Below are 132,787 nucleotides of genomic sequence, written 5' to 3'. Positions count from 1 at the left end.
ATGTCGCTCACCTCACGTATAAAATGGTGACGGTAATAGTGTCTGCCCCATCGGTTGCTATGAAGCTTAAGGGACTTAGTATTTATAAAGTGCCTAGAACAGTGCCTGGCCTAGGACAAACATGATAACCATTTGTTAAGTAAATTAAATAAAGTATTCCTAGCTTCTCCTTTTTAGTTTCTCTATTGTTTTGTGAAAGAACTAAGGAGTCAGGAACCCTGGATTCTTACCTCAGAGGTGTTATTGCTTAGCTGTGTGGCCTGTGTGCTGCGTAGTGTCCCTTAGCTTTGATTCTGCATCTGTAACATGATAAGTAACACCTACTGGCTACTTTTCTTGTGCCAGGTACTCCATGAAGCACTTGACGTACATCATCTCATTTAATTCTCACAACTTCCTCAAGATAGGTGGTAAAATAATAACTTTCATTTCATCTGAGACTTAGAAAAGAGAGTAAGTTGCCTGAAGTCGCACAGCTGGTAAATGTGGCATCGGGCAGCTTGTCCATTCCCAGAGCACAAAGCCCTGGCCTCTGCTCCGAGATCCTCAGCCTCGCTCCTCATTCTTCCCCAGTGGCTGCTCGTTCCTTACAGAGCTTTTAGGCATTGAAAAGCAGCCCGGGTTTCAGCCAGGCCTCTGCCTCTGCAAACTGTCTGCAGTTTTGTCCATGGGAGGAGTCCTGGAGATCGTCTCCGTGTCGGAGCGAGCCTTACCCCCTGTCTCCTGGAGCAGGCTGGGGTCCAGCCCACTTCAGCAGCTCACTAGTCCTCTCCGGAGATGAGTAGCGGGAGCCTGGGGGGGCCTTTGTCCCCTGGCTTTTGGTTCTTCTCTGTCATTGCTTTCTTTCTAGGATGCATTTGCAGTTATAACGGAGAAATCATGCAGACCCGAAGCCCTGTGCTGCTTCTCTGGCATTTTTCTTCTCTGAACCGGGTCCTGGTTTCCATTGGCAACCCTGTAACTTGATCCCCCACAAAGCAGTTCTCCCTGTAGTGTTAGCATTTCAAAACTGAATCCCTTGTCAATATAACTGTTTGTTGTCCAGAATCCAGATTGTCCTTCCAGTGGCCTTCAGGAGACAACATGTATGTCTGTTTGTTAATACTTTTGTGACCCTAATGGTCAGAGGAGCAGGCCAGGAAGGAAGGAGGCATCACAAGGGTAGAGTGTCCTCAGACCAGCAGAATCTGGTGATTCTCCTTAAGCCACACTGTGTGTAGGGGGATGGGGGAAGGCTTCATCTCTTCCTCCACTCAGGACCAGTAGAATCATTCAATGTCACCTCCAGAAAGGATCATAGACCGTATCCCAGCCACCATGAAGATGAAGAAATCAAGACCATTATTAGTGGCTGCGTCACCTTAACATCGGACTGGGACCCACCTTCCTGGCACCAGCACTCTTAACCCTGTGTGGTGTCACCTCCTCCACACCAAACTCGTGTGTAGCAGGTACGCGTCCCAGACCACAGATTCAGGTGTGCAGCGGGTTGAACTGTGTCTCCTCAAAGAGAAGGGCCCCTGGTATCTGTGAATATAAATGTATTTGGAAATAGGGTCTTTTCAGATGTAATCAAGATAAGATAAGGTCCTATTGATTAGTGTGGGTCCTGAATCCAGTGGCTGATATCCTTAGAAGAAGAAGAGAGGACACCCAGGGACGTGCACCAAGAGTAGGTCACGTGAAGACGGAGGCGGAAACTGGAGTGAGGCAGGACTGCCAAGGCCTGGCAGCAGGCACTAGAAGCTGGGAAGAGGCAAGGGCAGGCATCTCCCCTAGAGTCTTGGTGGGGAGGACGGGCCTGCGGCCACCTTCATTTTGTGCTTCTAGCCTCCAGAACGGAGAGATTAAATTTCCGTTTCTGCAAGCCACCCATTTTGTGGTAACTCGTTGTGGCAGTCCTAGGAAACTACTACAAGGTGGCTATTAAATATAATTTTATTTTTCTGTAATTCAACATGACGTTTATTTTGTCCTTCAGTTCTGCCAGGGGGTAAACACTTAAACCCAGGCAATTGAGGTTCCTCCCACCTCCCAGGGTTGTGCCTAAACTACAAGTTGGGCCCATCTGCCCAACCCAGTTGTCAGGGAACATGCCTTGTTTCCGTGCCCATGGCCTCTACAGCTCTGATGCCTCCTGGAGCTTCCAGAACACCGCAAGGCGCAACAGTCTCAGACAGGCAGTTTGCACTCATGTAAGCCTGATTGAGGTGGTCTGGACATTTCTGCGGGAGTGCTTCTTTGTCATTGACTCAGGCAGGGAAAAAAGCTTTAGGGCCCCTCCTCCCAAGACCCACCTGTGTCTGTTCTCTCATCTGTACCCCAGCTCTGCAGTTATGGAAAAATAATTATACCCACTTCGCTCTACCTCATTCCTTGGCACTCTTGCTTACGCTCGTTATCGATGCCTCGATCCTCTAACTTCCTCACCTAGACTTTTGAGGTACAAAAGCCCAGATATTTGCCAGGTCTTTCAGCTTTCCATCTGGCCACATCCCTCCCCTGAGGCAGTGAACCCAGAATATCTACTATAGGGGAGGGGGGAGCAAGGAAAGTGGAAAATAGCAGTGGAAAAACAAAGAACATTAGTTGGTTTATCAAAACTATTATCTAGATGAATGTGATATGGAAGAAAAATGTGCTCCTGAAGCCAAAGAGACATGAAATCAGATGCCAACAATGCTACTTTCTAGCTGTAAATAGAGCAAGTTATATTTAGTCTCTTCTGAGCCCTTGTACTCTCACTTACCAAAATAGGGGATTCAAGACCTACCTTCTGGAGTTGTGAGGATTAAATTTAGTGAGATAATATGTGCAAAGTCGTAGTACTTCCATTTAGCAAAAACACAAAGAGGATTCCAACTAGCCAAGCCAACATAGTCACAGAAATGACTTAAGCGTGGGTCAGCGTCCCAGTTCTTTCCTAAGCAACCAGCATCCATGAAGATGCCAGCTATTTAGCCTGAAGATTCGTTCTGTTGTGGCCTCCCACTACTAAACAAGATGCCGCTATGGAGGCTGGCCAGCCGCTTAATTGTCTTTCTTGTGCTGAGGAATAGCCTGAGGCTAGGAACTAGATTTTTCCATTCTTCCGTATCATCGTTTTTCAGGCTTTGGTGCACTTTGTGTTTTGTGCTTTCCTGAATCCCCATAAACACTCTGCAGACAGACAAATGCCTTATATTTTAATCCGCTTGGCTCTTAAACTGGAACACTGCTGAACTCTTGTGGGGAATGAGGAGCGCTCTGGTGTTTTTTCAGGAGTTGGAGAAATCCAGCAGGGCCCTGTTGACGGTGCCAGTTTTCCTTTTCTTGGCTACGAAGTTGTCATGAAGATGCGGAGCCACTAGATGTCACCAGTGGGGAACCGTTCTGCCCCGCTCTCTGTGGTTTCTCCTGCAAGAAGAGATGGTGATGTACTATAATCCTTCTTTGGAAAAAATTGTTCTAAAAGACTTAATTTTTTTAGGGCAGTTTTAGGTTTACAACAAAATTGAGAGGAAGGTCAGGAGTTTCCCATATACCCACTGTCCCCAAACATACCTGGCGTCCCCTGTTATCAACATCACTCACCAGAATGGTACTTTTGTTTTTTAATCAAGGATGAACCCACACTGACACATCATTATCACCAAAAGTCCATAGTTTACCTTAGGGTTTACTCTTGTTGTTGTATATTCTATAGGTTTAGACAAATGTATAATAACATATATCCATCATTATACTATCGTTGCTATGATCTGAATGTTTGTGTTATCCTCTCAAATTCATATGTTGAACTCCTAACCTTCAAAGGTGATGGTTTTAGTAGGTGGGGCCCTTGAGAGGTGGTTAGGCCATGAAGATGGAGCCCTCATGAATGGGATGAGTACTCTTATAAAGAGCTCCCTAGCCCCTTTTGCTATGTAAGGATATAGGGAGAAGTCAGCCACTCAGAAGGGGGCCCTCGCCCTACCATACTGGCACCCTGATCTCGGTCTTCTAGCCCTCAGAACTGTGAGAAATAAATTTCTTCTGTTTATAAGCTACCCAGTCTGTAATATTTTCTTTTAGCAGCCTGAATGGACTAAGACAAGCATACAGAGTATTTTCACTGCCCTAGAAATCCTTTGTGCTCTATCTACTTATCTCTTCTCTGTTTCCCTCGCCCCTGGCAACCACTTATCTTTTTTTTTTTTTTTGCAGTACGAGGGCCTCTCACTGTTGTGGCCTCTCACTGCTGTGGCCTCTCCCGTTGCGGCGCAGAGGCTCCAGACGCGCAGGCCCAGCGGCCATGGCTCACGGGCCCAGCCGCTCCGCGGTGGCATGTGGGATCTTCCCGGACCGGGACACGAACCCATGTCCCCTGCATCGGCAGGCGGACTCTCAACCACTGCGCCACCAGGGAAGCCCACCACTTATCTTTTTACTGTGTCTATAGTTCTGCCTTTTCCAGAGTGTCGTATAGTTGGATTTATACAGTATTGTAGCCTTTTCAGATTGGCTTCTTTCACTTATTAATAAGGTTACTGCACGTCTTTTCATGGCTCAGTAGCTCATTTCATCACTGAATAATAGTTCATTGTCTGGATGTGTCATAGTTTATCCATTGATCTACTAAAGGACATCTTGATTATTTCCAAGTTTAGGCAATTATGAATGAAGCTGCTATAAGCATCCCTGTGTAGGTTTTTGTATGGACAGGCGCATTCAATTCCTTTGGGTAAATACGAAAGTGCATGACTGCTAGACCATTGGTAAGAGTATGTTTAGTTGTAAGGAGCTGCCAAACTGTCTTTCCAAGTGGCTGTGCCATTTTCCATTCCCACCAGCAGTGAATGAGAGTTTCTGTTGCTCTACTTCTTTGATAGCATTCGGTGTTGTGAGCGTTCTGGGTTTTGGCCATTCTAACAGATGTATAGTGGTAACTCCCGATTGTTTTAATTTGCATTTCCCTGATGACGTATGATGCTGAGCATTTTTTCATATGCTTATTTGCTATCTGTATATCTTCTTCGGTGAGGAGTCTGTTAAGATCTCTGGCCCATTTTAAAAATCAGGTTTTTTTTTTATTATTGAGTTTTATGAGTTCTTTGTATATTTTGAATTAAAGCCTTTTATCAGATGTGTCTTTTGTAAATATTCTCTTTAGTCTGTGGCTTGTCTTCTCATTCTTTTAATATTGTCTTTCACAGAGCAGAACTTTTAAATTATAATGAAGTCCAGCTTAGCAATTATTTCTTTCATGGATCATGTGTTTTGTGTTGTATCTAAAAAAGCATCACCATACCCAATGTCATCTGGGTTTTCTCCTATATTATCTATTAGGAGTTTCATAGTTTTGCGTTTTACATTTAGGTCTGTGATCCATTTTTGAGTTAATTTTTGTGAAGATGTGAGGTCTGTGTCTAGATTCAGTTATTGCATGTGTATGTCCAGTTGTTCCAGCACCATTTGTTGAAGAGACTACCTCGCTCCATTGTATCACCTGTGCTCCTTTGTCAAAGATCAGTTACCTGTATTTATGGGTGTCTATTTCTGGACTCTGTTCTGTTCCATTGACATATTTTCTTATTCTTTCACAGGTACCACACTGTCTTGATTACTGTAGCTTTATAGAATATCTTGAAGTTGGATAGAATCAGCCTTCCTTAAATATTGTATTGGCTATTTGGGTCTTTTGCCCCTCCATGTAAATGTTAGAAGTTTGCTGATATCCATAAAATAACCTGTTGGAGTTTTGTTTTTTTAATAAATTTAGTTATTTAGTTTTGGCTGCATTGGGTCTTTGTTGCTGCCTGCGGGCTTTCTCTAGTTGCGGCGAGCGGGGGCTACTCTTTGTTGCTGTGCATGGGCTTCTCATTGCGGTGGCTTCTCTTGTTGCGGAGCATGGGCTCTATGCGCGGGGGCTTCAGCAGTTGTGGCGCACGGGCTTAGTTGCTCTGCGGCATGTGGGATCTTCCCGGACCAGGGCTCGAACCCGTGTCCCCTGAGTTGGCAGGCAGATTCTTAACCACTGCGCCACCAGGGAAGTCCCCGTGTTGGAGATTTGATTGGGATTGCATTGAACCTATACATCGACTTGGGAAGAATTGACATCCTGTGTATTATGCAAGTCTCAACCTTTAGATAACCCGTGTGGTAGCTGGACCCGCCCTTGTGGTTCTTACTATGATTGCAGAACACCATCAGTAATAAACATCAAAGAACTTTAAAAAAATGTTTATTATTTACAAGTCCTGGAAATTACATGGCACATCTGGAGGCACACAGTGAAGTCACAGGTAGAGAGAGAGAGAGAGAAAGCACAGACCTGGGGTTCCACTTTTATTGGGGTCAAGGGTGCGGGCCTAGGGAGGGGGCCTAGGGTTTTCAAGGCTCACTCTGTATTGGTGAATTTAAATCATAAAAGTGGTAGTTTAAGGCTCAGGAAGAGAAGAAATACAAGCAGTGCAGATGGTTAGTTATTGAAATCAACCAAGATGTCTAAAACAAAGGAGTCTGGGGGAAAGGTGAGGGAGGTGGCAGCCTGCCTCTTTACCTAGCCGTGTGGTTCTCACTAAGGACAAGTGCTGAAGAAGTCAAGAATACGGTTAAAGGAAGGCACACGGCTCTTTTCTCTAGAATGGTGATGGGGCAGAAGGTGGGAATGGACCGAGCATTTCAGGACAGGGGCTGGCTGCGGCTCAGTGTTCCGCCTTGCCCCGGGACACACCTTCCTGGGGCGCCCACAGCCAATGACTGACTGGTGTATAAAGGCTCCATCATTTCAGCGCAATGTGAGACAACTCTGCAGGGCCATCTTAACTCCAGAACTCCCCACAGGGTCAGCTGAAGCTGTTTATGAGGCCTGCATCATAGCTTGGCTTCTCCCTCAGCTAATCCTCCTTCCTTCTCCTCCCGTCCACGGGCACTCCCTAATAAACGTTCTACTCCGAGCCAGCTTCTTGCAGAACCTCTCCCACATCTGTGTGCTTGGAGAGACAGCTTATGCTCCACAGTCAGGGTTCCCTTCCCCGCTGGGAGCAAAACTATTCCCAAGTGCGAAAAGGCAGAGAGAGCAAAATAATTGACTAACATTGAAGACTAGCTGTGGTACCTCTTAGCTGGTTATGGATGGAGGTAATGTCGAACACAAGCGTATAGGAAGAGTGGTGCTCCACACAGAACAATGGGCGTTAGCTCCCTAATTCCAGTAGGAATTCACATTTTATAATTTTCTAAGTCAAGATAATTAGGCGAACTCCTAGTACTTTTCAAAGTTCAGTTTAAATGTCACTGGTCCTGTTATTCTTTCTGTAGCTTCCTCAGAAAAGGTCTATCTCTTCTTTCACTTTGCTTATACAGCACTTGACCTCCCTGTCATATCAAGGGGATGGGAGATAGTGGATGGGGGAGAGCAGTGTGCCCTGGAGGCAGGCACAAAGTGGGTACATTGTCTGTGGAGAATTTAAGAACAATAAGAAAACAGCCTAAGGGTCAGCCTGCTTTCCATTATCACCGGGCATTGGCAATTCTAAACAGTGTCAGTAACAAAATACTGCTTCCTCCAGCTAGGAGTGACCCCCCCTCCCACCCCCGTAATTCATACACTCCTTCCTACCTCTTGGTCAACTACGACTCAGTATATACCTTAATCGTGGCACTTTGTATTATACTGTTTACCCCAGACTGTGAGTTCTTTATGTCTAATTTAAGTATGGCTGATCTTTGCCCCCTCTTTGTCGTCTCTGTATTATCCCTATCATAATTCCTCGCCCAAAGTAGTCACCAATAATATTTAATTGAATGAGTAAAGGGTAGTAATTCAGTTCTTCTTCTACATGTGGGAGCAGCAAGTTATTACAGAGATGATAAAGTCTTCTAGCTGTAAAGCTCAATCAGTGTCCTAAATCAATGTCATTATGATCCCCTCAAACTTGATTTTCTTTTAATTTTCCACAGTTATTAAATCAAAATTCCTCTTTTCCTGGTACCACCAGCATATTGGAATCGATGAACTTATGTAACAATAATAACTTAAATGTCACTAGCCCTTGTCCCTATCTGCCTGCTCAGGACCAGACCCTATTTATTCATGTATTCAATTGTGCAATGGACAAGAATCCATATAGTAAATAAATATTGACTCCCATGTGCCAGGCACTGGGCTAGCACCTCTGACATCTCATCCAGTTATGTCTGAGAGTTCCAAGTAGATGTCTTAGCCATGATCACAGACAGAGCGAAACTTAAACACTCTTACATTTCTTTTGCTAATAGTGACCTCCTCCCATAATGAAACTTCAATGCATTATTTAATAGTAAAGTCTCTGACTATGAATGAGTCTTTGCAAAGACTCCTTCCAAGGGTGAGGAGAAGAGGACAAAAAAAGAAAGAAAATTCTCTCTAGCCACTCATCACCCTTCATTTCTCCAATCAATCCTTTACCTTATGGCCAGACTATCTTCCAATGTCTATATATAAGTTTAAGTCATCTTTCTTCATCAAATTTCATCAGTGGTTTCCCATTACTACAAAATACACCCCAAACCCCATGACATTTAAGGCTAGTTGAAGGATAAAAACATACAAATAAATGTCACAGAACCAAAATGACAAACATATGGGAACTCTCAGGCTTTTTTTCTCCCTGCCAACTGAAGAGTGGTCTGGCTTTCCCCTGCTCAGTTTTTTCTTTCCTTTTTTTCTTTTGGGGAGAGTTCTCTCAATGTCCTATGCACAGCTGCTTGTTGTTAGGTATAGTTCAGGGGCAAGAGAGAGAATGGGCCCCGGTCCATCCATAGGTGGCAGGTTTATCTTCTTTGCACAGAACTCCTGCAGAGTTGGCTTTTGTGAATCAAAATTGGGAGAACTGATGAGAAGGCTGAACAAGAAAAGAGAAGGAAAGGTGCCAGCGAGAGGATGGCTAGGACTGAAAATGGAGTTTTTAGGGTGGTTACTGTGGGAAAGGACCAGAGCAGCTGTGGGTTGGGAGGGAACTGGATGGGGGGAGAAATGGGATTTTAAGAAGTATTGCTCAAATAAAGAATCTGAGTTACTTTGAAATTTCTTTTGGTTGCTGGATGGTGTTTTCTTTGTCTGCCATAGTGTTAGAAAGATCATTTTACATTCCAGACTTCACGTCTCAGTTTAACTAGCTAACCAGTTAACTAAGGTCTGCAGCTGCCTTCCGGGTGAATGAATGTTGGGAGAAGAAATACTCTCATCTTCGCATTTATCAGCTGTTTGACCTTTTGGAAGCTAACACTTTTCTTAATTTCCATGTTTTCATCTGGAAACTAAGGTGGTAATAGCACCTGCCTCATGGAATGGTTGTGAGGATTAAGTGAAATCGTGCATATCTACAGTGCTCTCCTCAGTGTTTCGCGTAACGTGAGAGCTCAGTGAATGATAACATCCTGTTATTGTTCATGTTGTTAGCTGGAGAAACTCAAGCAGAATCCTTGGAAGTCTCTACAAGGAAATTATGTGTCCTGGCAAGCTAGATGGGACCAAGAATAACCCTGGGGCTTGCTGAATTACAGTGACTAGCATCAAAGCATTTTATGCCTTGCAGTGGTTCCTGTAGTCTGTAGGCACAGCATATTTTCCTATCTAACTTCTAACATGTCAGATTTCCTCTAAGTAGTAGTTTCTTATGCTAAGCCTTTCATATAATTTTAACATTTTTCTCATCTCATTTGCTTAAGTTTGTTTTTCTTTTTCCTTCCATATGCCATCTTGTTTGCTTTCTTCTACTCAATCCCACTTCTATAGAAGGACTGAAGGATTGCAGAGCTCCTCCAAATTTGAATTTGAGGTAAAAATATGCTTATCATCTCAGCTGTCTTCTCTATACGCCATTGCCTTCTTCCCTTTCCTGCTCCCTATTTCTCCTAAGGACAGCTGACTCCGCAAGACCTCAGCTCTTTCACCTTCAGAGGTGAAAAGGATGGAGGCCTTTAATCAGCTGTATCAACTGTTTTTGTTTCATAAGGAAGCAACAACAATAAAAACAAAACCCACACTGCCTCAACACCTACTTGTAATTATAAGCCAGATACAAATTAAAGTAAAAGTCAAGCAAACACTGGGGCAAAATCTCCTTGAGCTAGAGTGTTCCAAAGGGACTGTCTTTCCCTTGGTTTTATTTCACTTTCTCCTAAAGCTTGTTCTTTGATTATTGAATTACAAGGTTCTGTCCTCTCATACCATTTTCAAAGGCTCAGTGTTCGTAATCTATGGCCTGAGAATACCAGCACGAAAGCTCTCTACTGGAATCATCCATGGAAGTGTTTCAAGGGGATAAGACCCTTTATAACTGTCTTAAAGACGTGTGTGTGTGTGTGTGTGTGTGTGTGTGTGTGTGTGTGTGTGTTCATATGTATAAACAGACCATTTTCTGGGAAGAGGGTCATATCTATTAGTAAAATCCCAAAGATCCCTCCAAAATTAATCACAATTGGTAGGACTTTAATCCTTCATCCAAATACTTAATTCCATTTATTTCAGTTTTGTTCCTGCTTCTCTCATTGCAGTTATATTTTCTTTTTACCCTACTAGTTCTATACAGGCATTTTAGATCTCAAAGCAGAAATATTTCTTCCTTATTCACTATCATTTGAGAGGATTAACTCCCAGTTTAGGGCCTATGTAATAGACATTTCAATTAAAATAAACTTTTCAAAGAGTGTGGATGTGTGGTGATACAAAAGGTCATGAAGCTTGCCTCCTGCTGTCTAGGGGTCTATAAGTAAAACAGGAAGGCATATATATTTTTTTAAAAAATGACCATCAACAACAACAATCACAGCAATGCAGAGTCATATGGGGAGTAATGGGAAGGATAGATGAGGAATTTCTAAACCTATCTGGGAGAGTTAGGATGGACCTGTTGAAATAGGTGATATTCAGATGTATCTTGAAAGGCCTTGAGGAATTTTTATAGGGAGAACAGGTGGGAATGAGCATTCTTGGCAGGAAGGGGGACACAGTTTCAGTGTATCTGGGGCCTGAGGTAAATGGGTCAGTGTGGTGGGACCTGTGGCTGGTAGGGGACATTGGAGTCAGGTGAATGATCCCAGGTGGAGGACTTGGGATTTCAGGTGAAATCATCTATGCATATATATGGGGAGTGTGTGTGTGTGTCCTTACATATATGCCTATCTAGAGAAAATGTACTTTGGGAGAAGTCTGCTCAGTTGTTGAGAACTTCCAGGGCGTGGGAAACGGGAAAACAGAGGGTGAGCAGACAGAGACCATATGGGAATTGAGGAGTCCAGGATCTAGAAAGGCATGTCCAGGTCTGAGGTAGAGACGTGGGGACAGTTCCCTGAGACGTGAAAGAGGACCCGAAGCTGCCAGAGGGGAAAGAAGCCAACACTGCTATATACACTGTTTGATTCTATGAGCACTTTAAAACACAACAATGAATATAGACCCTTAAACACTTCAGTTTGATTGTTTAAATTGGGAGCTTTCAGCTTATTTTATCAAGAAATATCTTGGGTTTTGTGAAGAGTATTGTGCAGAGTGCAGTGGTTTAGGTCATGCAGTTATGTTCCAAATGAAACCCTATTATTCGCTGGTAAAGGTCAAATACAAAATGACTATTTTTGAAAAGGTGACTCACACATAATTCCTTTGCATTTTAATAAATAGCATGTTCATAGATACTTTATCCTGAGCATGTCTTTGATGACTTGGCAAATAGGGCCACATAATATTTTCACTGATAAACACATGTACCGATGGCAGAGCCTATAGACCACAGAAAGCAAGACTAAACATTGTAAAGTTGTTTGTACGTTATGGCTCTCTGCGAAAGAACCAGACGTTTGTATCCTTTGCCTAGGGCTGCTTAGAGACAGTTTAGCTGTCACATAGTTACTAAATGGCCTTTTAATTTACTATATATCTCTGAACCTGAGGATAATGTTGTATTTGAGAATTGGCTTGTGGAAGAAGCTAAATTTGGCTGTTATCACTGCTAAAGGGGCCAGTTTGCAGAAAAATATTTTTAAGGTGTGCTGAAATGATATATTTGAATTAAATTTAGTGGGCAGAGTATGGAAAGAGTTTGCTCTGAAAATAGCTTTTATCTAAGCCCTTTTCCATGATAAAGATAGGAAATTTTATAAGCTGTTGTTTTATTTGTTTTTTTTTCTCCATCAAATAATATTTACTAGTTATCTTTTTTGGTGACACAGGTCTTGTTTCTTCCATTGTTACCCTTGATGATTTTGTCTAAGCATGTTGCCAGTGTATACCCTTAAATCAAGAAACCGCAGGGGCTTCCCTGGTGGCGCAGTGGTTGAGAGTCCGCCTGCCGATGCAGGGAACACGGGTTCGTGCCCCGGTCCGGGAAGATCCCACATGCCGCGGAGCAGCTGGGCCTGTGAGCCATGGCCGCTGGGCCTGCGCGTCCGGAGCCTGTGCTCCACCACGGGAGAGGCCACAACAGTGAGAGGCCCGCGTACCAAAAAAAAAAAAAAAGAAACCCCAGGGTCTTGCTGGCACAAGGAAGTGTGATAATGTTTTACAGGCTATATAGTCACAGATTATAGGATTTGTTAGAAGTGGTGGGGACGGAAGAAACAGCCACCTGGAAGTTGCTTTCCTCCTCTCAGAGCTACAGCAGTCTGTGGAAATGGTGACCAGTACAGTCAGAGAGAAGACCCCCTTCCTGAGTCCTCCCAGGCATCCCCAGGAGGACACATTTGCAGATGGGAAGTAGCAGCCAGTGCACCTCTTAGAGTCTGGCCCTGCAGGGCTCTGGACATTTCTGTATGCAGATGTTTTCCAGAAAAACTGAACTGTGTTAATAATGACTAAAAGGTGTTTCTCCATAGTTGGTTGTTAATAATGACTGAAAGGTATTTAAAAAGCAGTTTATTAGTCTGATTTGACATCTTGTCATTATCACTTAACTTAGATGCTGATCCGCTACATTGATTTTTAAAGCTTTACGTATCCTTTGCATTTACATTGTTAGCTAAAAGCATTTTGTCGAAAAATTTCACCATCTGGCAATTTAATTCTTTCCAAAAGTGTCTCTTGTTTAAATATGAAACCACAGCTTACACTTTTATCTAGCAACCACTCAACTTGAACACAGTTATTTAAAATTTTTAAACTGTGGATAAACCTAGTCACATAAAATTGTAAATACTGTGTACTTCAAAATATTACCACCTTCTCCTAACAAAATTTAGTATCAGCAATGCTATTGCCCTCTGTCTTAAAAAAAACAAACAAAAACCCAAAAACGAACCCAGTATCTTGTTTAGAAAGGTTTTTCTCCTAAAGACAAAGATGCCATCAATGCCAGCTCAGAAGGATCCGTTTAACAGCTGGTGTGTGGCATGTAATGCCTAAACACTTTTTACATAAAGATGGCATGAATCTAATAAATAAAAATTATTCAAATGGTCATAATTTTAAATGCAGTTAAATTAATACATCTGGGTACATATCATTTAAAAAACTTCTCTCTTCATCCGTAGCCTCATCTGGAGTTACTTAGCATGTTTGTTTTGAATCTCTGACTGCTAACCTTAATCCCATTTCTCCAGCGTTCTGCTCAGCAGTTGTCCTTATATTATCATGAGGTTGTCGCCAATACCGAAAGTTTAGAATTTGCTTTGAAATTTCGGGATGTTTCCCTGCTCTCAGCATTCTAAAAAAATGTATATATGTGAAAAAAAATGATTTTTAAGTTTCTCTTCAGTGCTTATAGGGAAACTGTTTACCTGAGCACTTGGGGGGAGAGAGGAAGCCCTCAGGGTGGGTGTGAACAAATTCAGTATTTGGGAAGAAAGATGCCAGCTGATACTTCAAAATATTGCACTACATCAAGAACGTCTGTATTGTTTGTTATATGTGAGGTGGCATAGCTTGAGAACTGTGAAATCCATAACATTGTATGACTCGAGCAATTAAGAAACATTTCAGTCAAACCTGGAAGTTGGTCTGCTTTTAAAACTGGTAGGATTTCACAAGTTCCAGTGGGACAAGTTACATGCATTTCCACTCCTCTGTTTAGCAAGAAGAGGAGCACCTGCAGACTTGGAAACTTGTCTCATGACCCTGATTTCTTCCCATATTTACCAAGACCAACTCATATTAAATTGCGCAACAAAACCTGAACAGGCATCAATAATATTTTCCTGTTACACAATTTGCTTTTCATTAAAGGCTACATGAAGAGGAGAAACTCAATTATTTTCAGATAAGAAGTTAGATTAGGTGGAACTCTGCAGATTTGCCAGCCATCTGGTTCTGTCACAGACTCCCTAGGGATCCTGAACATGCTTGCAACTGAAAAGAATTTGAACCTGAATGACTTTTAAATTGGGACATAAAATGTGGCAGCCCAGACTATGCACAGATACTTAGCAAGAACTAAGGACTGCCAATATTGAGGTTTATGCTCCATGATGTTTTCTTTAGAGAGAACTAAAAGGCATGCAGACACTTGTTAATAATTGAATAAAAACTCTTTCCCTAAAATTAAGCCATACCTCTAAGATATACATATAGATAGATAGATAGATAAAGATATATTTTAATTTTTATTGGAGTATAGGTGATTTACAATGTTGTATTAGTTTCAGGTGTACAACAAAGTGAATCAGTTATACATGTACATTTATCTACTCTTTTTTTAGATTCTTTTCCCATATAGGCCATTACAGAGTATGAGTAGAGTTCCCTGTGCTGTACAGTAGGTTCTTATTAGTTATCTATTTAATGTATAGTAGTGTGTATATGTCAATCCCAATCTCCCAGTTTATCCCTCCCCCTGCCCCTTATCCCCTGGTAACTGTAAGTTTGTTTTCTACATCTGTGACTCTACTTCTGTTTTGTGAATAAGTTTATTTGTACCCTTTTTTTAGATTCCACATATAGGCAATATCATATGATATTTGTCTTTCTGTGTCTGACTTACTTCACTCAGTATGACAATCTCTAGATCCATACATGTTGCTGCAAATGACATTATTTTGTTCTTTTTATGGCTGGGTAATATTCCATTGTATATATGTACCACATCTATATGATATATTTTAAATTATTCCAAAAAGTCTTTTGCTCTGAGTGACCTTTCTCATTTGCCAGTTTGCAGGGAAACACATTATCAGTAAATAAATTCTTATGTAAGGAAACTTCTGTAAAGAAAATCCAAAGTGTTATACAGATTAGTCTAAAGACTATAAAGTAACAAATCTCATTTTCGTTGTAGAATTTTCTTTTTATTTTTTTAATTGAAATGTATTTGACATATAACATTGTAAAAATTTAAGGTGTACAACATGTTGATTTGATATATTTATATATTGTAATATGATTGTCATTGTAGTGATAATACCACTATCATATTACATAATTATTTCTTTTTTTGTGGTGAGAATAAAATAAGATCTAGGAAAGGATTATTTTCATTTTCACATCAGACACCTCTTCACCTGTCTCTCCCTCAGTCAAGCTGCACGGTTTTTGTTTTTTTCTTGTGGTATGCGGGCCTCTTACTGTAGTGGCCTCTCCCATTGTGGAGCACAGGCTCCGGACGCGCAGGCTCAGCGGCCATGGCTCATGGGCCCAGCCGCTCCGCGGCACGTGGGATCCTCCCAGACCGGGGCACGAACCCGTGTCCCCTGAATCGGCAGGCGGACTCTCAACCACTGCGCCACCAGGGAAGCCCAAGCTGCACCGGTTTTGAGATCTGCAGTGAGCAGTATATGAGAGCACAGGCTGCTGGACCATGTAGGAAGCGGAGAAGTGTGCAGGGTGTTTGATCTCAACAGACTTGCAGTTTTTCTTTATCAAAAATGTCACATGTCAGAACACAGGTGACCAAGTCCTATGTCAGAACACAGCTGACTTTGTAGTTTGTCTGGCAAACACCAATTTTAGGTCTTTTAAAAATCATTAATAAGGACATTGCCTCCACAGCCTGCTGCAATCCCCCATTAACTACCAAAATTGCATTTACCTCCACTAAGGGACTGCAGTCTGTGCCAACACAGGCCTAGACAACGGATGTTCCAGGATGATCATTTAAAGATGTCTCAGACTTTTCATGCATGTAATTGACAGTGATTTTGAGACAGTTGACTCTGATTTTGAATCCTAGAGGGATGAGCTCTGATCAATGGAAAAAAAGCTTCACTTGCTACAGGAAGATATGCCAAGCCAGGAAAAATTTTTTTTGTTCAAATATCACTAGAATTATATATTAAGAACATTATATATTCAAGTAGTTCAGCCCATGCAGAAAACTTCCAAAGGAACATGTATGGCATAAATCTTACATTGTATTTGATTTTACAATTCAGTAGGTGTTTGTAAACACAAAAGACCACGAATAGCCAAAGCAATCTTGAGAAAGAAAAACGGAGCTGGAGTAATAGGCTCCCTGACTTCAGACTATACTGCAAAGCTATAGTCATCAAAACAGTATGGTACTGACACGACAACAGAAATATAGATCAATGGAACAGGATAGAAAGTCCAGAGGTAAACCCACACACTTATGGTTACCTAATCTATGACAAAGGAGGCAAGAATGTACAATGGAGAAAAAACAGTCTCTTCAGTAAGTGGTGCTGGGAAAACTGGACAGCCACATGTAAAAGAATGAAATTAGAACACACCCTAACACCATACACAAAAATAAACTCAAAATGGATTAAAGACCTAAATGTAAGGCCAATACTATAAAACTCTTAGAAGAAAACAGGTAGAACACTCTCTGACATAAATTGCAGCAAGATCTTTTTTGATCCACTTCCTAGAATAATGAAAATAAAAACAAAAATAAACAAATGGGACCTAATTAAACTTAGAAGTTTTTGCACAGCAAAGGAAACCATAAAAAAAAAAAATGAAGACAGCCCACAGAATGGGAGAAAATATTTACAAACGCAGCAACCAACAAGGGATTAATCTCCAAAATATACAAACAGCTCATGCAGCTCAGTATCAAAAGAAACAAACAACCCAATCAGAAAAGGCGCAGAAGATCTAAATAGACATTTCTCCAAAGAAGACATACTGATGGTTAAAAAGCACATGAAAAGATGCTAAACATCACTAATTATTAGAGAAATGCAAATCAAAACTACAATGAGCTGTCACCTCACACTGGTCAGAATGGCCATCATCAAAAAAATCTACAAACAAATGCTGGAGAGGGTGTGGTAAAAAGGGAATCCTCGTACACTGTTGGTGGGAATGCAAACTGGTGCAGCCACTATGGAGAACAGTATGGAGGTTCCTTAAAAAACTAAAAACAGGGCTTCCCTGGTGGCGCAGCGGTTGAGAGTCCGCCTGCCGATGCAGGCGACATGGGTTCGGGAGGATCCCACGTGCCGCGGAGCGCCTGGGCCCGTGAGCCATGGCCGCTGAGCCTGCGCGTCCGGAGCCTGTGCTCCGCAACGGGAGAGGCCACAACAGTGAGAGGCCCGCGTACAGCAAAAAACAAAAACAAAAACAAAAACAAAAAAACTAAAAACAGAGCTACTGTATGATCCAGTAATCCCACTCCTGGGCATATATCCAGAGAAAACCACAGTTCAAAAAGATACATGCACCCAGTGTTCATTGCAGTGCTATTTACAGTAGCCAAGACATGGAAGCAACCTAAATGTCCATCAACAGAGGAATGGATAAAGAAGATGTGGTACATATATACAATGGAATATTACTCATTCATAAAAACGAACAAAATAATGCCATTTGCAGCAACATGGTTGAGTGAAGTAAGTCAGACAGAGAAAGACAAATATCATATGATACTGCTTATATGTGGAATCTAAAAAAAAAGCTGCAAATGAACTTATCTACAAAACAGAAATAGAGTTACAGATGTTGAAAATAAACTTATGGTTACTGGGGGTAAGTGGGGGAGGGATAAATTGGAAGACTGGGATTGACACATACATACTACTATATATAAAATAGAAAACTAATAAGAAGCTACTGTATAGCACAGGGAACTCTACTCAATACTTTGTAATGGCCTACATAGGAAAAGCATCTAAAAAAGAGTGAATATATGTATATATATAACAGATTCACTTTGTTGTATACCTGAAACTAACACAACATTGTAAATCAACTATACCCCAATAAAAATTTTAAAAGTAAATAAATGGGGCTTCCTGGTGGCGCAGTGGTTGAGAGTCCGCCTGCCAATGCATGGGACACCGGTTCGTGCCCCGGTCCGGGAAGATCCCACATGTCGCAGAGCGGCTGGGCCCATGAGCCATGGCCACTGAGCCTGCGCGTCTGGAGCCTGTGCTCCGCAACGGGAGAGGCCACAGCAGTGAGAGGCCCTCGTACCACAGACACACAAAAAATAAATAAATAAATGTTTGTAAAAACATACATTTGTGAAGAATTTTGTTAATTCTTTTGAAAACTACATTGTCAAGGACAGAATCATTGTGTCTATTAGAAATATGGGTACAATTTATGAGGCCCAAATTTTGACTGTGGGGCAGGAACTGTTTCGGTCTTAAATTGATCATCACCAGATTGAAGAAGAAATACCTTGCTTTGTGCAGAGCATGGTATATAGTAGACTAGAGGGCAGTCATTATAAAGTTGCTATTTGATTTACTGTGCTTGAAAAGGAAATCACAAATAATGATTGTGATCCTGATGGTCATGACGACTAATGATGAATATAGCTTTCTTTGAGCACCTACTAGTGCCAGGCACCCTTAGAAGCACTTAACGCATTTAATCAGCAAATAACCTTAACCAATGGGATAAATGCTGAGATGAGTTTATTTCCCTCCTAATCTCAGGCATTCATAAATGGACCACTGCCGATAAGATATTAGAGTTGGGTAAAATATTCCAGGGCTTTTTGGAGAAGGTCAACCTTGACTGAACACCTGAGAGGTGGCTGGTTTTTCGGGAAAAGCACACTCATCTAGCTCGGGTGGATATTAAGGCAGGAGCTTGGTTGTGGCCACCTTATAGCAGATGTAGCAAAGCTCCACTGGGACTTGAGTTCCACTGGTTTCTTTAGTTCTCCTTTTACTCTGATCATCCACCTTATAATAGAAAACTCAGGCTGTTCCCCAAAAAGGCACTATGGCCTATCTTGAGTATGTATGGAAACTTGTGTGGTGTGTTTTGAGTTATTAGATTGATCGGAAGGGAGTAGTCACTGGCAGTGAGTGGCTGGAAGAGTGAGGGATGTTAAGTGCCCTGAAAGGTGAGATAATCCCACACAGTAAAGAATCATTTTATCCAGAATGCGCATGGCTCTTCTTGAAATGCAGTGCAGGTGATTCAGGTCCGCACCAAGAGATAGCCAGGGTGGCTTTATAGTGGCAGACCTGGAATCGAGGATGGTACAGTGGGCAGGAATTCTTAGAATCAAATCTGGAATACTTGTTTCCAAGTTTTTTGGAAATTGTTAGACTCCAGTGAGAATATGCTAATATTATGGCACGTGAGTTTGTTACACAATTTTTGCATAATGCACCTTTGCTGTGGAAACTTCAGAAGTAGAAAGAAAAAGGATAACCCCTTTATGTTATGAGTTTGTTAGTATATATCTTTTATGTTATGAGTATGTTAGTGTATATCCTTCCAGGCTTTACTATGCGTATTAATAAATTGCACAAAGATGAGATCATAAAGACAACACACAATTTTTTAAATCGCCATTTTTGAGTATTTGCATGGAAGGGAATAAGTTTCATAGCCTCAGATAAATACTATATGCTTGTAAATTTTTGATGTTTTTAAAAAATTGTGTATGGGAAGAGACATAAATATTTAGATTTCAAGCAGCAGTAAGCTTTAGTGATATTTTAAGTATTTTATTTATCTTTGCTTTATTCTAAACAAGATTGGAAGTGGTTCATTTACATTACATGTCAACATTGACTTGTGAAGTAGTGCTTTGGTCAGTAAGATAAGGGCATTTCTGCAGACCACTGTCACAGGGATAGCTTTCTTCCACAGACTCTCTAAGGCATTAGGCAGCAGTCTGTAGATACTGTTATTCTGTCTATTGCTTTGAGAATTTCTAAGTTTCCAAAGTTCATCCTGAGCAGTGCTCTCCTATCAAACCCTCCAGGCCCTGATGCCTGAACTTTCCTCCAATGACCCTTTAATAGGGAGCCAGTTCTCAAGGGATTTGTCATCCTTCAACAATTTCTTCTATCTTTTTGGTGGCAGGTAACTGTTATATTGTTAGTGCAGTTAATTTGTTATTAACTGTTAGTTAATTTGTTTTTTTCTTTAGAATTTAGAATTTTTCTTCTGGGTGGGGAGGATACAAAACAGAGCTTTATGCTTTCTTTCTGCACAGGCAGTATTCTGATAGAAAGCCTCCATGCCTTGAGGCACCAGTCTTTCTTTTGTTAGTCTAAAGCCAGGGAAGGAAGGGCCAGGTCCCACTCGCTCTGTGAATGCTAGACCGTTGGCCTCTGTGCTCTCTGGAGGGGCCAGGAAACTAAGGAAGCTGAAGAATGGCTAAAGGACATTTCAAGCTAATTTATTATTGAATTGTGTTGTTCAAGTCTTTCACTTGCCTCAAGGTGAGTTGCAGCTGACTCAGATAGCTCTGTCAGATTCATAGGCCAATTAGGAAATCACTTATAGCTTTATTAATGACAGTTCATACACCTTATATTTACTAGAATTGATGAATCAATTAATTAATTGATTCAGCAAGTGTTTAATTAAAATCTGTAATGATGACTTAATTTTTATCAAAAACCATGACCTTTTCACATACATAATGGAAAATATGATATAAAATTTAACAGTATTTTTTCCCTGAATGTTTGGATTATGAGTAATTTTCATTATCTTTCTTCCCTATTTTACCAGCATTGTGTTAGCTTGTTTTTTGTTTTGTTTTGTTTTGTTTTGGGTCTGAGGGCCCATGTTGTAATGTAAAGCTCACAGTGAGCATAGGTCTTTTTTCCTGAGATAACTAAATCTCAGAAGCCACTGGCTTCAATGTGCAGTTTGAATTCTTGTCCCCAAAACGTTTTACACAATTATTGTTATAGCCCTTGGATTTTGGTACTTTAGATGGGAAAGAGTTTGATATTAGGATACATGTGGTTTAAAGTAATTTTTACAGAAGTGACAATAATAAGGCAGGCAGGCAGATAAATAGCTTATTACAACACATTTGCTAATATAATGGGAACTATTACTAGAAGAAAAAGAGCAAATCAAATGAATTAAATGTTTACATTTGAAGAATTTCTAAGTTTGATCAAATTCAAACCAATTATACTATTTTTTAAAATTATTTTTAATTGTGAACTATAAATATCAACCCAATCATGTATCAGTGGGATGGCTTTGATTTTTTCCTCCTAAGTCTGTTAAGACCGGTGTTTCTCAACCCTGGCTACTTGTTAGAATTAACCAGGGGTCTGTGGGGGAAGGTTTAAACGATCCTGATGTCCAGGTTATACCCTTGAGCATGATCTATGGAGAAGAGACCCAGACCTCAAAGTTTTCCTGAAACTCCCTAGCTGATTCTAATATGCTTACAACTGCTTTGATAGATTATTGAATTTTTATGTATATTGAACTGAAAGATTGGCTTTTAAAAAACATTTTTTTCAATTAGAAAAGCAGAATTTGCTTCTCAGCCGCTTGAAATTTGGCTCCTATCACAGGAATAAGTATCTTCCCATGGAGCAAGGATGTTCAATTTGGCAGACCTCAAGTACAGGGAGAGCCACAAAGGACTGTATTTATCTTTCCCCTGGGCTCACAGCAGTCATTACACGCAAATATGTTTATTTATCAGAATTATAAATGAGTGGTTCTGCAGTTCTGTTTCAGATTCACATGCAAGATTCTCAGTATCTTCAAAGAAGGGCCTTTCAAAGACTAAAACCTCAAACTCCCTTGCTTTTTATCTTTTTCTGCTCTCTACATATATATGAGTTTTGGCAGGCAAGATTTTCATTGACTAAAATCAAAGGGAGAAACATTAAAAAAAAATTTAAAACAACAACAGAAGAATCCCAGATATTTCAAGCAGGATGAAGAGCTAGCAATCAGGCTCCTTCCTTAGAAAGAAAAATATGGGAATACAGTATTCTTAGAATTCTATCCCCATCCAAGAATCTTACATTTGTTGATCAAACCAATAGTTTCTTTGTTAGAAAACGAAGAATCTAAGCTTTCTCTCCACCTTGGGAATACTCTCCTGAATAAACGGACCTCAGGCTGTAGTCAGATACCAACTGAATGAAAGAGCCATCTTTTAGTAGCTGAGGCATGTGAAACTGGACAACCCCAGTGAACAAAGATAAGCTGAGAAGGAAAATTGTTTGATTTCAGAAAAGACATGGAGTTACCCTCTGGGCTGACCCAAGTTGTCTCAGATGATGAGTGGCTATGGAGGTGACAAAACTTTATTGGCCTGAAAGAAATATAGAGAAAATAAATAAGCTTCGTTTGCTCTTAGTGAAAAAAAAAAAAAAATGTGTGTGCAGTGAATTTCCTCCTTAAGATTGGAGCGAGTAGCCTGCTGTCAGTTTCCTAAATATATCACCTATAGAGAGGCAAAGACTTCAGAGCCATCTTAAGCTCTGCCCCTAAATAATCCTAAATGAAGGGCCCAAGAAATCATACTACCCAATAATGCTTTAATGTAACGCTTGAGTTTTTTTGTGTTTGTTTTTTTTTTTGCGGTACGCGGGCCTCTCACTGTTGTGGCCTCTCCCGTTGTGGAGCACAGGCTCCGGACGCGCAGGCCCAGCGGCCACGGCTCATGGGCCCAGACGCTCCGCGGCATGTGGGATCTTCCTGGACCAGGGCACAAACCCGCGCCCCCCGCATCGGCAGGCGGACCCCCAACCACTGCGCCACCCGGGAAGCCCGAGTTTTTTTTTTTTAAACTATCCTTGCATATCTGACCATCCTGGACAGGGTCGCTTCTACTCAATAGTCTTAGTATTAAGCCTTGTCACTTGGTAGGGAACCAAGGCCATCACATCTGAACAGTGAACTTGTTTTTATTTAAGCACTATGAAAACCCATAGGACCCTTCAATATTAGTACCAAGCAGGTTTGTATATGACCTAGCCTTAATAATACAAGAGATTTTCTGGAAAAGTGAAGGTGATATCTTTCATCTGTGTGAGAACTTAAACACTAAAAGAAGATGATTTAATTTCATGTTATCCTTGGACTTTCTTCTCCAAGGTTGTTCAGTGTATTCCAAATAAGTATGGGCGATATTTTAAAGTACATTTTTCTGTTTGAATGTCAGTGACCCAAATTGTTTTAGGTGTGCTTGCATTCAAGTCATTGCATCAGCAAGAGATTCCTACACCCAAGAAACCATTTTTAAATACCAGGAATATCCAGAAACTGTGTTCCACGTTGAAAATTCAGGAAGGAATGGAAATACTGAAAAATATGTTCCTTGTTATTGGATTGTAAAGTGCTAGAGAGAAAGACTTTAGTAAGAAAATTAAAACCTTTCTTTTTTAATTCAGTACTACTAATTAAAGTCATACAGTATCTCAAGTATGTAAATCTAATCAGTGACACCACAGATTCCTGGGATTGCTGACCTGATGAACAAAATAAATTGTACTTTGACTCATGTAAAAAGCCAGTAGATTTGGGGATAGTACTGTTACTGATTTAACAACAACACAGGTGTACTCCTTTCTGTTGTTGTTGTTAACTTTACAAAATATAGGAAATGGGAATTCAGTTGTGTTTACAATTTGAACTCAAATGTATCAGAACAAGGATGGGTTGAATGTCTTTTCTTGAAATAATGTATTTATAGAGTTTGACACAAAGAAAAGTAGCTAAGATTCTATAACTCAGAAGAATCAAGAGATACTGCAGTAACACAAAATTGACTTTTAATGTTTGTTTACCAGTTCATTTTATCTTACAGAAAATGAAAACATTTTTTTTTTTTTTGTAATACAGATTGGTTCTTCTCAGATTTGTACTCGGCAGGTATTAAATGCCTTGAAATACTGACTTCCTTTTAATCAGGTGGCGCAATGACTTTTGTATTTTTCATTTCTCTCGTTGTACATCATTGCTGTGCTGGCAGTAGTGAGCTATGATACAGTTAACTTCTCAACACAACTGTGTCAGTTATCCATCGATCATTCTTGATGCATTCTATGCTGAGAATGGATGGGTAATTCCCTTTTCATCCTTCCCTCTTTAGTAGTCAGCTACTCCTTGAGACCACCATATTCTTTGGAGCATTGAAATCAAGAAACCCAGTATGGCTGCCCGCAACCAAATTGGAATCTCCTTTGAGACTACTTCTAATTGCCAAAATAATAAGTGACTATATTATTGCATAAAATAAAACTTTAACAGGTACCGGCCCCCTTTCTATGAGAGAAAGTTTAAATTTACAAATACCATATTTGACTAGAAATTACTGTGATAAAATATGGCAGCAGTCATTAAAAGATGGCTTCCAGTGTTAACATGACTAACTTGTTTTTATTCTTATACTGTCTTTTATATGAATCATTTCTTTTTGTTTAGGTTTTCCAATGTAGGTGAGTCAGTGAAATGTGCAGATATACTTTGTTCCTTAAATGGGCCAAGTGTTAATTATGGACAAAATGATCAAAAGCTTTCCTAACCCAGACTCCCATCTCATCCCTCTGATACTCTTGGTACCCAAGTCTGAGGAGCAATTTTCTGAATTAACCAGTGTTGTACCGACTTTCTGTTAGGAATTGTGTTAGGATAACCTTTCTTTCTCGGACATTCTCAGTGAGATACCTTGAGGAATGAAGTAGGAAAATAGACATTTGGTGGAAAATGGCAAAATAAGAACATTAAAGAGAAACTCTTATTCAAGGAGGAGTCCAGAAAGGTATGGGAACTCTGATCCTTTGGGGGAAGTCAGAAGAAGATAAAAATTCTGCCCAGCAGTATTCATTCTTTTAAGACATATATATATATATTTTTACAAGCATGGAAAAATGGTGTGCAGTCAGTATAGATTTTAATCAACTAACAGTCACTCCAGAGATTTTGATCAGCACCAATACTAGTAAGTATTCAAAAGTTAAGAAATGCTACTATGCTTAATATTATAAAGGTAGAGTTCTGCAGCAATAACTGAAAATTATATATCTGCTTCAATAGAAATTTGTGTCCACTTGCAATTCCAATAAGATTTTTGTAACGTGGGTAATAATCACTCAAGTATGGGTTTCCTCCAATGAGCTAACCCCCATATTTGAGGTACTAGAGTCACTATTTTGGAGATAGTCCCTCTTTGAATAACATATTCATCTTATCCTAGACCATTCAGGTATTTTTAATTTAGAAGTTTGAGTTCTATTTGTATTAGCAGTGTTTGAGTTAAACCTCACAATCTCTTTGGATTTATATTTTTTGTACAATTTGCATATCCAACCTAATGTAAAAATGTGCATGCATACATTCTCATCTTTTAATATGAAAGCATCTGAAAATTTCCAGATATGCTTTTGGTGGAAGAAATGATCTACTTTTATTTATAATATTCTGCCTAGATAATGTATGCATATAGTTATGATTTCATGGAATTCCAATTGTTCTATACCTTCCACACACATAATTCTACATTTATAGAGTAAATTTATTAGAATTATTACAGAGCTTTGAATGCAACCACAATCAATTCAGGAAACAGATTTATTTACTCATGTTCATGGGAGGAAAATCTACATAAAAACATTCATGAAAGCATACGAGCTATGTCATACTTGGATTATTATACTAAATCCCATTTATTAGAACTCATTGTGAAACAATGGGAAACCATGAAATGTAATTTGAATACAAATATTGGTCCCTGTGGGGTCTCAACAGTCATAAAAATATAGGAAAACCGAGCTTTATTTAAGATTGGAGCTGCTAACAGGGAAAATTGTTTTCCTGAAGCTGTTCTTACCCTTTCGTTTAAAGCCCTGAAGATTTTAGTGTAAACTCTTTGATGACAGCTTCAGCATTTCATTTAAGCCTAATGATGATCAGCAAGAAAAGTGACATCACTGACCACATTTTCTATATGGAGAAAGGTTTAAGACTACTTTGTTGACTTTTTTCCCCAAACACAGGCACCATTTGGGCTTTCTAGTATATAAACAAATAGGAATAATAAGAATTTTTAAAGTTGGGTTCTTACTTCTTGGTTAGACAAGTATAGTAATTCCTTCCTTTTATGATTTAAATTTTTGTCATGTCATGTAAATAAAGAAATATTAAATATTTTAAAGTTATTTTTATAGGACAATAACATTTCGTAGGCTAACATAAAATCAAGCTGCTAAATTTTACAATTTTTCTGTCCAGCAGTTTATCTATGTAACTGCCCTGAGTAGATGCTAAATGCTGCTTAGCAAACGGCCCTTAGAATTTAAATATAACTCAGTAAAGCTACTCAAAAGATAAAACAATTCTTCTCAGGCGTGTGTAATTTTAACTAGAAGAAGGTAGGAGTCTCATTGGTTAAATATTACTTGCTTATTTTAGTTTCATACTTCATATAAATGGGATTATTAAGGGGTTTTAACTGTGCTTGTTATTATACATTGGAGTCCATATGAATTTTTTTTTTTTTGGTCAAAAAGGCAGGATTTTAAAGAGTAAAATAATTCTGTCTATTGGAGCTTTGAAATATTTTAGAAAAGTGTAGATTGTTCCCTTGTGAAACTGAGTTTTGTGCAGCCTCTCAGAATCTCAGTTTATGTAAAGAAGCCTGTATTTCACATCTGTTGCTCTAATCTGTTTATTGTAGTGCATTTCAAAATTGTACAAATGTGTAAAATTTGTGCTTGTGGCAGCTGCTACTCTGAGTAGCTTTACTTTCCTTAATTTAATCCTAGCAATCCTTAAGCTATTGCATGCCCCGATCATGAAAGGATACTCCGTTGAGATGATGTAGCCTAAACGGTTTGCCTCTAAAGCCTCCTTATGTAGTGCTTCCCTTAAAATTATATTAATTTATAATATATATTGAATGATAGCTTTACAAAAACAAATTAATGAATTGGTCTTTATGAAAATGACTTTACAGTAAGTAAAAAAGGGTTATCACAGTTTTGGTAACTTGCATGAGTTCATACTGAAAAAAAAAAACCTTTCACATGTTCTTAATGACTTTAAAACTGACGTGCTCTAGGGGCACGCTCAGTTGTATGCTCTGAAGCAGTAGACACCATACAGCTTATGCTTTTTATCTGGGAAACCCACGAAGCGCACTGCAGCCTCAATAGGACTGCAGCGCCTTCTTGGCCTAGAGATGGGGTAGCGGACACTGCCGTCCGCCATCCAGCCTGCATCGCAACGGTCATATCCCAGAAGTTTCCAGGCAGCGAATATCTGGCCCACTTTAGCAATCTGAGCACCATCATTGAGACAGGCCTGCACCGCTTCGTCGTAGGTCAGCTTGGTGGGGTGAATCAGGTAGTAAAATCGGCCTGTGGAGAAAAGGAGAGAGGGTCAGTGGGCCTGTCTGTGGCTCAGCCCCACAGAGGTGGAAGGAGCCCTAAATAGAAGTGTTTCTCAATGAAGGGGGATATAGAGCAGCGTCTGTAAAGGTTCTGAAACACAGGCTTGTCAGTTAAATGTAGTGCCCCTAGGTTGCTCTCCATTAAATTAGTTTTTTCCTTGCCCCTTAATGTCAGACATGCCCTTTTAGAGCTGTAAAAAAGAAAAGGGAAATGACAGGTCCCTTTTAGCTAATTAGTGGCAAAAAGGGCCCTTCTGTGGCACTAGAGAAGACAGAATTCCATGTTAAAAGCAAGAGCTATTTAAATTCTAGCTGTAGCAAGACTGAAGCCCAGCACAAGTTTCTAGAGAGGCAAAATTTGAATGTGAAAGGATCAAAAAACATTCCTGACAGAAAAGTCCATTTAAAAATAATCAAAAGCCCTCAAGTCCTTTTCATTACAGGTATCAATAAGACATTATTCTTATTCAAAGACTACAGTATGAAAATGCAAAACATACAGGAAGTCACTTGCCATAAATAATATGGACTCAGAATGCGAACTCAGTCTGTTCACTCACTAGCAAAGGGGATGAAGTTAGTTATTTTTTTCAATTTCCCTCTGTGGGAGCTCTGACACCTAACCATTTCTTGATTTTATAAGAAAGAGCAAGTTAGTCTCAACCACTAATTCAATTGTGTTAATTACTGAGATTCCTTCAATTTGTATCAAATATGCATGAAATGTATAAAATATGACATCAACTGACTAAAGTGATACCCATCAGTGCAAGATTTTCTCAGACTTTTAGTTTCCGGCAGAATAGAATCAGACTGTCTAACCTGATTACACATTGTAATGTGATACCCTCCTGCCTCTCTTTAAATACAGATGATTGAAGTCTAAATTAATGCTTGCCTGTTCTTTCTAGACTAAGAGGATATGATTTGGAGAAAGGGCAGCCGTCACGGGAACATTAATAAGAGGGTTAGTTCTATCATCTGTAGCTGAGGCCGGCAAACTACAGCGCACGGGTCCAGTGAGGTTTTATTAGAACACAGTCACACCCATCTGTTTAATATTGTTCACGGCGGCTTTTGTGTTATAACATACAAAGCTACATGGAGTGGTTGCAACAGAGACCATATGGCCCACAAAGCCAAAAATATTCACTGTCTGACCCTTTACAGAAAGTTTGTTGATCCCTGATCCCTTGCTGTTTTCGCCAAAGCATGTCACCAGGCACCTGAAATATAAAATAATGGGGCCAGGGCCGCACGCGTGATTTAATGCTTTACTGTGTCATCTTAAAATTCTTAATAATTGTTTAACAAGAAGCCCACGTTTTCATTGTGCACTGGGCCCTACATGTTACGTCACTGGTTCTGGAAGGAGCAAGATAGGGTTGGGAGCTGTGTCACATTCAATGAGCCAGTCATCAACACTGATACAACCTGGATCTCTCACTTCTGCTTTCACCTCCAATGTTATTTCTACTCAATTTTCTTGCAAAGGTCTCTTTATGCTGAGCCCTCTCTTTATCAGAGAGATAATGCTCTCTCTTTATCCTAAGCTTTGCTGATCATCTATGAATAAATTGACATTGTAATTTAGAGAAGAAGACCGTGACACAGATGCCATCCTTACTTCAGTGGAGAGGTCTCTATCCGATGGAAGGCACACAGTGGCAGCATCATCTTTGGCAGTAAGAAAAAGACTCCATACAACATGGTAGTTAAACTATTTCATAATAACAGTTGGATGCAATAAAACCAAAGAATCATGGAAATATGTACTTTTGCTTGATGTCTTTGGATTTTAAAAAATTATGACATTAAAGAATTTCTTGTATCTGGAGCAACACTTCAAAGCTTTTTTTCTTTTTTTTTTAAGTAGATAAGATTAAAAGTTTAAGTCACATCATAGTATGTATTGGTCTCTGGGATAGGAAACAAGGCAGTATGGTTAATATCTTACCATTGAAGTTGGATGTAAAACAGAAGACATCATATCTGCTTTTATCTTTGTCCCAAAACCCATAGTTCCTGACGCCGGGCACTGTGTTCTGGCCTCCGCAGGGTTCTCTGGGTTTTGTGATGGGATACTGTACAGACCCATCACTGAGCCAGCCAGCATTGCACCAGTCCAGCCCACCCCTCCAGGCATCGTACAGCTGGTCAAAGGAGGCGATCACAGCATCCTGGTCCAGACAAGCCTGCTGTGCCTCGTGAAAATTGAGATTGTAGCGCCCCAGTCGTGGAAAATAAGGAAATACCACACCTGTCCAAAGGAGAAGGCAAGGAATCGTTAGCGGCACAAATCCCACTTGAGTGGGGAAAAACCTAACAGAGTCTCCATCAGATGAAGAAGCAGTTTTTGTTCAACTTGCAGTGTTTTCTCATAGTCCCATTTCCCTTCAAACAACCTCTCAGCTCTGAGCGTCTCACAGTTAGCTCTTTGGTCTGGTAACTTCAGTGATTTACCTCTAAGAGTTCAGCTCAGTCCTCACAATTCTCCTTTCCGAAACGATTCGTCTGCAGATTATAGTTTCCAAATAGCGCTCCCTGAGAACTTACCTATTGCATATCTGACAACAACATAATTAAGCGGTCTTATTTCATATTAATAAGGTAACTTTTTACAGTGAGGCACTTCCGTAAAAAACATCGTGGCTCTCTTATCTGTTTCAACTTTTAGTGTAGTTCTTAATCTTATTTAATTCTGTCCTTGAACAATGTGACTAAAATAAGAGCTTTCGTTTTTAAAATGTTTCCATTACTATTTTTCGGTTTCTGTATTCATGTATTGCAAACTGAAACTAAGCTTTTAAAAACATTTTTATTGCAAATAGGAAAAAAAAAAAAGCTTCCAGAAGCTTGTCCTGTACAAAGTAGGTACAAAATAGACATCTGTCAAAGTTATTGCCAAAGAATTAAATATTTTAGAGGACAAAAACCCTTAGTATATGTAAACACTGTGACTTGGCACTTGACTTTGGGAAGATGCGACAGCTTTCCAAAAGCATTTCTTTCCGTCAGATAATCATGGGAGATGTCTGAGCTGTTTCACAACTTTCTGCACAGTTTCTTTAAAGGGTAAGGATTGCATCATAAGAAAGCAAAGTTAGATCATTTGTTGGACTCTATGAAGGACCACTATCAAAATGTCTCCCCCATGGTTGCTAAAAGACAATTTCAAGTGATTATTCAAGGCTTTGCCTTGAATTTTTAAATATAATTAAAAATAATTCATATTTGAGTGTGTGGAATGTAAAAAACTGTCTGCTGACGCAGTAATTTGGTGGATTATACCAAATGTGCTATTGTATGAGACTGCAGACCCTATACAAGATGGCTGCACAGTCCACGAACAGTGTAACCAGTACACAGGAAATGTATTCTTTTAGAAATTGTCCTGGAAGACTCTACAAGGAGAAATTTCAGTAGCCTAAATCAAGTCACATCCACTGAAAGTCTCTGCTGGACATGTTTGTCCCTGTAGGGCAGTCCAGCTGGCACCATCCACTAGAGGCAGAGATCCAGGAAGGCTTCCTGATCTCATCCTGCCTTCTCAGGTTCTTGGCTGAAGGATCTGTAAGCTGAATCGGAGCCAAAAGTAAGGAGGAAAAGACTCCCTTCGTTGCCTTTGCCCCCTGCAGCAGTGGGCGGAATGGAGGTGGGGAAGGCCTGAAGATGACTCCTTCTAAGAAGGGCTGTGACCAGGCAGCCAGCTAAGACTCAGTCAGCACTGGGAAGGAGCTGCTCTGGTGCTCTCCGTCCCCTCATGCCTTCCATCCTCTTTCTCAGTAACCCCAGGAATGCCAGTGAAAAGGAAAATACTTAATTTATCCAGTAGAGGTTTCCTTGGCAGCTAGACCTTAAGTGAGAGAAAATCTCAAAGTATTTAAACCAAAATTCAACCATTTAGGCTGAATTCCATTTCTCAATTAGCTCAAGATGGTAACAGTGGAGAATGTAGACTCTTTTAATTTATAATAATTTTAACGACCTAGACAACCTCTCAGTTTAAATTCACCAGACTGTGTTTGGTGGACTCCCATAGGCGTTGTGAAAATTTTTTCTTTAGTAATTTGTCCTTGATTAACCACTGAGTTATGTTTGATTCAGTTCCAAATCCAGTGTAATATATTTCTGAGTTCCTTTCACATTTAACATAATTTCATGCAATCATTACTCAAAGTCAAAGTGAAACCCTATATTAAAATTTTACTATTTTTCAATTGTAAGAATAAATGATCAACTTACAGTAACTCAAAAGATTTACTTAGCAGATTTTAATTAATGGTTGATGATGCTGGAAAGAACACATTCCAAGTAAATCAAGGTCAATTTCTGTGTCGCCACCAACATTTTAAAAGTTTCACTGTATTGTACACATTTGGTGCATACATTTCAACAATCAAATGTTTCGTGCAAGTGTGGGCATTTCTGGAACTGCATGTTTCTTAGCATTTTATTTATTTGCTCCTTTTACTTTCAGCTAGTTAAGATGTCAACATCTAAGACTATAATTACAGAAACCTTCTTGGCTCTGTGGAAAAAAGTGCAATTCCTACAGCTGAATTATGGAGCAAGTGGTGATTGCTTTCATCCGGCATTACAAAAATAAGAAAAGTTAAACTTTCATGGGTGAGAAAGAAGGGTATATGATTATTTTACAAATATGATTATTTTATACTTATATGTCAAAATATAATCAGAAGCTCTTTTCCATGAAGGGCTGGTATGCATCTCTAAAAAGGGGATTAATAAGGAAGATACCTCACATGGAAAAGAATAATATCAAATGATGTGGGTAGTTTAGTCAACTGAAATGTTTTAAAAACACATTCTTTAAGACTTACAATTGCACAGACCCGTTCATCCTAGTGGTTGGCAAATATCAATTTGTTGGATATATGAAAGGTTTTCATGCCATGGTACATATAAAAGCTTAAAGAAATTTCAGTAACTCCACAAAGTAAATATTTTTAGTAATAAAAAGGTAGAGACCATGCAGAACAATTTTACCTTCTTCAGTGCCTCTCAGAGTACCTTTCAGTGCTATGTACATACCTGAAATTAGCTTTCTATTTCTAAAAGTTCTCAGACTATATTTTTGTGTATTTGGCCCCATTTTCATCAATGGAAGACCAATACAGTGGAAGATTGGAAGCACAAATATGTTTATCATATTATCTATATGTTTATTGATTGTGCAAATGAATTCTGTATTGGGCTACTCATGAATGTCTAGTGACACTCTCCTTGTTATATTCATACAAGGCTTGTCTCTTGCTGGGTGTTGTTTCTAGCAGTGTAGGTAATTTGGTAGTAATCAGAGGGCTTTACCCTATCCAAGATGCTATATGAAAAAAAATTGTGTTTCCACAGCTAATTCCAACTCATAGTAGGTCAGTGTTTCAAAGGGTTTACTTTTTTTTTAATCAGTGTGATTTGAAAAACAGATCTTAAAACACAACTAAGAGCAAGGCATTGCACTCAGTACTCTAGGGTACCTTGAGTTTGGAGTGTGGCCTATTTCTGCAAAGAGTCTATGATTTGATACATATACTATGGATATATAAATTTGAATCCAAGACAGAATAAAATCTTATAAATACAAACCATACAATTTGGGCATCTTGAAGAAGAACGATATTTTTCTAATTGGGAAAATTCTTTGAAGCACATAGCATCTAATCTGGTATTAAAGGGCCAGTATGATTAAAGGCATTGTACAATTACAGTTGGAAAGGCAGCTTAATTATGACATTCAAAATGATACGCTTCCCTGGTTTTATTTATGCATGTTAGAAGATTGACAAGGAGCTTGGGTGAAACTGGCTGATTGGTAGATGGTCCGCTATAAGGATGTAATTGGTAATGGAAAAAGGTCAGGACCTGGAATAAGAGCTAGTAAATGATAACCACAAGGTATCTCTTGTGCTACATGTGGTTTATCATAGCCTTCAAACTCTTATGTATATAATTGCTGCACCTTGAGCATCTACCCGAGACTAGGTGGAAATTGTCAAGTCCCTACCATCCTCAGGTAGCAATCAAGGTTCCTCAGATCTTATTCTATAATTAAAATTTTGTAATTTTATTTTAAAATGAGTTCTTATCTCATGTTGAAGTATATATAGATAAAATAATGTCTTGAGATTTTCTTGAAAATTATTCATTGGGGGTGGGAGTAAATAAAGCAAGATAAAATAAGATTGGCTATATCATGACATTTTTTGAAGCTGGTGATATATAGAGATTCATTATACTAGTCTTTCTACTTTTCCGAGTGTTCGAAATTGGCTATAATAAAAAGTTAAAATTTTTTATCCCACCCTGTTGCCATGCTGAGCCTTAAACCAGTCAAGGCGGATGCTGTCTGTGGCATCTGTTATTCACATTTTGGCCTTTGAAGAGTTTCTCCCTCACACCTGTGATGCCCTCTTTCCCACTTTGTCATGCTCTCTACCCCTTGAAAGAACCAGGTGCACCTTTCATGGTCCAAATCAAACGTCTCTTCCTTTCCACCGCCTTCCATTGCATGCAGGCTTTTTTGTATTTGAAAGTATAAACCCATTGTATCAAACATTAACTCACCTATAAACTATTTACTGAGCACTTACTTTGTTTTGGCACTTGACTGCCTCAAGTAGATCCTATTTAGCAGGTGAAGACGGACAATTTGCAAATTTTACAAAACAAAATGTGATTAGAATTACAGTGGAAATCTGTAGACAGTGCTCTGAGAACATCATAGCTGGGGGTGGAAGGGGAGGGCTCAGGGTAGAGTTGATTTTTTCTTTTTTAAAAAATAAATTTATTTATTTATTTATTTTTGGCTGAGTTGGGTCTTTTTTGTTGCGTGCGGGCTTTCTCTAGTTGTGGCGAGGGGGGGCTACTCTTCGTTGAGGTGCGCGGGCTTCTCATTGCAGTGGCTTCTCTTTTTGCGGAGCAGAGGCTCTGAGCACACAGGCTTCAGTAGTTGCAGTGTATGGGCTCAGTAGTTGCGGCTCGTGGGCTCTTGAGCGCAGGCTCAGTAGTTGTGGCGCACGGGCTTAGTTGCTCCGCGGCATGTGGGATCTTCCCGGACCATGGCTCGAATCTGTGTCCCCTGCATTGGCAGGCGGATTCTTAACCACTGCGCCACCAGGGAAGTCCCTTTGATCTTATTCTTTTTTTTCCCGTACGCGGGCCTCTCACTGTTATGGCCTCTCCCGTTGCGGAGCACAGGCTCCAGACGCACAGGCTCAGCGGCCATGGCTCACGGGCCCAGCCGCTCCGCGGTATGTGGGATCCTCCCGGACCGGGGCACTAACCCGTGTCCCCTGCAACGGCAGGCGGACTCTCAACCACCGCGCCACCAGGGAAGCCCCTGATCTTATTCTTGAAGGAATATATTTTCTCCAGTTCAGAAATGAATTCATGTATATAATGTTAAATATGGAAATGTCAGTTATTTCAAGGCAGAGCCTCTGGGTAATGACTGCTTCTGCCCTTTTTATAGTACACAAGAAAGATGGAAAAACATTCTCTGCAGTTAGAATGGGCACACCAATTAATGAAGTATGACCGAAGGACAGTCCCTAAGTCATCTCCCAAATAACTTTGGGGCCTTTGAGAATCTTGAGAAAACTTCAGAAGAACTGAGACTGTCAAACACCACTGTCTCTCTGAAACCTGCATTTTTTCCCACCCCAGCAGAAACTTTCTCCTTCCTGCAAACTCCCAGATCATAGTAGATAAGAGCATGGACTTCATTCAGTGCCCTTGGTATCAAATTCTAGCCCTAGCTCTTACTCCTAGCCATGTTATCTTATAAAAGGAGCTTTCCCTAAGTTTGAGCTGTCAAGGGACATTACTGAAAGTGAGCAAAATAAATACGCATATGATTAGAGCAATTTGTTTTACCTACTTGCTTTACCAAATTCTACCTTATTTTAAAGTACTTACTTTTGAAAGTATCTTAGAATCTTTAATGGACTGTAAGATTGTTGAATGAAAGGAACCATGATTTGGAATTTTTTTGTTTCTCATGGTACGAAAACAGCACTTGTAAAAATATTTATCATTTCAATTGGTTTCTTGGACACATTTACTTAGCTCATATATACGTATGTGCTATATGGTAGAGAAGTGTTATGAAAGCATGGAAAACATGGAGATTTAGGAGAGTGCAGGGCCTATGCAGGAAAAATTACTCTTCTTACAATTCCCCTTCAACACCTCTAATTGTGTCTTAAAGGAAGTCTCAGTTTGACCGTAGAGTGTATTATCTTCTAACACGTGTTAAATCTGCTTTTCAAGAAAAGGGAGAGCTGGCTTCATGCTCAAAGCCACCAGCAAGTATGTATCCATTTATAATTAGAAATATGTTCACTGTACTTATTTTTATGGTTTCCTTCTATTTCTGGCAAGTTATACTGGTTTCTATTTATTTAAAATATATTTTTAAGTAAGTGTAGGGAGATAATAAATATGGCATGTGAATTACTTAAGTTTAAGAAAAAGTAACTTAACAGATAATACAGTTCAACCTATTATTCATAGGTTGGAAGCCAAGGTACAATAAGGATAAGTAACTTGCTCTGGTTACAAAACATATACTGACAAAGCTGGGACTAACATAAGCATCTTGATACTACTAGCGTCCAGCGCCTGATGCCCCTTTGATAAAAGAAAGTGACCCTCAATTAATATTTGATGATTGACTGTCTTCTCTAAGCCAATTACTTCTTTCATCCTGAATAATGCCAATGTTCATGGATATGAAAGTGAATCAATAAAAACTCAAAGTATAAGGTGGCATGCAATCAGGAGCCAAGAACTACAACTAACAGAGACAAGAGAAGGTCACAAAAATGAACTTTACAACATCAAGCAATGTATCATACATAAAGCTAATACATCTGCATGCATGTGGTGGCACTCTGTGGGATTCAGAAGGTCACATCTTCAATGAAGTGCTAGTGTGCCAAACATATTTTTCCAAAAGCCACAAATCTGGCCTAGAATGTGGAAGGAGCTTCTAGCAAACACACACCTATAGTTTATATAAGGAAGGAAAGTCTTCTATTAATGCAGCCAAAATTCATCCTTCCATGTAAAGAGACACTGAAATTCATGAATAAAGGGTGTCTTGAGATACATGAGAAACTAAGGAGAGGCCTAAAGGGCTTTGGGCAGAGGGGAAACAGGATGGCATGGATACATTTTATTGTTTAGCTTTGTATACATTTTGATCTCTGAACCTACTGAATGTATTACATATTTAAGAAATAAAACTCCCCCCACAAAATGCCTTGACCATTTGGTATTCAGTGTCTAAGAGACTCTGGACCATTAAAAAAAATTACTTCTTTACAAGAATATTTAAATAAATCTAGAGTCTACTTTTTTGTTAAATTAAGTTTTCACAGTTATTTTACAAAATACAACTAAATGTATTTTAATTAGCAGATGTCCTTCACAAAACTTGCCATTATTTTGAAACTGAGATAATTTTAGAAGCATAATAAAAAAGCCTCCACTCTGAATTTCTTCATAACTATGTAATGAGTTTTAAATTTTGAATGGCATAAGGCAGTTTCTGAATGTTGTTAATTCAGTTCCACTGCATGTTTCTCCTACTTGCAAATAGCTTCAAATTTGCATATAACCATTGTGTATACATTTCAAATATGAAAGCTGGAATCATAGACAGATTGCAGATTACAAAAGAACAGAAAAACATTCTTTACATGGACTTTTGATTTCTCACATCAGCACCATGGTAACCATTAGACATTACTTGTCATGAAAAAAAAAAAGCAATGATTAATTATCATTCCTGAGTTTTACATGATTTATAGATACTTACCTTGTAAATCTAATGCTACCACAGCAGTATCATCTTCTAATCCTTCAATCACCTCGCACTTGTATCTCCCATAATCCTCCAGGGTCAGGTCTGTGATCACCAGAGAAGCATCATTATCACTGCCTCCTTTCAGAAACACTCTACCCTGGTAGCCTCCATAGGTTTTCTTGTGGTATCCCATGGAAACAAAAACATCCACTTCCTTGAGGTAATCTGAAGTTAGCTTGGTCCACTTAATTCGGATTTTGTGGGTTCCTGAGCCAAGTGCTGTAGGGTCTCGGTAAAATTTACATGGCAGTGTAACATTGCCACCTCTGTGTGAGAACACCTTGGCTTGTTCTGCTTCCACGAGTAGACGGGGGCCATTTTCTGCTATAATTGAAAAGAGAGAAAAAAAGGAAAGAACCATTAATATGCTTTTAGACTTTTTTATAATATGAAATATACTACCTACACAGGGTATCTGACAAAGAGTAGCATTGGCGATAAGCTTCTCTGCATTGTTGAGCAGTGATCTCCTTTGAACCACATAGAAAGGTACCTTTAGTAACTAGAGGGCATCTACAAGGTAGTAATGTCTTTTAAGCTGCTGAAAAAAGGAAGAATGTACATTATAATCAATGAGAAATATTGGCTATAATACTCTATAGTCATCTGAAGCTTGAAGATGTCATCGTAAATTCTATTTATTTTTCTTCTACAGTTAAATATCAAAAACGTAGAAACAAGACCAAGAGAAGTGACAGGGAACCATAACTATTTCATCAATATAAACCCAAAACGTACAAGCTAGGTAAATTGATCTCTCCCCAGCTGAGCTTTCTAATACGGTAAGTCTGTATTGTATTTCTAGGAAAAGTATACGGCAACATGATTAACTTTCATTGTACTTTTCTGGCCAAAGAATTAGAATGTCCTCCCATCTCTGGCTTCAATTCAAATATACACCTGCGATATGCCGTTCTGGAGCATTTCAAGCAACATGTATGTATTATTTTCACACAAAGGCCAGACATCAGAAAGGTATTTTTAGTGAGTGCTTTTTAAAAAACTCCAGATTTTGAAATATATTCCTCAAACCTTGGGTGTTAAAAGTGTATCCAAAGTTATATTTATTTTCTAATTAACCAGATAATTATGTTTCTTTATTCCCTTAAATCTCCTTCTACACCCCCCACCCCCCACCCCCCGCTACCCCTGCTTTCTGCTGTATCTTGGTTTACAGAATCCTCTCGCTTTGCTTCCGCCTTGCCACGCCTCGCCCTTTCGCTTCCCTCCTCCCTCCTCCAAGGACTTTACTGCCTTCCTGGGAGCACCATGATATTCCTAGCCTGCCAAGTCAGCACGGCCGCAGGCCTCTGGAGAGCCAGCTGTTATTTTCAGATCTTGGCTTTCTCTGGGGTTTCCCCTGGTTCGCTCGTTGCGCTTTTGACCTTGACAAGGTCTCTTGAGGATGTGCAAGCTTTGAAAATGAGAAAGCGATATAAGAATTCCTGGACACACATACCTCATCCACACACAGCTCTCAAAGGCTGCCAAAGCTGTCTTTCAAGCAGCCCTTCCTGCTTTAGGCTGAAGGTTCTGAATAAACCTTGGTCACGAATCGTTAACGATAGTACACAGGTGGTCAGGAGGAGTAGCAAGTCATCCCCAGACAAACCTCAAAACTTAGTTATTTAATGGCGCACGTAGGATTCAGATTTTAAAATAAAGGGTCCAAGAATAGACAGTGGTTATATTTTTATCATAGAGCAATCAAAATTCATATTTAAAAAATGAACATATTTATGTCAGCCCCAGTCCTCCGAAACTGAACAGTTGAACCACTTTTAAAGCCATCAGTGCCCCTACTTTGAATAGATCATAAACTGAGAGGATAATGGCTTAAGTAAAATGAATCACAAATCCAGCTCATTAAGCATTTCCTTTAGATTCTCTTCTTTATCTTCTTATTTAGGCCCATAGAATCATAAGACATAAAAGGTAAAGGTATCCAACTCTACCCTATGTAGAATACTCCCCCTGCAATATCCCCAGGGACTGCATCCATGTTCTACCTAAATATTTGTAGTATCTTCTTTCTGGGAGGAGGAAAAGGTGCTGTTTAATAAGTCTGCTCAGCAATGCCTGAGGCCCTAGGGAACATGGATCTACCCATTACCTTGGGAGGACGCCTGAAGCTGGGCCTTCCCATGCTGGGACTTGAGTTTAGACAAGACATGAGGCCTTCAGAAAGTTGCAGTTTCATGACTCTCTCAAGCTTTTTACTTTAAAGTCAAAACTAATGCCCAAATGCGCTGGGCTAAAGGGGAGTTCCAGTAGTTAGGAACATGGGCTTTGATGTGTCAGAGACCTTGTTCTAACCTCACCTCTTCAATTTGCTAGCTCTGAATCCTTGAGCAAGGTGTGCAAGCCCTAAGCCCGAATTTCCTTACATGTGAACTAGGGAAAGTAATGTCTACTAAGCATAGTTGACCTAATAGGCACATAAAGCACTTGAAATAATGGCTGACCCAAACTGTTCCTACTGCACAGTTTTCCCCCTGTATTTCTCCTATATGATACTGCCTAATATTGAGCATAATTTTGACATATATTAACCTTCCATGGTTCCACTTACTTATAAAGTTTTTAACCATGTGGAGTAAAATAATACATACAATGCCACCTGTATTATATAGGAAACTTGGAAATTATTGTGTGGTTTAGCATAATCATAAGGTATTCCAGAATGAACACAAGGCCTGAGTGTTTTATAAATTAAAGAGTTAAAGCACAGATCAAAAGTCTTGTACAAGAGACTGAAATTTCTAATTTTTTTCTGAGGTTAACTGTAAATCATCTTGTAGTATTTTAGAAGTATAAGCTTCTGATTTTTTTTTAGGTACTATTTACTTATACTCTAGCATTCTGCGTAGATGATGACTTATGTGGTATAATGTTGAGACCTAGGCAGACACCAAAAATCCATTGGCTTCCCACAAAATAATTTTTCTAACAAGTCTGCTAGAATGTATAAATTTCCACCATTCTTATTTTTGGGGCAACTGGGGTGTTGAGGTAGTAGATGCCACGAGGCCCTGGCTGAAATTCAAAGAACCCTGAGAAAGTTGGGTAATGTGTAACTTTGAGTGACTGAGGGCCATTAACATTCATTAACCTAAATCCCCAACATGGCCTTTAGAACAATGTGTTTTATTAGCTTGTTTGCTTCTAGAAGCTCAACACTGCAGATTATACAGCATTGAGCATTGCTGGCGGGAGTGGCCTGTTGCAGAGCAGGTAAGATGTAGGAAAGAGCACTGGCCAGTGAGTCAGGAGCCCTGGGCTCTGTTGCAGGCTCTAGCAGGGCTTAGCTGTTTGAGTGACAGGTCTACATCATGAGAACATTGAGCTTAAGGTTCGTATCTGGCTCCCTATGGCAGGTTGTCATGATAGGGATCAGCCAGGAAACACACTAAGAGGGAGAGGGTAGAGGGCTGGAACAAAGGGAGCCTATGATGCTGATGGCAAACATTGCACAGTCTTGTCTAGAGTAATCTGATCATTGGGTTAAAAATGTGGATTGGTTTGAAATTAATGTTTAAGTCAAAACTGTTCAATCAACAGGGCAGTTGTAAAGCAAATCAAAAGATAAAAATAAACCTTGATCATCAGAATGAGTATTGCTTATCCTTTTTTTTTTTTTTTTTAAATATTAACTAGAGAAAACCAAGCAGCATACATGTGCTCATTTTAGGGGGACTGAATTTTTTAAAAGTTCAGTCTGTAAGTTACAGGAATTTCATATTTTTATTAGTGAGTGTCAGTGACAGTGATGAAAGATTTGATGGCCTTCAAAGACCACAGTTGTCTCCAGGGGAAACAGCAGGGCTTCATTATTATTTTACAGTCTGCTGTGAAATCCAGAGGACATCATTCAGTTTCACCAAATGATGAAAGCAATGGCATGACCGAAAAGCTGATCTTTGTATCACTCTGTAATTTAGATGAAATCTTTTAAACAATAGGACAAAAACAATTTAGAAATATGGTATTGGACTATTACCTATTGTTCTTAGTTCTATTAAAAGTTTAAACATTTGGGGGGGCAGTTCATTGCCAAAGAAATAGAGGTGACAGAAAGTAAAAAAAAAAGGTGTTATGGGTCAAAGTTTGTCTTTTAAAAATAAATAACTTTTTGGATTGTACAAAATAACCAGTCTTGGTGTTGGTTACTTTCTCACTGGTGTATAATGAAGAAGCCTCCAGACTTTTGGATTTCCTAGACCAATAAAATGTAAAAAGAACCCAAACAAACAAAACTGAGGAATATATTTAAGATGGTTAAACAAAGACAAAAAATACTCCCCTTCCAAGAAAACATTCTACCACCATCATTTGATTTTTTTATTGTGGTAAAATACACATAACATAAAATTTGCCATTTTAACCATTTTTAAGTGTGTGATTCAGTGGCATTAATTACTTTCACATTGTTGTGCAACTGAGGCAGGAGATAGATGGGCCACAGGCTGAGCAGCTGGAGTTTGTCCCCTCTGGAGAGATACTTCAAGATGAAGATAACAGCGGGAGCAAGGAGAAGCTGAGCCTGCCCAGGTAAGAGGTACAGAGACCACATATTTTTCATTCTTGAGGTCAGGGAGACCTTCCCAACTACACCTGTGCAGAAAGGCTCCTCGGGTCAAAAAGGGAGGGAGTGCCACCCCATAGTAGGTGATGTCAACCTACCCATAGGCCTCTTCGCTAGAATCCATCTTGGCTAAGAGATGCGCACGCATACAGGGGAGGACCCTGAGACAAACCAAAGATGGACTCAGAGCCAGGCAAAGCAAGATGATTGGCCAGAGGAAACCCAGAAGAAATGCCCCATGTAAGTGATTCAAACTACTACGAGGGCGCAAGTCTCTCTCTGAGTCCTTCAAGTGTGTGTGTGTGTCTATTCACACATATTCTTTTTCCTCCTAATAAACACTTTACTTGTTTCACTACTTTCCGCCTCTTTGTGGAAGTTCATTTCTACAAAGCCGACGGGCCAGGGGCCTTGTCACTGGCCACTGGCCTTGGTGGTCTAGTGGCGAGGATTCAGCGTCCTCACTGCCTTGGCCTGACTTCAGTCTCTGGCCAGGGACCTGAAATCCTGCTTCAAGCTGCTGCAGGCCGAGGCCATCTGCAATCACAACCACCATCACCATCTATTTCCAAAACTTTTTCATCACTCCAAACGAAAAACGAATTCCTCCCTGACATTCCAAACTAGTAGGCAGACACTCAAGTACCAGCTCCACGATGAGTCATTTGAAAATGCTGCACAAGGTTTTAAAGATAGTTCCTTACTTTTGTGGCATCTGTTATCACTTTGGTGGGTTGAGATGTGTAAGACTAACACTCTGGAAGCTGTTACTTCCTTTAGGGAAGCCAACCTACCCGATGATGAGCAACCAGGCTGGATTTGTATCCTTCTCGTTGTGCTTACCACAGTCTACTGAAAACAGTCACTCTGTCTCCCTAGTCCACGTCTTGTTATATTGTTCCTCCAGCATCAAAATAGTGCCTGGCATGTGATAAGTGTCTGTGACTGAAATAGACGAATGCCTCCCAGAGGCTGTGCGCAGCTATGGCAGTAGACATAGACCCCTGCCCTTGCTTTATACCATATTGCTAAAATGAAAACACTTTATAAAAACAGGTAAAGATACATATTAAAGACACAATATTTAGAAAGAACATAATTTAGACATCGGTCTCTCATCTTACACATTACATTTGAGTAGGATACATAATTTAGGAAAAAATTATCTTACTTATTAATCTTTAACTGTTTATAATTACAGTCAGCCCTCTGTATCTGTGTGCCTCATTTGGGATTCAACCAATCAGAGATGGAAAATATTTGAAAACGACATTCCAGAAAGCTCTGAAAAGCAAAACTTCAATTTGCTTCTTGCCTACGTATTTACATAGCATTTACATTGTATTTACAGCTATTTACATAGCAACATTTACATTGTTTTAGGTATTATAAGGGATGATGCCTGTAGGCTAGGTGCAAATACTGCAACATTTTATACAGGGGACTTGAGCATCTGAGGATTCTGGTATTGGAGTTGAGTCTTGTAACGAATCTCCAGTGGACACTGAGGGGCGACTGTGTTTTGTTTCCTTCAGACTGGAGTAAATCCCATTGTTCCCGGTGTTGCTCACTGGGAGCCGGAAGCTCCCGTCAGTGGTCTTGACTCTGCTGTGTCTTGTCAGCTTTGCATCAGAGATGTTTACAAGGCCCCTCCCCTCTGCCCCTCTCTCTCTCCGTCTAGTCTTTACTGTCCTTTCAGAGGGCTTTTCATTTATCAGAGACAGAGCTTTAGTTTCTTGCCCAGCTGTTCCTCAATGTAAAGGCTCTGAGTCTCTCCTCTATGACTCAGCACTTCAGGAAGGGTGACCTGAAGAGGGCAGGAAAGAAGCTTTAAGGAGGATCCATGGCTGCCCTCTGCCCTCTACTACTTGACTTGGGTTTGAAATCCTGTTGTATTTCTCCCTGGCCCATCTTTGCTTTTACCTGGAGTTCAAATGCTGACCTGAGGACATATAAGAATATGTGTGCTTCTTACCATGTGTGTAACTTGGAAAGAAATATGTATACTTACATAAACTATATCTGAAGGAATCACTAGAAACCCATGAAACTAATAACCATGGTAGCCTGTGGAAAGGAAAGGTAGATGTCTGGGTCGAGAGCTCCTGGGATATTTTCACTGTGTATACTCCCATATTTAAAAATTTTTGAACCGTGTGCACGTTATCACCTGTGCACACCCTAAGTAGAAATGGAATAAAAATATTAAAAATGGTTGACAAAAATGAACAAAAAACTTAATTGACAAAGATAAACAAAAAACTTTCCCTAAAGTGTCTCTAGAAATACACACAAGAAGCTGGTAGAAGCAGCTCGTAGCCAGAATTGCAGTATATTGTTATAATTGCGAGATTATATTTCTGGAGAAGACCTATGGCTCTGTTAATAATAATAATGTTATATTTAAACAGGTCTTCAAAACGTGAAAATTTTACCTCGTTTTTTCAATTCCTTTAAGATACCACCGACAAAGATATTGACTGTCTTCTAGTTTTGACTATAAAGGAAGAGTCCAAAGCTGAAAATAAGGTAAGTGAAGATTGCTCTTTGCTGTAAAGTGATTACTGCTGTTTCTCACCCTCTGTGACCCTGTCTTTTGGCCTCACAGGCTACAGGAACATACTCCTCCCAACACCCCTCCACCCTCTGCCGGGGCCTACCTGCTCTCTAAACACTGTATAGTCATTGTGCCCTGCTTGTTCCTATCAATCTACAGCTGAACCAGATTACCTAGAATTGTATTTCCAGTTTCCTTAAATGGTATGTGACCTGCATTACCTGATGTGATGTGCTGTGGAGCATTCCCTTTGGTATTGACCACATCCGGCTTCCTTCCTGTATGGTCAGACCACTCAGGATGGCTGTTCTCTTGCTTTCTGTACATCCCCTGCTCGATCAGTGCCTGCTTCACCTACTCCCTACTCTCATGACTCACCTTCCTACACAGTTGCCCCAGGTCCCAGCTAATGATTATTCTAGCTTTAGAGCAGAATGTCTCCACCATGACAGCTTATCAAAGGGGAGGTGAGGGGTGTATTCCTCTTCTGGTTTCCCTGGTAACTGATGAACCAACCTGACATCAATTCCCCCTATAAATGGTAACCTCCCCTCTCCCTGGGGAGCTAAGACTGCAGCCAGGTCCTGCCTGCCCTCTGCCACACACAGTGGGGTGTCGCTCCAGGACCTTGCTTCAGACGTGTAAGCTCCCCAATCCATTAAACTGTTGATGTCTCTGTTGCTGACTCTGAGCTCTTTCTTCAGTCTTGAAGCTGGGCAGGTACAGGGCTTGTAGGCCTGTGGGGTGCAGCCCAACACTTGCCTTAGAGGTAAATTGATTCTGTGATGGGAGACAGCCCAACACCAACATATAGTGTTGTTTCGGGTGATGTTGATCATGAATGTGTACCATGTTATTATATCCAAGTTTCATAGTAAAAAATAAGGATAAGTGCTATCACTATTTTAGAGCCTGAAGGTTTTTTCAGGGACAGTGGAAACTTTTCTCCCCAGAGGATACTTTAGGCAGATCTTTGCCATATAAACGGTGAGCTTCTTTGCTGGAAATGGGCATCAAGAGCCTCCAAGTAGTTCTAGGGCGTCCATTGAACGTAGTTCAAAAATCTGTGTTCTGAGACGTAAACCTGAAACTGGGTCACTATCTTGAAAAATATTGTCTCTTTTTAATTCCTTTTTCTTCATCTTTTTCAACCAGGAAGAAGTAAAGTGTGAAGAGGGTGTTTAGCTCTGTTCTACTAAATTCTTTGTGGCTTTTGTCTTGCCACATTCATTATTGTTTCATCTATTTTCGCAGCAGCTATAGTTTATTGGTTAAGCATGTGGACTGTGCCTCTTACCTGGTGTCCCCTAACCTTTATGTGCTCAGTTTTCTCATCAGTAAAATGGAGTTAATTCACCTTCTTTGCAGGGTTCTTGTGAGGGTTAAAGGACGTGATACGCTGAGAGCTTAGCCTAGTGCCTGGTACCCTGAGTGCCCAGTAAATGTTGGCTGTTACTAGCAAACATTTACTGAGTTTCCAAAGTGTGCCAGGTATGCAAACCAGCTTCTGTCATCGACATTTTCTTCTTTCCTATGCTCTTTCAGAAGACAGTTCCTAGAAAGTACTGATTCCTGAAAACTCGCATCTCATCAACTGATGATGATTTTCCTAATCTAGTGGTTCTTAATACAATAGGAGCTCATTTCAGTACCACCACCTTAAAGCCTTTTCAAAAAACACCCTGTATCTAATCCAGCTTCTTCCTGCTTCCTCCTCCCTTTCCTTGGGGGTTCCAGAAAGTCTTCGGGGGCTTCCCTGGTGGTGCAGTGGTTGAGAGTCCGCCTGCCGATGCAGGGGACACGGGTTCGTGCCCCGGTCCGGGAAGATCCCACATGCCGCGGAGTGGCTGGGCCCGTGAGCCATGGCCACTGAGCCTGTGCATCCAGAGCCTGTGCTCCACGATGGGAGAGGCCACAACAGTGAGAGGCCCGTGTACCGCAAAAAAAAAAAAAAAAAAGAAAGTCTTTGTTTGGTTGTAGAGGTGGAATGTGTGTATTGGTAGCTGTCACCCCACCTTGCTCCTTGAACTGCTCTTCAGAGTCACTATGGTGGCCTGAGGAAAAGTTTCTCAAAGGCTTGAGACCAAATCTTTTTTTCATAGTGATTTGATTTCTTCTGGAACATAATTATATCAGTTGAATGGAATAAAATGGGAGTCGTTTTTACCCACTGCTTCACTCAGAAGTTTTTCAGAGAAGGCTCAGATGGAGGCTGTATGGTTCCTGGTGGGTCAGGAGCAGAGGAATCAGCCTGCCTGAGTTTGAATCTCAGCTTTACCACTTAACAGCCATACGACCTGGGGCAAGCTACAGACCCTCTCTCAGCCTCAGTGAGGATAACCACCTTTATGTAGTGTGGTGGTGAGAGCTAAATGAGATGACCTAGGTAATGAAGTTTCTATTGTGTATCACACATAGTAAGTGGTTTTAAATGCTAATATTAATTTATCAGTATTATTGCCATTGGTTAAGTCCAATATAACTGGTCCCCAAACTTGAGACAGTCATACTAGCTTTGTCAACTCGGAGTTGTCTGCTCTTGCTAATAATTTTCAGAATTTAAACTTGTGCATGTTATCAAAGATTTATGAGTAAAGAAATAGCATTTGATTTCTATTATTTTAGTCTTAGAAAAAAAATATCACAGATAAAGAGAAATTAAGGAATACATTATAAGAAAATAAAATTTGAATGTTTTACTAATATAGTAAATGACAATCTTTGAAGAATCATACTTTCCAGGACTGTAATACAGACTTCTTTCAAAGGGTGTGGAGAAACTGAAGCATTAGCATGCGTCATTCTTCTTCATTAGGCTGTAATTAACCACACAGTCCCTAATTATTAGAAATGTGTTTTTATGTGGTAGAGGGCTCAGATCTACTTGTCTCTGCTCAGAGTATTTCCACTTTGTGGTAAAACATAAGGTCAAGTTATCCATAATTTGCAGAAAGGACACTGTTGGTTTTATACATTGGTATGGTTAGTGTCTTCACTTAGTGTGAAAGATATCAAGATAGTACTATGCAGAGTCAGTTCTGGAGGCAAAAGGGAACTTTTGATTCTGAATCAACAATCATGAATTGATAGCCTTTAATGTGTCAAGTATTAAGTTTAGTGCTGAAACAAAACGAAAGGTAAGTCGAACACAAAAGCCCAGGTGGGCAAGGCTGAGGGAAAATGAAGGGAGCACCATGGTCTTGAGAACACAAGGAGTGAAAGGGACCGTACCATTGCTGGGTGCGCGCACTCCACGCTCACGGGGAGCAAGTACTCGTTCCCACTGATGTTGTCCAATGGGAATGCAGGCTGAAAAGCAGCAGGTCTTTGGATTTTTCAACAGATACTAGAAATACACTTTTTTTTTTTTTTGGCTGCGCCTCGTGGCCTGTGGGATTCCACTTCCCCGACCGGGGATCAAACCCCCGCCCTTACGCTCTTGGCAGTGAAAGCGCAGAGTCCTAACCACTGGACCACCAGGGAATTCCCTAGAAATGCACATTTTAATGTGAATATCTCCTATTTTTAAAAACTTGCAATTAATTTAGATTTTAAAAAAATGTTACCTGGGAAAAAAAATTACCACATATCAGAGATCAGGATTTAGACTCTGGGAAGTGAATATGTGACCTTTGAATCCTCCTTTATCCCACCTGTTGATTCTGAGGGTTTCTGAATTTCAGACCCAGGCGATCTCCTTGTCTCTGCTTGCATTTCCTCCTTCTCCTGTGATCTCATCTAGTCCCATGGCTATAAATGTTGATGTGCTGGTGATTCCAGAACTTTCTAGCAGTGTACTTTTTCCTGAGCTCCGAACTAGTAAATCCAATGACCTGCTGCTCATATATTGGATGCCAAACAAATAACTTGAGTCCTCCTGTCCTGCCCAGACTTGTTCTTCTCCCAATCTTCCTCAGTTCATTTTATGCCTCCGTCATCTGTCCATTTGTTCAAGCCAAAATCTAGCAGGTGTGTTTGATATGCCCCTTTCCCTTAATCCCTACGTCTAGTCTGTCAGCAAGTGCTGCCATCTCTATCTCATTTTTTTTTTTTTTTTCCCAAATTGGTTCATCTCCATCCATCTCCACTGCTACCATCGTGGGCCACACCACCATGATTTCTCACCTAAACTACCTCAAGACCCTCCTAAAGGTCTCCTCATTTTTACTCTTGACCCACCATAATCCAGTAGTCACCTGGTCTTTTGTACATGTAAATCATATTACATCATCCCTTTGCTCAAAACCTTTTAGCCATTTTCAAGCACTTTTAGAATAAAATCTGAACTCTATACTCTGAACCAAATAAAAAGTATGATGGTCTCACTCATGCCTCCTCTTCCAGTCTCATCTTAAACCGCACCCTCTCCACTGCCAGGCTGTAGTCCCTTTAGCTTCTCTCTGGTTTGAAAATACCATGTTTATTCCCATCTCAGAGAATTTGCACTTCCCATTCTTTCTACCTGGAATGCTCTGTCTCTGGCTTTTGATGTGACAGGCTTCTGCTCACTATTCAGAGCTCAGCCTACAGAGCCCTTCCTAATTCCCCTCTATGGGGTTCATCCTACAGCCCCCTAGGGGCTCTCTCACAAGATTTTCCCCCTTAAAAACACTTTTATATTTATTGTTTATATGTTCATTTGTTTTTATTTATTCAATTACATATGCAAGCCAAATAAATAGTTATAAGAAAAGAGGCCAAAGCTTGGTTTTGGAGCACACTTTGATTTTAATATATTATGGGCAGCCTATAAATAACTGTTATATCATACATCTTTTAAAATAAGATATTCCGTTTACATGGAAACATCTCTATGAAGTATTAACGTCCAATCAGCTTTTCAGTATTTTAAGCTAATTAAGACCCTTCGTTAATGATTGTGTGATAAAAAAACAAGGCAAAGTGAGAACATAAAATAATCATATGTAAATTCTGGAGATTTAAAACCTTTCAGTATAATTTATGACAGTTTTCAAGAGAAAATAAGAATTGTTCATAACCCACATTATTCTAGGGAAGAAAACTTTAGAATTTTCCTCTCTATTCTTGAAAAAAAGCAAAAAACAGAAAAGGAAAAAACCCTTGTGTGAGTGTTCATTATTTTTTACTAGCAATATTATTGGTCACAGATAATCATAAATCCATTGTGAAAAAATGTAGCCATATAACTAAGAAAATAAAAACTGTATGTAATACATACTGTAGTTTATAAGGAAACCTGTCTTTAACTTACATGCCTTTCACCTGTTTCATCTGTGCCTTTCCCTACCATTCAGTAACTCTGAGCCAATCGGACAAACGTCATTTCCAATGCTTTCCAGGAACAAGGCAAAGCAAGGAAGCAAACAAACACCACTTCACATAGAATCCTCTAGAAGCGGAAATCTCCTCACTTCAAGGATTATGTTTTCAGTGGTGTTTCTATTTTAAATTTACGATCTCTCTTTAGAAACAAGAGACGACTCTCCCTTCTTTCCACCCCCTTCACCTAATCTGAGCCCTTGACTGTAGTAAATGTTCCCTGTTCTAACTTGCTTTGTTAATTTTGTACTTGATGGACTATGGTCTTTCTGTGTTTTTATCCTTAATGTCCTTGTCTTGTTTGAGTGGACAGTGTGTGGGAAAGGTAGGTAGAATTCTTGTTTAACTTAATATTCTTTAGTACATTTCACAGCATAATCCTTGAGTATGTAAAAACATACTACTCAGAGTTTATACATGTGGTAATTAGTTACCCAGCAAGTACTCAAGTCAAGCAACCAACGTGTTTAATTAAAACAAGATTAAAATGGCTCCAATTTGTACTGACTACTTGATAATCATTTTTGAGAACATATGTAGTGCTGCTACTACATTGTAGCAATACAAAATACACAAAATGTTTTTGAAGTGATTTGTATAGAACTTTTAGATTTCTTATGCTTTCAGTGTCTTCATTTTGAAATAAAAATATTTCTGTAACAAAGATCCCCTCCCACCCGCTGGATATTTTCACTTTGATACCTCTTAATTAAATTTTTTTTTTTTTTTTTTTTTTTGCGTTACGCGGGCCTCTCACTGTTGTGGCCTCTCCCGTTGCGGAGCACAGGCTCCGGATGCGCAGGCTCAGCGGCCATGGCTCACGGGCCCAGCTGCTCCGCGGCATGTGGGATCTTCATGGACCGGGGCACGAACCCGTGTCCCCTGTATCGGCAGGCGGACTCTCAACCACTGCGCCACCAGGGAAGCCCTTAATTAAATATTTTAACTTAGCACTTTGGTAGATTTTTGTACTCCAAAATACATTCCTAAAAGAGTAGTTTCCATTTTCCATTTAAAATAAAGAGCCAAAGCAATAAAGAAATCTAACTATTCTTTCTTGGTAGCTGGGAAAGTCAGAGAAATATAGCATGTTGAAATTACTTTAACATTAATCCATTCAGCTATAGGTCAGTGCTTTAGCTGAGTCAACATTGGTTCCAGCAAAGCTGCAACCAAAGAAAAAGGCTTCTCTATTTAATGGATTTTTCTGGGGGGGGGGGGGAAAGCTTTGGGAAAGTTTCCAAACAGTCATTGGCTTCCTGCATAATTTGCCAATTTCAGCACTCAGGATGGAACAGAGAACGCAATGGCTGTTAGTGTGAATTTGTTGCTACCTGAAAATATTATTAAATATAGGTTTTTATACCTGGAAGTATTCTAAAATTCATTGTTTTAATAGATGCATTATAGAATAACATAGAATTCAGCATTTTAGGCTACTCTACAACAAGTTTAGAAATATTCTTAAGGTGTATTTTATGGGTTTAAAAAGTGAGTATGAATACAAAATTCTAAATAGTAGGATATTTTTGTTTGGTAACTAATTATTCTTTTCTTCATATTTCAACCTCTATATAACACTTATTTTATTGTTTTTTGTCATCTTTGTTGCCCTGATAATATTGTCATTAAGCTCACTGAGGAGATGGTTTGTTCTTCCATAGAGAATAACTCAGTATTTTGCACAAAGAAGGCCAATGTTTAGCAAATGCCCGAATGAGTAGATTATTTCAAAAGGACACACAAATGCACAGAAGACTGGGCAATGGGCTAGCAAATGCAAAGTTGCATTTCATTCCTTGCTTTTTCTATTTATAACCGTTGTGTATGTGTGTATAAATATATAAACTGTATGTGTGTGTGTGTGTACCTAGTGTACCAACTATATAGTTGAGGAAAATTATTGCCATGCTTGACTTATACCTATAATTTAAAGAAACTGCTTTATTGAATGGCAGTTATCACAGTTAGTAGTTCTATATTCATAGTAATGTCTGCCTTTCACTAGACCATAAGCTTGATGAAGACAAAGACTGTGAGTTTTGGTCATCATTCTATTCCCAATGCCTATTAAGGTGCTTACTGTAGATGACACATTTGTGCCCCCCCCCTCCCAAATTCATATGTTGAAACCTGATTCCCAATGTGATGATATTTGGAGGTGTGGCCTTTGGAGGTGATTAGGTTATGAGGGTGGAGCCCTCATGAATGGAATTAGTGCCCTTATATAAGGGACCCAGGAGCGGTCCCTTGTCCCCTTCTGCCATGTGAGGACACAGAGAAAAGACAGCCATCTCTGAACTAGGAAGCCAGCTCTCACCAGACACCAAATGTGCCAGCACCATGATCTGGGACTTCCCAGCCTCCAGAACTGTGAGAAATCAATTTCTATTGTTGATGAGCCACCCAGTCTATGGTATTCTGTTACAGCAGGCCGAATAAGTGTATATATGTATGCGTGCAGTATTTTTACATATGTATGTATATGCCTATATACATTTTCCTTCATCTCTTTTGGTTTTATTTACTGTATTTATATGGTGATATTCTTATTCCGATCAAATGATAAGGCTGTGTTTAAAGCAGTAGGTTCTTATTAGCATATTTGGTTTCACATCCTATAGTAAGTTAAGAAGAGATTTTAGAATTAGGATGTTGCTAATTTTTATAATTTCATGATGAAATTCTCTAATACTTTATAGCTCATAATTTCTAGATAGTATTATTAACAGTGTATGCATTTAGCCAAATGCAATTTGGAAAATATAGTTGATATTCATGGATTTTGCATTTGTAGCTGTAGATAGTGTACTCTGCCTCGAAAAGAAAAAATAAATTATAATTTAACTTTTAGTAAACAGACTCATGGAGTCTGAGTCCAGACAAGTTTTAAGTGGAAGAGAGAATGCTTATCTAGCTCTCCCATTAAACTTTTGTTCTGTAGATGGTTTATGATCATCCATTATTAAAATCACTTCACTCCTTTTGATCCTCTCTGCACCACCAGATCCCAACTCTGCAGATATTACATAAGGAACACGATAGCATTGCAGTGACCAAATGTAAATCAAATACTCTTCAAGCTTCGTGCACACATTAGGAGGATTGCTGCATCCTGCCTCTGGTGGATTCTCCTGGATTGTAAAACGCTATGTGCAGTGTGGGAGCAATAAAAAATGACCAAACAAAAATTGCTATCGAAACTGAGAATCCTCTTCCTTATCTGCTGCCTCTCATCGTACAAACTGTAAAGTTTCCTGAGATTTGGAAAGACTGACTAGGACTTGATTAGGAAAAGTTCCTAGATTTTGGCCCTGAATTTATTTAACAAATGTATTGATTACCTATACTATGTGCCCAGTATTAGTTTAGGTGACTGGGATACATCAGACAAAGATCCCTGCCCTCGTGGAGCTGATATATGTTCTAGTGGCAGAGATGGACACAAACAATTGAATAAAAATAAGTAAAGTAGATATCCAGGACTACAGAGAAAAGGAAAAGAAGATCAGAGGTAGATAGGGATGCCAGAGGAGGGGAAGAGCACAGTAGTCAGGGTGCATTCATTAAGAAGGTGAGGGCTTCCCTGGTGGCGCAGTGGTTGAAAGTCTGCCTGCCAATGCAGGGGACGCGGGTTCGTGCCCCAGTCTGGGAAGATCCCACATGCCGCGGAGCGGCTGGGCCCATGAGCCATGGCCGCTGAGCCTGCGCGTCCGGAGCCTGTGCTCCACAACAGGAGAGGCCACAACAGTGAGAGGCCCGCGTACCGCAAAAAAAAAAAAAAAAAAAAAAAAAAAAGAAGGTGAAAAATGATCCCAGATTTGAAGAAGGGGGTTAGCCAAGAGAAACGTCTCCTCATCAGCCATGCAGCCTGGGCCAAGCAACATTTAAGTGCTGGGTCTTGATTTCCTCATTTATACAATGGCGTATTGATCTCAATGATCTATATTAAAGTCCTTTTAAGTTCTTAAATTCTGTAAACTATGATTTACTTTATGCCAACATTACACAACGAAAGCAGTGATCTATTAATGTACATTAGGCCCACACAATGTGTCATGTGTTGCTAAATGCCATGGATGCCACAGGACTTGAGAAGTGCTCATTACAAGAGTGGTAATTTAGACGTGTCTCATTGCACTCATTCACGTATTCAGCACATATATTAAGCGCCTAGTATGTGCCAGGCACTACTGTATAGCTGGAGTGTTACGAAGCTGACAGTCTGATGCTAAGCTAGGATGGAAGAGTGGTTTGGGGCACAAGAAGGGGGAACCAACCACATTGAGTGGAGAGTGTCTACTTGTGCGAGGGATTCTAGATCTCCATTATTTTTGCCACCCACAGAGATGAACTTCTGACAACTCTTTCTTTAAAAAAATCTTAATTGCTTTATCTTTTGAGAAAAGTGACCGTAAGTTTTACTTATTATAAAGAAGGGAACTGTTTTTATCTCTTAAGATTTCCTCTTATTATTCTTCTAAAAAAATTAATGTAGCTTATTTGTGTTCACCTACTAAGTATATTAAGGGGAATATTACTTAAGTTTGGAAAGCTTCATTTTCTACACGGAAAGTAAAAGTGATCAGATATTGTTTAATACCATTGGAGAAATTTAAAACTGGAATTAAGGAGGGCAAAGAAGGCAATTTATAAAATGTTTACTTCATTAGAACTAAGGTAATGATATGGTTCTGCTAGCAAATGAATTTGAAAAGCATGACCTTTTCCCACCAGTATTTGTGCTCCTTTTTCTATTTAAAAATCAGTTTTCCGTGACAGTGAAGAAATAATCAACATGGCGATAACAACTATCATCTACTGGTGCTTATTGTGTTCTGGGTACTAAGCACTTTTCCATATATTATCTAATTTAATTCTCACAAAGCTTTATAGAATAACAGTGATTATACCCAATTCTATACATGAGATAACTGAGACTTGAAGAGATTAAGTAAACTGCCCAAGGTCTAAAGCCAGTAACTGGGATTAGGGGAAAAACTCCTGAACTTGTCATCAGAAGACCTGCACTTGGAATGCCAGAGGCAGGAAACACTGGATCGCTGACATGGATAAGATCAGGCGGTTACGTATTCAGTATAACTATAATTGTTTTGCAGCTATTTTGCTTAATAGGCAAATGGTCATAAAATTTCTCTGCTGTCCATATAAATGTCTTCGTAAAAGTTGTATTTTACAAAGTATATTCATCATCTGTGAACTTCTACTGGTAATTGAAAGTCTACAAAGAGTTTTTTTAGAACAGATCCAAATATTTTAAAAATTGTGCCTTTGTGTGATTTAGTACTCCATATAAAATTCTTCCTAATGAACTCAAGTTTCAAAGGATTGAGAAGTTGTTTGACTAGGCACATCATGAAATGAGGAGTATAATCCGTTAGTTGAGATTGTTATAGAGACAATGTCAACAGCAGTTATCTCTTCCTGTAGAAGTATTTGAGGAAATTACTATCCCCCACACTGCGAACAGTATATGATATAGAAGCTGATATCTTGATTGCAAATTTTTAGCAGACTCCATGGACAAGTGTAGTTTACTTTCTTATATAATCAAGTTGATTCAATAAAAAAATTAAAGGAAGTGAATTAGTGCAAGTGCAATTTTATCTAAAGCTTTTCAATAGAAACACTTTGCCCAGGAATCTATACTTGCCATTTTTTCCCCTGGTATTCTGACTTTTTTTTTCTTAAGCCAGATTAAAAAATTTTTTTGCCTGTGTCTCTATAGAATCTCCCAGAACTAGATAAGGAGGAAGCCTTCAGAAAAAATAATTAGGTAACTCTTATGCATAAGAGTTAAGAACGTGCTAACAAAGTGTTCAGCATCTTTATCAAGGCAGCCAAGGAGAATTTGAGGATTATGTGCATTATTCCCCTGGTATTATTTAAGCCTGGGAAACTTGAGGTACAAAAATAAAAAATTAATTACAAATGAGAGGTAGAAAAGGTGTTTTTGTAGTAACACGAATTTTGAATAATTTTCTGTCACTGAGAGAAGCTCATACTGCTTATCAGTACAATTTGGGAATTTGAGATTCAGATTACTAATTTAATCATTTGATTGCAAAATTCTTATAAAATTTTATGAAGCCTTCAGCTCCCTTAAATTCCTTCTGGGCCATGTTTTTGTTTTGTTTTTGGAGGGCTGTGTTTGATAAATAAAAGTTTTAAATATGAGAAAATAACCCAGGATGTAAGTAATGAAGGTTATCTGCTTTAATGATTATCTGCTGTGCTATGGGTTTATTTTTGTGTTATAAAAGGCAACTGAAATTATGGCAGGCCATTTGGGAGTGTTTCTCTGAAGGGCTGAGAACATGAAAGTTCAATCTGAATGCTATAATAAAGTAAAAAGAAAACGTTTTGTTGGATAAAAACTAATGAGAACAGGTATTTGGAGCAATTTTTTTAAAAATTTCAACTATGGACATAGCATCATAATATTGACCCAAATCACATTTCAGTGTTAATTTCCATAAGCAAAATGTAGGCCTTGTAGTTGGTTTTTTTTTTTTTTTTTTGTAGTTTTATTACTTGAAAGCTCAGAGCAACTTTCTAAGAACGTGAATTTACAATTAAAATGAAGTGGACTAGCAAGTCATTTTTTAAAAAATTGGATAGTGTAGGCAAATAATCTGGATAATTCTGATACCTTGTGTCAGCAATTCCTTTGCACTAAATTTCAACAGAGTATATGGGAATGGAAAGACTGGAGCAACAGAAGTTTTCCTTGCTGAGAAAACTTGAGTCTGACTTACAGGCTTCCTTCAGGAGTAACTTTTAAAATGTTAATATAGTTTTAAAATAATATTTTTATACTCTGCATGAAATTAGACTAAATGATTTCTACATCAATAACAGGTATCTTGTCTAGTAATGGCTTGAAACCATTGCTAAAGGTTAATCCTCCATTGGATTTAAAACTTCTGTGACTTGATGTTAAAAGGATGTTCTCCCTCATCAGAAATCTCTATGTGTAAATATCTTAAGTCTCTGGGAAACAGCTTTGATTCTACTATATATAGTAAAGGAAACAGCTGAGTCAGCAGCTTGCATAGTAAAACTTATGATTATGTAATTCCTTTTTATGGTCCAACAGTGAAAATTGTAAAGCTGTTAGAAACAAAGAGAACTGAAAGAGAAATGCCTAAAATAGCTAGACATTGTCAAATTCAGAATTCTATCTGGGTAGTTGTAATACATGCAGGAAAATACTTCCAGCCAGACCTACACTATCATTTGACCTTCACAAGTCATACTTTTCAACAGTGGATGCGATTTTCTGAGACTACACTTTTGACCTTGAAGCTATAACTTGATGTTTTATGTCTCTTAGCAAACTTATAATGCCTCTGGTCCCCAAACTGAGTTCATCTAAAATTCATACCATCATATGTTTAAACTGTTAAATCCTGTAATTCTTATTTTAATTATTCAGCATACAAGGGCAAAGAGAGAAGCTCCAGCTCCTTTAGAATTATATTTTTCTTATTGCATTGAAATGCAACATTGAAAGCTAAGTCTCATTGAAAGCTAAGTCTCTTAGCTTTCTTAACGCAGGATGTCCCTCATCTGAAGCTGGGGCTGAGGAAATAGCTGCATTGTACTGCAGCCTCAAATCCTGCTACAGCTCCCAGGCTTAGGATTCAGCTGAGCTGAAAAGAAATATGCAGGGCAATACATTGGTCTATGGGAACTAAAGCTTTACCAAAGGAGATTTTAATAGGGTAAGTTACTTCTTCCTGAACCTTAGCTTGTCTGACTTTCATTTTCATGTTTTTCTTAATGATGATTCTAACAAAATGACCTCACATCTTAAGTTTTACTTCCTATTTCTCCCCCCGCCCACCCCGCTTTTGCCTTGCCTCTAAATAAACTTTCTACCCTCCATTCTACTTAGAAGATAGCAACTGAAAAGCCTTGAACAATTGCATCAACTCCCTGCAGCTGGACATTCTTAAGCCAATGCACTTTAATTGTCCCCCGATTCTTAACTCTACTGTAATGCAATAGCATTCAAAAGCCAGGGAGCATGTTCACCAATTCACTGAAAGGAAAAGTCAATGCAGCAGAACTAAAATTAAGAAACACTAACCAAGCATCTCAACTCTAAGTAACTTGAAATGATTTGACTTTCATAAGAGAAGCTGTGTTTTCTTACCTTGGATGTGAATAACTCTGTCATGATCTACAGTATAGTTGTCTGAATGATGATCGGCCCAGCAGATTGAAATCAGCACCAGAAGAAGTAGACTATTCATCTTTGTAGCCCAAAGAATCTTCTTCACTGTGAAAGCATCACATACAAAGAGGCTTGTGAGATTTGGAACCCTTTGGAGTGTTGCACTGCACAACTTATTACTGCCTTATCATCATAGAATGGGTCTGTAAAAATATTTAACCCGATGTGCTCAGAAAGTTACTGTAGCTGTCTTTGGGAGCTGAAGACTGCAGCTTTGAACAATTCCAATTTCTCTTATGTAGCCAGAGTCCAAACAGTGTTTAACTCTATCTTTGCAGAATTGTAAATCTAGAAATTTATTTAGAACAGTATAGTTTCGATGTAGAGAGTTATAGCAAGTTACAAAAAGACGTGGCAAGGATATAAACAGACTTTTCAAAAACATTTAAACCTCTGAATTTGAAGTATAAGTTAATAACAGTTTGATACAGCTACATATGAATATTTGTCATCTGGTTTAATTCGGAACTGAATCCATTCATTTTACATATGGCTTCCTAAGCAGGTTAGATTTGCTTCTAAATAGAAAAGAGGACACACAAAAAAATGCCTGATTAAACAGAAGCAGCACATTTGTTACAGACTCACCATCTTAAACACTGCTTGGGTCTATGGTGAATAGTTGAAAATTATAGACAAACTAGGTTAGAGTTGTGCATGCTACCAGTGCAGTCATCCTGATTGATTTTTCATTCATTTCTACCTAAAATGCTGACGCATCAACTTGGAGTGCCAGGTAGGGTCTCTGCAGTCAGCAGAGCCACGGCTGCAGGGACCGTTCCTGCCAGCCTCCCAGGGCAATTAAGCAAATAAAGAGCTGAAATAGACAGCCAGGCGCAGCTCTAGTCCTGAGTGAAAGAGGCTGAGCCATCGCCTGGCTGTCCTTTATTGCAAAACCGATTTGACAAAAAGGGACACAATCCCCCCCAAACTTCGTCATTCTAAGGACCAAAAAGTGATTCCAAATAATACAAACCAGACGACCTCTGCAGTATTTGCCAGGCAAGATTTTCAGTGTAGCTCCTCTTTTAATGTGGAAGCTGAGGCAGATATTAACAAGAGCTTTCTTTTTCTCTCATGCACACAGCAGCCTTAACAATACTTGGCTATTTTTGAGACTGAAATTGCACAGTAATGACTTCTCACACTAGTTTGTTTTTTCCAGGAAAGCCTGACTCCCTGGAATACTTATTAAAGAGCTCTGAGTCTGTTCCTGGAGGCCCTTGCAGGCCAGCCTCTTCTCCAGAGCCCGATGCCCTACTCACAGCCGTCCCCCAAGTCTCTTGGGACAGCAGTACCTCTCTGCCTTCTCCCCTCTAAAAATCGGCATCGTTGTGATGCTTAAGGATTCAGTCTCTCATGTTTGCTTTAACCCTTTTCTTTTTCTTCATTATGTCACAGAAAGAAGATGGTGGATGAGCAAATTGAGAAACTTACTTTCCCAGGAAACTAAAACTGTCACCTGCAAAATTCTCTCCGATTTACTGATCTTGTTTTCAGGAGTTCACTTGCTTGCTCCTCTCAGGTTTTTTGGGAAATGATTATTTTTTTGAAGCAACTGACTTTTTTCCATAGGAATACTGTTAACAAATATTACCTGTTTTCAGCCCCGAACTACACTTTGGGTGAACAGATATAATAGAGGTGACCCTTCGGAATTTGGAATATGATTGACACAGTTATAGACAGACACATAAGACAATGGGCCAACGGGTATACGAGGTGTCCTGTTCTTTTTGCTCACTACGGGAATCAGAGGAGAGGGGGAGATGTGGAAGAGAGGGTGTGAGAAAAACATACAATTTTGCCTGGTAAAGGAGACATTCTAAGAAGGGTCAAGATGAGCAGAGGCAGAGAATTTGCTAGATTATCTTTCACATTAGGGTGGACATCTACAGTATAATTTATAGGGAGTTGTGTACTCCCCCCTAAACACACACACACACACACACACACACACACACACAGAGTTATGCATCCTACCACAGAAGTCACCTTGATTTTTACTCATTTGTACCTAAAATATATCACACACAAATTTATCTACTTTAATTCCATATCATAGTATTAAAAATTATATCACTAAGGATTCATTCCATTGTGTCACAATATTAAGTATCCAACGACCCAATTTTAAAATGCAAACATCCTGGGGTGGGAGCAGTGCTGGAGATAAATAATAATAACAGCAGTTCCTTTTAATTGAATGTCTACTATGTGCCAAGTGCTCTGCTAAGCACTGTGCGTGTAATGGCTCATGCAGTCCTTATAATAATCCTGTGAGACAAATCTTTCCATTTTTTTCTGACCCAGTTACCTTGTTGGAGGTCACACATCTAAGAACGCGACAATGTTTGTATTTGCCTTAGGCAAAAGCAACACCTGCTTTGAGTTGTGCTTATTTTTCTGAAAAAGAAAGTTATTTTGTTGCCTTTCTTATTTCGGCTCTTTTACTTGAACGTAGGTGATATGAAAACTTTGACTTATGTTATATGTGAGTATGAACTTTTTTTCCAAGGCTTGCATATGAGAGTCAGATGGCACTTTTCGTGGCAAGGTCGTGCCCTGCCTTGTTTACAGCACCACTCTGGTGCCATGAGAACCACCACGGTGGTTCACGTGTGGGCACACACACGTGCGTTCACACGTGCACCATCTTTAATTAAAATAGCTGAGGACATTACACATCCTCAGTGCAAATACCCCTACACGGGCATCAATGCAGTCCAGGTAGGAGAAAGTGGAAATGGTCTCTGTTACCCTGGCGGTATAACAACTGTGTCACCAAAAGACATGAAACTAGGAAAGCAAACCTCAGGGACACAATTTTCAGGTGTTTAAGCAAACTGCAAGTACACACGAGGTGCTGCACACTAGGTTGAGGTTCCTGAGGATGAGGGCTGTGCCAGCTGTCTGTGTGCTGGTCCTCAAAGGAGAAGGACACTGAACCCTGTTTATCTGCATTTGTAATGATGTCTTCTCTGAATATCCAGGTATTTTTGGCTAAAATATTTCAGTTTTAGATAAAGCAGAATTTAGGAAATTTGGGGGCTTCTCTAGAACCAGTTATTGCCAGCCTTGAATTAACAGTCTTAGTTCCCCTGCAGCTCACACACTGCTGGTCTCTTTCTACAGCCTATCAAACCTTGCCACCGTGATGCTGTAGCCAGCTTCAAGATGAGTTCAAATCGAGATGTCTGTGTTCACAGTCACAGGCATGATAGTACTGTGATTTTACAGGTTCAGTTTACTGAACCACTATTTGGAAGCAAGATATCGGCCCAACCTGAAAGTCTAATAGTTTGATAGACACAAAGACATACAATACCAATAGTCTAATACCAAAGTGGCCGACTGCTATTTCTTAAACACCTACTGTGTTAAAATTATTGTATTGGGCAATGGGGAAATAAAACAAAGTGGAAGGCCTGTATGCTATTTTCTGTGTCTTGAGAGCTAATGCCACATATTTCCTGAACTACTATGACAGTGGGCCCTCTGTATCCATGGGTTCTGCATCCTCGGAGTCAACCGATCTCAGAACAAAAATATTTTGGAAAAATATTGCAGAAAGTAGCAAAAAAGCAAAACTTTAATTTCAAATATTTTCATAGCATTTACATCATATTAGTTATTATAAGTAATCTAGAGATGATTTAAAGTATACAAGAGGATGTGCCTAGGTTATATGCAAATATATTAGGGACTTGAGCATTTTATTTTTTAAAATAAATTTATTTATTTTTTGGCTGCATTGGGTATTCGTTGCTGTGCGCAGGCTTTCTCTAGTTGCAGCGAGCGGGGTCTACTCTTCGTTGAGGTGTGTGGGCTTCTCATTGCGGTGGCTTCTCTTGCTGTGGAGCACGGGCTCTAGGTGCATGGGCTTCAGTAGTTGTGGTGCATGGGCTTAGTTGCTCCACAGCATGTAGGATCTTCCCGGACCAGGGCTCGAACCCATGTCCCCTGCATTGGCAGGCGGATTCTTAACCGCTGTGCCACCAGGGAAGCCCTTGAGCGTTTTGTATAAGGGACTTGAGCATCTGTGGGGTTTGGTATCCACAGGGCGTCCTGGAAGCAATTCCCACAAGGACTCTGGGGACAACTGTACATGCTTGGTACTGTCCTTGAAGCTTCACCCATTTAATTGTTATTTCTCAGAACAGCTCAATTGAAGTATGTTAGTATACACATTTTACAGCTCTGGAAACACGTCAGAGTGGTGAAGTCCGCATCATGTGAAGTGAGAAGCTGGGGATCTGGGCAGTCTGATGTGACCCCAGAGCCTGCACAATCCACTGCCATCACTGGTGTCCGGTGTACCCTGAGGAATGCCATCAGCTCTCACAACTCTTCCAAGGCTTCACACAAGCTGGAGTGCTTCTCCTCCTTCTCTCACTGGGTTGTAGGCATAGCACTGATCACAGCACTGTTGGCACAAGACGTCTGTACATCCAAAGTTGGAATGCTTTCCTCACTGCACGCGCATCCTGTGTGCCAAGAGGAAGGGCGAATGGAAAACTGGACCTGGGAGAAACCAGGACTAAAGGAGCCAAGACTGAGGCGAGTTTTTACACTGTTTAAAGATCACGTGTGTAGTTACATAGAGGACAGGTGAAGAGTTGTTTTTCTTCTCCATTGAGGGCATAATTACATACACCAGGTTTCAATTCAGCACTTGAAATTTAGTTTACAGGTTATGAGAATCCATATAGAGGTTGCTAGAAGCTGAATGAGCAAACCATAGAATCTGATTGGACAGAATTATTTTAAAATAGACTGAACCTTCTCCTTCTTGATATCTTTCAAGTCTGATCTAGTTACAGGCAGAAGCTGGTCCATGATCAGTGGTGCAGTGAAATGAAAAAAAAAAACAAGGGACTGCAAAGTATACTTTTTCATTAGGTTAAATTAATTCAACTTTTAAAAACTGTTTTTTTTTCCTGACCATTCTTCTGTTAGAATGGCCTTTATTTCATGGAATTATAACTTTTAGACTTTTTAAAATTGTAGATTATTTTATACTTACTAAGCAATATATTTTTAATGACAATCTTATGCTGACTCATCACTTGTTTTGTTTTTATTGGTTGGCTTTGTTTTCTGTTTTGACTCTGCAGGTGTGTAAAATCCAGGAGTCAGACCACTGACCCAAATGATGGCTAAAGAACTCAGACTACTGATGCATTTGAATTGTTCAGTGTGCGGAGGGACCCCTGGTGTTTACCTAAGCCCCAGGATTTACTGCACACAATGGGGCAGAATGCAGAACTGCTTGGAATATACCCAATGATCAAAAGAGAAGCCATGAATGAAAAAAATCTGTGTTCAGTTATACAACAATAACTACCCTCAGGGAGTGAGTCTGTATAAACTCCAAGTGAACAAAACATCTGCCCTGTCATCTTGCATTGTTCTATGAAAGTGCAAACTACTGAAGAAGTAGAAGAGAATTTATGATGCCCTGAATTAGATGTCTAGCCACAGACATGGTGGTAACCTCCTTCTCAGGCCATGGTCAGTCTGCTGCTTCCTTGGCGTGATCCTTTGGCAACCTAAGAAGCTGGAAAAAGTCCTAGGTCAGGAGGAAGAAAACATGAGTTCTATACCAGGTCTCATAATCAACACATCAGGTCTCAAGTTTTTCACCTACAAAATACTAATAATTTTTTTCCCCAAGGTGAAAAGTGTTTTTGAAAAGTATAAAAACTATGCAGACTAAGGTATTGTTATCAAGCTGGCATGGCTCACCTCAAACCTGATCAGTTTTCATGGATAAATGTAAGAAAATAGCAAACTAAAGATATCTCCTTCTCAGAGGCAGGTGAGTTCTAAAAAGTTCACTATCTCTTGTATGTGGAATCTAAAAATGATACAAATGAACTTATATACCAAACAGACCCACAGACAGAAAACAAACTTACGGTTACCAAAGGGGAAAGGTGCGGGGGAGGGATAAATTAGGAATTTGGGATTAATATATTAACATAACACACTACTATATATAAAATAGATAACCATCAAGGGCCTACTGTGTAGCACAGAGAACTCTACTCAATATTTTGTAATAAACTATTGGGGAAAATAATCTGAAAAAGAATATATGTGTGTGTATATATATATATATATATATATATATATATATATATATATATATATATATCTGAGTCACTTTGCTGTACACCTGAAACTAACACAACATTGTAAATCAACTATACTTCAATTAAAAAAAAAAGTTCACTATTTGAAATGAGTGCAGGAATCAAAACACAGAGGAGGGCCTGAAGCAGCAGTAGTAACACCAGGCAACTCATTAAAAAAGCGAATTCCCTGGGCCTACGACAGATCTCCTGAATCAGAAACTGAGGGTAGGGCCCAGCTGGCAGTGTTTCACAAGCCCTGCCCCCTCCTCCAGGTGAGTCTGACGCAGGCTCAGATTGGAGAACCACGTGTCTAAGCCCTTAAGAATACCAGGCGTTCTTCATCTCGTGCTTGAGCTTCAGGGAGTCAAAGCTGAGTTACGAAAGGAAAGGATCACGCCAAGGACAAGGAAGCAACAGACTGACCGTTTCTAGACTACGAGGTCACCAGGGTGTCCGGTAATGTTAAAGCCTTAGAATAATTGAACATAGGGTCCTCACGACTCTCAAAATAAGCTGCATTTTAAATTTTATGACTTTTTTCCTTCCTCCTCCATACTTTGAAATCAGCCTATTTAATTTCCATTTTGCCCCTAAATTTTTCATTTCAAAGATGTTTTTTATCTTTTGCTTTTCTGCTTCTATTTCTCCATTTGTTACCTACAAATCTTACCCATCCACTGTAACTTCATTTTTTTCTCCTCTTTTCCCTGTATTTATTATATTTATTACATTATTTGATATTTGATGTGATCATATGATTTATCGTCCAAACCAGGGCAGAGAGTGAACGGAAGAACTATTTATAACTGTATGGGAAACCAGTACCATGTAAATGGGGGCTATCCTAGGGAGATGGGCAATATGTTATGAGTGTGATGGAGGAAAGGCAGAATTTAGTTTCATTCTTTGCTTTGTCACTCCAGTTGTGTGACTCTTAAGAGAAGTAATTCAACTGCTTCAGGGTCAGATTTTTTTTTATCCATCAATTAGAATAGTTGATGACAAATGTCAAAGTCTTCCACACATTCTTTGTTGTTATTATTATTCAACTTTTTCTTAACGGAGATATCAGGCCCTCCATTCTACTTACATTGCATTTTAGGACTGTTCACCTCAAAAAACAAATTAAAGGATTTTTAAAGGGATGACATCAATAATGCTTGTTTAAGTAGCATTTTGATTCACTTATTGCTTTTTGGCTGGTTATTCTTTGCCGGCTGTCTCTTGGAGGAATATTGATAGAGTTTGGGACAAACTCAGCGGCTCTTCACTTAATCAAAGCACATTTGCTCCAGCCTCTCATTGACGCATCTGAACCTGCTTTAGATAATTCCTGAGACGGGTTAGACTTCTCCAAAACCAGCTTTATGAAAGGGTTCCACAGTGGTTTTGTTTGTTGATTGCTTTTCTAAAACAAACATAAAAAGCATATAGAAATAAAAGCACAAATTATATTTGGTGTTTATAGTGTTCAGCCCTGCAAATTTTTATTGAATCCCTAGGGAGTATGGGGGAAAGCAGTGCATATACATACTAATAAGCACGGTGACTTATTTGGACTTTTCTTGTTTCTGAGTATCTAATAGCCTGGCATTGCTGAACGAATAAATGAATGAGGTATATACAGCAGGATTCTGACACTCCCAGGTTATAGACGATGTGAAACCCTAACCTTATAGCGATGCTTAAGAGCTGGGAACATTTCATTCAACGTTTATTTACATGCAATACCTTTGGTTGGAATTATATTGGAGAGTAGGCAGCATAAACTGTGCCTCTCCAATCTTGTGAGATAATACCAGTGGACAGGTAGATGTCAAAGTCCACTCATAAAACAAGACGGAAAAAATATAAGTTGTAACTATAGTAATGCCTGCCCATTTACACGGGCAGTCAGTAAGACTGTCTTCCCAGGTCATGCCAAGGAAATTCCAGACTTTCTCTCATTATATTCCAATATTCTAGTTCTAATGCTAGTGGATAATTCACAATCTGTTGGAGAAAAAACTAGTATAAGATATGGGCAGGACTTAAGGTCTCAAAGCCCTGGAGTGTAGTGGACGTTGGTACAGTAGCTTGGGCATGTTCCTGTGAGCTGTCTGTCTGCCACCTGCAGCGTTCTCGCATCTACTCAGAAGCCTTTCAGTTACATGAGATTTCTAGGTTTTTAGGGTTGGGGCATGTCTTCCATAATTAATAGTTTGTTTCTTAACCAGAGAGTTATTAGTAGAGGAGGTCAATAAATACATGTGAAGAAATACATTTTGATGATAATGGTGAGATTAAAAGAAAATGAATCTTTTACCTTCCCTTCTGTTTACCTGTGGGGAACTTATCCTACATTTATTGCCCTAAAAAAAAGATCATGATTTTACCATAGAACATTAAAAATTAGACTATAACTGATATGAATATTATATTGCTATGCAATTAAAAATGCATCCTTCATAGAATGCAGAAAACATTCATTTTCTGTCATTACACATAAAATTTTCAAAAATCAAATCGCCTCACGAGCAATTCTTAGAAGATGATTAAACCTGTTGGTATATAAATTAGCAATGCTGTCACTTCCCAAGCTCACTCACAATTTCTTTTATAGTTTGATTGCTAAATGCTGCCATGCTAAATGGTGTCTTGGCATTATAATCATGATCAAATTATGGGAATAATAAGTCCACATGCTAGAGGTAATTTTGACTAAAATTTCATTTCTGGACTAGAATAATCTCAAAAACCAAACAAGAAAAACTTGTACCTATGTTAGCATTGTTCTGAAAAAAGGTTTTTTACTCTAAAGCGTATACTTGCTAGGCATACTTGTATAGGAAACACATCATTTTATAGATTCCTTCTTCCTTGAGTCCATGATCAAAATTCTCAGTAGCATCAATACAAAGCATTATACTGAATAATATAAAATTAAATGTTAAAAATATTTTTCTTAATGTATAAAATCAAATGACTTACTGCCATTCTCAGTAGTACTAAGTGATTTTTGAATGCTGACAAGAAATTTGGCACTAAATTAAAAACTCTACAAAGGTAAACATTCCCTAGTGAATTGCAATGCAAATAGAACTTAAACACAGGCATTTTAAAGAGATTGGAAGGCCCTTTTTAACCAATGATGTATAGTAAACACTTTTTCCTGAAGCACTGTAAAAGAATGAATATATATATATATATATACACCTATATGAATATTAAGAGCTTAGATTGCTATCTCATTGTTTCCTAACATAATCTAAAAACACAAAAGTGAATAAAATAAAACAACTTCCATTTTTATTAATCTTTTACATCATTTTAACACCATGGAAAATAACTCTCCTCTTTGTATTTTAATGTGCAAATATGAATAAGATGGTGTTAGGACTGCTTTTAAATGTAGGTTACATAAAAACAAGTTACTCTAGCTCATAGTCACACAACTAAATGAATCCAAACCTCTTAGCTATAGACTTTACAATTTTAAACAATTTTTTTAAAACTAGAAGTAGAGTTTATACATATAGAAAACTGATCATAACATGAATTTCAACTAAATTGCTTTTGAAAGTTTCTAATTAAGCTAGCAAAACAGTATGTTAAGGCTCCATTTTGTTTAAAATGTTAGCATTTCTTATAAAGTTAAAAATTTCAACAGCTGTCAGTTAAACATTATATTAACACTAGGTCTAAAAATACAACTGCAAATTATCTACAACACAGCTTTGGCGCATCACAGATGTGACAGTAACAAGTTTTCAACATAATGCAAAATCCAACTCTAAGCTCCCCACTGAATCCTACATGGAATTCTAAACTAGCTGACAAACAACAAGAATCAGGCAACTCACAGATATTTTAAACAATGATCAGACTCTGAGAAGGTGTAGAAAGATTTTAAATATATGTCAGTTCTGATTTTTTACTGAATACAATGAAGGGTTTTATGATCAATGTTTTCCTGAGGTATCTGATCATACTAAGTCATGATAAAAACAAAAATAAATCCATTAATGATCTTTAGAGCATAAACTTCTCTCCTCTTTGCTTGATGCAGTCCCCCACCTCTTTTGGCTGTCGCTTTTAAGATATCTTCCAAGACCCTGAAGCAGGTTTACTATTGGTCCACATTCTACGTCAAAGCATGATCTCATCAGAATTCAGTTCGTTGGCTTATGAATAACAAAGCCTGTTCCAGTCTGAAAGGCTGTGTCTACACAGCACAAAAAGGGAGAATCCAGTATTCTCCAATTAACTTGGCAAATATTGACTGCTAAGCTCATTAAATCAAGTTTCCATATTGGTTTTGCGATACAAGATACAACCCAAGAATATGTCTTAATAGATTAAGTTACAGTGATCTTTCAGTGTTTAAGCTTTTAAAACTAAATAATCCTCATTTACATCTTCTTTAGCTGAGGAATTTTTTCATTCTGAAAACATTTAATCAACCTTCTTTATAGGCACTGAAGCCTAGACAGAGCTCTAGACTCTAAAAATAGCTACATAATTTATAACTTTCATAAAGAAGAATGTCATTTAAAACTTTTATGTAATATAGGTATTAGTCTTGCCATTGACTTAGAAGTAAATAATCATCTGTGAGTATAATGCATAAAAATATGGGCAGTATTGTCAGAAGTATGGAAAGCAGGTATACATAAATCTCGAAGGTTTTTCAATGTCCTAAATACCATAAAATTACCAACCCGAACCCTCCCGCAGACTTTCAATCTCCCTCCATATTCCCACCATTAGAATTACCAACACAAAGTTGCCCAAGGTCTTTTCCATTTCAAACTTGACCATGGCTTTGTAAGATATTATGGAGAGACACAAGTCCATGCTAGTGAGAGCAGTGTAAAGGTGACAGAGTTCCTGGGTGGGTGCTGTTAGAGTTAAGAGGAAAGGAGTAACCATAAAAGCTAAGTTTCATAGAAAGAAATGGCTGTTCATGAACAGTTACCTAAAGATCAGAATTCTCATCAATGCCGGGTAAATGACAGTTGAGGATTATTTGTGTACTAATGACCTTTGAATAATCTCTTTCATCTTGCTAACTTCAGCAGTACGCAGATCTATCTGTATCTAGGCGATAAAATGTAATCCTGAGAATAAAGTACCTAGAAAGCAAGGGAAATGGTAACACTGTACAACTCCTCAAAAAATGAGCTGCTATTAAAAAGTTGTAGAAAAACCTCACCAACTCAGCTGTCAGTCATCACCCTCAGGTGTTGGTAATAACTGCAACCTGAAAATCATTTTTAGTTTACACAATACTGCAAATACTGAGAGAACCACGAAAGGTATAAATGTCATGGGAAATAAAATGTCAATGGCTGATTCAGAGTGTGCATTTGCAGACAAGCGTTGAAAAGGCAAAAGCTCCTACCACTGAGAAGGAAGCAGAAAAGAACAAGAGGAGGAGGAGGGAGAAGAAAACAGCAGCAGCTGGGCGGTGGCGAAGGAGCAGTGTCCTTAGAGCTAGTGGACTCCTGAAAAAGGCAGCCAGCAGCACAGCCACTGGCAGTGGGAGGAATGACTTGAAGGACAGATATCCCCATAGAGAAAAAATGGCCAGATAGGCTAAGTGAACAATCTCAACAGATCCAGGGAGGGAAAAAACAGCCTGACATATCTTGAGGGCTCCTAATATGTACCGTGCCACGTGAAGCCATAATTCAAGTAATTATCCATTGAGCGCCACTTCATGCCAGGCAAGTAGAAATAAGGTGCAGCTTCAGATGGCAAAGCAGTTACCCTTTGGGAGGCTGTGAAGCAGTAGACAGAGCAGGATGCTAAGCATCTAGAGGCATGTCCGTAGGATACTACGGAAGAAGGAGGAGCTCTCTGGTATGCAGAGGGAATGGCACCCCCTGGAGCTGTGAAATGCAGCAGCCTCGGCAGGCACCTAATCCCGTGCCCGGGAGGGGCTCGGAATGATTTCACAAAGAAGGTGACTGCTCAGCTGGATCTGAAAGAGGAGACAGAGAAGAGGGAAAGGGATATCGCTGTCTATTAGAAGAGCACATGCAAAGGAAATGAGCTGTGAGAGGCTTGGGCTGCTTGTGTGACTACATGTAGCTCCCTGTGACGGGAGAGTAGGATAATCAGAATGGACTGGTTGGAGACGAGGCTGGACAGGCGGGCAGGGGCAGGGACAAGAAGGCCTTGCATGTCACACTTGTTTGCATTTTTCCTGATGCTCTCAGCTCTTCTAAACAAAGTGCCACAACCACCGAGAGTTATTTATCTTTACACATCTCACAATAATATTCTCAAAATACAATCCTGTTAGAGCATATTACTAAGAGGGATTTTTCTTTTTAAGTATAGTTGATTTACAATGTTTCAGGTGTACAGCAAAGTGATTCAGTTATACATATGTATATATATCCTTCTTCATTTTTTTTCCATTATAGGTTATTACAAGATAATGAATATAGTTCCCTGTGTTATACAGTGGGTCCTTGTAGTTTATTTTATGTATAGTAGTTTATGTCTGTTAATCCCAAATTCTTAATTTATTCCACCCCCCTCCACTTTCCCCTTTGGTAACCATAAGTTTGTTTTCTAGGTCTGTGAGTTTATTTCTGTTTTGTAAGTAAGTTCATTTGTATCATTTTTTTTTTAGATTCCCCATGTAAGTGATATCATATATAGATAGTATTTGTCTTTCTGTGTCTGACTCACTTCACTTAGTATGATAATCTCTAGGTCCATCCCTGTTGCTGCAAATGGCATTATTTCATTCTTTTTATGGCTAAGAAGTATTCCATTGTGTGTGTGTGTGTGTATATATATATATATATATATATATATATATATACACACCACATCTTTATCCATTCATCTGTCGATGAGCATTCAGGTTGCTTCCGTGTCTTAGCTATTGTAAATACTACTACAGTGAACATTGGGGTGCACGTATCTTTTCGAATTAGAGTTTTCCTCTTTTCTGGATATATGCCCAGGAGTGGATTGCTGAATCATATGGTAGTTATATTTTTAGTTTTTTAAGGAACCTCCATACTGTTCTCCACAGTGGCTGCACCAATTTACATTCCCACAAATGGTGTAGGAGGATTCCCTTTTCTCCACACCCCAAGAGGGATTTTCTTAACCATGTCATATATTCTCTGTTTACTGAGGAAGATGCAAACATAACATGCTTTAAAAAGATTTCCAATTTTTTATGAAAGTAAAATGTAAAAATTTTGAAAGTAACGGGTTAACTTTTAGTATTGGATTCTCGCGCTTCAGGAACGCCAGATTAACATAATATTGCTATAATTCAATGATCAGTGTGATTATGGAACACACTCGAATTGTAATACATTTTCATATTGGGTTATAGCAAAAGACTCTCAAGCCATGTACTTTAAAGTGCTTCTAGGAATATGTTTTATAGGATTTGAGAGCAGAATCCAGCCCATTGCATGGATGCATAACAGCTGGAATGCAAGCTCCATGAAGGTAGAAACTGTGTTCACCACAATATCCTCTGCACACAGTAGGAGCTCAGGGACGCTGGTTTTGCTTTGTGCACTGTAGGATGAATGGCAGCCTCCAGTGCTATATAGTACACAGTCTGCACAACCATATGCTATAGCTCTCTAGATATTAGATATGCCACACACACACAATCTTACTTATTGGACAAATCATCACATTTCATACAAACTTAGAAAAAATTCATTTAATTTTCAAATGATAAATGAAGCACCTAAAAGTGTTCGATTCCATGCTAATGTTACAAAAGTTTAAACCCCCTGAGTCTTTGTACTCCTGGCACATAGTGAGTTTTCAGTGAGTGTTCAGTGAATGAAGTAAAAAGATTGGCATTTCTGTGGTTCTAAATGCAGCTGATGGAGGGTTACTAGAGTTAACTAAGTAATTACTAGAGTCACTACTAGTTACTCCATTTTTTTTGTTGATTTTTGTGACCCTTTCTGGCCTGCCTCAACCTCAACCTGTCATCTTTCAAGTTTGCTGCTCATTTGAAAAGATAATCTACATAATCTGACTTAAAAGGACCACTTTTGGCCAAGAGCATACGACTGCCTGTACCTTCCTGCAAGTGTTTCCACCCAGGTTCTTGAAGTTCATTTGTAGAACAACATAAGGCATAAAATCTTTAAAGGCATTTACGTGGACTCTCATTGCTGTCTGCCTCCTCTACCCCCATTGCTAATCCCCAGCCCATCTTATTGATAGAATATTCTCACACTGATAGAAAATAAACACCATACAAGCCATTGAAGGCTTCGTATGAGTAGAATTGATTTTTTTTTTTTTTTTTTTTGTGGTACGCGGGCCTCTCACTGTTGGGGCCCCTCCCGTTGCGGAGCACAGGCTCCAGACGCGCAGGCTCAGCGGCCATGGCTCATGGGCCCAGCCGCTCCGCGGCATGTGGGATCTTCCCGGACCGGGGCACGAACCCGTGTCCCCTGCATCGGCAGGCGGACTCTCAACCACTGCGCCACCAGGGAAACCCTAGAATTGATTTTTCATCAGCACTTCCTATTTGATTTCTTCACCCGGTACTATGGAGATTGTTTGAAATTGTACTACCACCAACAGCAGGCTCAAAGCAAAAACTATAGATGTAAAATGTAGTCAAATAGGGGCAAAAAAGGGAAAGAGCAAGACCTGAGGACAAATTATCTCATTTCCTCCTACTTGCTAATTTAAAATTTGCTTAAGGATCACGACTTTTGAGGCACTCCTTACACAATGATCTGACCTCTGTCATGAAAAGAGAAAGGTATGACACGTAAAACAAAGAAGCAGCCATTGCTAGTGGTGAAAAAAAAGAAAAGGGAGCCAGACCAGTCTGTCAAACGTAATCACCTTAGTGAGGCTCTCTGAACTCTGCTGTCCTTTTCTGCCAGGCTAATGGAAGCCTCCCTGGGCTTAGAGGAGAGACAAAGAGAGTGAATAGTAAGAGCAGCCATGACGTAAGAAGGTTCAATGTCATTGGACTTCAGATGGTCATTTCTAGCAAATGAATGAGTTCAGGGGCAACCACGTCACCTCTTCATTCTGCTAATGCCAAAATGCGTCAGATCCAATGCCAGCAGGGGCATATGCCGCAGTCCCCATTCCACCCTGCCATGTTAGAAACAGTCTACAAGTGAGCTTAGAAACACTCAGTGAATCTATGATGCTGGGCCAAAGGGGTGGTGGAAGAGAGTAAAGCGGGTGGGGTGCAAAGTACCACAAAACTGAAGGTCATTTAAATTTCAGGAAGTTCAAGGGCAGGATAATGTTTATTTTCTTCACATCTGGAAGGGTGTGTCATTTTTTTCATTCATTCCTGAATTTCAAGGGAAGAATTTCATTCTGTCAAAATGCCATTGCTTAAAAAAAAAAAGGTTAATAGATTAAGTTGGCTGTTCGACAGTTAAGGTAGTTAAGGTGACAGGTATTTTGGAATAAGATTTAAGATTAAGATTTCCTCTTCCAAGAGGGGGAATGTGCTTAAAATGTTTAATAAAATGTATACAATAAAACTGGTATGAAAAAGGGCAACTTGTCATTGTAAAGCAAACAAACAAAAAAAAACCCACAGGAAAAGAGGAAGAGACAAGGATCTCATTGAATTATTAACTTCTATGATCTGGTTTAGGCAAAATCAATTTTTAAGAACTGCAGTTGGCAGATATTCTCTCAGTATGTAGTGAATGGCCAAAGGATACATCTGCTGTTTCTCCAATTGAGAAGAAGAGCATAGCCTGCTGTTAGGAACCTCTTGACTATGATTTGCATTTTTAGTGATAGTTTAGGAAGGTCTTTGCAAAATAACCCTTTCAGCAAAAGCATAAATTTCTATTTAATCATATGCAAAGGCAGAATAAATACTGGCATCATGTGAAAAACATTTATTCAATAATATTTTAGAGGCAAGTATATAAAATGAAGTCTATATCACCATTATGGAGACCAAACCAGGAAGGACCTCTTTAAATCCCACAGGATTGCATTTGGTGTCATACTGATGTGATTAGACACTCAACTTCTCCAACTAGGATGCAGCTGCCTTGATCAGAGCAATGCCTACATTGTAGTATCTATCTGTCCTTGAATCTTCAGCACGCAGGCTGGAAGAATACCCTCATGACTATCTTTCAATTTATATCTGTCAATTTTAATATTTTGGAACACCCTATTCTTTAATCTACATAATGGAAAGAGAAAAAGAGAAAACGTCAGGAGGATTGATAAACTTTTGTGCTCTTTGGTGTTGGGATATCTAAATTCTGGAAATGCATTTATATAGAACATTCCTAGTTAGTGCTCTTCAACTGAAACATCAGAAGAATATTTCTATCCCCTTGGTTTTCTTAAAGTACAAATATTAGCTAGACAAGAATTTCTAAGTCACAAAACAGGCCAAGTGGACAAGGTAAATTTGCTCCTGCATCCCTCCATGTCTTCCTTTGTTTCCATCTTCTTCCTTCTCTTTTTAGAACATGCTTGTGTCTGGGGTATTTTAGTTACTCATGGATCTATACTTGCAGGCTCCCACCTCAGACCTGCTGTCCTGACCCTCTCCTCCCTTGAAACCAACACTTCCTTTGTCTTGAGTCTTCTGATGACTCTTGCTTCTCTACTAATGCTTTTGATTCAAAGGTTTATCTTTCACAGTGAGCGTATTAGGCAGTGGGAGAAATATTTTGTCCAAGAAGTCATCCCATTGACCACTGAATCACACCACTGAATCAAGCCATCCACCTTGGCTGCCTGTTCTGGGGCACAGGCTCCATTTATCTCCATGCAGTAGCATAGCTCCTGCCATTCTTTATTTGGTTCTCTTCACAAATTAAACTTTTTGGTGCCCACAGTGGATCTGGCATAAGCTCACTGGCACAGTCCCACTTTAAGAAGTTCACATTCTCAACAGCAAAATCAAGCTGCTTCAGAATACTAGCATAATTGGCAAATCAAATTCCCTCCCATAATTAAACACACATGAAAAGCAAATGGTTGTTGACCTCTTTTGTTGGCATCCATAATTTTGGATAGTTTCCTGGGATGGTATTTGCCAGATGCAGATTTGAGTCTTTTTGTGTGTGTGTGATAATGGGTACTTTAGGAAAGCTTATTTAAATGGGAGACATTAATATAGACTGGGGAGACAACAGCCCTAGAAAACGATGCATTCTGGGCAATGGTGGATAGAAGCAGGAAACCTTCTGCTTATGGACAGTGAGAAATAGCTGCTAATAATTCCACTAATAAAACAATGAGGCAAGAAAACTAAGCTGAAGTCCATGACAATATTCATCCGCCAACCAAAGCTCATTTGGCCAATCACTGATAAAGGTCAGTAGCACCATGGAGAACTTAAATTCAGTGTTCTGTATTCAGAACAATTCTTAGTACAGACATTGTATTTACACAACCAAAAATGCCATTTAGAATGAATTTGCCTGAAGGATTTGCAAAGTCTACAATAGGCAAATAGTCTACCTTATTTAAATTTGCTCAGTGCACTAGCCAACCACCCCAATTGTTAGGTCCTTGTTTGTGGAAGATTTTCTTTTTTCATGACAGAATTCATTTGACTATCCTTCCTATTTGGGGTGGGTGGATTTAGCCACCCACCATTTAGCCATCTCTCCATTTAGGAGAGGGTTTGGGGTTTCTGGATTTAGCCAAGACCAATATTGAGTGCTCTGAGTGCTAAGTGGTGACGATTTTCACTGTCAAACTGTTAGACTGACATATCCAGTGTAGTACTGAAAATCAGAGTTACAGGCATTTGAGTAGTGAAGATGACTAATATTGTCAGCCTGTCCTGTGTTTCTCTGGAGGGAATAGCTACCTAAATGGATATTTTTCAGGGAAATAAAAGGCCTCACAACTGAAATACAATTTTTTTTTTTTCACTGACCAGCCAAGAAGAGTAACAAGGAAAAAGGAGTCTCTGGAAGAGAATGGAGTGCCCATAAAAGCAACTTCAACTACTTTAGTATTTTGCCTAGGGCAAGCTGTAATGGGGGATAATATTGAAAGAACACAGAGGGGTGATTTCAGACCCAAAAGTGGAAATGAAATGTGCAGGCTAAGTAATAGCCAATTTTCTCAGAATTGCACAGAGTTCTTTATTTACTACATGTCCCAGATATTTTAAATTTATTATACACTGATTTTAATATAGACTGCAGAATGTGTGTATGCATCTATTTACATATAAAAATAAGCAAACCAAGTAGTTTACACACACACACACACACACACACACACACACACATACACATACACACACACACACACTCTTAATTAAACTTGGCTAATTCTAAGCCCAAATATATATACACATCTTCTTAAAAAAATTTTCTTCCATTGGATTTGTATAGAATTTTTCGCTCAAGTCAGAGATAGAAAATTCTATATGAATAAACAAAAAACATTGAATTTCTCTTCATTCTTTCTTAGATTCAAAGTTAAAGTTTTTTTTTTTACATTGATAGTATTATTAGTTCACTATTTTCTTCAAAGAACTATTTTTAAAAAGACCACCCAGAAGTTTCAACTAATTGAGGAAGCAGTCTTCAGCTTACTTAAAAAGAAAGGCTGCATGGGACACATTCCTGGCACCAGTACTCTGTCATATCTGTTTGGGTTGGATATAATGCAAAGGACAATCTTAAATTTTGAAAGGAACTTGGTATTTTCTTTTTGCCCCTAAAACACCCAAAGCAAGAAAATAGGAATTTCTGATACCTTTTTCAGGGAGATTATTTTATAATTTGAGGTTTAGTAATGCCAGGGAAAAAATGAGCCACCCAAGGAGATCATAAAAACCAAAATCACAGATGTAGAAACAGGTTTTAGTAGTGTGATGAGTTTCCGAGTTTGGGGAAAGTATAAGATGTTATTCAAAGTGGATCATTTAGGCCATGGAATTCTCATTAGCTGTTTGGTCATGAGAGAAACATCTGTAAATGGGAACTAAAAGGCTTTATGAAAAATATTTGATGAATACGTTGGGAACTAGAATAAGAAAAATGTTGGGTAATGGTAGAATTAAGTTAGAAATCAATAACAAAAAGATATGTGGAATATATCCATATATTTAGAAACTAAACTACCAACCTCTAAATAACCCAAGGGTCATAGAAAAAAATCAAAAGGAACATTAACAATTATTTCCAACTGAATGAAAGTGAAGATTCAACATATCAAAATTTCTGGGATGCAGCTGAAGCATTATGTAGCGAAAAGTTTATAGCTTTACATACCTACAGTAGAAAAGAGGAAAAGTCCCAAGTCAATGACTTCAGATTCCACCTTAAGAAACTAGAAAAAGAAGAGCATATGAAACCTGATATAAGCAGAAGAAAGAATTATAAAGATCAGCACAGAAATCAATGAAGTAGAAAACAGAACCAATGAGAAAATCAATGAAAACAAAAGACGGTTCTGTGAAAAGATCAATAAAATTGATAAACGTCTATCCAGGCTAATCTGATGAAAGATAAATAGGACTAACCATACCAAGTGTTGGAAAAGATGTGAGCAACTGGACCACTGTCACACACTGCTGGAGAGAACGTAAAATGATATGATCACTTTGGAAATTGTTTGGCTGTTTATTAAATAAATAAACATAGTTGGATAGTTGAAAACTTTCCGGGTGATGAATGCTTTTATTAATTGTAGTATTAGTTTTACAGGCATATATACAAGAAAAATTATCATTTGTGCACTTTGAACATGTCCTATTTATTGCATGTTGATTGTACCTTAATAAATGCTATAAGTTAATACAATCATCTGTAATTCCAATGGAGATTAATTTTGTTTGCATTTTATTTCATACTTATCAAACATTTTAGTCAAATATAAATGCTTTTTATTTCTGCTGAGAAGGAACAAAATTATATGGCCTTTTTAAAAGTGATTTTTAAAACAATATATAATGGGCATCTTTTCATTTCATTAAATCCTCTTTTACATAGTTTTTAATACCTGCATGTTACACTATTGTATGTGTATGTCAAAAATATTTTAAATAATTACCCATTTTTGGATATTTAAGTATATTTGTATTGTTTTACTAATAAAAAACATTATTACATAGCTTTAGGTAAATATTATCTTCAGCTAGATTCTACAACGTGAGGTTACTAAATTAAGATGTATATCCACAAAGTTGTGCAGCCATTACCACTATCTAATTCTGGCACATTTCATCACCCCTAAAAGAAACCCTGTACTCATGAGTAGTCACTCTCCATCCCCCCTCTCCCCATTCTCTGGCAAGTATTAATCTACTTTCTGTCTATGTGGATTTATCTATTCCAGACATTTCATGTAAATGGAATCATACAGTATGTGGTCCTTTAATGACTGGCTACTTTCACTGAGCATAATTTCAAGGTTCACCCATTCTGTAGCATGTTTCAGTACTTCATTCTTTTTATGGCTGAAAAATAATCCATTGTATAGATACACCACATGTTGTTTATCCATTCAGCAGTTGATGGATATTTGGGTTATTTTTTCACTTTTTGGCTCTAGCGAATAATGCTGCTATAAATGTCCATGTACAAGTTTTTACGTGAACATATTATACACCTAGCAATGGAATTGCAGTTCACCAGTTTATATTTCTACCGGTGATGAATGAGGGTTCCAACTTCTCCATGTCCTCACTAGCACCTGTTATTGTCTTTTTAATTATATCCTCCCTAAGTGGGAGTGAAGTGGTATCTCATTTTGTTTTTTATTTGCCTTTCCCTAATGACTAATGATGTTGAGCATCCTTTCATGTGCTTATTGGTCATTTACATATATTCTTGGAAAAAATGTCTCTTCAAATCCTTCGCCCATTTTTAATTTTTTTAAATGTTGTAAGAGTTATTCATATACTCTAGATACCATATCCTTACTAGATATATGATTTGCAAAATTTCTCCCAATCTGTGTGTTGTCTTTACATTTTCTTGATATTGTCCTTTGAAGAAAGGTTTTAATTTTGATGAAGTCCAAGTTATCTATTTTTTTATCGGTTGCTTGTGCCTTTGGTGTCATGTCTAAGAAAACATTGCATATTCTAAGTTCATGAATATTAATTTCTATGTTTTCTTCTAAGAGTTCTATAATTTTAGCTTTTATGTTTAGGCCTTTGCTCTATATTGAATTAATATTTGTGTCTGATATGAGGTAGAGGTCCAACTTAATTCTTCTGTATGTGGCTACCTAGTTGTCCCAGCATCAATTTTTAAAACAAGTATAACTTCTCCATTGAATTGTTTTGGCACTCTTGTTGAAAAGATGGTACTAATTTTTAAGAACTCTTTGTATATTAAGGATACTGTTCCTTTGGTGTATGTTGAAGACATTTTCCCTCTATTTTGATTAATAGTGTTTTCTGTGTATAGAAATTGTGAACATTTATGAAACTAAATGTATTAGTATTTTCCTCAATGATTTCTTCTGCCATTATTAGATAAATATTTACCTATATTTCCCCTTAGTAGTAGTTTATGAAAATAATAGAAATAGTTTTATATGGTGCTTTACATTTATTATCATGGTAGATTCTCAGAACTACAAACACTATGAGGCAAATACTATCAATCATTCTATTTTTAAATGGATAATGAAACTCAAGGAGCAATTTGCACAATGTACATAGGTGGTCACAGTAAAATCTGAATTGGGATTTAAGCTCAGGTCTACCGAACTCCATAGTGCAAGCTCCAAAATAACTGAAATAACTTAAATTTGAACTTCATCAGCATGGATATAAAAAGTTGCCCCAATACTTTTCTAATGCAGCAACCTTATACATGATGCTCAATTCTATTTAAGGATTAGCCTCTCTTGATTAAGGGAAATATAACATTTTTAGTGTAGAATATGCTATTTCAAAAAATTTTAAACATCTTTAATAAATTTTTAATCCCCATGTAATATATTAGCTATGAAAAATCAAATTCACTGTTGTGTGTAAATTATCAATGATTTTAAAAAAGAGAGAATGCTAAGTCAGTAAAAAGTGAACTATCAGTATATAAAATAAAGTTGAGGTTTTAAAAACCATAAAGTAGCCAAACAAATGTAAAATATTTAATACAATGTATCTTACCATCAATAAACTATTGAAGGTAATTATTTTTTAAGTATTTATTTATTTACTTGTTTTGGCTGAGCCGGGTCTTAGTTGCGGCACACGGGATCTTCGTTGAGCATGAGGGATTTTTTTTTTTTTTTTTTTTAGTTGCAGCATGCGACTTCTTAGTTGTGGCATGGGAACTTCTTAGTTAGAGTATGCATGCGGGATCTAGTTCCCCAACCAGGGATCGAACCCGGGTCCCCTGCTTTGGGAGCTCGGAGTCTTACCTACTGGATCACCAGGGAAGTCCCTTGAAGGTGATTTTTGTTTTTCATAGAACTGATTCTTTCTGTCTTCCATCTCCTTCCATACTCCCCCCTTGAAGTAAGTTTCTAATCCCTGTTACGCTTTGTGTCTCAGCCCACAGGCAAAGGTTTTACAGAACCCAAATGTAAAGATCTGGCTTTATAAATAAAGGTCCAGTTTGTCTGCATCTCCCTTCACCACTTTTCACTTGGCTGTTTAACCAGTTAGTAAACCACCAAGGGCAGATAATCTTGACGGAGATTATTTTTTATCAAGTGTGTGTGTCCAAAAACTGTTTTGGTGAACTTATATGGTGACGACTATTATTAGGGCATCTTACATAGAGCCTGTTCATGCTGAATGACAAGCACTTTTCTGGTTGTCCTTAAGGAGCATATATACAGTTCAGATTGTAAAATTTATTTATTGACTGATTGATTGGCTGCATTGGGTCTTCATTGCTGCATGCGGGCTTTTCTCTAGTTGTGGCCAGAGGGGGCTACTCTTTTGTTGCGGTGCGCGGGCTTCTCATTGTGGTGGCTTCTCTTGTTGTGGAGCACGGGCTCTAGGCACACGGGCTTCAGTAGTTGTGGCTCATGGGCTTAGTTGCTCCGCAGCATGTGGGATCTTCCCAGACCAGGGATTGATCCTGTGTCCCTTGCATTGGCAGGTGGATTCTTAACTACTGAGCAACCAGGGAAGTCCGAAATTGTAAATTATCAAGGCCCAGGATGCCTTCGTTTTACTTCAAGGAGAAATCCTAAGGGCTGTGTAGAGAGTTGCTCTGCTCCTGAGCAATCTTCCTTAATCAAAGGCTCATAGGCATTACATAGAGCACGAGTGCAATTACATCAAAATCTCAACTTCACAGGAAGTCAATACACTGTAAGGCATTTTTATGTGTGCTTAGGTAATTTTCAAGTATATGTCAGGGCACAGATGAAGGGAAATGTTTTTGAATTCATTCAAAATTAAGTTTCCTATACTGTTCACGCATGCACCAAAAATTCAGATTTGTGATTCGTGGGAACATTCTGTTACATAAATGAAAAGTGTAAACAAAGAAAGAACTGATTCCCAATATATTTAATATTAAATCAATCCTGTTCCATAGTTTAGGATAATAGGTTTAATTAACAACCGATTAAAATGTTGGTAAGAATAGGAGCATAATTCAGGCTACACTTCTACTTTAACATCAAGAGCAGAACACTGGAATTCTCCTGTTGGTAGGTTGAAACAAATGCTTTATTTAAAATCTACTGCTGTACCATGTAGAAACCAAGAGGTTTTTAAAAGTGGGAGGCCTGGCATTCGAGGTATTGCAGATGTCTCATCTCTGAATGACCCTCTTGCCTTCTATCAGTCTGAGGTGACAGCTGCTGTCCTATGGCAAATCCATTACCTTTCAGAATTTACAATTATTATTATTATTATTCAGGAGTCACAGATTTTTCACTTCTTATCCTTAGCATAGATACTGCAATACTGGTGCAGGCAAGGAGGACTGGGGTGGAGGGAAGCATTTTTTTCAAAGAATGTACAGTAATACAAATTAATGTCACATGTTGCTTTATACCAATTACAGTAAATTGGTATTTTCTTTTAATGTTTAGATCTCATATTCTTCAAAATATATTATTTTATCTTTGGGGAATTAGTGCATTACCACTAATCATAACTATAAGACAAGCTTTGATATCCTAACAGTTTAAGGATATAGATATTCAATGACGGTACAATGCTGTTTTCATTCTGTTATCTGAAGATTAATTTGAAATAGTAACAATACGTAATGAAGTGAAGTTAATAAAAGAGTGCAGATGATCAATGCCTTCTGTTTTCAAAAGAAAGGTTTTCAAGTCTGCATTGACGTTTTTTCCGTTTCTCTGGTGCACTGGTTATTTGTTTAATAAAAGGAGACCTTTCCAGTGACAAGGACATTATCTTACTCATTTCAATAATTCTGTGAACACTATCAATCAAGAGGTTTGCTTTCAAGTCACGTTAATATAAATGAAGTTTTTCCTTTCAGAGTTTCAAGACTCAAAGCCCGCAAGGGCCATAAAGCCTAGTACTAAGAGTAGTTGAAATGTGGCTTAGAAGCTACAAGAAATAAAATGATCTGCAGAGTTTGGGATGATGTGCCCAAAATAACAAAATTTTACAGAACATAACAGTGTTTTGCATTTAGAATTAGATTGCTCAGATATAAACTGGGGAAGGTATTAAACTTATTCAATGTAACTTCACAGGGCCAAACGGGAACATGTGGATGGAAGTTAAGGGAGCCAGTTTTGCACAATGTCGGGAAGAACTTTCTGGTAAGTCCTCTAAAAGTGAAATGAATTGCCCTGTGAAATACTAGTGATTTCTGCCGCTGCAGGTGTTGAAGCAGATCAGCAAACATCTGTCAATTATACTACACAAGGGATTCCTAGAGTGGGTGGAACATTGGAACAGATTTGGTTCTTTGAACTCCAATTCCCAATCTAACCTTTCAGGTCAGAACTCTTTAGGACATCAGATGGATAAACAATCTGCTAACAAGAAAGACATTTCAACAATTAAATACAGTATAACACATAGAAAGTGTGCTAAGTAATGGTGATACAGATAAAATATTAAGAAAGGATTGAGAGAAAAGTGCATTCCAGCTAGCAGTACAATGTAAAATTGCTTGGAGGAAGTGTTATATGAAGGATCCTAGCAGGAGTCGTATTTCAGGTGGGAGGGATAACGTGGTAAGGGATGCCTGCCTGAAAGGAGGGCATGAGCAAAGAATTAGAAGAGTGGAACTCCATGAATGTCTGGTAAGAGAAGAGAAATATTCTGGAACTTTTAATTATCAGAATCTTTGTGATAAATTTGTATTTACTTTGGCTGCCAAGACCTGTCTTTCAATGCCTTAAACAAATAGTTATAACATTGTAAAATATCTGGCATACATAAAAAATAATGAAATAATGCCATTTGCAGCAACATAGATGGACCTAGAGATGATCATACTGAGTCAGAAAGAGAAAGACAAATACCACATGATATCACTTATATGTGGAATCTAAAATATGACACAGATGAACTTATCTACAAACCAGACTCCCAGACATAGAAAACAGACTTGTTGTTGCCAAGGGGGAGGGAGGGGGGTGGGGGAGGGAAGGACTGGGAGTTTGAGATTAGCAGATGCAAACTATTATATACAGGATGGATAAACAACAAGGTCCTACAGTGTAGCACAGGGAGCTATATTCAATATACTGGGATAAACCATAATGGAAAAGAATATGAAAAAGCATATATATATATGTATAACTGAATCAGTTTGCTGTAATATACAGTAAGTCCCCTACATACGAACTTTCAAGTTGTGAACTTTCAAATATGAGAACGTACGTTTGCATGTCCAATCATGTAAGTTCGTTCACGTGTCTGGCATACATTGTCACATGTGGGCATCCTCTACAAGTGGTTGTGCTTTTGTGTACTTTACTGTACAGTACTGTATAGAGTACAGTGGTACAGTGTCTTTATTTTAAGCCCAGGATGTCCGGAAGCAAGCGTAAAAGCAGCGGTGATGTAGCTAGTACTACTGTACTTTTCAAGGTAATGTACTCTAAGATTAAAAATGTTTTCTTTATTTTTAGTGTTTGTTAAGTATTATTTGTGTGAAAAGTATCATAAACCTAATACAGTACAGTACTATATAGCCGATTGTGTTAGTTAGGTACCTAGGCTAACTTTGTTGGACTTACGAACAAATTGGACTTATGAACGTGCTCTCAGAATGGAACTTGTTTGTATGTAGGGGACTTACTGTATATATATATATATATCGCCAGCATAAATCATCAACTTCTCAATCATATTTATTTCTTCTTTGTAATCTAAAATAATCTTAGTGATAAAGATAGATAGGAGACTCCCAAATTGCTTCCAGAATCTTCCTAGATAGCAATAGGACTGTACAGCATCTGAGGACAGATTGCAGGAACTGAGTCACCACTAAGATTTATCTCAGTGCAGCTCCTTTGGGGAACCAGCCACACTGCTGTCCCTCTAGGCTTGAAGACTTTGCTCTCAGAGAAAGTAGGCTGACTCGATAAGATCCACGCAGAAGACAACCAAGCCAACCGACTGATTTTTGGCATTTTCCTAAAGTGAAAAGAAAAGCAAAATTTCCAACTAGCTAATTTGGCTACTTGTTAGTCTATCTGAAGTCTTTTGTTTCTGGAAGTTTTTAACATTCTCTCTCTGTTTTTGTCAGCAGTTTTTCTATATCATGCCTGGCTGTGAGCGTTTCATTTTTTTATTTTCTGGTTTTTATCCTGTTGGGCTTTGTAGTGCTTCTTGAATCCCTGACATGGACAGTCACAAGCTATTATTTCTAAGAGACTGTTTCTGCCCCACTTGCTGATTCTCCTGCCAGGGCACCAGTGTCTATACTCCACATGCCTTTTACTTTTTTTCCCCTCCAGTATCTTTCATCCTTTTTCTATCAGGTTTCAGTCTGGTTATTTTTTCAGAACTATTTCCCAGTTTACTAATCATCTCCTCAATGTATCTAAACTTTTCATAAACTCATGTATTGAGTTCTTAATTTTGGCTATTCCATTTTCTCAGTTCTAGAGTTTCCATTTGAATCATATTTTTGTAGTTTCCAGTTCTTTGCTAAATTTCTTAGGACCCAGTTTCTTAAAATAAACATAAAACCTGCATCTGATAACTCTAATATTTAGAGCTATTGATCTGTTTCTACTGTTTTAATTTTTCTGGTCATTTGATCCTGTCAGCTGGGATGCCGGGTCACTTTAGATGAGAGATGAGGCTGGAAAGGTAAGCTAGGGCTGGTCACTGAGAACCCTGCCAATCATATGAAAGGACTTGGACTTAATTTTCACAGCAATAGAAAGGCATTGAAGGGATTTAAGCAGGCAAGTCTTTTCCGTTTACACTTCAGAAGGTGTGAGGGAATGTGGGAGAATGCATTAGAAAGCAGTAAGACTTTCTAATCTAAGCAGTAAGACACAGAGACCAGTGGGTAAGGTTTACAGGAATCTGAGAAGAGAGGGTGGCAATTAGGGGTAAGGTTTATGCTAATGGAGATAAAAAGGGTGTATATATCTAAGAGGTATTTATGGGCTAGAGTCTACATGATGATTCCCATGTTTCTGGTTTTTGGAAACTGAGTGAAGGTGCCATTTACTAAACTAGATAAAATTGGGGGAAGTTCAAATTCAGGAGAAAGAAAAGGAGTTGATTTGGGACCTGTGGAGTTTGAGATGTTAGGGTGACTTCCTAGTTGTGAGATGTTTGTGGTCCGGACACTCGGGAGAAAATTCTGGGCCAGATATAAAGTTCTGGGTGTCATCTGCATACAGGTGAGAGTGGTATAATGCAGAGGAGTAGATGGAAGAGTACAGGTAGGGTGAGGTGTCCTGGGTGGAAGCTGTTAGAGTACAGAGCTGCTAAGGGGCAGGCGGGCTCTTGGAAGCCTGAAACAGACTGAGATGGAGTCAGCAAAGAAGTCTGTGGCAACTAGGGGAGTGGCTGTCACAGAAGCAAAGGGTACAGATTGTTGTGAAGGGAACGTGGTCACCAGCATGAAATACCACTCAGCAAACATACTGTAAACAACTCATTGGTCTGACCCTGGTGAGGAGTGTTCTACTGGAGTGCAAGGAGAAAGCATGTTGCCAGTGGGCTGAGGAGTGGATGGGTGAAGGGGTGGAGAGCGAGCACGGGGTGCTTCTTGCCCTCAGAGTGAAGTCTGGCTGTGAGCGAAGGAGAAAGCTGAGTAGATTGGATGTATGTGAGGTTAGGGAATGTCTGATAATTTTAGGACAAAAAGATTTGACCATGATCAAATGCCAAAAGGAGGAAATTACCAGAGTGGGACAGGGTGAAGAATACAAGAGAGAAAAAGCATAATTAATAGCGAATATCTTTGAAAAGACTGGAGGATTCAGGATCTAGAACTCAGGGGACAATGTCTGCCTGAGATGCTTAGAGGCAAAGGAGAGAGATCCTTTTCTGTTGTTGTTTTTCCTTACAGAAAGAGAAGGGAAAAGAAGGTTGTGTTAGGGATTAATTTTGGTGGCAGGACAAAGAGAGGGTTCTTTACAGATGGTTTCTCTTTTTAGCAGGATGAGGGAGGCTTGGATATCTGCTGCAGGAAGTTGGAGAAGCAAAAACTTTCAAGCAATATGGTAGAATGGCCACATAGCATTAAAGATCCAGCTGAAATCAGATACCATGAAGTTGTGCACTGGCCCCATGCTGCAGGGTGATGAGTTCTCCCAGCAGTTGCCAGCAGTTTGGAGCAGCTGTGGAGGAAAGGGACTGTTAGATGTACCCTGAAAAAGGATTTGGGCCTGCTGGGTGCCTCTGCAGACAACAGGACAAGGCTAATGAGAATGTTGACAAGTGTGATGGACAGTGGAGATGAAAGGAAGCAAGTAGGTAGAAGGAAGTCTGAGACGGAGGTTCCAGGTCTGTTTGATGAAACAGTAGACTGTGACTACATTTTCTAGTTTGGGTGGTTGGGATTATGATGATTTTTAACTTATATATAAGAAGACCAGTTTGCCTGAGACAGTCTTGGTTTATACCTGTTTTGCTGGAGTAATTAGTAAGGCATCCCATTTCATTTCACTTTCGAAAGTGTCCTGGTTTGGATAATAAATGAAATGTCTTGGTATCTATATAGAGATGACATGGACCAGCCTTGGTAGAAGGGAGATAATGAGTTTAATTTTGGACATGTTGGGTGCAAGGAGTTTATAGGAAATTCAGGTTAAAAGGTTAAGTAGACCAAACATACAGGCAGATACAACCTATACTCACCCATAAAACATAAATTAATACAGTACTAAATGACTTATAATTTAGTGATTATCTCGAGGGATTTAATACATTAAACTCCTAGAAAATATTTACATTAAATACTTGAGGGCCCTTTCTTGGTATTAAAATATGTGGCGTTTCTGAGTGAAATGGAAAATATTAATCATGTGAGGAATCATTGTAATATTGACCAAATTGTCAATCTGGTACAACACATTAATGGACTGAGTTAAATTGGGTCATGTCTCAAAACAGCACAAGGTGGCAGCACAACTACAATAGGACATATAATTAAGCGAAAAGATCCTTTTCAGATATTCTGCAGTTAGAATAGTTAAGAGTTTATAGCCATTGTACATTATATAAATTTTTCTAAATGTACTCTCTTTCATATAAAAGCAATTAATTTGTTTTATCATTATTGCCAACTTGAAGATGTGAAAATTAAAAAGTTTTATTTTGAAACGTACATTATTTTTAAATATTTAAAATAGACTAAAACACATCACTGATAGACACTCTTGGCATTCTTAAGATAGCTATTAGTATCCAGGGTATATCATACAGTAGTTATAAATGTTTCATAAATTTGCATCTTGATTGGTATATTGTAGTTAGATCATTTTATTTACAGTATCTTTTTAATGCATTTATCTCACTCGTGAACATTCACTCAGTAACTTCATTTGTTGGCCTTTACAAGGGGAGTGTTCAGAAGTCTCAAGAAGAAATTCTTGTTTCATATTTTGGCTTTAGTAACACAAATGTGGGAGGTGGGTAGGGTTATCTGATTTAGCCAATGGAAAATACAGGATACCAGTTAAATTTGAACTTCAGATAAACAGCAAATAATCTCTTTAGTATAAGAATGTACCATGCAATATTTGGGACATACTTATACTGAAAATTACTCAATTCTTCAATATAGTTTACATGGTAACCCAAGTAGGGGGCAACAGGAAGGAGAAGAACTAGGGGGAAAAAAAAAGCAAGTTGCAGAGAAATCCGGGATTCTAGACTCCAAATCTGACCTAAGATTTAGAGGTCTTCAGGACCAAGGAACCAGAAAAAGAATTATAAATGGACTTGAACTAGGCTACATTCTGTGGAGAACTCATTTATATGTTAAGCTAAACAACACGGGCTAAGATTAATCAAGCACTGTGGTGAATTACTATCTACACCACACATTGGTTACTGATTTTCAAACAACAAAATGCAACAACATATATTTAAAGCTAGCTCAGTTTTGGACACAATTGAATAAATAACTGCAATTGAGACATTTTGGGGGCTTACCCTTGCTCAGGGTTATCATTATGAAAATCTGTCATTAGAGCCTGAAGGCTCGGAAATGCCATTTTAATTTCATTTAATTCAACAAACATGTCTGCCACCTTCTATGTGCAGAGGACTGACTAAGACTGTGAGATATAAGAATTAACAAAACATTGATGTTATTCATCTCGGTGGACATTTATTGTTGACAAAATGAAAGTTAAAATCATATATAAATAATGGCAAACTCATTCTTACCAATTTTTTCCTGGGTTTTAGTCCTTGGTCAACTGTTTCTCCCTTTGTTCTTCCTTGGAATGAACTCCTTTCTCTTACGTATGATTTGCAACTACCATTTTAATACTAAAGACTTCCAAATATCTATTCCAGCCATGACTTCTCCCCTGTACCTAAGTATGTACGTTTAACTAACATGAGTTCTCGGCTGTCCCATGGGCACTTCCTATATTAGACTCACCGTTTTCTCCAGAAACTTTTATTCTTCCTTTATTCCCAATCTTAGTCAATTGCACCCCTCTTCATGTTATCGTCTGCCCTTGAAACATTCACACGATCCTCAAATTCTCTCCCCCATCCAGTGTATCCTTACTAGATCGCGCCTATACTGTTCCATGTCCTTTCTAAACTCGTTTCCTTCCTCCAGTCTCAATTTCCTTAAATTTGGAGATTTATTAAAATTATAAATTACTTTTATTTACATTATTAATTTTTTACAATAATTTACAATAATTATTTTTTAATCTGAGAAGAGTTTATGAATTTAATGACATTGAAAGATAAGAAGAAGACTGATAAGGAAACAAAGGCAGAGTCAGGGAGTGGCCTGGGGTTGGGAGGTGTTCAGACATCTGAAATATAGGCACTTGGAAGAGAAGGTGGGGAGACCCCTCCAGCCTCAAGTTTGGCATGGTACTAGGCACTGATGGAAACAACAGGAAGCATTTATAGGACACTTACTGAATGTCAGGCACTCATATCCCCCAGCTAGGTGACTGATGCAAGTCAAAGATCACTATACTCTAAGCTGCAGGGAAGTAGGGGAAGGAAACCAAGTCTCTCAATCTGGGTCATTAGTCTTAGCAATTTAAAAAGTGATGAACACATCTTTATATCACAGGAGCATCTTACAGGAGCATCAGTGGTGGCATAGCAAAGGAGTATAATCAAAGAAAATGTAAATAAATCTGAAACAACTAATAACGTGATTATCCGTATGCCCTATGTCAAATATAAAATAGGAAAATATTTAAACAAATGACTCTGATCATTTGTTTAAAAAGCCAAGGCAAATTTTCACTGTTTTTTTTTTTTCCTCCAGTTAGTTTTCCAGAATCTGTAGTTAGCATTGATGTTGAAATTTCTCTGAAACCAATTGGAAAGTACCTGAGCACACATTTAAAAAAGATGCTGGCTTTGACCCATATTTTCAACATGATGGCTAATATCTGTGCTTGTCCTATGCATATCCCTGTCTTCCTCCTTCAAAACCTTGACTTAGAGGAGTTCTGGACTGACTATGTGGATTCTCACTGCTCCGTCCATCTATTTGGGGTGACATAAGGGCTCAAACCATAGAACATAAGAAGCTATAGGTGTTCTACCTGTCCAGGGGCAGCCACCCAAGCATGGTAATAAAGGGCTGAGAGGACCCAAGCAAAGAGAACAGGAGGGTTCAAAGGGATGGGCTGGGATGCCCCTTGCGATGCGGGAGGGAGATTGTGTCTGGGCAAAGCACTGCGGGGAGGGTGGAAGGACAGGTTGATCAGGCCGTGGGTTAGCAGGACCCAAGGTCCTGCACATTTCTAGAAACAGGCCTTGAGGGAATCTCTGTGGCCTCACATATGGAATGGGGATAACAGATTGAAGACCATGGAGGACTAAATCGGCTTAATTATACACTGTGGTGTGAGGGTGGGAAGGCGCCCAGATGCTTGAAATTCTTTTCGCAGAAAACAAAACATTTACTTTACAGAGATAAAAGGCTTGAAATGTAAATGCATGAGTGGAACTCATTCACACTTGGGTGTAATCAGTCAGTCAAGAAATCAATAAACAGAGAAGTATCAGATTCTTGGGGTAGGGAGCGGAGGGCAGGAGTCTCAGTTTAAGAGGTGGGGCGGGGATTGCTGGAGAGTTTGGCTAAGTGCCACGGAAAGAGACCCAGGATACTAGGAAGGCCAGCTTCACCTACTTGGCACATTTTACTAGTGATTCATGAGGTGCGTCCATCTGTCTTCTCCACTGGCTTGTGAACTCCTTGAGCCAGTGACTCTGTAACACCTAGCATGGAGCCTGGTGCAAATGGTAAGCACGAAATCATTCTGTGCTCAGGCTGAATTTTAGTTCCCAACTGGTGGACAGCAACTGTGTGCAAATGAATTTTTGCTTTTCCTGCCCAGCCAAATAGACAGACTATTGGAACCCTTGCCCTCCTGGGGTTTTGGAGTATCAGAGCTGCCCTCTCAGGCCCATCTGTGCCCACACAACCAAGAAACAAAGCTCTTACTCACTCAGCTAGGAGACGGCAAACAACGGAAGATGATTTTAAAGATGCATGCTCAAAATTCTCCTAATACAAAAACTATGAGGTGAGAACATTTTGGTTGTTTCTGTCGCTTAGAATGTACCTCAGCATCTTGCAACATTTTCCATGCATTATCATCAATGTGGGCTTTTTGATTTCTTTAGTATCAATTTTCATGGTATAAAGTGAAGGGCCCAGCACTCAGAGCTAGCACAGTGCCTGCAAATAGCAAATGTTCAATAAATTTTTGTTGAATGAACAAATGAACACATGAATGATCGATTGAGGTGATCTCCAAATTCCAAATAAGAGAGTCAAAGTGAGGAAAATTCACACCATATAGGTGGAGACTAAGCTGAAACATTATCCATAAAACTTTGTGAAAAGTTGAGGAAAATCCAGATTTATCATAAAAATAATTGAATGTTATTAACTTGATTGGATTTTATTTAATACAGTAAATGGAATTGGAATATAGTAATCAGAAATTTGGAACCAATCAAGTAAATTGTGTTCTTTTTGGGTTAAGCAAGGTTGGCCAAAAGGGGAAATTTCTGTTGCCCTTATAAAGACTGAGGACCTATCCCTGAATTTCTGTAAGTTTTCTAGGTTATTTAGAAAACTCTGTGAGTTTGTTTGTTTTGTTTTGCAAATAGCCCCCTGGCTTTCTTGCAATACGCCCATCTCAGATATCACTCCCCTATCCCCTATTGAGCTATAAAACAATTAATAGAAGCTCAAAATAGTCCAGCAACATTTGCTATTTTAAACAAACCTGGTTTTGTCTGAACATAGCTAAGAACTCTTCAGCCCCAACAAAGCCCCCTCCAGGTCTCCACCACTGAAAAAGCCATTATGCAGAGCTCCTACAATACAGCCAAGAACCCAGTAGCATCAGACCATTTCAGAAAGCTTGGCTGGTTCTCTCTTGTAGAGTTTGTTCTTCTCTAGTATCAAGTCGCCTGAAACCGTTAAAACTTCCTGTAACGGTTTTCCAATTCATGACTAAATTTCTACTTTGAGGACCTCTGACTTTGAGGCAATTTCTCGCTAAAATGAATCTATGATTCATGCTAAATCACAAGGATGATCAGATGAAATCGTTAACAGAATGCTGTGTTTCTGGTGGATAATAACTCATTGGAAATAAGAATTAAGATAATATGCTTTATTTTACATGATTGTTGATGTTGATTCCAGCCATTACCTCCGATCAAGTCAGGCCATAATTTTGTGGCATTAATGAAGAAAGACTTAATGAGCAGCTCTCCTTCCACAGCGTAGGTCTCGCTGTTGTACACAAAACCAAAGTCCCCTAAGCAGGAAGGTTGCATTCCACACGGGCAGGCCTAACTCGATTTGTGGATTACACCTTCAGAGCTCAGCAAGCAACAAATTAATCTTTCTTTTTCCCCAACTGAGGCATTTTTCCTTCCAATCTGAATTTCAGAACTTGTCTTAATTAAGGCTGATGTGCTGAACGCTGTTGCCATTAAGTCATGTATCTTACAAAGAGCCAACTGGAGTAATAATTCATATATCTCCCAGAGAAAAGTTTTTCAAAAGTCTCTGTGCAATATTCCGATGGATTAATCTCCTATGATATCCTGATGATTTTAATTAATTAATTAATTTATTTTTGGCTGTGTTGGGTCTTCGTTGCTGTGCGGGCTTTCTCTACTTGCCACGAGCGGGGGCTACTCTTCGTTGCGGTGCGCAGGCTTCTCATTGTTGTGGCGCACAGGCTCTAGGCGCACAGGCTTCAGTAGTTGTGACACATGGGCTCAGTAGTTGTGGTTCGTGGGCTCAGTAGCTGTGGCTCTCAGGCTCTAGAGCACAGGCTCAGTAGTTGTGGCGCATGGGCTTAGTTGCTCCGCGGCATGTGGAATCTTCCAGGACCAGGGCTCAAGCCTGTATCCCCTGAATTGGCAGGTGGATTCTTAACCACTGCACCACCAGGGAAGCCCCTGATGCTTTTTTCCAACAGTGGGTTTCCTTGTAATTCTTCTTGCTTAAGACTTTTTTCTAGCATGTCGACTTAGAAGCAATGTTCCTGCTTCAAAACTACATATGAACAACAGGTGTAGATGAAGTTGTTCTACATGCTGATCATTAGTGTCTGAGAGCAATATTCTGTAAAACATACCTCACTACCCAAAAGTAACTTTTACTCTTATCCTTTTGCATTTAGTGAAAAAAATCTAAAGAATATGTAATAATATGTGCTAGTATCAGTGTGCTAACCTTTTAAGCTAATCATTAGTTACCCACTTAAAATCAGTAACAGTAAACTTTATAGAAATTTATTTCCATTTGAGAAAGTGATTCAAGATTCAAACTCTCCCCATCCTTTTTTAAGCTAGGTCATGACATCTCTGCCAAAAACCAATCCTGTATTAGAAACGAGTTACGGTTATTAGACTGTATCCTCATGGAGGCAGAAAGTTGATGGTAAATTACCCAGTAAAGAGTAAACTGATTTTAAATGCAGCTACCGGGAATTTAATCAACCATTAAGTGGTGCCTTGATTTTTAAATTATACGAAAGTCAGCTGCTGTATTTTCTACTCCGAGTACCTACCCCAACGTCTGGCCTGCAGTTAGTGTTCAATGACAACAAAATAGAAATCTCAGAATTTTTTACTAAGAGGCTGGTGAGAAAGCTTTCTTTGACTTGTCCACTAGGTGGCACATAGGGACCGTGCTTCACACGTGGAGCCTTCACAGACCCTCCCATTCATAGTGTAAATAAAGAGCTGCATTATTAATTTATACCATCGCGTCCACTCTACACCTAATATTTGTTTAACCAGCTGTTTCCTCTAATCCTCCTTAAACACTATTGATTAAAATCCTAAGAATATTCAGGTTTCCATTCCAGTTTTTCCCCAACAATATATCGTTACCTTTAAATAACAGACTAAATACATTTAAATACCATAGGCTAAGAACTAGGGTTACTAATAAGGAATACAGGAGGTCGGAAAATTAACTAAAGGTAACAGAAGACTATAATGTAAAGGTTATTTTCAAATTTGCTCTGCATTTTGCTGGAATTTTAACTGGTGGAATACCATTATTTAAAAAATGTAACCTGGAAAATAAAACACGAACGGGGCAAAAGGAAATGAAAAGAAAACCATTTCTGAGAAAGGGAGTTATTTTCTGAATATGTCTCTTGTTCATCTTTACAAAGATGAAGTGCTGTGCTACCTTAAGATTCAAAGACTTCTTCAACTACTCAGAATATACCGACATTCCACATCCAAGATGCTAAAAGGCAGGACTGTTTAGTAGACCATCTATTCATAAAGCATCTTTCTGAGTTCGCCGAATGTATTTATCCTGGATGTGTTACCAGCTCCCAAAGGAAGGAAAAGGAAGTGAAACCACTAGGGATATAATGAATCGATTCTTCTCTGTGAAAGTATCTTCAGTTCTTCTAAATTACAGTGTCAGTCATTCCTCTGAGAGACAGGGCCTAGCTGACAATAAATGGCTCACTTTATAAGAACATGATGTTCCCCTCTTGCCTTTTTCTCACAGAAAGCCCAAGCCCACTGAACACTCCTCGTTGGAATACTGGCCTCTAGGTTCATTCTCTTTGGAGAACAGTGGTCTGGAGGTTGTTGGGTTTCTCTTGATCATTAAGTTACATTTAAACAAAATTACTTCTTATCTAGTTTTCCCATTTTTAAGCTGTTTTCAATTTTCTGAAGAGATTACCAAAACATGTAGTCATTCTCTTAGCTTAAAAATTAAATTATTAAGAACACATAGTCCCAAAGTGTCTAAAGGCTAAAGCTTAAATGCTCAACCAGCATTTGGCATACATTCTATTTTACTGAATGAAAGAAAAACTTCTGTATTCATAAAAATATAGGGAACTGAAGTTAAAAACTGATGTAAGGATTAAGAAATATCACACTAAAAGTTATCCAAAGAGAACTACTGTGATGTATTTTTGGTGGAACAATATTCCCATTTTATGAGTCCATTAAAATATCTAAGTCACTAAAGTGTATAAAACGACTGCAAATTTAGTACACTGAAATAATCAAATGGAAATGGTTACCAGAAACTACATTTGTAATGAATAAATATTACATTGCGTTCAGAAATTAATTCACAGGCTTTATTTCTTAAGAACCATTAACTTCCAAGAGGTATGTTTGATTTTATGACATCACGCTGGAACGTGTACAGGAACACTTTCCACCCTAAAAACTCCCAAATGTATTGGCTACTTTGTGTATTTTTCCAGGGGTAAATGAAAATAAAATAACTTATTTTCAAAATAATAAACCATCTTATTTGGAACACAACAGTCATAGTCAATGGAAGAGAACAACTTCATTTCAACCCAAAAGAGTTCAGATTTGCTTAAGATGGTAAATAAACAGTCTCAACACAAATAATTCCTTTAAGCACCTTTTAAAAGTAATCTTACCAACCATGACTTAAAAAATCTTCTTTTCAGTGCATTAATATTATCTACCAACATCATTCTATATATGAAAAGCATCATAATTCTATGATCTTAATTTCACAGTTGAGTTGAGAAGAGCAGACCAAAACTGGTAACATCTCAAAGATTATCAATCTAACAGGTATTACCTATGATTACAGTAACTTTCTTTTTCACGTAAACTTACATATTCTCTAAAAGAAAACTCATACATGTGGAATGGACCTTCCCATTCCTCAGCATTTTCTTCAGTCTATACTATCCTTTTCTTCAGGTGTTATAAAAATGTTTGTTGAAATACAGATGGAAACGCGGCCACTTGGAAACCATGCATCTACCAGATTTATAGTAGCACTAGCAAAAGCTGGGATACTGGACTTAATTCTTGCCCCAGTTGAGACTGAGCTTGTTTACTGCAGTACAGTATTTGACAATACGCATCTTAAAAAAAGTTGAGATGTCAGGTTAAACTCAAAAGAAAATTAAAGAAAAGTTATTTTAATGTATACATATATCATGATATGCATTGCTCTCTGAAATCTTAAAGGTATCAAGGTTTGACAGAAAGAGTTAAAAAATTATGGAAGTTTTACCTTGTCCTAAAATCCAGAAGTTCAGATGCTCTCAAGTCCTGCTGAAGTTGGAGCCTGGAGATCAAGTGAAGCTAGGGCTCTTTCCCCTCACCTTAAGTTTGTTTCTGGGTAAGTGTGTGTGCTTGTGTGAGTGTGTGTGTGTGTGCCTGCGCCGCGCAGAATGTCTCTTTGTGGCGCTGGATGGCAGAGGTCCTGGTCCTGGGAAGAAGGAGGCACTTTCTCACCAAGAGCAGAAGAAAAGCAAAGCAGCGTCACCAGGAAAGTTCTCCTCCCAGATCCCCTAATTACAGCCTAACGTGCACTTCATGCAAACTTCAGGGAGGAAAGGAGGGGCAGCTCAGTGCCCAGACCTTGTGAAACAGCAGCCTGTTAGATGACTTTGCCCTCTGCTCCGATCCCCGAGTAACCCGCTCCTCGGGGGTTCAGGCAAAGCGGTAGCTAAAACCACAAGCCCCCCACTCACAGCACACCTCCTGGATCTGTCCAGAGGGGATGGGGCAAGGGGCTTGTGGAATGATTGTGGGGCAGCGGGGTGAGGCAGACAAGCGAGGACAGTGAATTTTCATTTTGCTTTTTAGCCTCTGCTTAAAAGGAAAATCCAAAGGTAGGAGAGGTCCTCGCTTTCCCGCCTCCCTCTCCCCAAAGTAGATCCAGCGTAACCAAGCAGAAAGGTAATTATGACAACAGCGGATAAAGCTTCCTAAACTTGAGGTACCCTTTCACCCAAATTGCCAGAAGTATGCTTTCTTGTTTACTGGACTCAGTATTGATAGTGAGTTTGAATCTCCGTTAACAAACAAACAACTGCTGTCGTATCCCTGGGTGACAGAGCTCAAAGAACCTAGATTTATTTATAGAGTGAAGAATGCGAGGGGCAGACAGGATGGGTGGGGTTGGCTTATGGATCCATACCCAGGATTAGAACCAGATGGGTACAGGGCGCGCGCACGCACACATTCGCGCGCGCGCGCCCCTAAAATAACCACTGGGGAAGATGCTGGGACGCGCGGGAAAACGCCTCCTGAACAAATAGACATTTATTTATAACTTCTGGGAGAGTATATAGGTCCATTGATTCCCGCTTTGAGTAACCAAGGGTTTTGGAGAGGAAATGGCTTCATATTTCAATAACAGAGCCACCTTTGATGGAGCCTAGGAGAGGAAAAAAAGAAACATACCGCAGGAAGCAAACGGCTGTTGCAGCCGCCGGGAGGAGGGAGCAGGGCTGGCCCGGGGATGAGGACAAGCAAACAAGCCCAGAGGCCCCTGGCCAGGGAGGAGGCGACAAGCAGGCCGGTCCGCCTGGGGGCCTCGGGTGCAGGCACCCTGGGCGCAGGGCGCTCAGGGGCGTCCAGGGAATCGGGGCTGCGCTCCCGGCTCTCGCCCTCCGGCTTGGGAGGCGCAGGCCGGGCTACGGGCTCGTCACGTCGGTCGCCGCTCAACTGGTGCACTGGAAGGGCAGGGGAACCGGTGGGGCAGAGGTTCTGGAGAGCCAGAGGACTGATGGAGCAGAGGGATTGGTGGGGCAGGGAGACTCGTGGGGAGATGATGTAGTGGGGTGGGAGGCACGGGGACCAGTGAGGCAGGGACGCCGGTGGAGCAGGTGACTCGTGGGGCTGATGAGCTAGTGCGGCAGGGGGACAGGTGAGGCAGGGGCGCGAGTAGGGCGTTGCGCGCGGCCTGAGCTGCGCTGGAGGCGGCGAGCGGCGCTATTGTCTTGGAGATAAAACCTAAGCAGTGTTGGCGGCTTCCTCTTAGAAGAGAGGCGGGAAAGAGGTATTTAAAAAAAAAAAAAAAGTCTTTCCCGCTTTTCCCTGATGCATTTCACCGGTTCCTGCCCCCAGGCTCACCCTTGCCATTCGGGTCTTTGGTAAATTAACAAGTGCCTGTTGAAAAGATTTTATTCCAAAGACAAACCGAACACCCACCAAGTCTGACTGGATGAATACAGTTATATTGGAAATGAAATAATTAAAAACGAATCCTCCAGCAGGCAATTCTACACTTTTCTTGTAATTTCAAAACCAGGGCAAGGCGCCTTTTTTCATTTTTTCTGTTTGTCCTCACAGGGAACAGGCCGCTCTAGGCTTTGCAATTTTATGTCGTTAATTTCGTAGCTATTGAGACAGCTGTTACACTGTAGGCCTCACATTAACTGCCAATAAAAAGAAGATACATCTCTGCCTTTCAACTGTGAAAGAGTTTTTATGCTATTTCTTGTAAATGTTCAGGGTGGTATGTATTTTAAGGAACATAAAGGAATTGGACTTAAGAACAAATATCCTACATTTTTTACATTAAAGCTCCACAAAGGTGGTGAAGCTGGTGGTACGTGGCTATGAAATGATATAAATATAGTTAGAATACTGATCTTGTTCCCTCAGCTTAAACACCTAATCTCTGGGAGTTGCCTGGGCAGTAAATCAGATTAGCTGGTCCATCCATCATGGCACGTGTTTCTTATTCTGCCGTCTTCTCCGTCCATATACTTATTCCAGCAGAGCATTAAGAGAATGTAATGTGTTCTCTTCAGAAATTGTTTATTAGCCACATAAGACCATCCGTTTTGCATTTTAGATCACAGTGAGTTGTACCAGAATTTTTTTTTTTTTTTCAGGTAAACCCATACCAATTGAGATAGGCTTCCAGACTCATCTCGTCAATCCTTCCTCACCCCTATTTCCTATCTTCCCAGATAGGCCAGTTGCTAGTTGTGTAGTCAGGCCACCTGAGATGGCTATTCTCTTGCTCTCTCTACATCCCCTGCTGGACCAGTCCCTGCTTTACTTAAATCCTACTCACCTGAGAGATCCTCCTACAAACTTGCCTCTAGCCCCAGCTAGTGATTGTTCTAATCTTTAGATCAGAACACCTCCACCTGGATAGTTTACTAAAGGGGAGGTGAGGGGCGTGCCCCTTTGCTGGTTTCCCTGGTAACTAATGAGCCAACCTGACTTCAATTCCTCCTATAATTGGTAACCTCCCCTTCCCCCGGGAGCCAAGACTGCTGCTGTGCTCTGCGCGATGCGTGCTGCACTCGATGGGGTGCTGCTCCAGGACCTTGCTTCCGACATGTAAGATCCTCCCTTTTCCATTAAACCAGGGGCCCCCAAACCCTGGGCCGCGGACCGGTAGGAACTGGGCCATGCAGCCAGAGGTGAGCGAGCAAAGCTTCATCTGCGGCTCCCCGTTGCTCCGCCCCGGTCTGTGGAAAAACTGTCTTCCCCGAAACTGGTCCCTGGTGCCAGAAAGGCTGGGGACCGCTGCATTAAACCGCTGACGTCTCTGGCACTGACTCCAGGCTCTCACTTAGGTCGAGGCTCAGCATGTACAAGGCTTGTAGGCCTGTGGGGTGCAGCCCAACACTAGCCTTTGTTAAAAGATCCCCAGTACAGTGTTTTTAATCACAAGTACTTGATTAAACCTGTCAGTAGTGTAGATTTCATTTTACTGATATTAACGCATGTATTGATACTATATACATTTCGATTCACTTGGGGGTTCAGATGGTGTATTAATTATTTAAAATTTACACTGGAATTAGCTCTAAGTCTTTTAAAAAAGATTTTTGTGTTTAGTTAATGTTCAGTTTTGTAACTATTTATAGAGGTATACGTTACTTTGATCAGTCATTATAATTATGCATCAGGGCAAAGTCATTATAATAAGCTTTGGTTTAAAAAATCAAATCAAGTAAGTAAATTAGTACAAATCTATTTTCATGACTAAATAATTTTACAAAGGTATAAGTTGTAGAAAAGTATTAGAAGACACAAATGTCTTTTCAAGGAAAAGCATATCAAAAGAGTATTCTGGGTATGAAGATTCCTTCTAATTATTAACATTAATAATTCATGTGGAAATGTTCCCGAATGCAAGTTTGTGTGCCCCATGCATGGTGAGGCCAAACAAACCTTGGAGTTTGGAGCAGAGAAAGGTTTATTGCAGGGCCAAGCCAGGAGAACAGGTGGCTCATGCTCACAACCCCAATCTCCCCCATGGTTTTCTCGGAGAAGGTTTTATAGGCAAAATGTGGAGTAGGGGCTGCCAGGTGTATGACTTTTTTCTGATGGGTTGGTGGTGAGGTGACAGGGTGTTGCTTCCCGGAACTTGGTCCTCAGCCTGAAGTTCCCATCCTCCACCAGGGTAGGGGTCTTAGTTCCTGCAGAAGAACTCAAAGATATTGTTACGTATATCCCTTCAGCGGGGGAGGGGGGGGACTGGGGAGGGGGAAACCGGGACCCTGACCCATTGCTGCGCTATTGCTTCTTGACTGTTCCTCCCCTGTTTCTGCATTCCCTCACATCCCTGATTAGCTATTGTTTGAATCTGTCCTTTGGAACTCAGGTAAGATCTCGGAGGCTGAATGAAGCCTATTTCCTACAAACAAGAAACTGGGGACACGGAAAGGATTTGTACCTGGGAGGGCCCCAGAGGGTCCTGCTGAATTTCAGAAACATGTCTTTCATGGCCTAATGAAGTATTTTGTTTTTGTTTTGGAGAAGGCAGGGAGAGCAGCTTTCTTAAATTATAAGGGAAAAAAACCCCCAAATATTTTCTTCAAAATTAATTTTCAAAATGACTTATATGCTTAAAATTCATGTGAAGTTTTACCTTAAATTACCTGGCTAAGTGCTAGAGATACAGAGCCTAGAAATTAAATGGCAAATCAAGGTTCTGGAAAAGCCAATACCAATTTAGAGCTAATGGATATTGAAGAGACCTTGTTTTGCATAATGCAAAAGTATTTTTTAAGAATGAAAAATAGGTCAGAATGGTGTTATAAAATGTAACTTCACCTTTTGCTAATGGTAAGACAATTTGAGTAATGGGGTTGAACCAGATAAAATGGGATATTCAACCTTTTTTTTAAAAATTTTTATTGGAGTATAGTTGCTTTACAATGTTGTGTTAGTTTCTGCTGTACAACAAAGTGAATCAGTTATACATATACATATATCCCCTCTTTTTTAGATTTCCTTCCCATTTAGGTCACCACATAGCACTGAGTTCCCTGTGCTATACAGTAGGTTCTCATTAGTTATCTATTTTATATATAGTCATGTATATATGTCAGTCCCAATCTCCCAATTCATCCCACCCTTCCCCTTCCCACCTTGGTAACCATAAGTTTGTTTTCTACATCTGTGACTGTATTTCTGCTTTGCAAATAAGTTCATCTGCACCATTTTTCTAGATTCCACATACAGTATAAGCGATATTATATGATATTTGTCTTTCTCTTTCTGACTGACTTCACCCTGTAGGACAATCTCTAGGTCCATCCATGTCTCTGCAAATGGCATTATTTTATTCCTTTCATGGCTGAGTAATATTCCATTGTATATATATGTACCACATCTTCTTTATCCATTCCTCTGTCAATGGACATTTAGGTTGCTTCCATGTCCTGGCTATTGTAAATAGTGCTGCAATGAACATCAGGGTGCATGCATCCTTTCAAATTATGATTTTCTCCAGATATATGCCCAGGAGTGGGATTGCTGGGTCATATGGTAGCTCTACTTTTAGTTTTTTAAGGAACCTCCATAGTGGCTGTACCAATTTACATTCCCACCAACAGTGTAGGAGGGTTCCCTTTTCTCCACACCCTCTCCAGCATTATACTGTTTGTAGATTTTTTGATGATGGCCATTCTGACTGGCGTGAGGTAATACCTCATTGTAGTTTTGATTTGCATTTCTCTAATAATTAGTCATGTTGAGCATCTTTTCATATGTTTTTTGACCATCTGTACGTATTCTTTGGAGAAATGTCTGTTTAGGTCTTCTGCCCACTTTATGATTGGGTTGTTTGTTTTTTGATATTGAGCTGCATGTGTTGTTTGTATATTTTGGAGATTAATCCCTTGTCAGTTGTTTTGTTTGCAAATATTTTCTCCCATTCTAAGGGTTGTTTTTTCATTTTGTTTATCGTTTCCTTTGCTATGCAAAAGCTTTTAAGTTTAATTAGGTCCTATTTGTTTATTGTTCTTTTTATTTTCATTACTCTAGGCAGTGGATTGAGAAAGATCTTGCTGTGATTTATGTCAAAGAGTGTTCTGCCTACGTTTTCCTCTAAGAGTTTTATAGTATCCGGCCCACTCCATCTTAATGATTTATTCAGTTCTCATTTCTCACTCAGTTTTGAACGTTTCCTGCTGTTTGTTCTCCCCGCCTCCAGTCTTGCACCCTTATGGTTCTACCCTCTGGTCAGAACAATAAAACTCAAATCTGAACACAACACATCTAAATCATTCAATGACTCTCCACTAATGCCTTTCACCCCCTCCTCTGTTTTCATTATGTTGTTACAATCCTATCCGTCTCCTTGGTTAACCTCCCCAGGTCCTTCAAGACACAGTTCAGGTGTCACCTCCCCAAGGGAGGAAAAAGGATACAACAAATGTCCCTCCTGAGTACTCCTGTAGCACCTTGAATTTATATCCATCACAGTTCCCGTCACCTTATTCTAAAATGGTTTACATCCTTATCCCCTATCCCAAAGTTTACTTTGAGGGAAGACTTTTGTTTTCTGGCATCCCCGGCACCAAACACTGGGCGTAACATATATAAGTTATTTGTAGGTAAATGGGGAAGGAAATAGAAGGTGTTATCCAAAGTTTAAGTACTTATGATAGTAACAGAAATGTCCAAGTTCTAAATGCAGTTTTAGCTTTATTTATCTTGGGGATTAATGCTTTGCTGCATGGCGTTTTCTTTAATTCAAATGTTATATCAACACTGCTCACTCCTATTAGATGGGTTAAGCTATCCCAGTCTCTTTTGTTTCCTTCTTCCCATCTCTCCTGCTTTCACACTTATTTCTACTTTAAAATAACTGTTTGAAAAGATGCTGTAATGATGATATAAAAATATTCAAGAAGAAAAAAATCTTATTCTTATCATCAAAATACATTTTTTTTGCATCTTTATTGGAGTATACTTGCTTTACAATGGTGTGTTAGTTTCTGCTTTATAACAAAGTGAATCAGTTATACATATACATATGTTTCCATATCTCTTCCCTCTTGCGTCTCCCACCCTCCCTATCCCACCCCTCTAGCTGGTCACAAAGCACCGAGCTGATCTCCCTGTGCTATGCGGCTGCTTTCCACTAGCTATCTATTTTACGTTTGGTAGTGTATATATGTCCATGCCACTCTCTCGCTTTGTCACAGCTTACCCTTCCCCCTCCCCATATCCTCAAGTCCATTCTCTAGTGGGTCTGTGTCTTTATTCCTGTCTTACCCCTAGGTTCTTCATGACATTTTTTCTTATTAAATTCCATATATATGTGTTAGCATACGGTATTTGTCTTCTTCTTTCTGACTTACTACACTCTGTATGACAGACTCTAGGTCCATCCACCTCACTACAAATAGCTCAATTTCATTTCTTTTTATGACTGAGTAATATTTCATTGTATATATGTGCCACATCTTCTTTATCCATTCATCCGATGATGGGCACTTAGGTTGTTTCCATCTCCAGGCTATTGTAAATAGAGCTGCAATGAACATTTTGGTACATGACTCTTTTTGAATTATGGTTTTCTCAGGGTATATACCCAGTAGTGGGATTGCTGGGTCATATGGTAGTACTATTTGTAGTCTTTTAAGGAACCTCCATACTGTTCTCCAAAGTGACTGAACCAATTCACATTCCCACCAGCAGTGCAAGAGTGTTCCCTTTTCTCTACACCCTCTCCAACATTTAATGTTTCTAGATTTCTTGGTGATGGCCATTCTGACTGGTGTGAGATGATATCTCATTGTAGTTTTGATTTGCATTTCTCTAATGATTAATGATGTTAAGCATTCTTTCATGTGTTTGTTGGCAGTCTGTATATCTTCTTTGGACAAATGTCTGTTTAGGTCTTCTGCTCATTTATGGATTTGGTTGTTTGTTTTTTTGTTATTGAGCTGCATGAGCTGCTTATAAATTTTGGAGATGAATCCTTTGTCAGTTGCTTCATTTGCAAATATTTTCTCCCATTCTGAGGGTTGTCTTTTGGTCTTGTTTATGGTTTCCTTTGCTATTCAACCATTTTTGACCTACCAAAAAAGGCAGTTCATCTGGCTTAACCTAGCACAGACTTAAATATGTGCATAGTATAAACATAGCAGGAACATTTAAAAATATCGGTATAAAATATCATGAATCTTTAATGTGTGATAAATTTGCAAACAGAGTGGTATTCCTCCTGGCATATTACACTTCTAATGAAATATACATTTATATTCAAATGGAGATTATCTAAATTCATCTCCTTTTCAAACTCTGAAAGTGGCTGCTCTATTATCTACTGAATTTCAGAGAACTCCCTCCCAGTGAATTTGTGTTTCCTGGAATTTTTGCCTCAGACTAATATCATACCTGGTGGAACATCTGCTAGGAAAAAGGTGCAGCTATGTGCACTCTGAGGTACTGGGATGGGGGTGGGGAGGAAAGCCATTTGACCTTTCCTGTCTGAGGGCTCGTAACTTCATTAAAGCATCCCTTGGGCTTATGGGCATAACCGTGAGAAAGACATCATTTGTAATTAAGTCGTTCCCACTGGCTATATTCCTGTTGAACTCCATGATTAAGATACAAATTCAATATTTTAAATGGTCACAAAGCATTTGATAAAAGGTTATTTTGCTTTTAATGCAATGGGTGGGATGACTTTTCAAGGGCCCACTTTTTGTACTCTCACTCTCAAAAAGTGTCCTGCAGAGAGACTCTTCAAAGGGCAAATGAAGTAATTAGGCAATAAATTGTTGAAATGTTAAGAGCAGAGATGTTCCAGAAGCTACTGAGGCCGCGTGAACATCATACCAAGTGATAAATATTCTCAACTCTGAGAAGTTAAGTGCCTGCATGTTCTCTGGCTTGCCTGTTGGATTGGTTTTGGTTTCACAGCATCTTGTAATCTGTTGTTCCCTCAGTGTGTTTCTTTTGTCCAGAATGCCCAAACTCTTTCTTTAATTTTTCAGTACATTGATGTCTATTTGATTATTAACTAGGTTACTAGGTTATACTCATTTTGCAGTAGGGCCCAGATTTAGTCCCATCTCCTTTGTTGTGCTGTTAATTGTTAAGAAACTTCTTCCCCCACTCACAATCCCATATTACTCTTAAGAGCACTCATTGGCCAATTTTAAACTACCTTGCATTTTATTTATATTTTCATGTATTTAGTTTTTTTTAAATCAGGTGTACTGTAAACTCTCTGAGGGGCAACATAATATCTTTGCATCTTCAGTTTCTAGCACACAGCCTTGCTGGTAGAAGCTGATCAAAAAATATTTATTGCTGTTGTTGAAGATGACAGTGTCATCTTTTATATTCAGGAGAGACAATAAGAACAAATGAGGAAAGCTAGTTATTGAACAAGCTAGTTCAGGGTATTTTGCATCTAATAGCCAGTGGCATAAATAGTAAATCATCAGAGGTTGATTAATAATTTGTATCATTGTTATTGATCTCATAGAATTAAAGGAAACATAATACATATTTTTCTTCCATGCTTGGCTGATGAGTGATTGTATAAATGATAATCAACAAAAGTAAGATATTTTACTCTTAAGAAACTAGGTTGACGTTAGTCATAAAATAAGGTTATTGTCTTAGAATTACAATATCAGCCACTTGAATATTGATTTTTTTTGCTTGTATTTATAGTTATTTTAAATTTAGGCCAATTATAACTATCAATAAATGTAGTCCTTATTGTATTTTCTTTTTGCTCCCTGTAACCTTCAGAGTAAAGGATGTCAAGTCTAATTGAGCTGAAGTGATTTATATACAGTTCTTCTTAGGGTAAAACGGGTGAATTAGCTAATGCATCAAGGTTGGCATAGGGCAAGACTACTCAGGAGAGACTAAAGTGTAGGGCTTTGCTTATTGGGAAGTGAAGGAAAAGCCCAGCCTTGTCAGAAAAATGGAGAGAAAGACAGGAGTATATTGTATCAGAAACCTATGGAGAAGAATTTCAAAAGGGAGAGACTGGTAAAGTGCCAAGCTTAGAGACAGTTCTACTAGAGACTAGAAGAGAATATTAACCTAAATCCTTAGAATAGCATGCCTCTTAGTAAATTTTGACTTAAGTGGTTTGGAATAAACATCTGGATGTTTTTAAAATTGTCTGTATCGGTCTATGCTAAACTTGATAGGTAAAATCTATTTTTTTTCTTAATATCACCAGAAATACAGAATTAATCCTTTCTTTACATCCAGGTTTTAGGCAGGCACTAGGCAGTATTTAAAATAGCTAATATGCCTATCAATATCTTTATATTCATGTATCTATCATATGTATATCCCCCTCCCTTTTTTTTTTTTTTTTTTGCATTAAGTTCATTAGAAAGCTCACATGTGGTCTATTTTAAGCATTGAGGAAGTAAAAGGATTTTGGAGGGAGCCTTTGAACAGTACATGCGGAAATAGTCTTACATGCATTTATCTTAAGCTTCCTTTCACAGACTAGTTCAGCCAATTGATTCTACTGTAAATAGGAAATCTGCACTTCTTCCTTAACCACAATCTAGTTGTTCCAACGTATGGCTAAATTAAGGCACGAAAGGTTAAATTGGAAGGAAGAAGACTCTTATGCATAAACAAAGAAAGGAAAAAGAGGAAGTATTTCTCCATTTTGTGTCTAATTGCTACTGGCCTTGTTGCTGAATGCACCGCAGTTCTTCAGTAATCCTGCCCTAATGGCAACTAGAGAATATTCGCTTGCTGGTGCAAATGCCTGGTGTTGGATCTCTTTTGAGCTTAAAGGCCGGTAATTTGGGAACATGAAAAATTTGCAAAGTTGAGGTGCCTATTATCTCATCTTGTATATGGAAAGAAATGTCAGTAACTTTAGAATCTGGTGATCTCTAGGAATTTTTTCCCTATTAATGTTCTCTATTCTAAACTCTGTTGACCCCCTTCCAGTAACACTTAAATAGAAATAGAAAGTGTTTAGAATGAAAAGTAAGCTGAAACGATTTAATTCAATCCTTCACTTTCTGGATAAGTAAACTGAGTCTGTTCAGATTAAGTAATTGTCCCCAAAGTTACGCACATATCCTGATGTAAGTCTGTGAATTGTCAGAGCCACCCATTTCTGTGAATCAGAGTAGTACTTAGGATGCAATTGTGACCAATGTACTTCTTTTAGAACATAGCTAAGAATTAATTATTTCTTCCTCTCCATTTATTACCTTATATCTCTGTTATGGAACTTTGCACAGCTCAACTCATCAGCTGGGTATATATCTATCTCTCATTATACTGTGAGCACATTACTTGTTCATGTCTAATTCATTCTTAAATCTTCCAGTGTTGCCTCCACCCCATCCCAAGTACAGTGCCTTGCCCACGTAGGGGTAGAGAAAAGTTTGCTGAATTGAATCACGTCAAAACCATAGAGAAAGCATGTTAGCAGGGAGAAATTGGAAAGTGATTTCTAGTCGAACTTTTCAGGTTTATCTTTCATTAAAAAATAGCCATACGTTTTGATTTAAAACCCAGCTTGACTCATTGTTGTGCCCTTTATTTCTTCCCTCTTAGTTTCTCTCTTCAGCATCTTAATGCCTCGCCACACAAATGCTTGATCTTTCCTGCTAGTTGGAAATTACCATGTCAGTAATCTGTTGACTCTGGAGGGAAGTCTGAAATGTTTCTCACACCTGTCACCTCTTTTGCATTTTGAATATGCCTTTCTTATTTGATCCCTACTCTTTTGTAGTAGCATCCTGGTGCCTTCCCCGACTTAGTTCTCCTTTGCAGGGGTCCATTTCTACATGCCTGTAATGCTATTTTCCTCTGCCATAGCTCTGAACATAGCACTTCCTTCATCAAAAACTTTGATAAGGCTTGCTGGATAGCTGAGTTCTAAAAACTTAAGATGCGTATTTAGTTTTGTGACCTATACATTAAAATCTACACTGCTTTACTGTAGTTGGCCTGAGAGTGGCATTCTTTACTCTTGTGTGTAAAGCAGTTTCAACTTGATCCAGAGGTAGTTTCTATAGCCTCCAAACAAAGCAGTTCAGAATGCCACTTAACTGCTTTGTTTGGAGGCTATAGAAACTACTTCTGGATCAAGTTGAGTGAATATATCAATAGTAGTTCATCAGACTCTGGCAACTCCTAAAATATATTTTTTTCATTACTAAATTACTGTGCATGAATGTTTCTTAAATAGGTCTCTGCTGAATGGAATTTTGTACTCCAATTTCATAGATAGTCACTATGCTCCATTTCTGTATATCTAGGCTCATAAAATGATAGACAAATATCTGTAGAGCAAAAAATATGCTTGATAATTTTGTATTATGGTTTGATCACTTTGTGGATTTTCTTGTGGATAAAAGGCTTTGTGTTATTTGAGTACTACTATTAGAATTGTGTGCAGAGAGTTCAGAAGCCCCCTCCCTCAACTGGAATATTTGTAAAAAACTAACAAGCAAACAAACTGTGTGCATGGCCTTCTTGAGATTCTATTTCTTTTAAAAAGACAATTTTTTAGAGCAGTTTTATGTTCATAGCAAAACTGAGAGGAAGGTATAGAGATTTCCCAAATACCCCCTGCCCCGACACACGCAGAGCCTCCCCCATTGTCCACAGCCCCCATCAGAGTGGTATATTTATTACAAATGATGAAACTATATGGACACATTCTTATCATCCAAAGTCCATAGCTTACATTAGTGTTCACGCTAGGTGTTGTATATTCTGTGGATCTGGACAAATATATAATGACATGTACCTGCCATTTCAGTATCATAGAATATTTTCAGTGCCCTAAAAATCCTCCGTGTTCCACTTATGCATCCCTCCTTCCACCTAACCCCTGGCAACCGCTGACTGAGTTTCCATTTTTAATGCCTCTAGATAATTTAAGAAGCTAACAGTGAGCTTCTGTGAGATCCCATACTGAATGAAAATTTATAGTCCTAGAAGCCACTTAAAAAACACAAATTAGGGAGCTTTAAATACATGTTATTTATTTCAAAATATGTCTAATATTGTCTAGTTCTATATAGAAGGGAAAATAAAAGTTTTGAGGTAAAATAATCCAGTATATCAGGAGTATATTCCTGTCTCTTAAATGAGAGTAAAGCTTCATTACTGCCTAGTACACTGTCATGCAGCCTGCTTCACTACTACTGATATTCACTAACTTTCTTTCAATCTTTATTAATGGTATTATTTTCTATTTTGTAGTTTTGCTATTAAAAATCATGGATTGTTTTAATCAACTACATAACTTAAAGTGAAATTAAGGTTTACAGCATTATTTTCATTTCAACGTAAAATATGTATGTCATTTGTGACTACCCTTTTATAAGCTAACTATGAAAATGACTTCTTTCTACCACCTTTTTTTTCTTTTTTAATAATTAAACTTGAAGCATATTTTGTCTCACTGATTCTTCAAAGTTCTGGCTGTCAAAAGATATCTTTTTCCTTAGAGGAAAAAAGCACTCAAATAATAAAATACTTAATTTTAATGCCTGTATTCTTTCTGTATGCTGATATTATCAAAGAGTAAGAAAAATAACAGGCCCATGACTGTAATTTCCATTCTTGACCTCTAGGAATGAAGTAATTTGATGCAATACATGTTTGTTGTTTTGATGGGATGACTATTTTAGTTAAGGTTAATTGACCAATAAGATAACAATCTGTTCTTAATGCTTTAAATTCTTTAGTTTGTGTTCTTGTAACAAAATATTCATCAACAATTGTTCAGTCTATTTTCATTTGTTCAATCATCATGAGACAATGAAATAATAATAGAGTAAGGGCTTCCCTGGTGGCGCAGTGGTTGAGAGTCCGTCTGCCGATGCAGGGGCCACGGGTTCGTGCCCCGGTCCGGGAAGATCCCACATGCCGCGAGGCGGCTGGGCCCGTGAGCCATGGCCGCTGAGCCTGCGCGTCCGGAGCCTGTGCTCCGCAACGGAAGAGGCCACAGCAGAGAGAGGCCCGCGTACCGCAAAAAAAAAAAAAAAAAAAACAACCAACCAAACAAACAAAAGTAATAGAATAAAAGCATACATGTATATATATGCTTTTATTCTGTGGCGGGAACTGGAAAAGGGTGCATTACAGTAACTGAATGGTTTTGAGGTCACATGCTTAGTTGAACTTGTACTTTATATATTGGTAAAATGATTCTCCATAAAAGCCTTTGCATCCTCCTGTCCAACAGAACACATGTTCTGTCAGGGAAAGATTTATAATTATGAATCTTTGATGTTTGGAAAAATTCCAATTGCACAGTAATTTTGGAATCCTAATTGTCTTGCTAGGTAAATTTTTGTTGATTTTTCTCAAAGACATCTTATGATTCTCACTTTCTAAAAAGTGTTTATCAGCACATTGATAAAAGGGGCTGTAATAATTTCTGGTTTTTATTGGTACTTGAGGAATAGATTTTGGGAAAAGTCATCCATTTAATCTGCCAAAATACTGAGAGACTTCTGCTTATGCGGTCTTAGAATTTCAGTCTCTATAAAGTGATATTTTAAACCGATTAAGCTGTTATCATTATAATAGATAAGATTGCTGCCTACGGAGGTCTAACCATTTTTAGGAATTAAGAGTGCAGTTACATATGAACAAGAAACAGAAAAGGGCCAGAACTTTAAGTTTTCTTTTGCTCCCATTATTAAGGTATTCTTCATATGAGGGACGATAAACGATGGAAAATGTAATAGATTTGGAAGTGAATGTTATCTAAATTTTTTGTCTTAAAGAATTACAGCTTTAGCTTCTCTGTCATATACTCCCTTAGCATCCTGAACCCCTTAACATCATATTTTTATGACTTGTTTGATATCTGTCTTCCTTGGTAGAGTTTAGGCTACCCTAGGGCAGAAACTAAGTCCATTTTATTCACTGCTTTATCTTCAGTGCCTACCATGTGGTAAGTTATTGACAAATATTTGACAAGTATTTTAAAAATAAAGTTTATTTAAAAAGTAATAAAAATAGAAAAGAGCAAAAGCTCCTTAACTAAAATGAGGTTTCATGTCCAGGGTGTCTTTAATTGAAGCTTTGAATGACATTGACATTTGAGAGAAAAATGTTTCCCTACCCTAATTTATATATTCCTCCTCATAAGTCTTCTTCCAGATCTATTAATAAGAAATGGTATTAAATTCCTTTGAGCTGGGATGATCTTACTTATAAACAGAGTGGGAGGCAATGTTAGTGGTATACTTTGAGGGACAGCAAGAAGTAGGTCTGTTCAAAAATAGCTCCCACCTGGTAGCCAAAGTATTTGGAAGCCCCATCATTGGAGTTGTTTTGTTGTTGTTGTTAAGGGGTCTCTAGGAGGACCATTTTAAATTTATATCTTCTGGTCATTATGAAAACAAGATGACATGCTACCTCCTTTCTGGGGCAGGACTTGTAATTAGGGGTTATTGTGTGAAAGGTAACATAAACTTTTGATCAGCAAAATGATATATGATGGGCTATCATTTTGTTGGATAGGCAGAGATTTTCTACCTGAAAAAAATTTGAGAAAGAGAAGAAAACATCTCTGAAAAGTTCTCTTAAGCGTCAGGTAAGGATTAGAAGCTATTCCTTTATGGAGGGTAAGCAGAGATTAAACAATATTAGCTACAAAATTAGTTGTGGAAAATTTAAGGAAAAAAAAGAAAAATGAAATATTCCTGAAGCATGAAAGAACCCGTTGAATATGGACACTCAATGTATTATTTATGTATTTGGATTATGGAATGGGTAGGCTGACAGGGCCAGAGTTTGAAGAGCAGTGATGGGTAGGACACATACAGGGGTGAGGAAGGGGTGTTGCTTAGCAACCCAAAGGCCATCAAGGCAAGGAGACCTTTTCAGAAGAGATGCCCTGGCTTATGGAATCACCATTTTCCCACTTACCTAAGCCAGGAAACAAAGGAGAGGTGGGAGATTTTACTTGTTTTACTTAAGGCTGACTGTGATATCGTGATTTATAATAAGCAATATATCTTTGATATTGGTTCTCATTTCTAAAACCCTTGGAATTCCCCAAGTGATAAGAGAGACAAAGGTGTCTTTTGTTATGTTAATGAGGGGACTTCTGGACAGCAGCTAGGGATGGGGGCTGGTTGTCAGTGGAGCCAACCAGGTGATTAGAGGGTTGGGACTTTCAGTCCCATCCCCTGACCTCCTGGGAAGGGAGAAGGCCTGAAGGTTGAATCAGTTGCCAATGGCCAATGATTTAGTCAATCATGTCTTTGTAATGAAGCCTCCATAAAATCCCCAAAGGAGAGAATTTGGAGCGCTTCCAGGTTGGCCAACACATAGAGTTTGGGGAGAGTGGCACATTCTGAGAGGGTGTGAAAGCTCCCTGCGCTTCCCCACACCTTGCCCTATGTGTCTCTTCAGTCTGGCTGTTCCTGAGTTATATCCTTTTAGAATAAACTGGTAATCTGGTAAGCAAAATGTTTCTCTGAGTTCTGTGAGCTGCTCTAGCAAATTAATTGAACCCAAGGACAGGGGTTGTGGGAACCTCTGATTTATAGCAGTCAGAAATACAGGTAACAACCTGCACTTCCGCTTGGAGTATGACGAACAAGGAGGGAGTCATGGGAGCCTCCAATCTGTAGCCAGTGGGTCAGAAGCACAGATAACCACCTGTCTGATGTGGGAGGGGAGAGGCAGTCTTATAGGCCTGAACCCCTAACCTGTGGAATCTGATGCTCTCTCTGGGCAGATGGTGTCAGAATTGAGTTAAATTGCAGGATCCCCTGCTAATGTTCTGAGCTTTGCTTGGTGATGTGGGGGAAGACCGTCCCCCTCCACAAACCACACATGAATTGGGTGCTGTTTGTTGGTGTGGAGAGAAACCTCCACACATTCGGTGACTGGAAGTGTTCTGTGTGGCTGTGTCAGTAGCGTGAGAGTAAAAGAGAAACACGGGGGAAGGACTGGGTTTCCCCTACACAGGTAGCTGGAACTGCGTTTTTCCCATTTATTGACTCTCTTGTTTGGCATTTACCTTTTCTATTTTCTGCTTTCTCTCTGGTAAAGATGATACTGTGTTCTGTGGTGGGTAGAAGGCAAACTCAGGAAAGAAGGAAGGAAGTAATTCATGACTTATTCCCATGATAAATAGGCTCCTGAATCATTAAGAATATGAGTCATTTGCTACTTGTTTTCTTAACCCAGATTTTCCTCCACCGAATAAATGAATGGTGTACAAGTAGAGGAAAAGCAAAGGATGAAGCCACTACCCGGTGCAGGTTATTTATATTCAAATCTGGGCCCTGCCCTTCCCCAGCAGAGTCCTCTCTCAGGTGATCTAACCTTTGTAAACTGAAATTTATCCGCTACAAAATGAAGATCATAATGGCTGCTGATTGCCGGCTATGTGAGGGTTAAAAGAACGTGAAGCGATCATAACCCAAGCCGTGTTCGCAAACTGCTCAGTAAATATCAGCTATTATTTCTCAGGAGATAAGAACCCCCAAGCCTGGCCAGGCTGGAATGATCTCCAAGTTAAAGATGACCCAGAAATTCCTGATGTATTTGGAGATTCCAGTTTTGACATCTTTCTAGCCAAATATGGGAAATTATCCAAAACCAAAAACCGCTGAGGGCTTCAAATGGCATCAGGAAGTAACTGCCTCACTGTCACAAATATGAGGAAAAGGAAACCTTTGATCTCTAACAAAAGTGACATTTCATTGAGCCAGTTTTCTCCCTAGAAGATTTGAATCACGGGTGGTTTGTTTCACATGAAGTTAGTGCTAACTCATAACTAAGTTAATAGAGAAATGTTAATGAACTGTAATCACGGAGAATTTAAAATACTACACGCTGGATAATTAACTTGACAAACAAGTCATGCTGGGCAGACTAATTTAAATACTCAACCTTTTGAACTTCCCTCTTGCACATTACAACAGACCTACTTTTTTTTTTTCTTTTTTGGTCTAAACTCTTGTCACTGTTTCAAAATTTTCCACGAAATTTTCCACGAGAAGCTTCTGAAAGTATCTTCTTTCCCTCACTTTTAATGCCCAACCAACTGTAAGTTTGGCTGCTGCCTCATCCGCTTTGCTGCTCTCCTAACAGCATCAATAGTGTCAACTTTAAAACCAGTGGATACTATTCAGTCCTCATATGCTACTTTTATACTGTTGCCCATATTACATGGTTTTCAAATTATTTATTCCTTTCGCATTGGTGATGATATTCTCTCCTTGTTCTCACAAATCTCTAACCACTGCTTTGTTTTGCAGGTTTTTTCTCTTCTGCCATCCCTTTAGTGTTTCCAAGGTTTAATCCTTGGTTTGTTGCTCTTTTCTTTTCACCTGTCCTTAGTTAATCTGGTTTGTTTATTATCAACGTGTCAATCCCTCCTAAATCTGAATCTCCGGAGTTGAGACGCTAATTTTCAGATGTATGGCTGACCGTCTGTCCCAAGTGAACGTCTGCACCTAAACCAGCCCCCTCCTTCTCTTTATTTCTTGTCTTGGCTTATGGACTCACCATCTACCCATTCACCTACAGCAGAAAGCCTAGGAATCATTCTCAACTACTCTTGCATCTTCACTCATCTCAAAGTCCAGTCAGATTTACTTACCAGTATTTCTCATTTCCGTCTAAATGCCTGAGTCTTTACTGATGTGAGTCGCTGTGTCTTTATTATTTTAGTAGCCTTCTAAATGCTCTCCATTCTTACCTTTTAAATAATGATGATAACAAACCCTGAAATAGCAGTTACTACTTGCCAATCTCCGTTCTAAGTGCTTTATTTATATTAACTCATTAAATTCCCAAGATAAGCTCCCAAAGCAGGTACTCTTATTATCTGCTTTTTACAGATAAGATCACTGAGGCACATAGAGGTTAAATAACTTGATCACAGAGCTGGGGGAGGCAAGATGTAAACCCAGGCAGTCAGGCTCCAGAGTCCATCCTCCTCACTGTTACCAGAGTAATCGATACACAAGGACATTTAACTATGTTGTGTGCCTGGTGCCCATAGCCCAAAGAACAGAGCTTAATTTCTTCAATGGGGCATAAAAGCTCGGACTCTACCTGTCTGTATGGCTTCAGTTGTCACCTCCCACTTCACACTGTGTTCTAGCCACACTCACCTGATGCCATACTCTGGCAATAATCTCTACCGCGATGATGTATTCTCAACCTTTGCTTGTCCACCATGCAGCTCGGCATTCATTTTCTCTGTTCTCATACTGATATATTTCTTCAACACACAGTTACGAATGCTGTAATAGTTCAGCCAGTTTGTTAAAAAGGTATTGCGCCAGACAGAATTCCAGGATGCCCCCGTCTCCCCCAGTTCCTGACCCTTGGTGTATGTATAGCTTCTCCTAGTTATTCAAACAGACACTAATCTAGGTATTGCTGTGAAGGGATTTTGGATGTAACTAGGGTACCCAATCAGTTGACTTTATAATAAGGAGATTGTCTTAGTGGGCTTGACCTAATCACGTGAGCCCTTTAAAAGCAGAGTGTTGTTTTTTTTTTTTTTCTCCCATCAGGAGGAAGTCAAGAGATTCAAAGCATGAGAAAGATTGGATGTGCTATCACTGGCTTGGATGGAGGAGGCCCCGTGGCAAGGGCTGAAGAAGGCCTCTGGGAGGTGAAACTAGCCCCTGGCTGAAAGTCAGCATGGAGACAGGAACCTCAGTCCTACAAAGGCAAGGAACTGCCTTGTGCCAACAAGAATGAGCTTGGATCTATTTTTAAATACAAGATCACACCATCTGTGAGTAAAAACTGTTTTACTTTCTGCTTTCTAATCTGAATGAATTTTATTTCTTTTTCTGCCTGATTTCCCTAAGTAGAACTTCTAGTATGATATTGAATAGAAGTGGCAAGAGTGGAATCCTTGTCTTGTTCCTGAACTTAGTGGGACAAACTTTTTTTTTTTAATTTATTTATTTTTGGCTGCGTTGGGTCTTCGTTGCTGCGTGTGGGCTTTTCTCTAGTTGTGGTGAGTGGGGAGTGGGGGCTACTCTTCGTCGCGGTGCATGGGCTTCTCATTTGCGGTGGCTTCTCTTGTTGTGGAGCATGGGCTCTAGGCGCATGGACTTCAGTAGTTGTGGCACGCGGGCTCAATAGTTATGGCTTGCGGGCTCTAGAGCACAGACTCAGTAGTTGTGGTGCAAGGGCTTAGTTACTCCGCGGTATGTGGGATCTTCCCGGAGCAGGGCTCAAACCCGTGTCCCCTGCATTGGCAGGCGGATTCTTAACCACTGCACCACCAGGGAAGTCTGGGGACAAACTTTATTTAGTCTTTCCCCATTAAGTATGATGTTAGCTTTGGGTTTTTTGTAGATGCCCTTTTTCAGTTGAGGAATTTCCCTTCTCTTCCTAGATTATTGAGGGTTTTTTTTTATGAAATGATGTTGGATTTAGTGAAATGATTTTTCTGCGTTGATTGAGGTGATCATGTGTTTTTGTTGTTTACTCTATTGATATGTTGTATTACAGTAATTGATTTTGTGATGTTAAGACTATTTATTTCATTCCTGGGATATATCTCACTTGGTCATAGTGTATAATCCTTTTATATGTTGTTGGATTCAGTTTGCTAATACTACATTGAGGATTTTTGTGATTCATAAGGAACGTTGGTCTGTAGTTTTCTTTTCATGTCTTTGTCTGGTTTTGGTACGATGATAGAATAAACCACAATAGAATTATATTATAAATCAATAAAAGAATGAAATTTAGAAAATTCACAAATATGTGGGAATTAAAATAGTCATAAATAACCAATGGTCAAAGTTGAAATCACAAGCAAAATTTCATTAAAGATGAGTGAAAACAAAAACACAACTTGCTAAAACGTATGTGATGCAGATAAAACAGTGCTTTGAGGGAAATCAATGCTGTAAACACATAGATGAAAAAGAACAAGAAAATCTCAGATCAATAACCTAACCTTTTAACCTTAAGAAGCTACAAAAGAACTAAACTAAACTCAAATTAAACAGAAGGAAGGAAACAACAGTGATTGAAAATAAATTAAATAGAGAATAGAAAACATTAAAAGAAATCAGTAAAACCAGAAGCTGGTTCTTTGAAAATATCTACAGAATCTATAAACTTTCATTTATAGAATGACCAATAAAAAAAAAAAAGAGAAAGGGCTCAAATTAGTGAAATCAGGGTAAAAAGAGAACATCACTATCTGAGCCCTAATTTCCTCATCTGTAAAGTGAAAATTATAATATATGCCTCATCAAGTTGTTATAGATATTAAATGTGAAATTACCGGCTACTGTGCCTGGAATATAATAGGCTGTTTATGAGAGGTTGTTTCCCCCTTCCTCTTTTGTACTTCTAGTTCATTTTACACTGTTTAATTCTTTCCAGAGTCTAGCTTAAAAACCAGAAGTGATTATCCATACCTGTTAAAATCTACTTCACTGCTTATCTTCAGTGCCTTCCATATTCTAATCCCAATTTACCTTTCCATGTACAGTCCTCCCTACACTTTGGCATTGACGCTTAGCTTCGGCCAAACTGTTTCATTCACTTCTCCTTGGATTGTAGATGATGTAGGGATTTGTTTTCATGTATTTATCTGTTTATTTTCTGGCTCTGGCTTTCCCTTTATCTCTGTTCTCTCACTGGTACTCTGCAGACTATTCTTTTCCCCTCCAGCCCAGACCAGACCAGAGCAGAGCAGAATCAATGAGTCAAGGCATTTCTTATTTGAGTGAAAGGCAGAAGCTTTTGGCTTCTGCTAGCAGATCTGTTTCTGGGTCCCCTACTCCTTATATAAACAGCCTTCAAATTTTTCTCTGTCCGCATACTATATACCATTTAGGCCCTCAAGTCCTGCATCCCCCTTTAACTTTTCTTTCATGTCCAGTTTGAAGCTCAGTCCATTTCTGAATGTGATTACAATCAACTTACTCAATTATTTTATCTTTTGATTTGTTTAATTGCTTCATGACCAAAGCTTTAGTAAGGTGTGTATACCAGTGTATTGTTACAATGTTACCTTGGATTGAATTACAAATATCAAAAGGAAAAGCTCAAAATTTTAAAAGGTGTGGGGCTTCCCTGGTGGTGCAGTGGTTGGGAGTCCGCCTGCCGATGCAGGGGACGCGGGTTCGTGCCCCCGTCCGGGAGGATCCCGCATGCCGCGGAGTGGCTGGGCCCGTGAGCCATGGCCGCTGAGCCTGCGCGTCCGGGGCCTGTGCTCCGCAACGGGAGAGGCCACAACAGTGAGACGCCCGTGTACCGCGAAAAAAAAAAAAAAAAAAATCATAGATGTATCTTAATAATGGCGTCTATATGACACACAAACAAGCAAATAATTTAGAAAAAAAAAGAAAAAAAAATTTTAAAAGGTGTGAGTATAAAAGTAAACAATATTTCAGAGAGGGGTTAATAAAAGGAGTTTCTAGGCAGTTTGTTCCTGCATAATTTTGCCCACAGCTTCTAAAATAAAAATGAGGTATCGTTTAAACAATGCCATTCAGAAAACGGTAACTTCAGACAGCATCTACTGCATACCTACTGTAAAAGATTAGGAAATCAATCACACACATTTTCCCACTTCCTGTCAAACAACTTTGTCCTGTTTTGTCAGGCTTATTATTTTTTTTTTAACATTTTGAGGTTTATGGTCTTGACCTAAAGATAAATAGACTGCCAGTTAGTTCCCTTGCAAAAATGGGTGTGTTCGAGATCAAAAAAGAATTGAAATTCGGGTCTGCAACCGTGGCGAGCCATATGCAAGTCCCCAGGCAACAAGAAGAGAACTGTTTTAAAGAGGGTAAAAGGAAGCTGGGAAATTTGTAGTAGACAAAGTGTTCATTGGCGAAATTGAGATTTCGAGATGTAGTGGCTTTTCATTGGCTGCATAGTGACAGTCTCTCATTGGCTGAGCTCTTGCCAGACAAGAAGAGGAAGTCTTTCTTCTTCCTGTTGGCCTCTGCTATCCTGATAGGGTATGAGAGCTTCTCCTTCTAGCCTCCTGATTTTATTTTAATAGAGGTTTCTGTTCAATTTTTATAAGAGTATACGCATTCTTGAACTGGCTTGTTAAAACAAAGCAACAAAATGTCTACATCCCTTTGAGATGATAAATATATTTTTCAGCATTTGTTCTGTGGATGCATAGTAGATTCTGTTGTATGGCTGTACCATAATTTATGTAACCTATGTACTATTATAAGACATGTATGGTTTTCCATTTTTCTTATATAAGCAATATTCTGATGATCATTTTTATAGGTAAATTTTTGCTCATATATTTAATTTTTTTCATTCTTTCCTAAGTCTATCAAGATAAAACAAAGGCAAGTTTAAAAATATAAGTCTGGGTAGTCATTGGCTATCATGTTGACCAAGCACACAGGAGTTTCAATTAATGTATACTAAACCTACTGTAGTTCACCCGTAAAATTAAAATGTAATGTCTTTTTCCCCAGGGTTTTGAAAGTTGCATTTAGATAACATCTGAAAAAGGTACGTTGTCAAACAGTGCAGAGTATTACTAATTTCACTGTTGAGGCAGTTTTATGAAATCACTGCCCCCACAGCACTGCTTTTATGCTTTATTACCTTTTGACGTAAATGACTACTTACAAAATCTGAAAACACAATGAAAATGTCAGAACAGTCCTGGTTTCTACACATCCTTGGCTTTATAGACTCTAGCGCATTGGGAGGTTTCAAGTGTGCTGTCATTAAGAATTCCTAACACACATCTCTTTGGAAAAATACAGGGTAATGACTTTCCCAAATATTTCCTTCACTGACTGTTGTATTCAAAATTCTAAATCTAAAATTTTATTTTTATTTATTTAGTTTTTAATTAATTAATTTTTGGCTGCGTTGGATCTTCATTGCTGCGTGCACGCTTTCTCTAGTTGCGGTGAGTGGGGGCTACACTTCCTTGTGGCGTGCGGGCTTCTCATTGCAGTGGCTTCTCTTGTTGCGGAGCATGGGCTCTAGGTGCGCGGGCTCAGTAGTTGTGACTCATGGACTCTAGAGAGCAGGTTCAGTAGTTGTGGTGCAGGGGCTTAATTGCTCCACGGCATGTGGGATCTTCCTGGACCAGGGCTCGAACCCGTGTCCCCTGCATTGGCAGGCGGATTCTTGACCACTGAGCCACCAGGGAAGTCCCTAAACCTAAAATATTAATATGCAGAATATTGTTCCCACAACTGCAGTATAATCCCACCCATTTTAGTGATGACATTTTGTGTGCTTAAGGAGAAACATTGTCAGAGGCTCTACATATGCATCGTAAATATAGAGACTGAAAGAATCACTGTTAGCTAGGTAGTACTTTTCATAATATTTCCAAATAACAATGACTTCACAAAATGGGTGAAGTTTGGAGGAGTTTATTTTTAAGAATCTAGCTGAATGTGTGCTTAGGTTAAAGGAGAGGCAGTGTGCATTAATAATTCAAAATGCTAACTTTTATACTTGCCTAATTAAATAGGCTCTTCACTGAATCTGTCGAGTGGAGTGGCGTGTCTGTATGCTACTAACGTCTCCACACAATTGGCTTTCCTCTTCTATTTAGAAGTGTTTAACAGAGAAGCAAATACTATTGTAAATATGCCATGGCTTTGCAAGGGATAGACAGTTAAACAAACATTTATTGAGATCCTACTATGTAGCGGGCGCTATGCTACTTGGTAGAGGTCTTAAGATCAACGCTCTGTGGTTTCTGTCTTTGAGTTTACAGTTTAGAGGGAGAAATAGACACACAAACAGGCCATCTCAATATAATAATTTTAGATTAGTATTCAGGCAGAAGCATTCAAAGTATTTTGGGAAACAGAGTATTGATCCTGTCTGGTAAGGTAAGGAGGGCAATGCCTGAACCAAGTCTTCAAACTTAAAAGCTAGCCACACAGAGGCCAGTCCATGCAGCTGAATGGATGGGAGCAGTTTCCACCTGGTTTTATCTAGTCCTGCCTTGGCCAGTGTGCTGAGTGCGGTTGTTCAGGCTGTCATTGGAGTTCAGGCTGTGCATTGGAGTTCAGCCCATGCTGCTCTCACTTGTACTCTTTTGCCAGTATGTAATTCATCTGCCTAGAGGGGGCACCTTTCTGTAATTCCCCCATCCACAGAGGTGCCTTTTTAGATTTGTTCACTCAGAAGGACCTGTTTTCTTGCAGTTTTACAAAGGTGTTATACTTTTAGCCTTGTACTGCTGGTCAGAGAGCAAGGCTTGCTCTTCATACCAGCTTTAACTCACGAGTTTTCTAAGCATCTAACAGTCCCTCATCCTCTTTTCTGAAAGCTTCCAAGTGTCCTAAGTTTTCTACCTGTGTGTTGCCAGCAGCTAGCGAATTGGGAAGCGGATGGAGAGGCTGGCTTGCACCCTGGGCTGTCTCTCTGTGGTCTAGATCAAAGTCAATACAAACCAAAAGAAATGTGGACAACTGGCTGCCCACTCAGGGAATGTATCTCAAAAGGGAACAACTTCACACTGAGTTAGCTTCCAGAAAAGTGAGCTCCCAGCGGCTCGAATTTTCTCCACTATCTTCTCATTTCTACATGGTGCCTCCCTATCTTTTTATTCTTTCCTCCCAACTGGTTGCTTCTATAGGCTCTGCCAGTGGAAAACTTCCTCTGCCATAAGCCTCCAAACCGCTTTCTCTTGCATTGTTCTCAGGCTTTATTTATCTTTGTGCGGTAGGTGATCGTATCTACCTGTCCCTGGGCAAGCCTGGGAAATGGAAGAGGTCCCCTGGGTGGGGGAATGGAAGAATTCACTAAGTTCAGGGAAGGTGTGGATGGAAGGAAAAGGCAGGTTAAAATTTAGAAATATATTTATTACCGCATGTGTATATGCTGGAAATCACTCACAAAAGAACTTTTAGGGGCTACCTAGGGTAGTGGCCAGTACGTATAGCCACTTGTTTTATGACTCCTTCATTCAGGTAGACTCAGTCTCTGAGAACTAGGTCTAGTACTGGTACTGAACAGTGTCCCAGTACAATTTCAGAACTCCAATAAGCAAAGAGATGTGCTTGGTCAGCACCTGACTATCTTTGAAGTCGTTTGGCAAATATTAACCCTGTAGATAATAAAGGATGATGATAAATAGTTTAAATTCCTTTTCTACTCCTTGGGGGAGACATAAGGAGGCCCCTAAGTGTATTCAAAAGCCTTTGAATTTCTTATTTAGTATCTCTGAGGCATTCCAAGGAAAGGTTGCAAACTGGGAAGCATGACTTTGAACAGAAGTTGTGTGATCTTCGGGGAAGTCCCAATCTAGCAAAGTCCTGCTTTACTTAGAAGTTGGACACAAAAATCTGATCTCTAGCCAAGAAAACCAGCAGTAGTTGTTCAGCAGCAATCAATTGGCAAGTAAAATATACACTTTGGAGAGGAAAAGTACTGGGATATTATCTAGACATTATCCAGAATTATCTAGGCAAAGACGAGAGTAGTCAGGTGCAAAGTAATTTCGGCAAGGTGAACAAAAGTCTGCACACTCTGCCATCACCTTATGCACAACCTTATGGCAATGCTTCATAGGTGTAGGCTGAAGACCACTGAGAGCACAGTGTCCTGGGATACTGTAAATGTCTGATTCCTGGATCCTACCCTGGCTTAACGGCATCCATCTCTCTGAGAGTTAGACTTGAGAATCTGGCTGTTTTTTTATGACCCTGAGTAATTCCTGGGTCTATCATTGAAGAATCATTGACTTATAGAATACTATGTACTGTATACAATACTAACAGGCAACCTTGTGGGAGTCTGTTTACACAGAGAGGCTAGAGAAGTAAACTTGAAGATGTAGAAATTCCATGGTATGCACGTATCTCTTCATGGGAGGTCTGCGGAGATATATTGCTACTTAAAAATAAGAGTACTCCTACCAAGCCAATATGTTTCTCAATTAGGTTTTTCCTCCATTAAAAAAAAATTAAATAGAGAGGTTTTTTTTTTTTTTTTTTTAATGGATGAACTGGGAGTGGATAGATGAGGAGGAAGGGAAGAAATGTCTGATGTTTATAACTGAAGTGATAAATGTGGGTACGTAAATTGCACTGAGTGCTCTGGTGGTATGCTGGTAAATGTTGAGGCACTAGCTCTTTGGGGAAAAAGTCCCGATTTGTAGAATTCACTGACTTTTGTGGTATACATACTTCCAGATTTATCCATTTCAAGCTACCAGTGATTTAACAACCAGCTAACAAATTTCCTAAATTTTTTTTTCTGTATGCGGGCCTCTCACTGCTGTGGCCTCTCCCTTTGCGGAGCACAGGCTCCGGACGCGCGGGCTCAGCGGCCATGGCCCATGGGCCCAGCTGCTCCGTGGCATGTGGGATCTTCCCGGACCGGGGCACGAACCTGTGTCCCCTGCATCGGCAGGCAGACCCTCAACCACTGCGCCACCAGGGAAGCCCCAAATTTCCTAAAATTTTAATATCAGTTATTATGAACCAATACAAGCCTACCAGCCAGCTCCACTGATTTTATACAGATGCTAGTATATTTATATCTATTTTTCAAAGTGAACTTTGTAACTTATTTATTATATTGAACAGTACATTGTTTCCTCTCCAAGTCCCAGCCAACATTTGTGTGTCAACGTATTTTTTCCCTTTTGCTGCTCTCTTTGCATCATTATGACTTTGATATGTTAACGTGGCCAGTGCACTTTTCATTCGATGTGATTTTCTAGAATTACATATTCTTAATGTGCTTTGAAAAGGAACAAAGAGACTTTATAACAGTAATGGAAAATGAACTACAACTACTATATGACGCAGAAGGTATTTTTTAGAAGTATTTATAAAACTAAATGCACCAATATATCAGATACCAATCTGATTTGTCTTAAAACAATTTTCTCCTTTGCAAAATAATTTGTTCATAGACTTGGAGAATAAAGAGGTATCTGGTTCAATTGTTGGAAAACTCTGGCAGGCAGTGCATCTGTCACGGAAATATTCGTTGTATAATTTTCTGAAAGGAAAGTAAAGGCATGAGGAGAAATTTGGGAAGATCTTTTAACAGTACCTACAGATATCCACATACAACTTTTCAGAGTTGGAGAGATTAGTGAGAAAGACAGGTATATTTTGAGAAAGCTTCCCATGATAATTCTGATTTAATTATTATGTAACTGTCTACAGGCTGTGTTCCCTGCATCTGCCCAACTCACTCTCTCTTCAGAAGCACTTTGGTAGGATATAAGCAAATATTGGAGTAGAGCTATGATTATAGTAACTTGGTTTTACCTGAAAATGCTATTCTTAGAGGAAATTTGAAATTAGGAATTTAATTTTTCAGAGTGCCATTAAATTGTTTTACTGAGGAATGCAGCTAAAGCAATGTGGGCTAAGTAGCAGGGAGGAATTGCATGGGGACATTGGTTAAAAATGGTAAACATCTGGATTATGTGTTATGGACTGAATTGTGTCCCCCCCAAAATTCATAGGTTGAAGCCCCAACTCCAGCCTATGACTGTATGTCTTCCTGCTTGATGACATATGCAGCTGCATATGCAAAAACATTATTTTGAACATCCAGCATTACCAGGTGGTATGAGTTAATCAGAAAAAGTAAATAAAAATCTGTCTTCAGTGAGTGTCCATCATAGTTGGCGAGCAAATTCTAATATACCGTGGAGAAAAAAATTTAATGTAAAGAAAATATATTTCAAGATTGGATGGAAATAATTTAAGGTAGGACTCTATTGTCCAATTATCTGTATTATTTTATTTTAAATATAAATTTAGCTGTTTCGAAAATAATTTAAGGTAGATTTTAAAACACTTATGTACGTAACTGATAAGTTCTTCTGTATATTGCTGTATGTGGGAGCTTATGGTAAAGGAAAAGTAGTTCTGTTCACCAGGGATAACATGGTCTGCAGAAGTGCAATTAAATTGGCTCTGGGAGTCTTGGTATTTCAAGGAAGGAATAATCTAATAGCTTGCATAGCTCTCCTTGTTGGTATTACTTGCTTTATCACTTTGCAGTACATTTCATTGTCCAAACTCTGCTTAACATTCTGCTGTAGAACAAAAATAGCTGATTTCTAAGAATGAATCATGATGGTTCTGTAGGGTTTCATCAGTTCACTTAGGTGCAGTTTTTCCTTGTGGCCCTTAGCTTTCCCTTGCAGCTGGGTGATTGCAGTATCCCACATACTCTGGCTTCATGAAAAGGAAGAACGTGCTTGCTACTGCCCTATTTTCTTTTTTTTTAAGTATCTGTATCTAATACATGTATGTGTATATTTCCTGGCTAAAACAAAGGGTGACAAAGATCCTTCCTGTTTTTGCTATCTTTGGTCTCTTCCTGCATTCTTCCCTCTGGCTCCCCAGCTTCTTCAGATCCCGTGTTGCCCATTTGCTTGAACTTTGACCTCCCATCCGGCACCCTCTGTATTAGTCATGCTCTTGTCTCTGACTGTGTAAGATCTTTAGTATCTTTGAGGATTCTTCTTTTCTTTTTTTTCAATAGATAAGCTACTCAGGTTAGTTTTGGGTTCCAATAACTAGAATTCAATTTATTGAATTCACAAGTTCAAAAACTTGTGAGTTCAATAAGAGTAAGTTATTGTTTTTAGCTTACAAATCTTACGATTATAATTTTTAGGTCCAGCAACTTTTGACCATCATTTTTGTACCATTTCAAACTTAGTTAACTAATAAACACCTTTAAATATATTTAGCTGAATTTATAAATTAAATATATTCAGTATTCTTCTTAAATATTTCAGATGTCCAAAAGACATGTTCAAAATTAAAAATCATCTTTCTGCATAGTAAATATTTCCCGTTAATGTGACAAACAAATTCTTTCAATTCTCTGTATATAGAACAGTTTAACTTTTATTGAACTCTATCCTGGGACACTTCATCTTAAGACTGAAGGTTTCTGCTTGGTTCTACCCAGCTGTCTTGTGCTACTGAGAATTTCCTTTAGAGGAAAGCCATCTAGATATGGATATCTCTCAGTGCAGTACCTTCTTCAGTTTCTGCCTGTTTTTGATCCCTCTCCATTGCTTTCGACTAGTTGTTTTTCATAATTTGTCCAAAATTTTAATTGTTTTCTGTGGGAGAGTTAGTCTGATACCAACTACTTTATCATTACCTGAGCTGGACCTCTTGCCTCAGAGGCTCTCGATTTGTTAACCTGTCACTGAATATAAGGGGAAGGCTGGGGAAATAAAGATACAGGAGATAGTTACCAAAGAACAAATAAAGTCTTCTTTCATAGGCAAAGCTGGAAAATGAAATGCAGAATTGATACATATCTTGTGTCATACCAATGAAGTAAAATGTCTGAAAATCTATTCTGCTGCCAGCAAACTGTTGGCCTACTAACTAGCAAGACTAAAGAGAAGCTGTCTTTTCATTAGTGTGACCAGCAGTGCTCTGCACTTGGCAGTGGCCCACAGCTGGTCTTTCAAAACTGTGCCCTAGAACCAAAGTTGTATTTTGTTCTTCTTCAAGTGGCTCAGATACCTGACAAATGGCAGATTATTGGCCTTTTAGCCTACAAAAACTAATGGATATGTCTTTAGCATATTGAGACACTTATGCAGACTTCAATAACTGTAAATTCTGTGAGTCTAAACCCATAAGAGAATTTGTCATTACTCCATTTGAAACGTACATGCTATTAAAATGCCTCATTAAATGCGATGGATAAAAAGTAGCAAGGAGCAAGTACAGAGAAGGAGAGTGGAGGAGAAGATAATTTCCAACAGAACATTACACATAAAATGTATCCGAGAAAAGGGAACAAAGAAAAGTAGGGAGATAGGATAAACCATCCCCAACAAAAGACTAACCCCTTTTGTGAACGAACCTAAGTCAATTTAGCTGGCCAACAACGTCACCTCAGATGGATAGGAATATGTGGGGGCTGCGCATTCCCACCTTCATGTTACCAGGTGATGTTTTATGAGAAAAGCAAGTCTGAACCTCGAACCCAGTTCTGCCTAATGTACAAACATCTGTTAGCAAACAGGAACAAATACAGTCATATAATCCATTCTTGTTACTTCTGGAACGTCCGTCTCTCTGTCCTCAGCCCCTCTGACATGCATCTTACTGAAGCAGTCAGCCAGAGGCCAGTGCAACCAACACTTACTGGGGTCAGATGACAGGGCTGTCCTTGAAATGGAGTGGCCCAAGGCTGTCGGAACCCTAAATCTCCAGCGATTCCCAGTTTAGATTTGTTGAATTTTTATGCCTTCTTTATTTAGTCTCACATACCCTTTCTAGCCAGTCACATATTTCAGAAACCTTTTCAGCAATGAAAACTTTTTTTTTTAAAGATGATACACATTTCCTACTATATTTTTCAATCATGTGGTTAGAAATTACAGAAAGGATTTTGGATAGCCCTTCTACCAGAAGAAAATTACTTTCTTCAGTTTCAAGTTTAACAGTTATTACGTTTGCTACACTTCCAGAAATAAAAACTGAAAACAACTCCCCCCGCCCCATAAGAGATATCTCAAGCTTTTTGCAGATGATTTACTACATTAATCACATCTGTTCATTCTTTTTTAAATTAATTTTTATTGGCATATAGTTGATTTACAATGGTGTGTTAGTTTCTGCTGTACAGCAAAGTGAATCAGTTATACATATATGTACATCCACTCTTTTAGATTCTATTCCTGTATAGGTCATTGCAGAGTATTGAGTAGAGTTCCTTGTCAGCAATGAAAACTTACCGCTAAGATTTCTTTGTGATTAGTAAAATTTCTCATAAAGATTTTGATAACATATTAGAAGGGCTTAAGTGCACTTCCAGAGTATGGTTTCCTCTTTAAACCAATTCAAATGGTAACTGAATGCCCTACCTTGAGGATTAGAGCTAACCTATACCTGTATACGTGACACTGCTTACAGCTGGATTTTAGAAGTAATTTGTTGCACAGATAATATAACACTCTCAATGACAATCAGATTTGTCTAGAATCTCTTAGCCCAAACGAGTAGATTTGAATCACCACCCATGTACTGAGGGTAGACACTGCTAATGAATAATTAACTGCTTTTCTTCTAGGATTAAATGTAGATTCAAATCTTCAGTGGCAAAGGCAGCCACTACCAGTCAGAATTTTCAGTCAAGATATAACTTGTCATCCTAGCCTTAGTCCTTCCTCAGTTTAATATCAAACATTTATCTTATTTAAACATCAAAGTAATAACCAACATTCCCCATTTCACATATTGTATGGCAGCAGCTTCAGCAATACATATCTGACATTTGCAGTCATTAAGCTCTTTTTTTTTCTAGTGGAGACAAATAAAGTGGAAAGCAGTTCAGTTCTGAGCATCACAGCTTTAAGAGAAGTCAACATTGCAGATGATTGCTTGGAAGTTGTAGCAGCAAGAGACCACCTATGAGGAAAATAGAGATAATTACAAACAACAATCACAGCTGCTAATGGCAGCCCTCATAACCCATCCTCAGCATGAAAAGATTGCAACTGATGCATCAGATGTTCAGCCTCATTCAGTTACTGTGATGGACCCGGAGTAGAGACAATCTATAGATGAAGCCAACATTAATGGCAGGAGAGGTCAGAATTAAAGTCCAGAGCTTTCCTTGCATGAGAAATTTTTAATCATTTCAGAATTAAGGCCTAAAATCTTAACGTATTTTGCATAAGAAATATATTACCGAAAGTTTACTTATCAATCAACGCTGTAAAATCTCTTACCATACTTTAACATTTCCTATAGATGGCACTTGAATCATTGTGCTTATTTTTCCCAACTGCATAAAGAACCACCCTTCATGCAGATACTGTGCTCTGAATTCTTGAGCTCCAAAGCCGTTTAGGAAACATTTCATTGCTCCCAGACAGGAACATATAATTTTCAGTAGCCAAGGACTAAAGTATGTTGGATTTTTCTCCAGAAAAATAATTATGATTTATTGAAGAATATTCATTTTTGGAAACACTTATTCATTTCATTTCCTGTAAAGCATATTTAATATTGGAGTTGTTTAGTGTCTTTTATCCTCTAATTTCTTTTGTGTTAATATCTTACCAAGCGCACGAAATGACCAGCCACCATGACAAGTAATACAAAAAAATAAACCATGCATAAAAATAATAATAGTATAAGTCCAATAGACTAATTCAAATTCTGATAAAATCACATTTAATTTAAACATAATTAATACTACTTTGAAATAAGCAGCGTAATCAGAATATATTAAGATTTATAAAAATGATAGAATAAGATGATATTGCCATCACCTCTTTTCTTTGTGTCCCAAATCTGCATATCCTGTTAACATGAATTATATGCATTTGAACTGTTGATTGTCACATACAAAAAAGATGTTTTGCCTTTGGCAAAATGTTAGTATACAATGTATTTGCTTAAGGGACACTGAAATGCAGGAAAATATTGACTTAGTTTTTGTTTGAAGTCAATGCGGGTTAGCTGGTCTGTAGTGAGATTTAGCTGGAGGTATCTATTTGAGAGACAAAATCCTGCAGATTAGTTGCAGCCTTGGCCAGAAAGGAGCTTCTACAGGGAATGTATAGAGGAACATCTATCCTAAGTGCAGAGGAAGGCAAATTATGATGTGTATAGAGTTAGACAACTTAAAAGAGAGAAGAGGGTTATTAAGAGAATTCCTGTGTCATGTATTGTTTTCTCTTAGATGAGAGGTGAGGTCAGTTTAAAAACCCATAGTGATAATTACTTAGAAGTCTAGAAAGTAGCCCCATTTCTTTTTCAAACCTTAGTTTTTTCCCCCAGATCTGTTTGTTCCCTCCTGCTGATGGTGATTTTGGGGGGGACCTTAGAAAAACTTACTTTTGCCATACACCTGGATGCATATCAATGTGGAGATATAACAGTGGGAAAACTGATTTCTTACCTTCCTTAACAGATCTTCCATCTGTGTTAATAAGTCAACCAGTTAAGCAACTTTCGAGTATATCCGAATGCATTCTCCATGGAAGATATATTAAGTTTTCAAAGCATTGTCACATTTAGTATTTCTCTTGATCTGAACAACAGTCCTAAAAGTAGAAAGGAAAGACATTCTTGTTATTAATAAGACACTGTCAGCATCTCATATCTATAGAGCATATAAATAATATGCAAAATGTTTTCACGTAATTTTCTCATTCCAGCTTCAAACAAATTATCAGAGTATCAGAACAATTTGCAATAGAATAAATATGAGTAGTTAATATTCACAAAAGTTGTTCAAGATCACTTAAGATCAAAGAAGTAAAAATCAAAATTACCGAAAAATATTTTCACCTCTCAAATAATTGAGGGAGTGATATACTCAATGTTTTCAAGGGCGTGTGTTGGCAAAACAGGTACTATTAGGTGCTGCTGGGAAAGTCGTAATTTGTTATGCCTTTCCTGAATGATATTTTGGCACTAGGAATTTATTCTGAGGAAAAATGGGAGCTATAAACAAAGGTTTACCTGTAAATGGATTCATTACAGAGTTTTTTTTATAATATAGAATACTAGAAACACATTTATCTGGGCAAATGTAATTTGAGACAGTCATCTTGGAACATGAGATCTTGGGAATGTAGACCCTATACTATGAAACCAAAGTTGGAAGAAGGTTGGGATCATAGCTGCCCTAATCATCTACACTGACATCCCTAGAGTTTAATATGAGAAAAATAAAATACTTATGTAGGGCACTATTCTTTGGGGACTCATTTGTTCAGCCCAACCTAATTTTAACTGGCCTAGGTATACTTGCTTGCTTCTGTATGTATGAATGCGTTTATTTAATACATAAAAATGTGTCTTAGGAAAACTCTCAATCTCTTTATTATAAGCATAGAATCTGTGTTATTAAGGAAATTGTAGGAATGAGCCTACAAGGTAATAACTTTACCCATCGCAAAGCCAATAGATTTTGAAAGCCTAAAGTTATTTTTAAAACTATCGAAATGTATGTCTCTGATTAAACTGGCTTAGGTAATATCCTTTATTCTGATCCTAGGACTTGATAATCCTGAGATTTCTTTTAGCTTTATGAGTCTATGGCTGATTTAGCAGCCACATTTATTATCTGAAGAAAGTGAGAAAGATGGTGTGAAATGTTCCTCAAAGTGGAATTGAGGTTTTAATTATTACAGGATATATGGGGAGAGAGTCACTGAACAGTTCAATTCTACGCCTGAGAATTTTTCAGTGACTATTTAAAAGTACAACAGTGTGGCTCTTCAGTTAGAAAGCTCTTGGTATTTGTTTATTTGCTTTCACTGGGCACAAATTTGGCCACTCAAGTCATTACAGCACTTCCAAATTAATAAGGAGAAAACTTCTTTAAAGCACTGATTAAAACTCCCTTCATTTTCACTTAAAATCAGTGCTATAAAAACTGTAACACTTGTGGCTATGGGTGCATATTTTGTGATGTAAATTAAAGGCCCCCATAACAGTTAGTGAAATCTGCAAAGTTGAATTCAGTGTAATGGGCTGTAGGAAATTCTCAGATTTCTTCTCTTCCTGAATTATTATAGTAAAAATGCAGACTTCTTAACTATTAAAACAACTTTACTTAAAGAATACAGAGTCTCTTCCACAGATGCCCTCTCAGCAGACTTTGTTCTTTTTTATGTGACAACCCTCGTGCTGTTTAACTCTTCTATAGCACCTTACATTATTTATTATTTTATCATTTCTCCCTCTCTCCCTCCTTTCCTTCTTTCTTCTTTCTCAGTTATTGAGATCAAAATGTTGGTGCTACTATAGATAAGGACAATGGGAAATTGTAGCTTCATTTGGGCAGCCAAATGGGCCTAAAATACTCCCTCGAATGAATTTTCGCCCTGGACGCTGACGTAGATGAACCTGCAGGGCAGTGTACCTGTCATGTGTGACCTGAGGACATGTGGCTGCAGAGGCGAGCTCTGCCTTTTTGGAAATGCCCTCAACCCTTAGTTTCTGTCCCAGCTCACTATCCTGTTCTTCTCTGCCCTCTCTCTATCTCTTGGATGAAGCTTCTTTCTTCCCTGCTGTCTCTTTTTCCTTTACCATATTATCCTTAGGCTCAGATAGTCCTAAGGTTCGGTCTTCTTCCATATACCCACTTCCTTTGGGCCCTCTTTTTATACTTGTGGTTTCACCTATTATGAAAGCAGACACCAAATATATTTCTCCAGTTCCGGCTTCTGGGCCCCTCACTGGACATCAGTATTAAAACTCGTTTTTAAAACCAAACTCTTTCTCTTTCCCCTTTATAAACCATTCCTTTGATGTCACATTTTTGCTACTATATCAGCACTTTTCCAGTCCCCCAGACGCAGAAAGTCCGATATCCTTTCCTCTAATCAGACATTCCTTTGCCATATCTCCAGCATCCATCCTTTCCTTTCCATTTCCACTGATACCAGGCTGGCTGCATTCGCTGTGAGATCAATTGCACCGAATCTGAAAGGACCACACAAAGATTAGTTTATGCTCGCTGTGTTTTCAGTCTTTCCCTTGTCCAGCTCACCCTGCATACATCTGTCTTTTCTAAGATTAAT

At 38.9% G+C, this 132,787-nt stretch overlaps 1 protein-coding gene across 1 annotated transcript; it reads right to left on the bottom strand.

Moving 5' to 3' along the window:
* Window positions 1-27,145: 27,145 nt before the first annotated feature.
* On the bottom strand, window positions 27,146-58,084 carry HAPLN1 (hyaluronan and proteoglycan link protein 1; the record flags this gene model as incomplete). Its single annotated transcript, XM_082835131.1, has 4 exons — window positions 27,146-27,435; window positions 29,425-29,727; window positions 37,312-37,683; window positions 57,985-58,084. The coding sequence occupies 4 exons, from the start codon at window positions 58,082-58,084 to the stop codon at window positions 27,146-27,148; spliced, it is 1,065 nt and encodes a 354-aa protein (XP_082691257.1).
* Between the last annotated feature and the right edge of the window lie 74,703 nt (window positions 58,085-132,787).

This window comes from Leucopleurus acutus (assembly GCF_964270905.1).
Source record: "Leucopleurus acutus genome assembly, chromosome: 3".
In the NCBI taxonomy this organism is placed as follows: Eukaryota; Metazoa; Chordata; class Mammalia; order Artiodactyla; family Delphinidae; genus Leucopleurus; species Leucopleurus acutus.
The sequence above is the reverse complement of the archived record's forward strand: the minus strand, read 5'-3'. Positions and strand labels throughout refer to the sequence as shown.